We start from the raw sequence: 136,476 nt of genomic DNA on the forward strand, positions 1-136,476 counted from the left end.
CTTTCAGAGCCTGCCCCACAATCAACACAGCCAAATTACACTTTACTTTCTCTAACAGTAAAGACATAGGGAACTCCATGAGCTTGAATAGTTAAGTAAGGTAACCTTATGAATGTCCGCGTCCTGAAATTCTGAGGCCGGTTTGATCTCAGGATACCGTTGGAATATATCATGAAGGGTCAACACTAACAGCTGAGGAAAGACAAAGCAACAACATGAATTCCAAGTTCAACCAACCAAAGATCAACAAGAAGATTAGTCACCTCAAGCAGAGTAGCAGAGCCAGCGCAAGGTGAGAAATCAAGCAAGTCTCTGAAGCAGCCAATTTTGTCCCTAATCTCTGTCATGAAACCCAAACTGCCAGCCACTCCACGTGGACTACTAACCATTGGAACATTCATGACATTGACATTCCTAGATGTAATAATGCTTGGAATTTTTTTGGTCTCAATCCCACTTTTCTGCCATTTTCACCACAAATTTCCATGTAAGAACCATATTCCCTTTTCCTATATTAGTATCACATTTATTTGCTAGTGTCATTTCAGAACCACAAGTCAATAAACAGCATTGAACTCTCAACTAACACATGTGAAAGGAGATTATATCTTAATCATAATCATGATTTCTTCTGAATTACAAAAAAGATCACAATCAGTGCTGAAACATCACCTTGCAATAAATAAGTAGCAAAAAAAAAAACAAGAATTGTAAAAAAGATTTGGGAAAATTGGAAAAACAGTACCTGAAATGTAGAAGGCTTCTTACAGAACAGGAAAAGTGCAACACCAAAAAATGCACCAGCTGAGATGGAAACAACAATGAGAACTTTTATAGAGCTCTCAAAAAACTCCCTAAATTCATGCCTACTATTGATTAAAAAATTAAAGACATTCGCCAGCCCCCCATGGTTTGACAAAAACTCTGTGAATTGTTCGAAAGAATATTTATTTGAATAAACTATAAATAAAGAAATGATCAATATTCTTGCAGGGAACATTAAGACAAATTTTGATTTAATCCAAAAATATAAATAATTTGACAACGTGCATCCCAATGTCGTTTGTCACTTGTTGATGAATGAATCCCCAGTGGACAACTTTGTTCTTCTCCCTTCTGATTTCTCTTACCGGGGGAGAAATTGGGGCCAAACCCTCCAGATTCTCATTTACCTTTTTTTTTTAAGACCAATGCCGCGAATTACCGTTTTTTTCGCGGTTCAAGGGCCCTACTAATTTGCTGTCTAATTTATCTTTTCATAATTACTCCCTCCGTCCCAGATTATTCATCCCAATTTTCCATTTCGGTCCGTCCCACATAATTTGTCTCATTTCATTTTTATCATTTTTATTATAAAACTAATATATAAAGATAGGACTCACATTCCACTGACTTTTTCTACCCACTTTTCATTACAATTCTTAAAACCCGTGCCTGGTCAAAGTGACCCGAATTATCTGAGACGGAGGGAGTAGAAACTAAGTAGTACTACATTTTTTGTTTTCAATTACGTTAAATACATGGAATGAGAAAAATTGATACTCCTTCCGTCCGCCATCAGGAGTCGCATTTCTTGGCGACACCGGAGTGAACGGAAAAAAGTTAGTGAATCCCACTTGCGTATATTAGTTTTAAATGAAATGTGAGTGAAATGAGTTAGTGGAACGTGAGACCTTAATACCATTTATAGTAAAAATGAACAGAGATTCCTATTCGCGAACGGATTAAAATGGAAAAACCGGACTCTTATTCATGGACGGAGGGAGTATTGAATTGCTATGTAAATTTATTGAAATTTCCTAAGTATAAAAATCAAGTTTGAACATACTTCGAATGAAAGTACTTTAATTTTGTAAGTTAAAGAACCAACAAATTTTAAACTTAATTGAATAAGAAAGTCAAGATTTCTAAAAACTACAAAGGTGGAAGAATCCAAGCTTTGAAATATTCAGAGTTTTTGACACTCAAACAAAAATAGGAAAAAAAATCACCAATATTCCAATAAATACATGACATATGGAAACTGTATTTGAACGAGTATGTATATAAACAAACCTCAGAATAAGTTTGAAATCTCCAGCAGTCAACTTCAGTGTGTGGTGACACACGTATATAATCCATTTATTTATTGCAGATACACACTAAAAGGAAAATAAATAAATTGAATATACGATCTCAAAAAATGGCATATGCAAAGAACCAAGGCTATACAACAACAGCGAAGCTCAACCAGAGTGGAAGCCACAATGATCAAGCACAGCTCTCCAACCCGGAAAAAGTCTACTCCGCTTTGCTCAGATAGATTGTATTTTCATATGTAGGTCTTCACGATGATCGCAGAATCAGATTGCGGTGAGTTTTAGGCTGACTTAACTTTTTGGAGCACGGGCTGCACACGAAGATCTGATCCTGTCGAGCTTAGGAGGAGCTGATTTGCTTCCAACAGGAGGTTTCTTGGATGCTGCAGAAGACGAACCACTGATAGCTGACCTTTCAGCGATTCTCTTCTGGCGTTGGATCACCGCATCTTCCAATCTCTTGCGCTCCTCTTCTTCCTGTATGAGATCATAAGCATCAGGCAAAAAAGTAGGATAAAGAAGTTGATCTTTATGCAAATATGTAATGACTATACCCTCTGCAGCTTGCTCTTTTGAGTCAGTAGCCTACTTGCTGAAGATATCTTCTTAGTTTTGGAATAAGGATCTGGTTTTCCAGCGGGAGATCCCCCCAAAACACGAGATCTCCCGGGAATCTTAGCTGTCGGACCTGCATTTTTCTTGCCATTGGCTTGTTTACCATTGGCAACAACTTCCTCTGCAGCTTCACCATTCAGCTTGGCAAGGGAAGATTTTTTATCAGCTTCGTTGTAAGATATTTCGACTTCATAATCCATGTCCGGTGTCCAGGATGCACCAGATTCTTGTGACTCCCTTACAAGCATCATACAGAGATCATCAGGCTCAGCAGAGCTAGAAATGGCTGGATTTCCGTTTTCTATCTGGGGGGTGATGTCCATCTCACCATCCATGATGATGTCTGTTCTCCAGTTAGAGACATACTGATCGTCAACTCTTGATCTTGACTCTATGATGAAGGAATCATCAACCACAGAAGCTCCTCTCTCTGCTTCTTTCTTGACCATGTCGCTTGCGTAGGAGAGGGAGTCATGATTGACAAATTCTGATTGCCTTTGTGTTTGTGAGTTGACAATGAACCAGTCTTCCTCTCTTCTGTTCCTAATAGTGGTTGATTCTGAGGAGAAGTCTTGTAAAGCTCCCAGTGTGGTTCCTGATCCTCTGGATTGTTGTGTAAACAATGCATTCTCATTTTCAGAAACAGTTTTCTTCATAGCCGTTCGCATTTCTTCACCATTTGCAAAATCCATAGTGTGAGTGTTGCCACCATTCTTTCCCTCTCTATGAATCACAAGAACAGAATCATCACTAGTTGAAGGCTGTCTCTTTACTTTCTCAGATTCCAAGTGAAATGAATCGCTAGTGTTGTGTGAAAGACCACCACCATTGGAACTGTTCATCATAAATTGTTCATCCATGGGATCTCTAGCGTGATGATTCATTGTTTCACTGGGCTTCGAGTCTTCATTACTAAGGAGAAGATTCTGAAAAGCACCCCAAGGATCAGCAGACTTCCCTCCTTCAGAAACATCAGCATCGTTCTCAAGTTCGTGTTTTCCTCTGCTTTTACGTGCTTTAGGGTGGGCATGTTTCTCTAGCGATGCAATTGCATCATCAACCCCTTTTCTGATGGAGACATCATCAAGTGACAGTGCTTCTCCCGAAGACTCTTCAGAGTACTCATTATCTTCTCCATTGCGCCTCTGGGAAGTTATGTAGTTTATGTTACGGATAACAACCGTTTTGGAAGATTTCTTCTTGTTCTTCTTCCCCTGCTTCAGCCCCCTTGACGAAGGCTTCTTATCTTGTTCTTGTTCCTCATTTGAGTCAGTCCCAGCATCTGAATCACCAGAAGCAGTACTTTCATCTTCCTCAGAGTTATCTGCATCATTTGCATTAAAAGATTTCTCCTTCCTCCGAGATGATCTATGATTCTTCATTGAATTAGGGCCACCTGGAGATGGCCATCCCATATTCCCTGGATAATATTGCGGCATGCCTGGGTAAGGATAACCTTGGTACGCTGGCATTTGCTGCATTGGGCCTTGAAAGTTGTACATATATGGAGGAATCTGATTCATCCATGGCACATGTTGCATATTCTGTCCAGTAGAACCATTTTCTGCAACCGAGCAAACTCATAGATTAGATGCGCTAAACTCTATGCACGAGGAGTCATACCCCAGACCCAACATCCTCACAGCAATGCAAAACATACCTTTGCTCTTATCTGTGTCAGATAGAGGGTCGGAGGAGCCGGTTCTCTCAAGTGGCACAGAGAATCCATTGCCCTGGAAATTTTCACCTGTGAGCATAACTCCAGACGTTGCCAGATATGGGAGGTCAGTCATAGCTGATGCTTGCACTGCTGCTAATTCATCCATCCATCGATCATCTGAATGTTTCCTATTGTATAGCTCCTTGAAATCGGTGCATGCCTCCCTACAAGAGAATAAATTGATTACTAAGGTACAGAAAGATCTTTATGAAGCCATTAAAATTAGTACTAGAAAATAGTAGCACTAGTTGTTTTCCCCACTTAAATTCTATCAATTATAACTGGAAAGGTTGATACGACATTAACATTGCATGACCCAATCAACATTGTATCAGTTGTTACTTATGGCTACCTCACTAAATGATGTATGAAGATTCTGGGCATACCGAATCAAATAATTAAGCAAAGGTGAGATAATGTTTGTTCATTGCTTACTAATGCAGAAACAGGGAAGAAGTAGCAGTTGTTACCTTAGCCGTGAGGCTCCAAATGTATCAGCAAAGCATATAAGATCATCAATGTCCTCCATTTCATATCCAGCCACAACTGCACGGACATAAGCCATGGCTTGCTCTTTCAGAAGTAATGCTTTTCGAGTATCCATAAGACGTTGAAGACGAGCCCTTCTCAGAAGAACAAGTAAACGACTTAGTTTCTGGAGCTACAAGTGTAATCCACAGAGTTTCATGAGTGAGAATCAACTACCTAGAGTGTTCTCTCAGTTCAGCCCCATGATCTTCTTCTTCGGAGGATAACTAAACAGCCACGATAAACAAATTGAGTTGGGTGAACACTTTAAAAATGAACATCTACCTCTAAGTTTAAGTTTAAATACCTTAGAAGAATTAGTTGATTTCTTCAGGTTTCCATCTGCTGATATGTTCCCTAATAACACAATGTGTTTGATAAGTAAACTAGGAGTTGATTTACATACTCTAAACTTATCAACATTTTCAATATATCATGTATGTTAACTGGAGAGATAAATCATATACTACCAAGTATAGTCTAAGAGACAAAATCCACTATATATGTCCCTACTACATATGACATTCTCATTAATAGGGTATGCCTATATACCTTCCTCGTCCGCCGTAGGATTTTCATTAGATTGAGTTGAACTATCAATCTGCAAAATTTCTCGCTCTATATGTACAATTCTCTCAAGAATCTCGGGCGTGCTCACAAAACGTACAAATCTGCAGTTACAAATTGGTAAAAATAATGAGAAAAACATCATCTTTGATCCATAGCTGTAAATTTAAAACTTCACCAACGTACAATGTATATCCAAATATTTATTCTCTCTCAACGGCACACTCTTATATGGATATACCTCCAAGATTATCAGTAATTGTATATCTAATCGCCAAGACAAGTTCATAAAGATTCCACAGCAAAACAGTACACGGATCAAGCAATATGGAAGAAATAAGTGTGTCAATAATGCTACAATTCTCATCAATTTCACACCAAAATGCTAATCCAAATACATTTCTAAGCTCAATTATTAGTACAAAATTACCTTTGAAACGTGGCCTTAGTGAACCACGAGGCATCATCGCGTGGGGGGCGAAGAGTTATCGAATAACCCCCTTTTGGAATCTGATCCTTCGCATATTTCAAGTGAGCAACGAAGGGTTCCAAAAGCCCAGATGCCAATTTCTCGCTCTTCTTCCCGGAAAACACAACAAGATCGCATCTTTTTTCCAATCCAACGAACCCACACAACCGAATTTCTAATTAGTAACATCTAATTGGCCAGAATTGAGTAGAGAGTGAGAGAATTTTACCTTGTTCTTGTTGGGGTTAGTTGGAAGAGAGCATGATCGAGGATGGTGTTGGAATCCATGCTCCCACAGAGTGAGGAGAGAGAGAGATTGAGCTCTAAAGTTGGGGTGTATTGAACTGCAAGCTCATGTTCTTGAACGTGACATTCAAAAATCTTTTTTTGAAATCTTAACTGGACATTAGAGAGATCCAGCAAGAAGTGATGGAGCAGTGCACATGCCAAAGTGTGAGAACTCTTGTGTGTGTGTGTGTGTGTGTGTGTGTGTGTGTGTGTGTGTGAGAGAGAGAGAGAATAAAAGATGGTTGAGTGAATGGAAAATTTTCTGTGAGTAGATTAGGTGATATTTGGAAGTTGGGCCCACAAGCATATGTCCCCACCTTCCCTCCATTATTTTGCAATTACTGCTCAAATATTTATTCTTTGCCCACTTCCAAAATATTTTTACTAAATTTGTATATATAAGTGCATTTTCTACAATAGGAAAATAAAATAAAATAAAAACAATACTCCGTAATTACATAATTACTCCCTCCGTCCCAGATAATTCGTCCCAATATTCCATTTTCGTCCGTCCCATATAATTTGTCTCACTTCACTTTTACTATTTTTGATAGTGGACCTCATATTCCAGTAACTTATTCCTACTCATATTTTATTATAAAATTAATACTTTAAAAGTAGGACCCATATCCCACCAACTTTTTAAATTTATTTTCTATTAGATTTCTTAAAACCCATGCTGGATAAAGTGTCTCAAATTATCTAGGAGACTAGGACGGAGGGAGTATTGTTTACTTGAGTTAAAATTGTTCTCTTTTTAGAACATTGATCATAAATTGGTAATGGATACAAAAATATTCAATTTATCTGTGGATATTATAATATCTGATCATTAACCAGTTGTCCAATAGGGTTATAATTAGGTGGTACGTACATAGCATGAAAGATGACATGATTAGTAGTGGAATTTAAAAATAATTATAGCAATTAAATAATACTATGGGTCAAGCGTATAGGTTTGGTATCTTCTTTCTTTTAATAAGTACTTATTACTAGTATTATTCTTTTATAGTTTCACCATTTTGAATAGTCTAAATGTTTCTAAACCATGATTAATGATTCAATGAATGTACTACACTTATTCATTTTGTTAATACATCTTTGAAAAATATGATTTCATTATTTATCATGAGGCCGTGAAAATTAAATTTACTAAGTTGCCGAATAAATTTGCTGGATATTTTCTTTCCTACTTAAACAAGTTGGTTGGCTTGTCATTATTGATATGACATTTAATATTTTTGGAAATCATAGTTTTTTGACTTTATGTCCCTCTTTTAATTCTTTTTAAGATATGATTTGGACATTGTTTCTATTTTCATTTTCGATTTTCGATTTAGTTTGGAACAGGAGGTAGTTCACAAAGCAACTTGTTTGTACATTAACGAAATTAATTAATACGAAATTTGTTATAGTGTTGTTCGGTATAATTAATTAATTATAAACAGCTAAATGGTAGTTAGAAGTGAAGGCTAATTTTGGTTAGACCATCATGATCGATCTTGTTTTTGGGAAAATATTGTTCTTTTTATGGTTTTGGAAAACATCACACATTCAATAAAAGAGTGATTAGGTTTTTTTTAAAAATAGAGATCAGCATTTCATTAATCAAACATGAAGAGAGTGATTCTACATTCTAGATTTGGAATATGAAAAGTCCTCTTTTTTTTTTTAATTATAGTAAGTAATTAATAGATAATAATGTTACGTTAATATTTCAATATCATTTATCTTTTCTCAAAAATTGAAATTTAGAGCCAACCCAACAAAATAAGTGTACTGATTATACAGTATCAATTTTAAATTATTAATATTAATGAAAAAAGTTTAGAGAGTGGGCATTTTATTAAACGAAAGCTTGTCTTATTGCACCGTCGTGGCCTACACAATGTTGATTCCAGCTTGCACATGGTTTTTCAATATTCTTTTTAAAATTTACAATAAAAAAACAAGAAATGGATAGTAGCTTCTTAATTAAAACAAAAAGCATGAAGGAAACGGTCAACCTAGCAATTTTATTAATTTAATCATTCAGAAAATTGGTGAGACTACGATTTAGTCGATGTATTTGAATGTTGCGTAAAATGCACTATACATGGAGTATTATTAGATTGCGAGAAAATTGCCTCATCGTTTCCACTAGCTAATTTTCATTGAAACTCTTCCCCCATTCTTATGGCATTTTTCACTGATGGAAAAATTGAAGAGAAAAAAAGGCAACAAGTTTGACATCAATAATATTTTACAACTACATTTTTTACTTGCTTGGAAAGGAAGAGAGGAACCAAAATAAAGAGGGATATAAGTTCATTGTTCAATCATCACTTCTTTTCAGATGTTACTGAAGTTTGTGTTACAAGTATACTTGACAACTTTTGAAATTCCATTTTTTACTATAAAGATATAGATAGTATATCTCGTCAATATTTACAGCAATAAGTCACCACTCATCAAAATTAGAGCGTCTCCGGTGGCGCCCCTTCCACTAGAACTTCTCACAAAAACTTCCTGCCACGTCATCACTAGCCCTTCCCATTTTACTGCCACATCATTAGGACTTCCCATGCACTCCCACTAGGACTTCCCGCAATTATTCAATTTACGGACTTAAAATTTACGGAATTAAAATGTCAACATGGAATACGGGAAAATTCGAATACTTCGTTAAAAAAATTACATAATACTTAAAAAAATTACACAATTAAAAAAAATTACATAATACCTAAAAATTACATAATCATAAAAAGTCGAGAAATGCAACCCTCGGCTCTCACTCCTCCTCGTCCTCGTCCCCGTCGCCCGTACCGCTGCCGCCTCCGACGTCCCCGCCCCCAATCTCGACGCCATAATCATCAATGGGTGGCATTCCTAAATCGCACCGACATGCATCGACCACATCCTTGCACAACCTTTTGTACACAGGATCGTGAGTGCTAAACCACTTACTCGTGCTCTGCATCAGGGTCTTCGTTAGCTGCGCGCGGGCGAGACGGCCGTGGGTCATCTGGGCCTTCAGGGGCCTCCGATTCGACCTCGCAGGACCCGCTGCCGCTGCCGCTTCCCCTCGCCATCCGCTGCGCAGCCTTTTGCCCCATCGGGCGACGACGACGGCGAGAGTCTGATCGTGATAGCAGGGCCACTTCCCCGGCTTCGGGGAGCTCGTGCGAACCGGCACTTCTGCTTGTACTCACGGGAAGAGTTGATCTTCGTCCGCTTCCAACTCGAGTCGACACCCGCACAAAACTTTTGCGATTCCCCGACCACGAGAAAGGCCTCCCATTGGTCAAACTCTTTGAACTTCAATTCTTTGTCGGGGTACTGAGCCATGACTCATTTCTTCACATCATCCTCAGACATGCCGCTGGTTGCCATGCGCATGTTGTTTTGGTAGAGGGCGGCAAAACGACTGAGCTTAGGCCTCAACCGAAGCCACTGTTTCCGGCATTGCTCGGAAGTGCGAGGCTTCGCCCCAGACGGTTTGCATATGAGGTAGGCCTCACTAATGCGAAGCCACAATCGGTCAACATACTGGTTCGGCCCGACATAGGGATCCTCTACTACACCGATCCAGGCCTTCGCAAGCGCGGCATTTTCCCACACGGTCCAGATCGTCCTCCTCTCCGGCTCATCCTCACCCTCCTCCTCCTCTGCTCCCGTGTGCGAGGAAGAGCTCGGGACTTTGCCCTTGCCCCTACCCCGCCCTCTGGCCTTGCCCTTGCCTTTGCTCCTGCCTCTTGCAGCAGGCTCCGCCTCATCGGGAGTCTCATGGATTGGCGATAGCCCCAACTCCGCTCTCAGCTCCTCAAAAGAGAAAGTCTCGATGCCGGCGTACTGAGTCTCCGAAACAGTACCAGGGGAATCATCGACCAACAAATCTATATATCTATATATGGGCGATAGACAGATTCCCTAGGCGTCCTCGGGCTCCTGTGCTGCATCGACCCACCCACCGCCATATTTGGCGGCGTACCGCCCATCCTCACTGCCCCGGGCATCATCCCATCCACTCCCGCCCTATTTGGTGGCATACCGCCCATCCCCGCTGCCCCTGGCATCATCCCACCCATCCCCGCCATATTTGGCGGCATACCGCCCATCCCCGCTGCCCCTGGCATCATCCCACCCATCTGACTCATCCACTGGTACATATTGTAGAACATTTGGGGATTCATCCCCGCAAAGTTTCCCTCCGTTCCGGTGGGAATCGTGAGTGTGTTTCCTCCGCTCGTGGTGGGGGAGTTCCTATTGTACTCCATTGTAGTAGAAATGAAATTTGTAGATTTAGAGAGAGAAACTTGTCAACACAAGTGGTGTGAATGAAATGAAGTTCAATTAGTCCTATTTATAGAGTTTTTTTTTAAAAATAAAATAAAATAAAAAATATTTAAAAACTCGGACGTCCGACCGTCGCCACAGTGGCGGACGTCCGGTCGGACGTGAGGGTGACGAGCGAGGCCATGGGACGGACATATGAGACGGGCGCGGGCGCCCTTCCCGTTCACTACGGCGGACGTCAGCGACGTCCTACCGCGACATCCGCCATTGGAGACGCTCTTAGCTTATATCTAGGAAGATTTGGGGTACTGAGTTATATAACAAATAATTGCATAACATAAAGTTAAAGATATTATCTAACAACATTGTCAATTTTAAAGTAACACATTTTTAAATATAAAATACTAACAGTTCGTGTGTAAAAAATGATTATAATATAACCACAAATTCAAAACAATAAAATGGCTACTATAAAGCATTACGAATATAATTATCAAAATATAAGGAATATAAAAAAGATAAATAAAATAAAATAAATACCAATCAAAACAAAAAAAACTACCAAAGAATTAGGCATATAATTAAGATAAAAGATATAATGACTACTAAGCAGAATATAATTATCAAATTAAATACATATAAATTAAGAATATCATCGAGATAAAAATAATATACATATAAATAATATAGCCATAAATCAAATTACTACTAAAGAGTTAGTACACAAATTAAAACATAAAATATGCGACGCTTATAAAGCTGCCCGAAGAAAAATCAAACTTTCACCACCAGACCAACTACAATTATATAATAGGAATGTCAGTTCAATTCGAAACTTACGGATTGAGTCAAATAGTCCAACAATTTTGTAGGGTTAGAATTGCAAAGTTTATAATCCAAAAATCACAATCCGAATAACCTTAAACGCCCCAACCCGATAGGGTTGGACCAAAATTAACCCAAGCGGCCAAGCCCATAGGGTTGGCCCGGAATGAGATAATTTTCATTATTTAATTTTTCCAAAATTTTAAAAATTAGTCTAATAATTATTTTCCAAATCTACTTAAAAATATTTTGATTCATTATTTAATGTTTATTCTATTTTATTTTTACACTTACCATATAATTTTTTTTTTAAAATGATAATTATTTTAAAAACAACAAATATAAGTATTTTCCTCTCTCTTTTCGAGTTGAAATAACACTTATTTTAATATGTAATTGTTTAATACAAAAATATAAAATAATCAATAAATATATGTTAGTTACAAAAAATAAATTATTTTCGAGTTCAATTGGCACGACGGGTTACGGGTTAGCCCAAAGCTCGAAAGTTTTGGTTTAGGATTGAAAGTTTATAATTCAAAAAATTATAACCACAATGGCTTATACTTGAATAGCCCAACAATCCAAGCGAGTTAGCTAAAACCCGAATGGATTGGCCCGATTAATATTGAAAGTACTCCTAAATTCAACATTAAAAGTTAAAACGTTAGTCTTTGGGTACAATTGTATCCTTGTTCCTGAGTCACGATAATAATTCATTGGGTAGAAGTATATATTAATCAAATCAAACAAATAAAAGGCTCCAGGAGAGTTTATATTTCCATACCTCTTGTGTAAATATAGATGTACATAATTAGTAATTGGAAACTGTGGTAGAGTTTATAAATAGAAGATTTATATTGAGTTTATGAGTTAAGTATCTTGAGTTTGGATTTCATGCACGTTTTACATTCAAATAAATGAATTGAATGTTGTGGGCGGCTAAGAACAGCTGAATTGGTCCAAATTCCAATGCTACCACCAAATAAACTTCATGGAATAATGTAAAAATCTATGTAAATTAACGAGAACGATCCTAATTCCTAGCTATCCAATACATCACTTTTTATGTTCAATAGTTTATGTATTTCACGGCTGATTAGACGACAAATTATAACAAGAAAATTATCCCCAAACACAATTTTATCTTGTGCAGCATTAATAAAATCTACGAGGACCAGATCAATATTGATGCAGTCTACTCAGCGTGACGAAAATTCAAAATGGGAAATTTCTTTCCTTTTTGTTCTTCATTATTTTAGGCTTGGCAATGGAAGTGGGAACTTAACTTTTACAAACATAATAAACCGTGGAGAACAGACAAGGAAAATTTTGAATAAGTGATAATTACAAATGGAATGAAAAACAGAGAATAAGACCACTAAAGACGAGAGATAAAAACGACTTAATTGGTTGAAGTTTATAACTTTATATCCGCGTATGTCTTAATCGTACGGTCGAAAGCATGTTACTGAATCTTGAATTCATGTCATAGTCTATAATTTCTCTTTAAATTCTTACTACTATATGTTTAATTAACCGTACATAAACGCATTTGACTGCCACCTTTTAACACTTTATAACAATCGTATTACTACTATAATCCATCTGATAATTTGAAAGTGATCGACTATCTATTTATTGGCCAAGTGTCGGAGATAATATTTATCTAAATCTATACGTCCACAAAACTTTAGTAGTATATTACTATTACAACGTCACTTTCACCAATAAATGGTAGGTAGATCTCACTCTCCACTAACCTATTCTAGTCACTTATACACTTTTGATTAGGCAGGAGTTTTAATGCACAATTAGTAAAATAAAAGAGAGATCAAAAGAATTATATGTAATTAAAGGAAAGAGTGCATACTTTTATGGGACGGACTAAAAGAAAAGAATGCATACTTGTGGGACGGAGGGAGTATACAAAATGGGTATCACTTTCCACTACCTTTTTCCTTTTACTTTTCTCCATATTTTTAAAATCTATGTCGGACTCAAATGAAACTTCTAATGGTGGACGGACAAAGTACTATACTATGGAGTATATCACATTGAAAAAAATATATTAACGGGTGAACTAGTTACTTGATTCCATGCTATTAGATACTCCCTCCTTCCCCATGCACCCCATTCATTAATTGTCAACTTTTGTTATTTTCGTTCATCACCCATTAATTATTCACATTTACTTTTTTTGCCATAAATAATAAGTAGGCTCTACATTCCAGTAACTCATTATATTCACATTTTATTATAAAATAATACTCCACTTCATATAAATTTAGTACTCACGTTCCACTAACTTTTTAACACACTTTTTTTTATATTTTTAAAACACGTGTCGAAATCAAAATGGACTACCAATGAGGGAGGTGGGTGTATACATGCATATAACAAATGTATGTTCTAGCAAGTGATATGAGAGTTTGAAACTATTGAGTTTTTCAAGATCGGTATCACAGTGAAATTCAGTGTCTATTCTAGCTATATGTGAAATTAATGGAGTTTTGATTTTAGCTATCAACCACATTTCAAGATATTATTTTGAAAAAGTAAATGAAATAAATGAATCAAAATTTCCTACCATAATTAACTCTCGTATATTTGAATTTGGAGCTTTTGCTGTAATTGTGAGTTGGCCCACAATTAAGAATTAAGACCAATATTGCTTTACAATATGCAACTTGAAGAACGAATTAATGTGGTAGAATTTAAAAGACAAACAAGTGTGGGGTTAAAGAAAATGACTGATTGGATTAATCACAATTCACAAGTGAAAGTAACTTGAGTTGTTCGTGCGAGAGCGACTATATTATATTCATACGATTGACCTCTCAAGTCCTCCTACATTTTCCTACAAAATTACATTGTCCTTTATTTTCCTCAAATTAAGTTGAATTTCAAACTAGAAAAGTAGCTATATACATATGTATAGTTGTATTAATATAATACAAAATTCATCGGCAAAATTTGCCTATTTTATGCATACATGGATGAATCAATTCTTTAACTCGGAATTGATAAATTTAATTGTATTAATTACTTCAGTTACTAAACTCTAATTAAAATACTCATGAATCTCTAATAATGAATAATTAATGAATTAAAAATTGCATGATCACCAAAATTTTTATATTTTCTTTCCCGACAAATCGAACCTTATAAAATTCTTGTGTTCTTGATTTATTTGACAAGCAAACATTTTAGAAGTCTTTGTCCGATGGGGTTTAGTTCAAACCTAATTAGGAAATCGCATTTCCATGAATCTCTGAATAGAAGCCAACGACGATCTTCATATTGGAAACAGTCAACTGCACATTTTAATACTACTAAATATTTTATTCTTTGAAGGCGAAATTACTTTGAAAATCTATTACATTTGGAGCTGTACTACCGTCTCTTTCTCGTATTCCTTGTGTGAATTTTAGTTCTCTTAATTATTTTGTTTTATTGTGACAAAAAACTAGACCGTCTTTTGTTTTGCCCAAATTCTAGTTCAGTATATCGCTTTCCTAATTAAGCATTTTGTGAATATGTACGGTAAGTCGGTAACTATATATTAGATTATTTAGTAATTTTTACTTTATTTTTCTCTTATAACAAAGAAATTGTGAATATGATCATCTACACTTTAAAATTACCCAATTCTATCAATTGATTTCGTTTCGTAAAGTTAAAAGGAGAACATGTCATATTCAGCTTTTGATCTTTATTTAATTTGGAAATTTGTTGATCATAGCCGCAATTTATATGATATGTGGGTGGGGGGGTTAACATACCGAATATGTCATTAATGTTAATGTTGATCGAAACAATCGATCCGATCTATAACTGAATTAGCGGTTAATCGTTTTTTCGACAAGGAGAATCGCAACTGCTATCACGATTCCAACTATAGCAAAAATTGACACCGAAAATCATTGATTCAATAAAAATAAGCAGTGTTTACGAAAAATGTTAACAGTGATAGACGACATATCAGTTCTCTACATATATAATAGTACTCTGTATACGATTTAAGAGATAGTTAGTTTTAAGGTAAAACTTATAGTAGTACTAAAAAACTTAATAAATTTATACTAATTTTTTGTTTAAATTTTTTATGAGCTAAATGAAAAAAATAATCTGATCGGGCATTTTTCGTCAGGATAAATTTCAAAATCGTTCACCCAAGAACTTGTATGAAGCGTATTATACGGTATACGTGATATTCTTACTTCATAAAAGAACTAAATATAAAATCCATTTAGTTTGTTTTGAATAGCACGAAAATAATAGTACCACTAGTATTTTAGGACGCTTTTCAATAGTTCCAAATTGAAAATAAATAAGCACACTTTAAATTGTTTTCCCTTAATGAAAATGAATAAAAAATGGAATAAGCGTATTTGAAGGATTACACATCCTTGGTAAAGCTAAACCATAAAGACCAGCCTAAAAGAGTCAATTCGTTCAACCCTTTTACTCTTTTTTTCCTCTTGTCAAAATCTCGAACCCACTACCTATTTTTCAATCAAACAGTCCAATATTCGGATTAGTAGACATTTTTCTCCACATTTTTCTCCCATTCAAAATCAAACCACCAATACAAATCAATGCCACCCCCTATCTATATAAACCTCATCAATCAATACCCCACAATTAATTCACTACAACATCTCATATCCCTTTTCATTACTCACACACAAAAAAAAACAGCTAAACTACAAAACCCCAATTTTCCAAACATGCAACGTCCAGCCTCCGCCCTGATGAGCAGCATCGGCCACCACAGCCGGCACCGGGTCCTCCGGCAGCAGCGGGCCCCACCGTGCGACGTGTTCATCAACCACCGCGGCGTGGACACGAAGCGCAACGTGGCGGGGCTGCTGTACCACCACCTCCGCAGCATCGGCCTCCGCCCCTTCCTGGACAGCAAGAACATGAAGCCCGGGGACCGCCTCTTCGACCACATCGACGCCGCCATCCGGGAGTGCAAGCTCGGGATCGCCGTCTTCTCGCCCATGTACTGCGACTCCTACTTCTGCCTCCACGAGCTCAGCCTCATGACCCAGCTCGGCAAGCGGATCATCCCCGTCTTCTGCGACGTCAAGCCCTCCGAGCTCCGCGTCAAGGACGACGGCTCCCTCCCGCCCGAGGAAATAATGCGCTTCCGCGCCGCCCTCGAGGAGGCCAAAAACACCGTCGGGTTAACTTTTGACACCTTGCGAGGGTAAGTGCACTCCAATATTTTTTATTGTTAGGATCGTCGACTGCATATTAATTGGAAAACATTTAAATATATATGTGCAGGGATTGGCCGGAGTTTTTTGCTCAGGCGACGGATGTGGTGATCGAGAACTTGATCGAATTGGAGGAAGAGGAGGAAATTAAGAGGCAGAAAAAAAAACTTGAATTGAACTAATTAATCTTGGGTGATTTGAAAAGATTAATGGTGCTGGTGAAATTAATAATTTGAATTCTTTAATTAAATTCTTTGTGAGGAGCAACGAGTCCTTCATATTGCCTCTTTTTTAATGAGGTTTATTTGGAGGGCTTCCTAACACATTCGTTCATTGTTCATTTTTTCTGCAAATAAAGTTGACTGTAAATGCAGTAAGTTGTAATCATTTTGTGTTTGTGATTCATTGATTATTTGTATTGAAATTTCACTTCTTGTAATACCAATTGTTCAATTGCGACCATGATCCAAAATTCCAAACCCTTATACTCTTAATTAGTAGCACTACGTGTCATGGGATGTAACAACTTTCAAATAAGTGAGAGAGATAAGATTTTAATGTTGGATGACAAAGATAATTGGGTCATTACATTTCTCTTCTATTTTTAATTCTTCTGAAATCACTACATATCTTGGTAGTAACATTAATAAACATGTTCTTTTCAATATACGTAACTAAGTCACCGATTAACATATAGTTGGTCTCTCGTACTATTAGTACATAGGAAAAGTCTTGATAAATTTCGATCGAATATAGAAAACGACTCTTTAAGATTGAAGCATGTCATGCATAAAAGGAAATCTATGTTGACTTCATCATATATATATTATACATGTAATCTGAATTTGAATGGTAATTCATTATTAATAACCACGATGGTGTTATTGATTAATATTTCTTAAAAACTTTAATCAAATTGTTCTGATTTATTTAGACAGGACTCTTAAGATGAGGCCAATTTAAATCTCCTTGGATTGGTAGTCTGACTCAATCAGTGGAGTACTATTTAAATGTTGGTAAAAAAATTTCCTCACATTAATATATATTTTAACACACATAACAATAGTATCTCCTAAAATTCCATGCCAACATCTACCTCGCAACAAAGTGAGTGCTTGTTTGGACTCATTCCCTCTCAACTGAGGGAGTTAAATAGCCAAAATTCCTAACAAAATCAAATCCTAAAGATAAATCATAATAAGACTCCTAATAAAATGGCAATAATCTACAAGATAAACATGAATAAAGTTCTTATGTAATACTCCAACTAAAAGAACTCTATCAGCCATCTCAAACCTTCAACATCCATATCTTAACACTGTATATATATAATTGATAAACTTCAGTGAGCAAAATCATTCTAACATTTTTCTCATTATTTGCAAATATGATTTTGCTACATCGAAAAGATTCATTACACTAACAATATTTTGATATTTAGTTAGCATCTGAGAGAATTAGTGTATAGTTTATAAGATTTAACACAAAAACAAACTCTAACTCATCATGTTTATTCATATTTTTTGAGTGAGAAAGGAGTGGGATTGGTAGGCCGTGGCCCGTGACCCATATAATAAAAATTCAGCTAATGTAATTAATTCAGCCCAAACTATATATCATTAATTCTAAATCTCTTCAATTAATATAGATTAATTAACAGAATTCCCCCAATTGCCTTAGATCAATAAAAGTAGAGACACAACATTCCGGTGGTTCCACCCTAAATCGAATGAATCCGAAAAACAATCAAATTGCTTCTATTAATAAAGTGGAATCTGAATCGCCCTAATTTGGAAATTTGAAGTGGCCTAAACACGTTCTTTATTTATTTATTTATTAATTTTTTCACCAACACATTAAATAAAACAACATCTCAATCCGCAATAAACAATCCTTTAATTAAATTTAAATTAATTTCATAACGTTTGTGGGATAATTTAGAAAACAAAGTTGCATTTACATAATTTTGAATAGAAAATAAAAGCGAAAGCAAACATAAAATCGCATTTACATTTATGGTTTTCTGTTGTTTTGCTATAGTTATAATTATCTATTTAATGAATACATGTTATTTATGCAAGTAGATGATAAGTGTGTGATCTGGCATTTAGGAATTAATCACAAAATGAGAAATTTGATTAAGAATTTAGGGCAATGGCAGATGCAGTTTTGACATAAAAGAGCGATTTGTTGGACAGTAAATTAGGAAAATGTTGGACTATATCCCTTTTAGGGCACAAATACATTCACCACAATTCTAAATCAGAGCAAACAAACCCATATGCGAAAGCTACACAGCATCAATTTGTTTGGCTAATGCCTATTATCTCTTTCACACATAAATATATTCACCAATGTAAATTATTTTTAAAAAATGTTTCCTAAATATGTTCTTGCAATTATATAAATGCATGGTTTAATTTTGAGTAGACCATATATACATGTAGCCCCCCTTCTTCTTCTTATTGATCACTTAAAGTTTCATTTTAAATAAAAAAAGGTTAAGAAGTTGTAATACTCCCTCCGTCCCGCTTTAACAGTCTCATTGACTTTTCTGTCCTCTTTTTGTGAAAATGATAAAAAATACTTAAAGTGGAGAAATGGTAAAGTAAGAGAGAGAATAATATAGAGTACCATTTCTCCACTTTAAGTATTTTTTATCATTTTCACAAAAAGATGACAGAAAAGTCAATGAGACTGTTAAAGAGGGACGGAGCGAGTAACTTTCTACATGGCTTTGATAATCATCTAATAATGGCATGTAAAAGTTCATTCATTTAATAATATCGACTTGTTGAATTCAGTGTATCTACATATCAGCATTTGTATCGTATTCAATAGTTTGTCATGATGGTCAAGTTCCCATATTTATTAACCAAGTTTCATTAATTTTTAAAGATGGTATTCCAATAGAAATAGAAAAAATCAAATAAAGATGACACCTACTCAAACAAATTAATTTAATAATAATAATAATAATTAGTGTAAAGAAATTTGCTTATTGTGGAATGAGATTATCGTCATAGATGTAGACATGAAACCGCCACAACATTCCTACCGCGGCAGTATTGCGGCGCGGCCAACGCCTCCGCCTCCGCCTATAACCGCCGAAATAAGAATCAAATGTCCACAGATGTGGTCCCCCCCCACCTACACGTGTCAACTCCTCAGTGGCCAATCTACACCAAGCACCTGCTCCATAGCTCCACCCAATCCCGCTCCCAGGTTCCCTCTCACACTTAAATTAACCATTTTCCCCCAAAAATTGAATTTACTCTACGATCCATGGAGGGCACCAGCTCCAGCGGCGGCAACCACCACCCGCAGATGCCACCGGGCTTCCGCTTCCACCCCACCGACGAAGAGCTCCTGGTTTACTACCTCAAGAAGAAGGCCGCCGACGCCCCTCTCCCCGCCGCGATCATCGCCGAGGTCGATCTCTACAAATATGACCCCTGGGAACTCCCAAGTAACAACCCCTCCCTCTCCTCCCCGATCATCGATTTCGTATCTGAATCCGAGCAGTTCATCACACAATTCAATCCATTCCGAATCAAATTCAAATACAAATTCATCGATTATGTTTAATATTTCAGGTAAAGCAAGCTTCGGTGATCAGGAATGGTACTTCTTCAGCCCTAGAGAGAGAAAGTACCCCAACGGCGAGCGTCCGAATCGAGCGGCCACGTCAGGATACTGGAAAGCCACCGGCACTGACAAGCCGATCCTCACCGATAACGGCACACAGAAGATCGGCGTGAAGAAGGCCTTGGTTTTCTACGGCGGCAAACCGCCCAAGGGCGTCAAAACTAATTGGATCATGCACGAATACCGCCTCGTCGGAGATAATTCCACCGCCGCTAAACCGCCGGGGATAAATCTCTCTAAAAAATCCTCTTCGCGGGTGGGTAATTAAATTATTAAATAGAATTACTGATTATAATAAAGTCATGAATTGAATGTGAATGTGACATGTAGCTGGATGATTGGGTTCTATGCCGGATTTTTAAGAAGAACGGGCCGGCTTCGTCTGCGGAAGACGGCATGCTGCACTCACCGCTACCAGTCCAGGAAAAACCCTCTGATTTTTCGAATTTCTTCCATGGAAGCCCGATGATGTTTCCAGCAAAGGAGTGGCAAGTGCACGACGACACCTTGAACAACGCTAGCAGCAGCTCGAGTGATCCACGAAATATTTCATATATTTCGCTGCTGAATCAGCAATATCCACAAACAATATTCCAACAAAGTTCCGTTGATGAGGATGATGCCGCATTGCAGCAATCATACCAACTCCCCCCCTCACGATTTCAATAAATCGAATCAATGTTCATTTCCGGTAACGTTTATGTATATGAGCATTTTTTGGGCATGTTAAATTACTATACTATGTTATAGTAATTATTTATTGTTTCTCTTGATATTTTAGAAACATTGAATTTGAATCACATTCATTCAGTGCGTGATAAAATTGTTATCTGAAAAGATCCGTGAGATTTTGTGTTATCACTTTAATTGCAAATTGAAGGCATCGAATTACCAATGTTTCTAAATTAAACCATCCATTCATTCAAATTGTTTATGGTATTCACTATTCAAAAGTGTGTGAAAAGGAAACGTGGTTTAGCTGGATTAATGTAATTAGTAATTAGTCATGACCGAAATGGAAAAGCTTATCGAATATTGTCATAATTAGTGAAGATAGCGTATTGTTATGATGCTAATTAAATTAGAATTTAGGCCACTTTTGTGAGGATGTGGGTAAAAGGTGGCGTTGCCCATTCCTTTACTAATCTATTTGTTGCGTATACGTAAATCGTAATGGAGGGGTGTAATTGGGCCTCGACTTTAGCCCTTAGGCTTACTTTAATAGTTTGAATACAAAGGTTTACATTTATTCTGATAATAATCTTTTAGAACAATCAGACTAGATTCACAACATATATATAGTAGCTCAATTAGGAATCTTAATGCAGCTCGATTATTATGTTGGGTTAGTTTGAAACCTAATGTTGAGTGTCAGAGTTATAATTTCTAATCCAATAAAATTTTATTCTGATTAGCCTACGCTAGATTAACAGTTAGAGTTATAATTTCTAATCCAATAAAATTTTATTCTGATTCTAGATTAACAGTTAGAGTTATAATTTCTAATCCAATAAAATTTTATTCTGATTAGCCTACGCTAGATTAACATGCAATTCGAGTAGGCTGGCCCAAAATCCGTGGCATTGGCTTGATTGACGCCTCCAGTTTTTTTTTTTTGGTAAAGAAAGCTGGGAACATCCCAGAAAACTGAAAAAACTATCGCAAATAAGAAACACCTAATCTATCATGTAGTAGCCAAACATTCATTCCCGGTGGAGGGCCATCAAGAACATAAACTCCTTTATGAGCGCTATACGCATAATGGGAGAGGAAGTCTGCAGCAAAATTGCCTTCTCTATGCACATGTTGAACTACCACCGACTCAAAATCTTGTAATAAGTCACGCAACCTCTGCACAATATTCTGGCAGTTAACAGTTATCTCAAAATGTCCCATAATCATGGCAACTCCAACAGCACTATCACTTTCCACTACTAGCTTCCGAATGCCCAAATTTTTTGCCAACTGGACTCCATGGAAGAGACACCAAATCTCTTCCGTCAAAATTGAACAAACCCCAACATTAGCTACAAACCCAGCCCTCCATGCTCCTAGCTCATCACGGATAAGACCTCCCCCAAAAGCAAGTCCAGCTCCCCCTTTCAAAAATGCATCTGTATTTAACTTAAGAAAATCTATATTTGGAGGTCTCCAACTGACCATAACAGGCAATTTAGCCACTGCCGCATCCAAATTATCCATTATCCTAGCTGACTCCACTATCTTAACCAAATTAATGATCTTACTGATAGTTCCAATCGGGCTTTCCCTATCTCCTTTAAAAATAAAGTTACATCTTCTCTTCCACAACTGCCAACAACCTATTCCAAACACCGTCCGCCACCTTACTCCACTGCCCATCAAAACTTCAGAGCTAATATTTCGTATAATCCACTCCTTCGAATTTATTGACACCTCTAGTTTTAAGGGCATGATTGGTAGCAATTTAGGGCTTTTATCAATTTCTCATATAACTGATTTACAAGAATTTTAGATAGTTAATCTTGTTTTTAATGACGTTTGGTAGCAATCGTTTTTGGCTTAATCTATTGTTTGGTAGCCCTAAGTCATTATACTGGATACTAAAATTAAACATTGTGATGCCATATATGGCCTTCCTTTTTCAAGAGAAATGACTCCCTTGCCCTCCGTCGTCCTTTCTCCCTTGCCCCCCTTCTCTGCCTCTCACTCCCTCCCTTTACACCCCCCCCTCCTTCATCCCCCTTCTCTGCCTCTCCTCCCTCTCTTCGCCCCCTTCTCTATCGCCTTTGGGTCCTCCCAACTGCAAAAACCCTCATCCAGAAAACCCCCAATTTCCCTTAACCACCGGAATCCCCTCCGATCTTGCATTCCCCAACCTAACAGCACCCCAATTGCTTCATCAATGGCCGCGCCGGAGCTAGCTCAAACCGAACCAGAGGGAATCGAGGGAGTCCGGATGACGTGCCTGAATTGGCCGCGATCAAAGGCGGAGGCGTCCAAGTGCGTGATCCCAATCGCAGCCTCAATCCAGTCGATCCGCCCCCACATGGATTTGCAAATCCTCCCCTACGCGCCGCTCCGATGCAAGACGTGCTCTGCCGTGCTAAACCCCTTTTGCCGAGTTGATTTCGCTGCCCTCATATGGATCTGTCCATTTTGAATTCGTCGCCCCGAATGAGTGCCTCCTCCTCCTGGTCGGATTGTCGTGGGTATATGCTGGTAGATGTGGAAAAGTGAGAGGGCAAATTTGGTATAATGATCCAAATCCTATCGGAGAAGCGGAGAAAAACTTATACCATGAATTATCTCTGATAGTGAAATGCCTCAATCTCTGAAACTAATCTCAATTCCTGAAAGATCCGACATTTTTTTACCGGGTCGTCTAAAAAAATCAAAAGCTACCAAACATTGGAGAAGGAACTCGCACAGTGCATTTTCCAGCCTTTTATGGGATTCTACCCTCTACCAATCATGCCCTAAGTGTATATACTTGGATATAATAAAATATTTCGTTTTGATTTGGAATACAAAATGATATGCATTTTTATAATAATTTGATCTAAACCCTTTCTTTATAAAAATTTCTAACTTTTTTTTATAGAAAAAAAAGATAGTAGTAGTACTAGTAACTTATAACAAGCATCCACATCTCTGTTACTACACATGGCCAACTGACTCCAATTTTATGAGAAAAAATATTTTTCTAGATGGATTGCAATTTCTGTGAGTTTCTATTCCCGAATTATAAAATATTGCATACATATCTACGGATTTATCAGCATATTGATTCAGTGAATAGTAGTATAACACGAACAAAAGTCTATTACACGTGACGTGATTACCATTTTTCAAATGCGGGCTTGACCCTATAATATGAAACTAAAGGTTTATAGGCCCAATATGAGTGAAAGGCCTTCTTTGAAATTAACTAGAACACCCAAGTCCAAAAGGCAAACTCTAAGGGACAAGTTATACATTCATTTCATATTAAGTTTTTGAGATATCTTTTGATAAAATATCATACGATACCAAAATTATAGCATGAACAAATTTGATATTTTCAGTAAAAATCTTTTGATAAAATATCATTACGTACCAAAATTATAGTACTCCCTCCGTTTCGGCTATGATGACACATTGCTTAGCCGACACAGGATTTTAGGAGTTATTGGTTAAAGTGTTGAATTGGAGAGAGAGAAGGTAGGTCAGTAGGTGTAAGTATTAAAGTATAGAGATAAAGAAAGATGAATATTTTAATAGAGATGGAAAAAAGTGGTTGAGTGTATTAATTGGAGAGAGAAAGTTACCAAAAAAGGAAATGTGTCATCTTAGTTGGGACAAACTAAAAAGGAAAACCTGTCATCTTAAGCGGGACGGAGGGAGTATGAACAAATTTGATATTTTCAGTAAAAATCTTTTGATAAAATATCATATCGTACCAAAATTATAGTATGACCAAATTTGATATTTTCAGTAGTTTTTAGGCACGATAAGGACATTACAAAAGTATTTCGGCTTTTTTTTTTCTAGCCCTAGCCGCTACATGTGACGCACTAGTAAATGTAAATAGTAGTAATTGAATATCCGCGTGATAATTTGCATTTTGAGCCACACAAATCGCATCCTGCATGATTCCATAGTTACTCGTTTTGGGTGGGTCAGAAAATATTATCCTGTCTTGGAAAATTCTACATTCCAGACCAAACATATCACATCATAAATGAATTTATAGATACGTGAAAGATGTATATTGATTGACCTTAAAGTTCGTGGAATTATGTGAAAATCACTCTTGAAATGAACCGGTTATATATGGATTTATATTAATTAATTATTTGGTTGACTTCTTAAATATAAATACTTGCACAAATCATATTGTTCTTCTTTGAAAATTAAACAAATTAAAAAAACGTGCAAGATTAATCTTTTTTAAGCAAATTTATGTTTAACAGAACGTTTTCATTTGTTTGTTTCATTACCTAGAATGTTTATTTTATTAAAATAGCACCTTCAAATCAACTTCTCAATTTACGCCACCCTTTCCATGACCGTGGACTAATTTTTGTTAATCTAATAAATAAAACCCAAAAATTATATTCAACGCGGAATTAATTTTACGAGTTTCACGGTACGCAAATTGTTTATTTGCTTTTGTTTCTATGTATAATTAAACAGAAAACATATATTTTGAAAGGTTAATGTTAATATTGGAAGATGAAATCAATTTCTTAATAGTATAAAATTTAAAAATTAAACAAGAGTTCATGTGCGCCTGGAAATGGTGGAATTGAACTTGAAGAGGAATTGGTGTTTTTGTTCTCTCGAATGGATATGGACAAGTGAAATAAGTATTGTGCACACAATGAGTAAGATTATAGTTCCATATTCAAAAAATGATATGATCATTATAAAGTAAAAAAAATTGAAGCAGGAGACAATTTTATTTAATCCTTCAATACTATTATCCTACTCAATGTATCTATCTCATTCAGGATTCCATAATTTAATTCAAGTTGGCCAATTAAGATCATCATATAATTTGAAATGTCTTTTGTTCCATTAATTAAATTGGATGATTGGTCAAATTACGATTGTTTGTCACTCTTTTTTAGAGTCTGTTGGTAGCAATGGCGGATGCATAAATTATTAGTGATAGAGGCTTACCCATATACATTCTGTGTCTAATTTTAAGTGATACAATTTCCTTTTTGAGGTGTTTCAGCTCATCTCTAGTTCTCTACTTTATTCTCTCTCCACACGACTCATAAAAAATTGCATAAAAACCTCGTGCCAAATAGAAAATGATTCACTTAAAATAGAACGAATTCTATACATACATATGTATGAAAAAATATATCATAAAAAATCACATACGCTAGTCTAAAACATCATAAAATTCCAAAAATACATAAAATAATTTATATAAAATTAACACATGCCAATCAAATGAAAAGAAAATGTAAAATTGAACTTAGTGAGTAAAGCCACGAAGAACCGATGGAGTAGTTAAATTTGGACGGATTATGAGGAAAGAACTTGAAAATTGAAATGCAAAAGAAATCTTTTTTCATGTACTACTACAATTTAGCTATATTTGGATTATATTTTAATTTCTACTCAATTTATGCAACTTAGCTAAAGAATTAAAGAAGTTTTCATTGCTAAGACTGTGTAAATTAGATAGATTTCAAAATAAATTTTGTTTTATAACAAAAAAATCAATTGGAACTCAAAATGGCACTTATCTGATTTGATGCGTTATTACACTTTTGTAAATAGGTCTTCGTCTTCCCAAAGAATGGAGAAAATATTCACTAGGCAACCATTTTTTTACTTTCAAACTTCTGCAAATGATCTATTCTCAAAATCTGTTCAGCCCCTCTATGTCATTCAGCTCTAACGATTTAGTCTTCAATTTTAGTTTCGGAAGGGCTAAATACTGTTTTAAATAATATCCAAAAAATTTATAAGTGGAAAAATATTTTAAAAATCTTGTTGAGGGGAAGCTATGTAACTTTTGTCCTAGTTCTACTTGTTTAGTACGCAAGTTTAATTATCTCTTGACCGTATTATTTTTTCAGTCCACTTTATTTTTCATGTTTTGATGTGTTAAATAAACCCAGCAATGGATGAGCTAAATAATGTACATTAATAAATCAATCATGATAACTAATTCAAATTACACCTTATGGTTAGGGGTGGGTAGGTACGGTATACCTTACCGAAACCACCATACCGTATACCTTACCGTAAATACGGTATAGCGAAAAAGTCATACCTTTACCTTACCAAAGTTTTCGGTATACCGAACTTCGATATACCTTATTTTCGGTATGACGAATTTCCATACCAATACCGTATCTCATTTTCGGTATACCGTACCGAAGTTCGGTATACCTTACTTTTACAGTATACCTGACTTTCAACATCAATTAAAATAAAAAATTAAAGTTTCTAGAATATTATTTATATTTTATAATTTTAAAAATAAATTAAATATAATGTATTCATAATTATATTTATATTTTATGATAGATTTTATAATTTAAAAATATATAAAATATATTTTTATATATAATTGTGTTTATATTTTTGTGGTATATACCTTAGTTTACGGTATATACCTTAATTTACGGTATATACCGAATTTCGGTATGCAGCGGTATACCGCGGTATTTGAAAATTCATACCGTTACCTTACCGGAATCTTTCGGTAAGGTATCATACCGTACCGAAAGTCACGGTATACCGAAAATTCGGTATTTTCGGTATTTTTTCGATACGATAAGGCCGGTATTTCGGTATTTCGGTATTTTTCCCCAGCCCTACTTATGGTGCTCAAACTTTCACATCTCCTATTTTAATTGAGTTTTCCTAGGTATATTTTATACGTTTTCAATTTCAGCTTAAATATAAACTAATATACCAAATGTAAATATATAATACTATATGTTTATTTATTTAATATACCAAATGACAAAATAAGTAAGAGAGAAAATAATTATTTATGAAAATAATAAATGACTCAATAATTTAAAATAATTCAAAATAATTCAAAATTGAATACTCCCTTCATCCACGAATAAGAGTCCTATTTTTCTATTTTAATCCGTTTGCAAATAGGAGTCCTGGTTCACTTTTACCCTAAATGGTACTCCTAATAGGTTCTCACATTCCACTAACTCATTCCACATTTCATTTAAAACTAATACTATATGTAAGTGAAGACCCATATTCCACTAACTTTTTTTTCACACAATTTTTCTTAACATCTCTTAAACCCGTGCCGCCAGAAAATGAGACTCCTAATGGCGGACAGAGTAACAACTCAACTAAGTTGGATATGAAGTACTCCCTCCGTCCCAAGGAAGATGACCCCTTCCTTGGGCGGCACGAGATTTTATGCAGTTATATTTTGTGTGGTAAGAGGAGAGAGTAAAGTAAGAGAAAGGGAATAAAGTAGAGATAAAAGTGTTTCCATTTTAAGTAATGAGTCATCTTGATTGGGACAAACCAAAAAAAAAAGTGAGTCATCTTCAATGGGACGGAGGGAGTATAATTTAATTTACACAAAGTCGTAACCAGTGATGCATTAGTATATGTAATTAATTGATAATCCGTGTGATAAAATATACTCCTTCCGTTCCACAAGAGTATGTATTCTTTCTTTTTTATTTCGTCCCATAAGAGTATACACTCTATAATTTTAGATATATTTTTCTCTCTAATGAAGTGAGATCAATTCTCAAATAATAATAGTACTTTAATTATTCCTTCCGTCCCAACTTAATTGTTATTTTTGGAGTGGGCATGGGTATTATGCAATGTAAAGAAAAATTGGTTGGAAAAGTCTATGGAATATGAGATCTATTTTTATATTAGTTTTATAATAAAATGTGAGTAGAGTGAGTTAGTGGAATGTGTGACCTACTTACCATTTATAGTAAAAATAAAGTGTGACAATTAAATTGAGACGGACCGAAATGATAATTAAATTGGGACAAAGGGAGTACTTTTCTTTATACATATACTCCCCCCGTCCCAGATTAAGAGTCACTTTTTGCCATAAAAGTTCGTCCCAGTTTAAGATTCACTTTTAGAATTTTTCATATTTGATCATATAATTTTACCCCATTCTTCATCAAAATTATATAAAAATGTCATTATCTACATTAAAATAAATCAAAACAAAAATTAAAAGTCAAAAGGGACCCACCTTCAACCAACTTCATCATCTCTAACTTCATTTATTACACACTCCACCACTTCATTTCATTTATTACACATTTCAACTAACTTTTAAAATTCGAATCATAACAATAAGTAACTCCAAATATAGGATGGAGGGAGTATTATATTTTATGAATTGTGTACTGTATTAAAATTCATGTGAGACAAAAGAAGCATGTAATTAATTGACACTTGACTATGCAAGTATTTGATAATCCCCATGATAACGTAATACTCGTTTTGTGGTCAAACAAGTCACATCTTGCATGTACTTTTAGTGACGCGGATGATGTATTCAGTGAGACCTTAAAATGTCATACTTTTTCGTAGAAATTTCTGTAAATTACTTTCGAAGAAAACTGATTATATATTTTGTTTTATGGAGTACTTGTAAATATTGGTTTGATTTCACATGCATAAGCACTTGCACAAATTATATTTTTCTTCTTTGGAAATTAAATAAATTAAAAACATGTACAAATGTTTTTTGAAAAAGTTCTGCTCCTGTATAGCTTTCCCAAAAAATATGTATTTTTTAAATAATTAAATAACACATTACCTCTACACACATGGGAGAGAGGAAGCCCCTCCCAAACCTTTTTAAAAAAAATTATATTTCTACTTCAAAAAACATTTAAATTTTCTTTAAAAGTAACTTCAGCCCTCACCAAGTTAATTGTTGGAATCTAACTGGAAGGAGGGGCTGAAATTGAAAATTGCAGAGAAAAAATGTACAACAATGGCCGCCGCGCTGTTGGGTTTGGGAAGAAGATGGAAATAACATCAAAGTTGTTTAATGAATACTATAATAATAATAATAATAATAATAATAATAATAATAATAATAATAATAATAATAATAATAATAATAATAAAATCTGAAAAGGCAATCCCTTGTCCCTATTGAAACGTGTTTCCACTTTTCACAGTACTTAAACTCAAAATATTTTCCACAAATTATCCCTCAACAAACGTTTTTTATGTTCTTCTTTTACCACTTTAATTGGTGGGTCCATTTTTTCCTTTTGTCATAGTTACTGTATTACATTCGTAAGATTAATTTTGTGGTTTATCGAAATATAGAAAAGTTTTCTTGTGTAGTTTTCATAATTTTAATTTCTTATAGAAAATGAACTTACATTGTAATATTCTTATAGAAAAAAAAAACTACATTCTAGGAGTAAAGTTTACATTTTTAATTAATTTAGTAAATTTTGCTTATATAGAAATGGAATATTTTTTTTTAAATGCAAAGCTTATTAATCTTCTATCTTCTCTAAGTGCTAGAATTGTTGAATTACTGAAAAGTCAGTATTCTCTAAGTGCTAGGAATTGTTGAATTACTGGAAAATCAGTATGCAAGAAGTTGAATTGGATTTGAATTATATTTATGTTTGGCACTTTATGTATTAAATATTTATACAATTTTATTATTGTTATTAATTGTGATTTTTTATAATATATAATATAGTATATATTAATATTGACAATGAAAATTTTTAGTAAGCCCCTGCTAAAATTTATTGTTGCGTCTGCCACTGCCTACACATAATATTATTTACTTGGAGTACAATTTATACTACACTACACTATTATTTATGTGGAGTCCACTCTCCACTAACACTACCTTTTATTTTTCTTTTACTTGACCAATTATATGTATTAAAATTCGTATCAAACCAAATATTTATGAAGATTTTTTAGGGACGAAGGGAATACTATTTTATACTCCGTAAAACTTTTTTATTGGAGTGAAAATATGGTTGGTCTTATATATGGTCGATTATTCAGATTATACCCCACCACGTGCACAACTCCTAGTGTGGTTTATTCTCCAAGGACGGCTCAACACGAAGGAGAGATTATTCAGATTTGGGCTCCTTGGGATTGAAGATAACTTGTGTGTCTTTTGCAAAGAAGAGCCAGAGACTGTTGATCATGTCATTTTCGGATGCAGGTGTTCTAGTAGGCTGTGGTATTTCTGCTACAGCTGCTGGACTTTATCTCTATGTTTTTCCATAGACCCGGTCTCGTGCTTCCTCACCTGGATGGACGGTCCTTTCATCAAATTTGATAAAAAGTTGTGGTGCTCCCTCTTCTATGTGACAGCATGGTCCATTTGGTGGTTGAGGAACAAAATTGCTTTCGAGAAGATTGTCCCAAGCTGGGAAACTGAGAAGAGACTCTTGTTGTGGAGTTAGGTTCGTGGGCTAAGGGATGGTGTCCAGAGTTTCCTTTTTTACCGGAACAAATTTATGAGGAGCTGAGCCGGGTTAGAAGATGGACTGACATCAAACATAAGCAATCAAATACCACTAATGAGGTTCGTCTTGCCCTCGGTTTGATGTAATGCTTTGTTGGCCTTGCTTGCTTGGTTGCTTGGAGGCTTTTGCTTTGGTGTGAGCTGAGGTGGTGTGAGCTTTGGTCGTTTGTTTGCTTTTGGTTTTGGTTTTTGTTGGTGCTTAGTTTTTTTCGCTAGTCTTAGTAGGTTTGTTTTTTGTTTAGGTGGTGTTGTTGAACTCTTGCTCACCATCTTTTGGTTTGAGCCTATTTTTATAAAAAAAAATAATATATATGGTCGATTCTTTAACCAATGTGCATGGTATATTTCATAAATAAACTGTTGGCACATTTGTTTTTTCAACACACATTTTTGTATATTTAATTAGATTTTCTTCGGATGTTACTCCCTCTATCCCATATTACAGTCCTGGTTATTAGTCCGTCCAACATCAGAAGTTTCGATCCACTTTTCTCATATATGGCAACAGGTCTTAACTACTGTTTTAAATAATATCCAAAAAATTTATAAGTGGAAAAATATTTGAAATTGAGGGGAAGCTATGTTTTACTTAGATATTGATATTTATCATAGTTCTACTTGTTTAGTACGCAAGTTTAATTATCTCTTGACCGTATTATTTTTTCAGTCCACTTTATTTTTCATGTTTTGACGTGTTAAATAAACCCACCAAATAGATGAGCTAAATAATGTACATTAATAAATCAACCATGATAACTAATTCAAATTATTTTAGTGTGCTCAAACCTTCACATCTCCTATTTTAATTCAGTTTTCCTAGGTATATTTTTATACGTTTTCTATTTCAGCTTAAATATAAATTAATATATCAAATGTAAATATATAATACTATATGTTTATTTATCTAATATACCAAATGACAAAATAAGTAAGAGAAAAAAAAAACATTTATGAAAATAATTAATGACTCAATAATTTAAAATAATTAGAAATTGAATACTCCCTATGTCTGAGAATATGACTCTTATTTTTCTATTTTAGTCCATTCATAAACAGGAGTTTGGTTTACTTTTACCATAAATGGTAATAGGGTCTCACATTTGACTAACTCATTCAACTCTCATTTAATTTAAAACAAAACTAATATATGTAAGTGGAATTCATATTCCACTAATTTTTTTATCCATTTTTTTTAACATTTCTTTAAGTTTGTGCTGTGAAGAAATGAAACTCCTAATGACAGACGAGGAGAGTACAAGTCAACTAAGATGGATACGAAGGACTTACAGTTTAATTTAAACGAGTATGTAAGTAGTACACCTATTTGATACTCCCCATGATAACGTAATACTCGTTTGTTGGTCAAACAAGTCACGTCTTGCAAGTCGCACTTTTTCGTAGAAATTTCTATAAATCACTTTCGTAATCACTATCAAAGAGAACTGATTATACATTGGTTTATGGAGTACTTGTTAATATTGGTTTGATTTCACAAGTATAAGCACTTGCACAAATTATATTTTTCTTCTTTGGAAATTAAATAAATTAAAAAAAAGGTGTACAAATATTTTTGAAAAGAGTTATACTTCTTGTGTTCCTGAAAAGTATGAACTTTTTAATTTTAGAATAGTTAAACAACACATTACCCCTACATGTAAAAATTATTTAGAATTTATACTACACTACATTTTATAATAGTTAGAGCATTTTTATTGGAGTGAAAATATGGTTTGTTTTATATATGGTCGATTCTCTAACCTATGTGCATGGTATATTCCATAAACTGTTGGCACAATTGTTTTTCCTTCACACATTTTTGTGTATTTAATTAGATTTTCTTCGTGTGTTACCCACCCCTCTGTCCCACATTACAGTCCTGGTTATTAGTCCGTCCAACATCATAAGTTTCGATTCACTTTTCTCATAATGGCAATAGGTCTTATATTCCACGTCTAATCTTATTTCACTCACATTTTATAATAAATCTAGACCCTATAAAAATGAAACTTACATTTCACAATCTTTTTTCTCTAAATTTTCTTTATACATAATTTTGTTAAAACTTATGTTGGACTCAATTGAAACTCGTAATATGAGACGGAGGGAGCATATATTAGGTTATTTGAAAAATCTCAATTATTATCCTAGAAAGATCAAAAGTTATTTCTCAATTTTCTTTTCAAACTTCAATATACTAATTGAAGACGTGGTATCGAAAATTCAGTTGATTGCACCTTATTTTCAATGGTGGTTATACAAGTACAGTTGTTAGAAATGGTTGTTGAAAGTAGTGAAAAGTATTTATTGGAGAGGACCCAAACCAATCCATAATCACGAGATATCGTGAACTACAACGCAAATAAAACAACACAAGAATGAGTGATCTACGTTTATTAACATGTCCAATCTTCTAAACCAAACCAAGCGTCCAAAACTGGCCCCTTTCATATGTACCTAACTTATCCTTGTCATGGTTTATTTTTTTCATTAAGAGGAATGTAAATCATACCTTTCGGAGAGCGAATAAGTTATACTCCCTCCGTCGGTCCGTTCTACAATAAGAGTCATATTTTGTCATTTCGGTCCGTCCCACAATAAGAGTCATATTTCACTTTTACTATAAATGGTAAGTAGACTCCACATTCCACCAACTTATTCCACTCACATTTTGTTATAAAACTAATAATAAGTGGAACCTATATTTCAATAACTTATTCAACCCACTTTTTTTTTATATTTTTTAAAATCCGTGCCATAACTATATCCGTGTCGCGGCTAGATCAATATATACGTAGTAGTACTTCTTTATAAACTTAACATCTCTGATGTATACATGCTGATGAGTTATGAGTGAAAAACTTCAAAAGCACTATTTGCTTTTTTAATATGTGGATGTAACTAGGGAGTAGTACTATGTTTGTTTTCAAAATTTAACTAAAATACTATTGTGTTTTTTAATTTGTGGATGTAGCTAGGGAGGGAGTACTATGTTTGTTTTCAAAATTTAAGTATCCATTAATTTTTGTATGATGCTTATATGTAGTATAATGTACTGCCCTTTGGAAATGATGAAAATGACTTGTTACTATCATGAGCGATTTCTATGTCTAGAGAGGACCACAGAGCAGAGCCAGACATATATATGTACACAGATGGGGACCAGAGGTGTAAACAAATTTGGACTTGTTACCCCGATTATTAATTGGTAGTACAACGTTAAATAATGTTCACATTAACAAGCACAAAATCAACCGTTAATCTACCACTACAAACATAAGCACTGAGTTATTGCAACTACACGTACAACGTTAAACCCTTCCAAAAATATTATTTAATTGTTGTTATGCCGAGAGTTTGCAAGTGAAAGGAAAATGACACACAGGAAAGAGAAAGGAAAGAGGAAGGAATATGGATATTTTATAAAAATCAATTCAACCGGAACCCGGTTCATAGTAGAAAGTAGAAACCAATCGGTTTTTCTTGTCGTAACGGTTCAATACTCCAATGGTTTAAACGGTTTGGGACTAAATCGGCGGTCTGATTTTTAAAACCTTGTGAATCAATGGATGGAATTCAATGTCCCATTAATGGTGTCTCTGTGTCAAAACTATATAATTTTGATATCAATCATTTATCCCACCTAAATTTGGGCAATTATATTATCCTCATTAAGTAATCTTTATATGATGATTCATTGCAAATAAACTTATACTGTACATGTTTTTATCATGCATGCATTAGTTTGTGGAGTATTAGACGAAAACATTAAAAATGACAAACATATGATAATAATTTATCGTCAGCTAATATTTCTAAATCATACAATAATCTTAAATCATTTGATCACTAGTCATATTATGTGATAGTGAATTAGTCTAATCATATTTTATATACCAACCATGATTAGAATCCTAAATTAAAGGAGCGCATTTGATCACTAGTCAAATTATGTGGTAGTTAATTAGTCTTATTCATACTCCGTATTTTATATACCAACCATAATTAGAATTCTAAATTAAGGAGCGCATTTGATCACTAATCATATTATGTGGTAGTGAATTAATCTAATTCATATTTTATATATCAACCATAAATATAAACAATTATATCAACCATAAATATAAACAATGACATGGAATAAAGATTCTCTCAGTTGCGTTTACGCACTAGACACTCGAAAACATTTCCAACGTACTCCATCAATGGTCCAATATTAAATTGTTGTGTCTAGTTCATGAAAACTAGTATTCCATCCGTTCCTTAAATTTTATCATAGTTTGACTAAGTACGACGGATTTTAAGAAAAGTAATAAAAAGTGTGTTGAAAAAATAGTAGGTACTGTTAGTTTTATACTCTCTCTGTCCATGAAAAATAGAGCACATTTGCTATTTTTAGTTGTCCACGAAAAATAGAGCACATTTAAAAAAAAAAAGTTTTCAACAACTTCTCTCTTACTTTTTTCTCTTCTCTCTTACGGATCTCATATTTCACTAACACTACATTCTCTTACTTTTTTTCTTCACTCTTAGTACTTTTTTTCCTTTTCTCTTACTCCCTTCATTCTATAGTAGTAGAGATATTTCTTTCCGGCACAGAGATTAAGAAAAGTTGTGTAATGTATTAAATAAAAAGATAATAGAGTATGAGAGAGGAAAAAATAGAGAGAAGAAAGTAAGAGAGAGTGAAAAGTAAGTGAGAAAATTGTGTTGACTTTTATTAAAAAAGAGATATGACCTCTCACTACTATGGAACGTACTAAAATGACTAAATATCTCTACTACTATAGAATGAAGGAAGTACTAATAATGTGGACCCCACATTCCACTAACACTACTTCTCTCTTACTTTACTTTACCAATTCCACATTAAAACCCGTGTCATTCACCATGTGTCCTATTTTTCGTGTATGGAGGGAGTAATAAAATGTGAGTGAGAATGAGTTAGTGGAATGTGGGGTCCATCACCTAAAATGGTAAAAAGTGAAATGTGACAAAATTTGTGGGACGCCGAAAATAGAAAAATGTGACAAATTTTTAGGGATTGGATGGAATACTATATTATAGTACTTCTTCTCTATCCATTTGTCATTTATAGTCTCATTTTGACTCAGCACTAATTTTAAGAAATTGTTCAATTTTGTGAAGAGAAATAGGAAAATGAATCAATGAAATATGGGCCCCACCTTTATATACTACTACTATTTGCTTTATACTCCATCCGTCCCTAAAATTTTGTCACATTTTTTAATTTCCGTCCGTCCTATAAAATTTTTCACATTTTACTTTTTACCATTTTTGGTAGTGGACCCTACATTCCACTAATTTATTTTCACTCACATTTTATTATAAAATTAATATTTTAATTAAAAGTAGGATCTACATCCTACCCACTTTTTCAACTTACTTTTTATTATATTTCTTAAAATTCATGTCCGGTCAAACTATGATAAAATTTGAGGGATGAAAGAAGTACTCCCTCTGTCCCATAAAAGTTGAGACAAAACTTTTGGCACGGAGATTAAGAATTTATATTAAATAAATAGAAGAGATGAAAAAAAGTAGGAAAGATAGAGAGTAAAGTAAATAATGGAATAAAATAAAAGTGATTAGATGTTTTGTCTTTTGTTAAAAAAGGAAATGACTCAACTTTGTTGGGACAGACTAAAAAGGAATACGACTCAACTTTTATGGGACGGAGGGAGTAATAAAATATGAATCTCACTAGTTAGTTGAATGAAGAATCCATTTAGCTAAAATAAAACAAAAAACATAAAACTTTAAATTACAGATATTGTAAAATGCCAAAATGTGCTTTTAATTCGCAGATACAAAGGCAATATAATATTAGCAATATATATGTCATCCCCACAAAATATTTCATTGACGTTAGGGGTAAATGCATGACTCATACAAAATGTTTCACCTTTATTTCATATTAGTACAAAAAGTTTATTCGTGTTTTAATTTAGTACATTCCGTTTTTTTTTTTTAAATGACGTTAACTTTGTACTTATGTGGTGCACCAATCATAAAACAATGATGAAATATTTTGAACCAATATAAAACAATGATGATACTTTTTGTACTAACGTAAAACAATTATGAAACATTTTGTGTTTCACATAAACAAAGAGTTAACGCCGTTTAAACAAAAATAACGGAATGTACTAAATTGAAACACGAATGAAATTTTTTGTATGATTTATATAAACTTTAAACCTTTTATACTAGTACAAAACAAATGTAAAACATTTTGCGTGAGTTATGTATTTACCCATTGACGTTCTCGTCTTCCCCATTAGATCATCCACCATTTCTTGCAGCAATTTATCTTAAAGACGAGTGCTGGTCTGAAACGCTAAATCCCCAATCATAGTAATTTGGGTTAAACTTGTTTCTCACGAGGTGCTCTTTATCATCATCTTATTTTTAAAACATCCATTTTCAGAGGATTGTAGCACGAAAAATAATTTATATATCTATGTATGTTAACAAAATTTGCATAGTGATCTTAATTCTACAAGTCAACTAACTAAATTCCCCAAACACCTCCGTGCTCCCTAATTATGATATTACTCTCTTCATTTCCGTTGAGACATTTTTCTATTTCTGAAAGTATTTATTTAAATTTTTTTTTTACTTTACTCTCTCTTACTCTATTCTTTCTACTTTATTCATTTTCTATTTTTTTCTCTATCTGATATTTTTATCTATTTATTTATCTCATTCAACATTCTTTTCTTAAACTCCATGCTAAAAAGCCTTCCTTTAACTATAAGAGAGATGGAGTACTATTAATTATTGAGCATTATTCGTTTGGTAACCTCTCGCAATTTTTCATGCATTTTTATGCGCCAAAAAGCACATTCAGCCTTCAAAAACTGCTCGCTAAATATGACATTACCGAGCACACGCTTGTGCTCAGTAATTTCTCGATTTTTTCTCTCTTCTAACTGAATTATTTTTGCTCAATAAGTGCTAGCTAGTAGTACTACTTTCGTCCCTCAAATATTGACACACTTTGACCCGACACAGATTTTAAGAAATGTAATGGAAAGTAAGTTGAAAAAGTTAGTGGGATGTGGGTCATACTTTTAAAGTATTAGTTTTATAATAAAATGTGAGTATGAATGAGTTAGTGGAATATGAGTCACTGCCAAAAATAGTAAAAAGTGAAGCGTGTCAAACTTTCAGAGACGGACCGAAATGGTAAACTTTCAGGGATGGAGATAGTAAGGCTTAGTAATTAGAGCTTGCTAAGAAGTGCTCGAATTCTTGGTAGAAAGGCACTAGAGCCTATAATTATTTTATCTAGCTAATCCAAAAAAATAGAGGCCACGAAATGTAAACAGGTACTAGATATTTGGAAACGTTCCAAACGTTCTCCACCAATAATTCAACTCTATTACGTTGTTGTGTCCAGGTTATTCAAACCATGTCCCCATCACTATTCTAGTATAAATACATCCATTCATGGAATATATGTCATTCAGTGCTGTCCAACATAGTTGCACCAATTAAGGAAAAGTGAGAGACAAAAACATTTCTGATAATAATGGAGTCAATCGAGTCCCTTGTTAGCCAAGTGAAAAATGAAATTTTTTGTAAGCTCCATAGCCATAGTGATGCATTTGTGTCCCCCTCAGCCTATGACACTGCTTGGCTTGCCATGATTCCCCACCAAAATAATCACAAAATTCCCATGTTTTCCAACTGCTTGAACTGGATAATTCAAAACCAAAAAGATGGTGGGTTTTGGGGAGAAACCAATGAAGAAGGAATTCCTACCATTGATGCTCTCCCCTCTACTCTTGCTTGCTTGATTGCTCTCAAAATGTGGGACCCTGCCCATCCAAATATTGAATCAGGTACTACTATTATATGAGGATTTCATTCCTATATAAGTATTTCATTCCTATATATTGATATAGTTAGTTAGTTAGTTAGTTAATTAGTTTGTGACACTTATATATATATATATATATATATGTATTCATGCAGGGCTGAGGTTTATTGAGTCGAAGGCGGAGATACTTCTCAAGATAAACTATCAGAACTTGCCGCGGTGGTTCGTGCTGACTTTTCCGGCTATGGTTGAGCTGGCGGAGGCGCACGCGCTTCCTCTTGTTTTCCCTCGCGGATTGGTCACAGCCATAGCTCACATTTTCGTCAGGCGCCAACATATTCTTGAAACGTACGTATAAATAATACTCCCTCTGTCCCACTAGAAATTAAACGTTTTCCTTTTTGAACTGTCCCATTAAAAATGAAACATTTCTTAAAATAGAAATAACTTTATCTCTACTTTTCCCTCTCTTTTACTTTACTTTCTCTTTTTAACTCACAAAACAACACTACATAAAATCCTGTGCTGAAAAGAAAGCGTTTCATATTTATTGGGACGGAGGGAGTAAAATGCATGCTTGAATTGAATAAAATGAGATTGGTAGCTAGCTAATTTTTGACTAAAACTTAAAAATGGGTGGAATTGCAGGGAAGAGCTGGTTGGAGACGAGGAACGGCGTTGTTTTCTGCCACTCCTCTCATACTTGGAGACATTACCATCTACTTACCATTTTGACAGTGAAGAAACGGTGAAGCGATACTTGAGCAGCGATGGCTCGCTGTTTCAGTCGCCGGCCGCCGCTGCTCAAGCCTTTATGTCCACCCAGAATATGGACTGTCTCAAATATCTGCAATCACTCCTTCACAAATTTCCCAATGGAGGTACTTTATTTAATCTAGTAATTCAGTAATATTAGTATCTCTATAAAAATATTTTGAGTAATTAATTAAAAAGAAAAGTAATGACATTGCAGTACCTGCAATATATCCTATGGATGGAGACTTGATAAAACTATCCTTGGTGGACCACGTGCAAGGACTTGGCCTAGCTCCACATTTTCATCAAGATATTGAATTGCTTCTTGCTCAAATCTATAGGTAATAATCCCATTTTAACATAACTACCATCTTGTCTTACAAATCGAACATTATAGTAAATGATAAATTAACTAAATCATCGTATTGATATGCGTTTGTTCAGGAGTCAGCAGAATACAAAATCAGACTCGAACAGCAGTTTCCCGTTGAAGTTATTCAAAGACGCAATGGCTTTCCGCCTTCTCCGGATGCATGGACACGACGTTGATCCAGGTACTTTACCTTAATGAATCAGCACTTGAATTTCAATCGGTATATATTTTTATTAATTATTTTCATATTAATTCCTTGTGTACGTACGTAAGCAGACAGCTTCTGCTGGTTTGTGCATCAACCGGAAACAATGGAGTATATGGAACAAAACAGCCAACACTTCATCACCGCAATGTACAGTGTTTACAGAGCAACAGATTTAGCATATCCTGGAGAGCACCAATTAGATGAAGCAAGAAAATTTGCTACTAAATTGCTCCAAAGTTCCAAGACCAGGCATAGAGATTATAACTTGTTAATTTCAAAAGGCCTTCAAAATATGGTACGTACTTATAATATATATAAAGATGCAGTTAATTCATTATATATTTTGTTGCTTCATCTCAATTTATTCGAGTAGATCAAGTATGAGGTGGATGTTCCATGGACTGCTCGTCTTGACCGTCTCTATCATAGGAAGTGGATTGAGGAAAACAAAAGCAGCCCTTTATGGATTGGGAAGGCCTCTTTCTACAGGTATCTATTTTCATCACTCATAAATTGTTACTCCACTTAATATCTGTAAGTTATAATAATGTTACCTACTTTTATTATAAACAGGTTGTCCTGCCTTGAGAACACTAACTTGAGGCAGCTGGCTGTTGAAAATTTTGAGTTTATGCAGTCAATATACATGCGTGAATTAGAGGAGCTTAAAGGGTTAGTCACGTTAATTCGTATATATATATCGATGAGATTCATTTCAATTTGACTATTAGTTAATGAGAAACATATGCTTGCATATATATTTAGGTGGGCAAAGAAATGGAGACTTAGTGAGATGGGATTTGGAAGGGAGAAGACAGTTTATACCTATTTTGCAATTGCTTCTTGCTCTCTCTTTCCTCACAATTCAGTTATGAGGTTGATTATTGCAAAGGCTGCCATCATTGTGACAGTTGCTGATGACTTTTATGACATGGAAGGTTCCTTGCCTGACTTGGAAATTTTGACTGATGCAGTTCAAAGGTTAATTGCACTCAATAACCATACTAATCAAGCATTAGCATCACAAGTGCTCTATGTGCACGCACTCTGTACTCATGAATTGCGTGAGAATAATTACATATAACTTGTAGATGGGAGGGCAATGGATTAGAGGGCCATAGCAAGACGATCTTTGAGGCGGTAGATGAGTTTGTGAATGACATTGTTACAATATGCGAGCCTCAAGAAGGAAGCACGGTAGTGCCCAAGTTGCAACAACTTGTAAGTTTGGTGTAACACAAGAATTTTAATTTACTTTCGAGTATGTCTATTGCTTATATGAGTAACACTCTGCTGTTTATATATATGTCGTAGTGGCGTGATTGCTTCATGTCGTGGATGGTGGAGAGAAAATGGAGTCTAACAGGGTACACACCATGCATGGATGAATACCTAGAAACCGGGATGCTGTCGATCGCAGCACACACAATAACTCTTCCAGCCACCCCTAATTTCTTCAACCCAAATGCAAACCCTCTTCAATACCAAAACATCACCAAATTGCTCATGGCCATCGCTCGTTTATCAAACGACATGCAGAGTTATCAAGTAAATATTATTCACATATATACATTAGTACTAATTAACAGGATGATCTCTTTTTTTAATAATTTTAATGAACATATGCAGAAAGAAGTGGTAGATGGAAAAATGAACATGGTGATGCTCCACTGGCAGCAAAATCCCGAGAGTGGCATCGAAGAATCGGTGGCGCATGTGAAAGAGATGCTGGAGCTGAAAAAGAAAGAATTGGTGCAGCTTGTGTTCTCAGACAAAATTGATCAAGAAATGATGAGTAAATCTTGCAAGCAAACACATTTATATTGCATGAAGGTGTTTGAGATGTTCTTCAACTCAGCCAATCTCTTTGACAGTGAGACTTCACTGATGCAAGATATAAACAAATCCATTTACCTTCCCATTACTCATTGCAAACCCTTCCCATTTACCGCTCCTAGTGTTGTTCCCGCGCTCAAAAACAACGACAAGTCCAAGGTTTCCGCTCGCATCCACACCCTCTCCTACTCAAACTCACCACTACACACCACCAATTATATCAAACTTGCACCCACACCAAAACTACTACACCTTCCCATAAGATGTAATATGCGTCTCACCGGCCTCCCGTTGCCACTATAATGATCTTCTTTGTATGTCATTGTGAATGAGTTTGGTATTTGGGGACGAATATCAAACGTATGTGTAGTTACTAATATTGTTTAGCCACTATATTTTACTATCATGTCAAAATTCTCCAAGAGTTGGCTAGCTTGTATACCTATGTTTGTCATCTTATGATTGTATGTTTTTATATTGTGTATACAGTAATATTTCAAAAGTATCTTTATGGCCCAATTAAAACTTCAATCATGATTACTCTATACAACAGATGTATAAGTGATGTTTGATTCACCAATCACCATTCAAGTTTTGCCATGTATAGACAATTATATTAGTCTAATAAATCATGAAGACCCTTCAAAAGAATAAAAGAAAAGCATGATGAGCCATCAAAAGAAAATTTTTCTAGTAGGAGTTGTACTTAGAGGTAAGTAAAATAATCGAAAACTGATATTTGATCTGGATCAAACCAAATTGAAATTTAAAATTCAGTTTGTTTTTTTCAATTTTTCGATTCAGATTTAAACTTTTGGCTAATTCGGTTTTTTGGGTTCATTCGGAAATTAAAAAATTGAAAAACTAGAAAAAACTGATTGTTTTTTAAAAAAAATAGTATTATAAAAATAATACTATATTATACCTAAAACAAATTCTATTTATGTTGATTTATATATGAAAAAATTTATGTAAAAAATTACAATCACATTAGTATATAAGTACATAAATATTTTACATCTTAATTTTTCCATAACTAGATGAGAAAGAATATAAAAAGAAGAGAAAAGTGAAATTACCTACTCCAGTATTAGTTACCAAAAAATATATTTCATGTCCCGTCTGGCCAAATATATATACTCCATGAAAACAAGAGTGGAAAAAATCTCTATGCGCATAGTATTATTTAATATTTTGGTTTTAGTTAGTCTTCTTCCCCAAATACGTCTTCTTCTTTCCTAAATACGAGAGTAGCCATTGTTACTCTTTTTTGAAGTTTAATTTCAGCCCATTTTCACATTCAACTTCTAGTTACTTACTCTGTAGCAGCATTAGTTTGGGAAGGACTAAGTATTTATTTTGAAATTTTAAAAAAAAATTATAGTAGAAAATTCAATAAAAAAAATGAGTTGGGGAGGACTTAAAAGTACTAGTATATGTCACATTCTGGCTTTTCAAACTTCAATATACTAATTGAAAACGTTTTATCAATTTAAATTCTAAAGTACTATATGTCACATTCTGGTATCGATAATATATTTATGAAGTTCATTACACCTCATTTTCAATTTTCCATCATTTATAAAGGTAGCCATATCAAGTACAATTACAAAAATAAATAGTAGTACAAGAACTAGTGAACAACGGTTATTAACTTGTCAAATCTTGAAACGAAACCATTGGGCCCAAAACTGCACCATTCACATGCACCTAATTTAACTATTCATTTCATTTTTTGTGTGATTGATAATAGAGCACTCAAGCCAATCACGATTGGGAATGTCAATGTAGCCTGAAATCAGTGGGTCGATCCGAATAGCCCGTAAAATTTAGGCTGAAAATTTCTAGCCCGATAAAATTACAGCCCGATTATCACGCACCCGATTAACCCGCAACCCGTTAGGGCCAGACCCGAAAACCCGATAAAATTTCTATCGTTCTATTAGTTTGACTCTAATTCGACACTTCATTGGTTATTTTATAATATAGATTACTAAAAACATAACTTTCAATTTTATATATTAAATATATAAATTATATATTAAATTTTTATTAAAATAATAATAGATATATAAATTAGAAACTTCAAATTCACTAAAAATATATTTAAATTTCTAAAACATGCTTTAAATTTTTTTTATGGTTATGTTTTATTTTGCATAAATCTCAAATATTAGTATTTAATCATGTTTATGTTTGAGTTTAAGCATAATATCTCAAATTTATCATAATTAAATATATTACATTTTATAAATATAACTAATTTTCGTCATTATTTATTGGATTGAATGCATGTTAATTTTATCGGTAGCAACCCGATTAGCGGGCTAGCACGAAACCCGAGCTTTTAGGGTTAGGGTTGAACTTTTATAACCTGAAAAAATCACAGCCCGATTAGTCCGCACCCGATTGACCCGAAACCTGGTGGGATGGCCCGATTGACATCCTTAATCACGATAGTAGAACATCCAAGGGTAGGTGCTAGGATTTCGAAAACTATAATCTAAATAAAATATTACTACTCCATAATCCTTTTACTTGGCCGGACGTCTCGTAGCCCGCTTTGGACGTCCGTACTCCTTGTTCCTGGGCTATTGGGGTCGGTTGCTGCTTTTCGGCCGAGTGAAGGCCGGAATCCCTTATATGCACCGCCCGTTAAAAATGACGAAAATGACATCTTCTGTCATGAAATTTCTGTAAATCTCTTTTTGGAGAGAACTGATTATATATTGGTTTATGGAGTACTTGTAAATATTGGTTTGATTTCACAAGTATAAGCACTTGCACAAATTATATTTTTCTTCTTTGGAAATTAAATAAATTAAAAACATGTACAAATCTTTTCGGAAAAAGTCATACTCCTGTGTAGTTTTCTCGAAAAGTATGAACTTTTTAAATAGTTAAATCACACTTTACCCCTATAAACAGTGGTGGACATACACGCATGAGGAGAGGGACTTTTTAAGCCCCTACCAAACCTGTTTAATGAATAGTACTACTATAATACTCTCTTCGTCCCACAAAGATAGTCCCACTTTGATCCGACACGGGTTTTAAGAAATGTAATTAAAAGTGAGTTGAAAAAGTTGGTGGGATGTGGGTTCTACTTTTAAAGTATTAGTTTTATAATAAAATGTGAGTAGATATGAGTTGGTGGAATATGAGGTCCATTACTAAAAATGATAAAAGTGAAATAGGACAAACTTTGTGGGACACACGGAAATGGAAAAATGGGACAATATTTGTGGGATGGAGGGAGTAATAATAAAGTCTGAGAAGGCAATCCCTTATCCCTATTGAAACGTGTTCCACATTTCACAATACTTAAATTTAAAATCGTTTCCACAAATTTTATTCAACAAACGTTTTTAATGTTCTTCTTTACCACTTTAATTGGTGAGTCCATTTTTCCCTTTTTCTTTTGTCATAGTTACTGTATTATATTCGCAAGATTAATTTTGTGGTTTATCCAAATATTGAAAAGTTTTCTTGTGTAGTTTTCATAATTTTAATTTCTTATATAAAATGAACGTACATTGTGATATTCTTGATAGGAAAAAAAAACTACATTCTAGGAGTAAAGTTTACATTTTTAATTAATTTAGTAAAATTTTGCTTGTATAGAAATGGTTTTTTTTTCTTTAAATGCGAAGGTTATTCATCTTCTATCTTCTCTTAAGTGGTAGAATTGTTGAATTACTGGAAAATATGTAAAAAGTTGAATTGGATTTGAATTATATTTATGTTGGCACTTTATGTATTAAATATTTATACAATTTTATTATTGTTATTCGGATTTTTTATAATATATATATAATAGGTTTGTGTTAAAATGACAATTCTTCTTAAAGTGACACCGTGACACCACTTATACAGCAAAATTATAAACGCTACACAACAATATTGAAAACGCTACACAACAATCTATAGATTGCTGTATAGTGTGTTGGATATTGCTGGCCAAGAAAAGTTGTTGTATAGTGTACAACATATTGCTGGTCGTTTTTTTCAGATTTTTTTTTTTTTTTTTTTTTTTTTTATGCAGCTTATTATTCGTCCACGTGTACAAATGATTGGCTAGAAATGGTGGTATGATGTTATTTTAAGAGGTGGTGGCACCCTAACACTCCCTTATATAATATAGTACTATATTAATATTTACAATGAAAAATTTTAATAAGCCACTGCTAAAATTTATTTACATTTATATACATTTTGGTACTCCTCGACAACTAATTCATTTACACTTATATACATATATTAGTACGAAATATTACTAGTACCTTTCGATATATCAATTTATTTATCTTTTATATTGATCCACTACTTTCTTTTATTACAATATTTTTTATTATTATTAAAACTATCTTTATGATGAATATTTTATCTGCTTAATATTTTGATCACTTTTATTAAAATTTGTATGTACTTTTTTACTTTTGTTGGACGAATAGAATATATATACTTTTTCTAATTAATGAAGCAAGTTGTGGTGATTTGTGTGTATGCAACTATCGAGTTCGGTGAATTAACCGTGGAATTAAAATGAGCGTGCATGGAAAAGTGACCCAAAGTGTACCATGTTGATGTACACTCAACATTTTTTTGTGGGAGTAATAATTAGGTTGGAAATTACTCCATCCGTTTCTTCGTAGTTGAAGCAAAACTTTTTGACACAGAGTTTTATAATTGAATGTTGAGTGTATTAAATAAATAGATAAAAAAGTAAAAGGAAAAAAAAGGTAGAGATATTAAAGTATAAAGTGAATAAAATAGAGAGAATAAAGTAAGAGAAGGGAAAAAGTTACCATATAAGAAAACGACTCAACTATAAAGAAACTTTCCGAAATGATAAAATGACTCAACTATAAAGAATCGGAGTACAATTTTTTCTTCTTTTATGATAACAATGTTTGACGTGTCGATTTTTCCAAGGATATCTACCTATGTGTAGAGTTCAATCAGCGGCCTATCTATAAATTATGTACTTCCACTCTACGATAGATTTACATATATAGTACTACTCCTAAATAAGCGAGCGTTGTAAATTCATAAACGGCCATTTTTTTTATAAAATTTATAAAAAAAATATTTATTCTTAACTATTTTGTGCAGTGTGAAGTAGTTGTTGCAAAAATTTACAAAAATAAATTTCATAGTTCAAAATCATCTCCCTCATAAGTATTTCAATGAAATCACGTAATGGACTTCGATAGAGCCCATTATGAGTATTGTTAGGGTCAAATATTACATAGAAGGCCCATTTTAGGAAATATTAAATCCCATTACTTAAATCTTATTATCTACATGTATTTTCATTGCATTGATATAATGAATTATTACAACAAAATTATACTGTAATAATCTTAAATGGAAATATAAGTTACTATTCAAATACGATGCTTTTACTGAGGATAGAATTCTCAATTAGACTGTATACTAAAACTGTAGGCATTTAAGATCTAACTTAAAAACTTTGACATGATGTAATAAGTGAATTGTAGTGGAGTATAAATTTGATTCAATTATTTTGTCTGTGTTATAACTTGTGGCTTGGGAAAATGGCACACAAAGAATATTCTTAGACATGGGAATAATTCTATAAATAAGATCTGAGTTTTGAGTAAATATGTAAAGAATATACTTAGATCCAACTCCAATTGAATTTGACTGTGAAAGAGTGTAGTATGATACAAGTAAATGTTGATAGTTTATTAATGTCACTGATTAATAAATTGGGAAACATTTGTCGTTATCTATTTTAAGAGATGTACAAGATGTAAAATGAGATCTACCTACATTTTTAGATACCAGTGACAAAATCTACTCATAAATAAGTAAAAGTAAATTCTGATACGGAACTTTATGTTTCTAGATATAGAAAAATGGTAGAGAAATTAATGATACCTATATTCATACATAAAAAAGTAACTAGAAAACTACAGCTATGAAATAACAAATCCTATGTGAGAATAGTAATAGTAAAAAAAACGAAAAACTTTGATAAACGACACTAACAATACAAAAAATTGAAATTACATTAAAATCCTAATTCTGAACTGTAAACTATAAAAAGTAGAGTATAAATATTGTGTTGTTTGTCACTTTGTATATAATCTAATTATTAATGAGATTATATAGTTGGCATTGGTGTGATGATTGATTATGTAGCAGAAGTCATGTATAATTAATCACTACTCCTATTTCCAGATAGGCCAGTTTTTTTTTATTCATTGTACTTTTTTTTTCAAATCATTTCTGTTGACCGGTTTAATAGAAAATATCCCCATCTTGATTTCACACACAAAAATTCACTAACTTCATAATTAAGGTACTACTACTAGTTTTTTCATCTATAAAATTAGTCTTTCCTATCTTTATTAGTAATATAGCTCACCATTTTCCCTCCCATATTTTGTTCTCCTATTTATTGATATTCAATAAATAATATTTTAACTAGTATTTTTATTTAATTTACATACTGTAATAGAATTAAAATACACATTATTCACTATCAAAGTTAATGATATTGAACTAAAAGTTTTTTTTTAAAACAAAAAAAAAACTTGAAACAAAGAAGAATCTAAACTGGCTGAATTTTCAAGATTGATTGCCTAGAAATATAAACAAATAAATATTCTAATATTTCTTCTTCTTCTTTTTCAACCATTAATACTCCAAAATTATCCGAGGATGCCCTTAAGTAATCACTCTCATTTCTCTAATCCACTTGTATTAAATCAATAATACAGACAGACAGAGAGAGAAAGAGAAGAATTTACAGATGAGTATGGGCCGCCACCATTCCTTTGAAGTTAACTGAATTTCATCTCACACTTCTCATCAAATCTTAGATGCAATAGTTGATAGAACTCCTCCAAGAATCAATCTTTACACAAAAACTGTGATCCGACAGCATTTTTATATGCTCAAAGTGGAAGCTATTGTCGGCACAATCTACATTTTCAGACAACTCTGTAACCAGGAAGTCAACATCTCTGTCCGAAAACAATACAGAAGCTAATAAATACAGTAATCCACAAGAATCTGTGAAGATCACACCATCTCTAAGGTATGCCAGCATCAAGAATCTCATTCTTCAATCACACACATCTCTACTTTTAAGCATTCATTTCAGTTCAAGATTCAATTTTTTTCCCCTTCCTTTGGGGCTTTATCTGCAGCAATGGTTTTCAAGAAAGTGGCTGTTATGATGATGCGTTGTTTGGGGATATCGAAGCAGCCCACTCTTCCTGCCCCTCCTGCTGAAACTGCTGAATCTTCATCCATTGATGTTGAAATTTGCGGCTCAAAAGGAATCAGGCTCAGTGATGGCAGATTCTTGGCTTACACAGAGAGAGGAGTCCCCATGAATAAGTCCAATTACACAGTTATTGTTGTTCATGGATTTGGTAGCTCTAAAGAAATGAACTTTATGGCTTCCCAGGTATGGTAATTTTAATTTACCCCCTTTTAGTAAATTTTTTATTTCTTCATTGTGAAACTAGGGTTTGATGGCTTTATGTTCAGTTGTAGTTTGTGATTGTTGGATGTCTTGCTCGTGTTGTTGTAAAGATTGAATCTTGGTTTCTTGATCTGAATTTAATTTACTTGAATTTTTGGCTTTGGTTCTGTTTGTGGTAGGATTAGTGTTTGGTGTTGTTCATTGAGAAGTTGCTGATGTGACTTTAGCCTCTAGGATTTTCTTGAGGAGTTGAAGATATGTCTTCTGTTGTTCGACCGGGCTGGATATGGCGAAAGCGATCCCAATCCGAAGAGATCCTTAAAAAGTGAAGCATCCGACATTGAGGAGCTAGCTGATAAGTTGCAGCTGGGATCAAAGTTTTTCGTGCTTGGTGTGTCATTGGGGTGCTACCCCGTCTGGGGTTGCCTCAGACGAACACCAAACAGGTATATAGTCGTTTGATCCGAATAAATTGTCTTTTGTTGATTGATGTTTGGGCTATTCAAGAATGTTGGTTTCTTTGTTATGATTTTAAATTTAGGCTAGCTGGTGTTGCATTAGTAGTTCCATACATAAACTACAAATGGCCTTCTCTTCCGAGTGAACTAACGAAGGATGACTATCGGAAGGGCCTTTCCCATTGGGCTGTTTTCGTTGCAAGCCACGCTCCACGATTGCTGTATTGGTGGCTGACACAGAAGCTCTTCCCATCATCGACCGTTCTTGATAGGAACCCTGCATTCTTCAGTCGAAAGGACATAGAAGTGCTCAAGATCACACCGGGTTACCAATTGCTTAGTCAGGTGAAAACACTAATTCATACAAGAAATCAACATAAACTGTCCTAATCATGTGTGTTTTGCACATGTGCAGAACAAGGTAAGGAATAGGACAGTGTTCGATTCCCTACGACGTGACTTTGTGGTGGCGTTTGGTAAGTGGGACTTCGACCCGCTGGAGCTGTGCAATCCGTACCCTCAGAGGGAAACCGCGGTGCACATATGGCAGGGGCACGAGGACAAGGTGGTGCCGGTCCAGCTGCAGAGGCACGTCTCTGGGAAACTGCCTTGGATTCGGTATCACGAGGTCCCGGATGGAGGGCATCTGCTGGTTTATGATTCTGATGTGTGTGAAGCCATCTTGAGGTCTCTTGTTCTTGGAGAAGATCCTCCTCAAATGTATAGACCTCAATGCTAGTAGTTTGGTTGAAATTTTTTATTTTTTATTTTTATTCTTGTTCATCACAAAAGTGATGATCTTGCAAAGTAGATTGAAGTATTGGTATTCTATTTGTTTCAAGAAACATTTGGTTGTGAATGGAGTTGCAATTGTTGGTGTTGAATCCACTAAATAGGTTGTGGATAGAGAATTTATTCTATATAGTGGATTTAGATTAAAAAAAATTTGCTTTATATATTTGTATGAGCTAAAGTGTGCAAGGCATAGTTTGTCACTAACTTTACTATTTTATACTAGTATTTAGTTCTTTAGATATGTTATTTTTTATATTTCTTTATTTTTTGGCAATTTAATCAAAACCTTTTAAGTTCAAATCCATATTGAAAATCATACTTTTTGGCAAATAAGCAAAATTAAAAAATTTCCCTTACCCAAAATTGACTATAAAATAAATCGATATCAAAAAATTTCGTAAATTAAAAAAATGAAAATAAATCCTAAATATTCCTAAAAGTATGTGTAATTCTATTATGCTAACGCTGATGTGAAAACTCATTGAACCTCTGCATGTTTATCAGCCCATGGTATATTGGGCCTTGGCCCACTGGGAGTACTATATTATAAATACTTAACTTGGTAGCATACATATTGTTGCTTGCAAGATTTTAACCCATAGTCAATAAATGATTGAGTGATAAGGAACACTGAATTTGTGGGGTCCGGGATAAAAAGGTCGCTACTGATATCAAAACGCAAATAGGGCGTCGGGTGTCGCTAGCAATGGATGCAGACGAATACATAAGTGAATCGGTGGAACTATCACACTGTGGGATCGGTAGCAGCTCCAAAGGTCGATCGACTCCGACTCTACATAGATCCGCAATTGCTCTCAGTTCACTTTATATCATTATTTTTCAGTACATTTTTTAATTCATAATAATGTAGGTTCTCATCAGATTAATAAGCTCTAACTGGTTCCTAGTGGGCTTAGGCTACATTTACTAAAGTAAATGAAATTTAAATCCAAAAATAAACATTATTCCATGTCCAATAATTGAATCAGTCCACTAATATTTTATGAGGCTTTTATAAGAACAATCATTCCTTAAAATTAAATTTTATGGCCCAAATTGTGAACTCCAAATTGACTATGGGAAAATTCAAATTTGATTAAGTTACCTTTTTAATGACTAACCTACATTATTATCATTATATCAATTTCGTTTCCTTTCAAATTTTATTGAATAAAAGTGAAAATATGCATATGTATAATACTATTAGTTATTAGTAGTATACTTAATTTTCAGCTACTTACAATTTCCCCTTCTAGAGACAGTTTCACAAATTAATATATTCATACTATATTAATAATTGTTCCAAGCATGCTAATCTTAATTTGACTAAGCACATGTTAAAATAATTTATAAAACTTACGTAAACATAAATCTAGATGAAAATTAAAGATGTTGAAGATACAATTTATAATGCAAAATATAAAAATATCACTAAAAAAAGTCAAACCTTTGTGATTGTTACATCGTCCTTACTATAATATCCTATGTCGGCAAAAATAAATAGTTTTAATGTCAATGATTAGCAGATTAATTACATTCTACTTGATCATTAATTACTCCCTCCGTCCCATTTTAGTAGTCCCATTGACTTTTCTGTCATCTTTTTATAAAAATGATAGTTAAAATGGAGAAATGGTAAAGTAAGAAAGACAATAATGTAGATAAGATTTTTCTCTATATTATTCTCTCTCTTAATTTACCATTTCTCCTCTTTAACTATTTTTTATCATTTTTATAAAAAGAGAGCAGAAAAATCAATGGGATTGCTAAAGCGGGACGGAGGAGTATTTTTTATGTTTGATTTATAAACTAGTAGTTGGATTTCGTTTGATATAATCAAGCATTAATATAGTATATTTGTTTCAATCATGTGTTTAGAGTCTAACAACGCAAACTGTTCGAATAGTTGTTGTTATAATCATTATTATCAATACATTAATTATTATTATTGATTTAAAACACGATTAGTTAAATTATAAATTGAAACAAGTGTAATTTATAGTACTTTGTTAAGTAATAAAGTATGTTATCGACTTTCCCAATCACGAATAACTTTTTTTAAGCACTGAGAATCATGTCACGCAACTAATTAAAATCAGTTAGCAAATAAACCCTTTTCACCTTACAACTTTATGAAATATATAATCTTATCATATTTAAAATTTGTGTGGCCACACTTGATTGCAAAAAACCTAATTTGTAAAAGGACGTCTTAATTAAATTAATGTGATAATTAGGTCATCTTGTGTGCCCAATAAACTAACTTAATTCCCAAAAGCATTCGAAAAAAGACAAAATCTTTAGCCTTTTACAACTAATTAATTGTTTATATTTTGGTTAATGTGGGCCATATTGAATTGAAAAATGGGGATTTTAAAATCGCTATGAAGATTTAATCAGCGAATCAAGTTATATTTATATGGTTAGTTGATGTAGTTCGATTGTAAATTAATAAAATAAAGAAAGGTATCAAACTTTATTGTGATAGTTTTTTATTCGTTTTTAACGTTTTAAATGAAAGTGATATTTTTTATTTTTTATTTAATTTTGATACGGAAATCATACTTGTCGCTAAAACTCTCAATTTCCAACTAACGTTTACTACTATTCTTTTTCCAGAAAAAGGGTTAATTTAATTTTATGTCCAATCAATAATAAATTGTGTACAGTACTCCTTAATTCAAGTGTTTGCAAAAAAAAGTTCATGTCGTACCACAATAAAGTGGCCTTAAATAAAGCAAAATGATGAAATAAGAAACTAAAAAAGAAATTAAAAGAAAAAGCACTTAAATAAAATGAAATGATAAATAAGAGGGCAACAATAATTTTTTTATTTGTACAAATCAAATCAATAGAGCTCATATTAAATATTTATATTTAATAGTTGTGGACCTCGAAGGGGAAATTAAATGTTTATTTCAAAGGATAAGATATAATTTCATAGAATGGAAAATGATAAAGTAAACAATTACATAAAAGACAAATCTTCATAACCTCCCCATGAATTCCTCCTTTATTTCTTCCGTTCTTCGTCTTTTATGCTTTAAAAAAAACATCCACCTAACAACTACTACAAATTAATGAATGAAATTTTTTTGAATTATACTACATAAAGATATTTGAATAGTACGTAGCTATTTATTGCACAAATTACAAAATGGCACTCAATTTATATTCATCACTTGAAAAACCAACAAATTTGCTTAATTTAATTTGACATACTCTGATTTTGTCACACGTGGCACAACAATAAAACATGAGCTACCGACGAATATTTGCATCGATAAATTCCAAAAATCCATCAAAAAATTATCGAATTTGCAACGCTATATGACTATATCATCCATCACTAAATTCATCCCACAATTTTGAAATGATTAATAAGAAAAGGAAAATTAATTTGCATAGACATCGATATACATTTACAAGAGAACATTGTATTATGTTGACATTAAAAGTAAAGCTACATCAAAATTATAGGAGGAAAACCTATTTTCTCTAAGAGTAGCTCCTAAACAACCTCAAATTTCACCTAATCATCAAGAAAACCGGTTATAATAATAATATTGATAATCAGAAGTTTGAGAACTGATTTTGAGAAGCCTGCACCATCTGCAAATCCGACGTCGTTTGGCAAGAATTGTCTTCTGCAATCATACTCCTGAAAATAATTACCAAGAATAAATAAAAATGTCATCTTTATAAACAGGAATTCAAGAATTGTAATGAGTTGAAGCAAAAGTGATCTTACTCTCTTGGCCTTGAAGCCCACAGTGAGCTCAGGGCTCGTAGTCGGCCATAGTATTCTCCGATCACCAGGAAGCAACGTGCAGCTTGCCGGATTGTCAACAAACGGTGCAGCTGATGAAGGGTCTGTTGCCTTAGATTATCAGCCTGTGTTTTTGCAAATACAGCACCAAAATGAAGTCAAGAAAACATTTTTTTCAACTACCGAGTCGTATTTAGGCACAGAGAGAATAGTAATGTCACATATATGTATTGATCTGCTATACAAATATTCATCTAAGAAATCATCAGTTAACAGCAAGGCATCGTTTGTTTGCTTTTAACGAGCCAGTGAGTTAAAAGAACGACGTTGCAAGAAAACGAGCATCTATAATTGGTTCCACCAGAAATGGACTGATTAGTCATATCATGCTAAAGCAGCTTTCATGAAAAAGGAAGTATTTTTATACTTTCTTTCCTAAATATAAACAATTTTCAGATGTTTTTCGACAGATGAAAGAAGGTATTAGGTATGTGTAAATCTAATGGAGCCATTTTATGTGGTCTGAAGATAAATCTACTTCGTTACACGTATACGCTGACGAGGAAAGATACCTAAATCTGTTAAAGTATAGCTGAGAGATCACTTAAAAGAGAAAGCAGAATGTAAAGCCAAAAAGGAATGGGAATGATACTTTTATCTTGTTGCATCAGTTTCCGACATATGCTTTCTAATCACTTATCACTTATCTCACTAATTAAAGTTACATTTTAGCATCAAACCGCAACGCAGTGTGTCCCTAAAGTGCAAGCCTCAACTTTTAAATGACTTTAGGTAAGGGATTAAAATCAGATTCTACTTTTGCATAGTTTCATGATAGGACTGATCTAAATGCAAGAAATGAAGAGGGAGGGGGTGTATGAACCTGTCGAACAAAGCCTTCAAGATTGGCGAGCTTTCCCAATGCGACAGCCATGTGATGCATGCTGTCGTTAACAGAGCCATTAGCAATGGTATCAACCAAGGATTGCTGCAACTGGTCCAAGCCTTGTGAGAGAGCCTCCTCTGCCTGCTGTGAGGAATGCTGAAGGCTGCAAATCCCCATGAATTGCTGCTCCGTTAAAGGGTCTAATTGCGGTATCAACATCTGATAATCAATAAAATTTAATGATTACTAAACAGTTAAAAATGTGGATGATGACAAATGACTTGTATAGTGATGGACTATAACCTTGATTAGGTCAGATGGCCGGAAACCGCCCATCCAAAGGAAACACCTCTCTGCAGGTGTAGTCCACATTCCGGTGATGAGGTGGAAGACGTCAGATTTAGCAGCGGCGCCCTTCAGGCTAAAGACCTCGTCATAGTGAGCAATGTATCCATCGACTATAACCCTCAAGTCACTGTCGGATAAGTGAGCTTGCAATGCAGTTCGGAGTTCGGATATGTGCCTGTGATCATCATCTAGCCATCTAGAATATTCCATATCGAATATTGCTCCACCTATAACAAAAAATCATAACATTATTTGATTATAATATGTGAATCACATAGTCCATTGAGGGCCCATGAATGTTGCATTCACAAATTAAAGACACACTTCAAGAAAGCACAAAAGGACAGCCACAACCACTAACTACTACACCATTTTTTTTATTCCCACCTTTTTTTGGTTTTGATTTTGTATGATTTTTTATTTTATATTTTTTGCATATCCACATAACCATAAAGTGGCCTTTTTGCATAATGTACAAAGGCTTGATGCCAGGATTCAAATATCTGTGGGTACAGATGAGGCAAAAGACTGAACTGTAAAGATTCCAAAATTCCAAATATTATTCATACTGATAGAACCAGCTATTTGGGAAGGGAAAACACACACACACACACACACACATGTCAAGGACACTCTTGCTGACCATGTGGTAAGAATTGCTGCCTTGGTCATACAGATATTTGATTTGAATCTTTTTTCCCCTGAAACAGTAATTAAAATCTGACATGCCTTTCAAGAAGAAGAAAACTTCTAGTCAAAAATAGAAGTTCTTTTTGTTTTAGTTGAAAAAAGTTTAAAAGCCTAATATGGCTTCAAATTCTCTTTTCACTAATTAGAACAAAACATCTAGCCAAAAATTTTGATTTTTGAAGATTAAGATTAAGTCCCACTATTTTATGGTCAATAATTAGACCATGAAGGAAGAAAAAGTCTAGCTAATGTCTACAAACTGAAGGGTTTGGCAATTTTGATGTTTTTGTTCACAACTAGATTGAAGTCAGACAAATCTAATAATGTCATTTAAGTTTAAACAAATCCAATAATGCAATAATTAACTAGCACGGGAAAGACTAACTCCTCCCTCCTTCAAAAAAAATCACACTCTAATCAAACATTCATGGGAAAAGGGGGGAGAAGTCTTCAATTTATGTAGAGGGCAGGTTAGTAAAAACACTATTGAGAAATGTAGACACATACCAGAGCTAATACTCCCACTTGCAGCCCCACCTCCTCCTAAGAAAAGTCCCTGTTGAATATAGTGATGGAGAAAGGGAGTAAGTCAAGAAAATCAATTATAGAGGATTAGACACTAATTATTAATTACTGTAACATTTTTTTGGATTGGCATCCTTCAATTATTTTATACTTATGTTATGACATTAGATGTCTTGATTTTCTTTATGTTCTTTGTTTCTACCCATTAAATGTTACTGTTGTTACCTGTGACCTTGCCCTCTGAAGGTCTTGCTCCAGCTGAGCAAGCCTGATCCTGCTTGATTCTAGCTGCTGTACATAGGCCTGTACACACACACACATAAAAATATACAATATTTATATGGAGTATATTTATAAAGAAACAATTTTGGGGGAAATGGAGTAAAAATTTTGCAACTTACCTTTTTTCTAAGTCTGCTTTTCCTAGCTGCTTCCCTATTTTGGGCTAGACGTCTCAATGTCTGTAAGAAGAAGAAAAATACACAGCCTCAAGATAAATAATTTAAAGGAATTCAAATTTGGGAAGTAAGAAAAAACTGCAGAAATTATGAAAATCAGTGAGACTAAATTTTCAGCTCATGCATGCATGTGAATAATTTGGCTCTTTTCATCACCTTAGCATCAAGCACTTTGTCTGAGTTAGAACCAGGCCCTCTTCTCTGCATTATTTTTAAAAATAAATTCAAGAGAGACAATGGTTAATTCGTTTCTACTTTTCTAGAGTCAATAAGAGCAGCTAGAACAAACAAATTTTGTAAGGCAAAAATTTGAACTTTATTTTTTTATTCTATGTTAGAGAATAGGGGAAGGAAGATAACGTGTCAGCAATGGCAGAATCTTCAGAAAGATTTCAAATTTTTTATTATTAGAAGATATGCTGGCATTTTTCACAACTGTTCTTGAAAATAATAATGATGGAGATGACCACTGTGAGAAAAAAATGTGAGTTAATTATTTTTATTGTTTCTGTCTGCAAATTCTCTTTAGATTTTGTTTTCCCTTTATCCTATGAAGAAGATCCCTCACATGAGAGAGAAAGAGAGAGGGAAAAAAAGAATTAAACTACAGTTCTTGGGATGGGAAAAAGTAGCAATTATGAACAAGGACTTAAAACTGCAGTCTTGAAGATTGAGGCACACAGGCATATATTATTATAATAGATCAAGAAAGATGGATTTATTATATGTCAGAATAAAATCAGAAAAACTCCTCAGCAATGAGGGGGTACAGTTCCCCTTTGCCAACAAATCTTTCTTGCAGCTAGCTATGTGGGATTATACACAGAGAGAGAGGATAGCAAACTAGTAGCAATAAAGATGAGACCTTTTTCTTTAGATATGGGAAGAAATTCAATCAAGAATTGGGGAAAAGTGGAGCAGACCTTTTCTGGGGCTGGTTTAGCAGCTGGTGGCTGTGACTGTGAGCCACTCATCCTCGGGCTGTCAATCCCACCGGCGGCGTCCATCTGCGGCGGAGGGGGTGGCTGGCGGTGGTCTGAAGGAGACTCTGGGGCGTTGGAAAGTGTGTTTACAGCTGAACCGGAATCAGTACTCTCCTCTCCTGATTTTGAGCTTCCCTGTATTAAATGACACAAATTTTTAGTCAAAATGGCTTTCATCATCACATCACAACCATCAACCAAATATCTAAAAAAAGAATTCTATTAGTATTAAAAAAAACCTCAAAAACACATTAAACAACACTGCAGAAGGTGGTCAAGAGAGAGAGGGAGAAGAGCAAGAAATGAAGCTTTGTTTATGAAGAGAGAGAGGTAAATATAGAGAAGAGTACTCTTGTGGTATGCTGGTGGAATCTCATAGGCCAAGAAGGGAACATATCCAGAGTTGCTGCAGGCCTGATTGCTGTGTATAAATCTGCCAAAAATCAAAAGCAAAATCTGCAAGAATCAGCCAGAAAATAGGAAATTTGAAAAAAAAATACTACCATGAGAAGGAAATTTTTCTGGAATTTTTTGTTTTGGGCTTTTTGAAAGTTTCAAACTTTGGTTTAAAAAGAAGGGTAAGGCTAATCCCCTTTTATGTATGGGTTTTTTGCTTTGCAGTTATGGAGTCAGTAAAAGAATCATGCAAGCAGGTCTGGTTTTTTCCATATTTGAAACACACGCCATTCAAATCCCTAGTCCAAGAATGATTTCTGTGCAAGAAAAAGAAACCCCCCTTTGCACAAACAAACCCTCTCTCTCCCCTTTCTCTCTCTCTTGGGAGTTGGTTACACAAAGCAACGTAAGAAAAACAAAAGAGAGGAGGGAGAGAGCAAGTAGCATACGTTGTTTTTTGTCATCATTATTGATCTTAACCCCTTGCAGAATAATGGCCTCCTCAAGCTCTCCGAAATCAAAAGCTGGCCCTTCTTGATTTCTTGTCAAACAAAGGAACCCAAGTCAGAAAATCGAAAGCCCAGTTCGAAAAATCGAATCTTTTTTAGGCTTACATGAAATTAGAGTTGGTGGGGTGGTGGAGCATGTGAGGAACTGCGTAGGGGATGTGGTGGTGGTGGTGGTGGTGGTGTGGAGCTCCCGAGTCAGACAAAGCTGCTGGCTCACCGACTCTGTGACTCGCCATGCAAACTCAGTTTCAGGCCATTCTTTTTCTTCAAGGTGCTGATTTTCTTGTTTTTGTTTTTGTTTTTGTTTTTCTGAGGTTTTGGTGTGTTGAGGGATTTGAAGACAGAAGGCCACTTTCTTGAAAGATGGACACTTGAGGTGATCAGCAAAAGATCATAGCTTTCTTGTCTAAAAGGGATTGAGAAGGTCTCTCTCTCTCTCTCTTGAAATGATTTACTACTACTACAGTTTTGAGCTTTTGGAGGGTCTCTATCTAGCTTTCTTTTCTCTACTTCTCTATGAAGAAATCAATCTGATTATTCTCTTTGATAATCTCTCTCTCTCTCTCTCTCTCTCTCTCTCTCTACTATACTTTATACTCTCTCCTCTGTGGGGGTGTAATAATTAGTACTATCAGAATTGGGAGTCAAGCCATGGGTACAGAAAATCTTGTCCTGGCAACCCAGGCTTATTTTGTGGGGTTTTGCAACAGAAAATCAAAATTAAAACAGATTAAAAAAAGAGGAAATTTGTGCATTGAAAAACAACATTAGTTCAATAAAATACTTACAAAAAAGGTGGGGTCTTTGGGAGGAACACTAGAATCCTCTCTCTCTAACTGCCTGGGCTTTTTCATTGGCCCTTTTCTTGAAGGAAAAATTGAATCTTTTTTTGAAAGAGATAAGTATTGAGTTGAGTTTATAAGGTAGTTTTGCTAATTGCAATAATTGTTTGAACATTCATCATTGTCAATGTTGAATACACATTTAGAAATGACATTTTTGAGGTTGAGAACTTAAGATTATACACAAGTTGTGTTTGGTCATATTTGTCTAAAATCAAGATCACTTTAAATAATAGTAGTCTTATTTCAAGTAGAGTAGTTATGATGTGAATTAACAAATACTCTGGTAATTAAAAAAAAAGTATATTAAAGCTGCTTTCTTGATCTTTGATGTTTTTATGTTGAAAGGGTTTACTTTTATGTGCTATTTTCAGAATTTGACAACTCACATACTTGACAATATTTATTATGCAAGATGTTGCTTAAAGGGCTTTCAACCAAAACAAATTAATTAATTAAATACAATCACCAATAAAAACTTCCACTTGTTATTATTATTAATCCAATTCTTGAGATGGATTTGTTTGGTGTTATCCCATTTGTTGATAGGTCAACATCCATTCTTTGTCATCAGGTTCTTTTTTCTCTTAATAGAATTTATTTTGAATTCTTGTTATATTTTAAATCCACGGCTGGGGTGAGAGATCATCATATTTCATTCATTTAAGATGAGATAATATATTCCTTTACGCCATTTAGTTTAATTGTTTTTACTTGGGTAAATATAGGTTTATTTTACAAACATTTAATTTCTATTTATATGAATAAAAGTATGTCCAAGGATGGCAAATAGACATAAATCTAATTAAAATAAGCTGAAATTGCACAATCCTAAATATTTTCCCTATATTTTTATATATTGGCTGGATAATGTTTTTTTGAAGAACATAGCTAAATATGACCAACATATAAAATGTCACTTTGCATATCAAGGGGAATATAGGGACTTTATTTCTATTATGGGAATGGGACATAATTTTTATGAATATCTATCACTGTGAATGGACAAATCACTAGTTTGTGAATTAGGTGTGACTGCTATAAAGTTTCTAGATTTTGCTAGTGGAGATTATTATATGATCATTTTATAATTCACCCCACATCTAAATCATAGTTTAATTTCATTTAAATAAATAAATAGAATAACCATTGTATTCAATATATGTGCAATGCAATGTATCATCTCATGCCATTGCACTGCTTAGCATGCCACCAATTTTACACAATTTGTTATGGATATCATTTTATTTTATTAGAGCTTTGAAGACATTTATGATAACAAAAATAATTTGAAGGAAGAGACAATTAGACATCGGTTGATGGACCCATATCTATTCGTGAAGAGATTAATTATTGGTTAAACAATATTTTATACAAATATGTGTTTGTTTCATCTACCACTGTTGCCTATAATATTCCCCCTACCAATTATTCTTATTACTATTATTAATGATTGCTTATAAATTAAAACTTTTGGTAGGGAATTGTCTATATGAGGAGTAGGTGTTCATGCATCTCAACTCACCATTACTATTCATATACAACAAAAAAATATTTTACAAAATATAAACATTGGCACATTAAAAGTCTCATGCATATAGTATGTTGAAACATTTGGATTATCTGTGTTAAAATGAATTTGGAAAACTTGTGTAGCTTTTTTTCTTCTGAAAATACGAATGTTCTTATCAAATAGTAGTATCAATCATGACTTCTTTGAAATATTTGTTTTATAATAAACGAGTCTTATGTAATCATGTTTCTTGGATATATATTTTAATAGAATAAATCAATCCTTGTTAAATTTTTGTGCCTGACTATTATTCCTTTGTTTATAATAATAATATAATATAGAGTGACGATAAATAACTAAATTTTATACTACTAAAATAAGATTATATTAATAATTTGATATATTAATTATATATTCAAATAAAAAATACAGTAAGTGGATAAGTTAAAAAGTTTTATTAGCCTTTAACCTTGTTTTTTATTTTTATATTTGAATTTTCTTTCTATTGTTTTTTAAATTTGAATTAAAGTATGCACTAATTACATTTATAGTTTTAAAAAAATAAAAAAATTATACACAAATCATAAATATATGGTCACAATTTTATGCACTTTCCATGTACTATATATGCATCCATATAATTTAATTAAATACATAAATAAATCTATTTTTTATCAAATAAACTGGTGTTTGGTTGTATAAAATTTGGTCACGTAGATTTGTTGTAATATATAATGCTTTCATTATTATATAATGTACCCCAATTGTAATTTCCAAGTTATAAGATAAAAACAGCATAAAGCAGTGCTATTTTAGAAATTACATTAAAATCAAAACAGCATAAATCAATCACAAATTATGAGATTTTTTTTGGTTGTGATCTTCTTGGGTCTGGAGCTTTATGCTTTGCTTGTAGAATAATTAATATCATAAATACATGTGGCTTGAGATGCTAATGAAAGCTTCTTTGACATCTAAACCTCTTAATATAGAATAAATGTTGCTTATAGTCAACTATTAAGAAACTAATCTCCACAATAATGATTATCTAGTGCTTCAAGTAACTTAAATTCCTGCATTGAACAAATAAATAAATTTGCAGCCATGATTCATGTACATCCATTGACTTATTCTTTTCAAAGTTTTATTTATTAATATTAATAACTACCTTATCCTATTTTTATTTATCATATTGGACTGGATGAAAGAAAGTTGTAGATAAATTTGACAGATATAAATATGGAATTTTGATTTTCTTCTCAGCTATTGCTTATCAAATGCCCCAAAATTTAGCATTTAATTTTTTGTTGAACCACTGTTTAAAATTATTTCAACGGCCCATTGTTATGAAAAGCCCATCACTGACCACCTAGTACATGGGCTATCCAATTCCATATTCAGTGAACCCAAATTATTTCACGTATAAAATAAAATGTACTCCTATATTCATATTTAATTGTGTACTTAAATTAATAAAATGATTAGTTTATAATGAACTACTATATTTTAGTTTGACGGTTCGGTATTAATAATTAGTTCTGCCTAGGGCTGACAATTTTTGACACGACACGAACCGGCATAAAATTAATAGGGTGGGTCAGAGCTTATTGGGTTCGTGTCCTTATCGGGTCGACCCATTAAGGACACGTGTTCGTGTCGGGTTCATGTTATCCGTTAACAATGCGTGTTCGTGTCGCGTTCGTGTTATCCGTTAACAAATAATATTTTAATATTATTAATTCTTATTATTTTTATTTTTCACTACTTATTAAATGACTCTTACAATCTCATTTTTCAATACGTGTTGTTATCGTGTCGTGTTGATCCGAAGTGGTTCGTTCGTTAATGGGTTTGTGTCGTGTTCGTGTCTGAGGGTAGCGGGTCGTGTTCGTGTTTGAGGTTTTCTTAACGGGTCGTGTTCGTGTTTGTTGTTATCGTGTTCGTGTCGTTATTGTGTCGACACGCACGATTTGTCAGCCCTAGTTCTGCCTATATCACAACTAAGGACTGTATTCAATGTCGAACAAATTTTAAAGACCGAACTAAAGACCAAATCTCAGCCATCTCTTTTTCTAATCTAGTGGATAAAATAAATCATACAAATGATATACTTCGACATTGAATAGATAACTGATATTTGGTTTTTAGTTCGGCCTTTAAAATTAGTTCGACGTTGAAAACAATCCAATAATTGAGTCTTTAAAATACACCATATAAGTATAATCGAAATCAGTTCAAAATATCAAAAAATCCGAATCGAGCCAGAAAATCGACGATATCCAAATATTCAAATAAATAAATAAATTTGAAATAAAAGTAAATAATTTAAATCGAGAGAATTACAAAAATTTAAAGTTTTAAGATAATTTTAATGAGAGGGAATTGACATTAACATCCTCTAATTTTATTTATTAATTTTTTTAATTAAAAATATAATCTATGTGATATTATTTCAACCACTATATCTTCTAATCTAATAATTAAGATTTAGTCTATTTGATTAATAATTATTTAGCAATTGGTCACTCCCCTTTAAATAAATTACATAACTAAAGTCATATCGAGAGATAAGTTGAAAGCGTGATTAAGAAAGTGCGATTTACTTGTAGCAGTTAAAACTTAATTATCGCCGAAATCAATTCCCGTCGTTGACCGTTGCTAATCACTCCAATTCCGCCGCTCCACCTCCGCCGGCCTCCGCCGTCGGGGTTCAAATCAATGAACCGTCGAGATTACGGCAGAATGGCGATATCGAAATCTGCTTTTGTAACGGCTCTGTTGCTCCTATTGCCCATCACTATTGATTGCGCCAACACCTACAATAAGGGAGATCGCGTGCCCCTTTTCGTCAACAAAATCGGCCCCCTTCACAACCCTAGGTACCGATTCATATAAAATGTTAGCATTGAGCTCTGATTTAATGCATATTGGTAGACACTCGTCAGCATTCATCTCTTGATGTTAAAGAGGGAGTGCATTTTGTCTGTGTTTGGTTTTTCGACGTTGACTAATTGTTTTTTGATGCGCTTTTTTGAGATTTTTTATTTATTCCCAAATTTAATTAATGATGCATTGATTCATCATGGTTTGGAAGTGAGATCCGAACATGAAATATTCAGTTTTACTTGCAAAGCATTTAGCTACTATTTGAGAGCTTAATATAGCAGTTTAAATTCAAATCCAGTGCCTATTGGATCGAATTGGGGTTGGTAAGGAGCTTTGACAATCAATGTTGGTTGTTTTTTTTTTGGGATTATGCTTTGTTATGATTAGAAAACCTTATTGTTTACTCTGATAATTGTAGTAGATGTGATCCTTTTGCATTCAAATTGTTCTGATATCTTTTACTTTTGGCTTGCTTGCAGTGAAACATATGAATATTACGAGCTGCCCTTCTGTCGTCCAGGTTCGCTTTGACACTTGTAAATGTATATTGTAGAAGAATTCTTAGTCTTGCTCTCTTTCTTTTGAAAATTGTTTATCACTTATCAGTAATCATTTGCTTATTAAGGAGTATATGAACATTGCTAAGAGCCAAATACATACAGTTCGAAGTTGAAATATTGATCATTATCACCTACAAAGAAAAAACTTAAAAAAGAAAATGAAAATATGGAGATGATGAAGATATCTGGAGTTGAAGCATTAAGTTTTCCTTGAGACAAGAGTAGAGATCGTTCATTTTCTTCTTTTTCCTGAATGGTAGTAGATTCCACTTTTTCATGATTAAGATCTCGAGAGCATATTCAGTCCGTAATGTAAGAATATATCTTGCTCAAATCATGCTTAAAGAGATATTATTTGTTCCCTCTTCCAGACTAAATTCTTTTAGGTGATCTTCTTGCATTTTTCAAGTTTATTTGATCCCATTGCTAAGAAGTACCTTTATAAGCAGATTCATAACTCACTATTTATCTCATTGGCAGATCAGGTGATTCAAAAGAAGGAAAGCTTTGGGGAAGTTTTGAGTGGTGATCGCTTAGCAAATGCTTTATATGATTTGAGATTTGCTGTCAACACAACCCAAGCAGTTGTTTGCCCAAACAAGCTAACAAAGGCTGATATAACAAAATTCAGGGATGCTATCGCTAATGACTTTTACTATAACATGTACTGTGATGATCTTCCACTTTGGGCATACATCGGCAAAGTTGAGGATGAAAGCTGGAAAGCCGACAACAAGGGGAAAAAGTTTTTACTCTTTACCCATGTTCACTTTGATGCTCTTTACAATGGACATCAAGTCATAGAAATCCATGCCTTCAGCGAGCCAAGTCATATGGTGGATATAACAGAAGCTGTTGATGTTGAAGTCGAGTTCACTTATTCTATGTCCTGGAAAAGAACCTCTATGCCATATGAGAACAGAATGGAGAGATACGCTAGAGCTTCCTCATTGCATATTATCCACCAAAGTCATTGGTTCTCGTTCGCTAATTCTATTGTCATAGTTATACTGCTCACGGGACTACTTACTTTGCTTTTGCTGCGGCATGTCAAGAATGACTTAAGAAAGTAACTTTCTGCGCCGTGGTACTCGTTGCTTTTTGCTCCTAATTTTGTGCTTGCATTTCAGTGTAAGTTTCGCCGTACATAGAAGTTACACACCTGGTTCTGACATCAGCCCTCTATTATTTATTTCAGATGGTCGATTGGAGATGAAGATGAGGAGAAAGAAGTTGGTTGGAAATACATTCACGATGATGTGTTCAGATGCCCAACGAGTCTACCACTGTTCTCTGCAGTTTTGGGCTGTGGTACCCAGTTGTTGACAATGTAAGCTGCCATTTTCATTAATTTTCTAATCTCATCTATCATAACATAATATTCGGTGGTTGTCATATAGTGCACAAGCACAATTAGTCGAGTCCGTGTCTCTTTTCAAACTACTTGATATCGCAATAAATGATAATTAGATTCATATAAGAGCTCTTCATATATACCAAGCTGGTTCTTTTTTAGTTTAGAATTTCTCCATGATGCAACCATCGTGTAATTTGGCTACAGTACTTTTAACGTCGTATTCCCTGACAATATTTCATTTAAGCTTAGTCTTTACTCCGTACTAGTTTTTCTTGTATCATCCAAGTTACAAATTTGTCCCCGTCATACAGGTTATTCATTTTATTCATTTTGGCGTTTCTGGGAGTCTTCCAACCGTATAGCCGTGGTACTCTCTCAAGTTATGTGTTCATTTCTTACATTCTTACATCAGCAATTGCGGGCTACAGATCTGCGTCATTTTATAGTCAGTATGCTGAAACTGGACGGGTATTGATGCTTTCTTTTCCCTTACCACATTAAGTCATTCTTTGTTAAATGCCAATAAAAAATGTGAAACCAATGCATATATTTTGCAGGAAAAAAGTCTCCTTTTTGTAGGAATACTGTTCTTAGGTCCTCTGCTCTTCACATCATTCATCCTCAACTTACTGGCTGCATCTTTCGGGGTGACTGCAGCTCTTCCTCTCGGAACGATATGTGTCATTGTTCTCGTATATATACTAGTATCAGTTACCCTACTTTCCCTAGGAGGAGTGTTTGGGCACCGCTATAAATCTGCTTCCCCGGCCTCACCCGTCACTAAGAAATGTCCACGGGAGATTCCTTCGTTGGCTTGGTACCGGAAGACCCCAGCCCAAATGTTTCTTGCAGGTCTTCTACCTTACAGTGCCATTGCTCTCGAGTTACACCATTTTTATGCTACAATCTGGGGCTATAAACTCTATAGCTCTCCAGGAATTTTATTCTTCACATTCGTAGTCCTTATCTTGATCACTGCTATTTTAAGCGTTGGTTTGACATATTTTCAACTGGCTGCCGAAGACCACGAATGGCATTGGAGGTATAGTCGATTACACTGTTTTCTCCTTTTTCTTGAAAGGATACTTCCATATGTGCTTATCGTTTATCGTTTATGGCATTTCATCTACTGCATATTTTCGCATGTTTCTACCATTTCCCTTACGACCGCCATTGCTCTTACAAATTTGTAGGTCTCTAATGCGCGGTGGCTCAACAGCTATCTTCATGTTCTGCTACTGTATATACTTCTACCTGCATTCGAATATGACTGGCCTCTTGCAGACGGCCTTCTTCTTCGGCTACAACGCCTGCATTTGCTACGCGTTTTTCTTGATGCTGGGTGCCGTGGGTTTTCAAGCGTCGTTGCTGTTTGTCCGCCGCATATACCATGCCATCAAGAGTGAGTGAGCTTCACTGTACTTGTACACCGGAAAAGTACAATCAACCCGAGCTAGACTTCTCTGTCTCTTTATACATCATCTCTTTGTTAGAGTACACAAATTTGGATCTTCCTATGGCTATGTAGAGACCTCAAACCACAGTCTTATCTCTTTTTCATCTGAATTTATCCACAGCTTAGCACGACGAGTCTCACTATGCGACTCAAGCCGCGCTGTCTGGTTTCTCCGTTACTTCCTCGTATTTCACTTTATTACAAGATATCGTACATCGGTGTAGTATTCCGTTCACAAAGCGTAATGTGCATTGATGATAATAGGAGACAAACTGTAGTCAACTCAATCACGCTCCTACATGCAATGTCAAAATTGTTAACTTACGAGAGACAACAGTGAGTTCATGAGACGTTTGATTGCTCTAGATTAACTTGTCATGTCATTGTCGAGACTGAATGATGATTACTAGGGTCCAGAGATTAATTTTGTGACATGGGAAAAGCCAAGGCTCGTTGTACATGTCATTAACATGCTATACCCATCTAATCGAACAACATTCATAAAAATTCAATCTTATCTAATCGATTAAATCGAATAGAGTAGTATTTTCTCATGATAAAATGCGCAATGGGCTGGGCCCAAACACAGCTATTAAAATATCCGACAAATTGGGCCGGCCCACTAAACCGACGAACTCGAAACCCGTGAGGAAGAATGGAATCGATCAAAATTCGAAGTTTCACCATTTCTCCTCCATCGCATCGAAGAGATTGACAAACAGAAAGTTTCTCCCGCTGCCTGATTTCTGTTGCAAAAAAGCATCGATTGAAAATGGAACCGGTAGTTAGGAAGAGGGGCGGCGGCGCGTGGGAGGGTATGTATAGATTGGTCATGCGCCGCACTCCGGTCTATGTCACCTTCGTCCTCGTCGGCGCTTTTGTCGGTGAACGCGTACGTATCTTCTATCTAGATTTAAATACAGCTTTGTTAATTTTGTGTGTGTTTACGTGTTTGTGGTAGCTGGATTGAATTGGATCTAAGAAATTCGGTACCAATTCGTTATAAATGGTGTGGGGATTGGGGGAGACGGATAAGAGAAGTTGGGGATGATCTGTTTGAATTTATACAAGTTTTCTGGTGGTTATCCTCTTCTTCAATTTGATTATTTACTTGTGATTCTGGATTTGAGGGTTTCTGATTTGATATGTTGTTTTTATGCCCTAAATTAGGCCGTCGATCGTGGAATTCACGCTCTATGGGAACACATCAACGTTGGGGTATTGCTTTTACTGAATTTTCTTAATTAGCTGATTGCTGTGGTTTAATGCGTAACTTCATTTTTCTGTTGTTTATGTTGATTGAGCTGGGTTATGTGGGGGTTGTTCGACTGATTGAGCATTTAAAATTGTCAATTTGATATGGTAGTTAAATTCTTGCTTTTAAGGAACTGTCTTTGAGAGGTAATAAAATGATGGACTGATAGTGCTTCTAAGAAGTTGCTGATTCGTCATAACATTTGTATGGGAAATTGATCTGGAATGTAACCTTTGTCTTGTGTATATGAATATCTTTCGGTTGAATTCGATTAATGTGTTGGTGTGTGGATGGATTGTAATTAAAAGTTGTCTCTCATTACTTGCATCTTTAAGAACTAAGAAGTGCCACTAAGGATATATTCCTTTGAACCCTTTTAGGTCTCAGTTTGCTTAATACTAATAATGATAAGAAAATGTGAAGTACAAGAGGTTTCTGGTGCATAGGATATCTATGCATTCAACATTTTCAAGCTTGAACATCTGTATATTATATTCTATTTCACATGGACTTATCTAGCTCAAGTTAATGATGATTGCTCAATATAGTGAGATGAAATGGGGATTTTGGAAGAGGATCGGTTTTTAGTAATGGTGTTTATCAGAAAAAGAAGGTACAGTTCAAAACTTCAGATTTTCGTAGGAGTTGAAATAGAAACGGAAATGGTAGAAGCCTCAGGTTGTAGGAACGTGTCATGAGAATTGAAAACACTAAAGTAAACGGTATGATGTATTGTCATTATTATGTACAGCGAGAGCTTTATGCAGACCAGATAAGTTTTAGGACTGATAAGATTTTGCCTGCTTATGTTTCTGGTTTGCTTGCACAAATATAAAAATGAGTATTCTGATCAAGATGTAATGGTTTTTGTGACGATATGCCTTCATATTTGGCAATTATGCTTTCATCTTGGGACGTGTCATAAAGTATCATCAGAGGCCCCTTGTGATGCAAATTGTCTGGGGGCCGAGCTGAAATGAATTATATGAACATTAAAGATGCTGCTACCCTCCTTCTGTGTTCCATGAACTTTTTGTTCTGTAATTTATTTCGTATAGTTAGTGCGCCGCATTCTCATAGTTTTAACTTGCTATGAGACAAGAACCTCTGTATAGTTTGTAGTAATTTCTTCATTATGTTATTTCAGAAACGCTATGAGGATATTTCGGTTCTGGGTCAGAGACAGTCCGAAGAGTGAAGTGACAACGACGAATAATTTGCCCCTGGCATCCTCTTCTTCTGCATAGCTTAGAAGATGCATTTTGATGTTTGATAATTGTTACCCTATTTCTCGTCCTTGCAATGTGCTTGCCAGTTTTCTTTAACCCGAAATTACTGGCAATTTTGCAGTTGAAGTTTTTTTTGTTCTTTTACTTTGCAGTCTGATAAGTTTGGTCCTTTTGAGCGTCCTGGTTATTTTGAACATGGATTTAACTCGAGGTGAAATATTTCACTGAACAATATACAGATTATCATTTATTTTTCTTTATTGCCATGTGCAATCAATAGGTGAAGCAGGTCAAAATTTGTACTCTGCAAAAATTCACAATACAAGTAAAATTTGAGGCTCAGCATTGGCCTATTATATAATTTACCATCATTATATATACTGTATTATTTTTTCATCTTAGTACTACTTTTAGAGAAATATTTGTTTCATCTGTAGAGGCTTACACGGCCCATTTTATTTTATTCGCACTATTTTTGAATTGTTAATTGAATAAAATTAAATAAGTTTTGAAATAAAGTATTTCTTACAAACACTATTAGATCTCTAATTCTATTGCAAAAAAATGGTCATATATAAACAACATATAAATTTTATTTGGAAAATTATAATAAAATTATGTAAATCAACACTCCTAAATGTAATTCTTATTTTGATTTTGTTTCATTTTGAAAAGTTAAGCTACATGATCTATATTATTTGACTTTTGCGTAAATAAAATTTAAGTAGGCATTATTGTACTTGTACTTTTGTACACTGCAAAAGTACAATCAACCCAAGCTAGACCTTTTCGTCTCTTTACATCATCTCATTGTTATATTAGACAAATGTGGATATTAAGTTAGTAAACAAACTTCAGTAAACTCGATCATGATTCAGCGTGCAATGACAAAATAGTTTAACTTATAAGAGACTGTGAGTTCATGAGATGTTCGATTGTTCTAGATTAACTTGTCATATGATTGTCCGAAACTGAATGATTTACATACTCCATATCAACTTTAATTTTTAGCCAAATTGAGGATTGTATTATCAGGTGATTTACTTATACTTCATTCTTTTTCTTTCAGGTCACCATGGAGCCTGCTATCAGGTGATTTCTCGAAAGGGTGAAAAGGATGCAGGTTTTAAACAGAATGATGAACAACTCTTTTTTTTTTTTTTTTTCATATCAACTGTTGTGTACACTCTTTAGTAAACTTTCATTTATAGTTATAGTAGTAGTTTCTCATTGTCCTCATTCCTTTTGTGAGGTGTGGCCAAATGATTCTGCATCTGTCCCCAAAATAGATATAGTACAAAAGCTAAGAGCCACCCTATCCGGACAAGAAAAAGAAGTAAATAGCTCTGTTTCAAAATCAATGCAAGTAACCCTAAGATTATGCAGTGTAGGAAGGCTATTTTTATACTCATAGCTTTGTTTTTTTATTTTACATAGCTTCTTTTTATATTTCTCTTTCATGTTTATTAGTATATTTATATTTATTCTCTATCATTTCAAAATTTAAATTGTAATTTTAATCTATGAATAAAAATATTTTATTATCCCACAAATATATAAATAGATATAATACTTGCATCTTTAATTTTCATTTATAGGTTTGGTTGATTTTCTCACTACTAGTAATTTTATGTAATGAATTACCATAAATTACCATAAATTAATTTCAAACCTGGCCCACTAACTGTCGAAGCCCGTGTGGAAAAGATTGGAATCGATCAAAAATCGGAGTTTCACCATTTCTCCTCAATCGCGTCGCAGAGATTGACAGATCAGAGAAAGTTTCTCCCGCTGCCTGATTTCTGTTGCAAAAAAGCATCGATTGAAAATGGAACCGGTAGTTAGGAAGAGGGGCGGCGGCGCGTGGGAGGGTATGTATAGATTGGTCATGCGCCGCACTCCGGTCTATGTCACCTTCGTCCTCGTCGGCGCTTTTGTCGGTGAACGCGTATGTATCTTCTATCTAGATTTAAATATAGCTCTGTTAATTTTGTGTGCGTTTGTGTGTTTTTACGTGTTTGTGGTAGCTGGATTGAATTGGATCTGAGAATTTGGTAGTACTAATTCTATAATTGGCGTGGGGATTGGGGGAGACGGATAGGAGAAGTTGGTGATGATCTGTGTGAATTTATAGATTTTTTCTGGCGATTATCATATTCTTCAATTTGATAGCGTGTTTATGATTCTGGATTTGAGGGTTTCTGATCTGATGTGTTGTTTTTCTGCCCTAAATTAGGCCGTCTGGATTTGAGGGTTTCTGATCTGATGTGTTGTTTTTCTGCTCTAAATTAGGCCGTCGATCGTGGAATTCACGCTCTATGGGAACACATCAACGTTGGGGTATTGCTTTTACTGATTTTTTTTCAATTTAACTAAATTGGCTGATTGTTGTGGTTTAATCGCTTAACTTCATTTTTTTCTGTTGATTATGTTGACTGAGCTTGTTTATGTGGGAGTTTGTTCGACTGATTGAGCTTTTGAATTGTCAATGTGATAAGGTAGTTAAATTCTTGCTTTTAAGGAACTGTCTTTGAGAGTTAATGGAGTAAAATGACAGTGCTTCTAAGAAGATGCTGATTCATCATAACATTTGTATGGTTTATTTGTGTGTTAAATTAATCTGTGATGTAACCTTTTTCTTGTGTATAGGTATATCTTTCGGTTGAATTCGAGTAATATGAGTTGGTGTGGATAGATTGAAATTTAAAAGTTGTCTCACATACTTATCATTAAGAACTAAGAAGTGCCAGTACAGATATACTACCTCTGTCATTATGATTCTTCATAACATTATGATTCCACTGATATGTGTTGATATACTACCTTCTAGTCATTATGTAGAGCAAGAGCTTTATGCACACCATCTAAGTTTTAGGAAAGATAAAGATGTTACTTCCTTATGTTTTTAGTTTTAGGAAAGATAAGGATTTTGCTTGCTTATGTTTTTAGTTTTTATGCACACCAGCTAAATTTTAGGAAAGATAAAGATTTTACTTCCTTATGTTTTTAGTTTTAGGAAAGATAAGGATTTTGCTTGCTTATGTTTTTAGTTTTTATGCACACCGGCTAAATTTTAGGAAAGATAAAGATTTTACTTCCTTATGTTTTTAGTTTTAGGAAAGATAAGGATTTTGCTTGCTTATGTTTTTAGTTTTTATGCACACCAGCTAAGTTTTAGGAAAGATAAAGATTTTACTTCCCTATGTTTTTAGTTTTAGGAAAGATAAGGATTTTGCTTGCTTGTGTTTTTAGTTTTTATGCACACCAGCTAAATTTTAGGAAAGATAAGGATTTGAGCTGGAATGAATTACCATTTAAAGATGCTGCTAACCTTAACTGGCATCAACTTATGTTTTGTAGTAGTTTATTTCGTAGAGTTTAGCTCGTTGCACTCTCATAATATCTTGCTAAGGTCTCTTTAAGCACGAAATCAAACAGTTGCTTAAATACAGCATTTATGAGACAGAACCTGTTGTATGGTAATTCCTTCTTTACGTTATTGCAGAACAGAACCTGTTGTATGGTAATTCCTTCTTTACGTTATTGCAGAAACGCTATGAGGATATTTCGGTTCTGGGACAGAGACAGTCCGAAGAGTGAAGTGACAACGATGAACAATTTGCCTGGCATCCTTTTCTTTCCATAGCTTAGAAGATGCATTGATGTTCAATAATTGTTACCCTATTTCTTGTTCCTGCAACGTGCCTGCAATTTTCTTTAACACACTAAATTACTGGCAAATTTGGAGTTGCAGTTTTTTTTTTCCTTTCCCTTTGCAGTTGATAAGTTCTAGTGATATCTTTTTGAGTGTCCTGTTCATTTTGAACATGGATTTAACTCGAGGAGAAATATTTCACTGAACAATATACGGATTATAATTTATTTTTCTTGAATGCCATGGCAATCAATAGGCGAAGCAGGTCAAATTTTGAAGCATGTCAAATATATATTCCTCCATTCTCTAAAAATAGAAACTCTTTCCTCTTTGGTCCATCCCTAAAAATAAGAACTTTCTGCTTAAGGAATTTCTCTCTAATGGGGTGAAACTACAACACCGACTACGTTTGAAGAGATGGCGACGAATTAAAAGCCCAGGGCGCCGGTGACGTCTTGGTCTTCAACACTCATCTCCTTCTCTCTCACTTCTCAATTCAGCGACTAGCATGGCAACCGGAGTCGCGGTTTCTAAACTGCCATCAGCCTCCATCTATCTCTAGTCATCTCCCAATTCTCTCTCTCTCTCTCTGCCCTCCGTCCGCCGCGGGCTGGATACCATCCTCCCCGACGAGGTTTGCAACCACATCGCCGTCTCCTTCGAGATGAAGACCGTCGCCGAGAGCTTTGAGAGAGAAAGAGCTCCAGCTTGTTCAGTTGAGTGTGATTTTGGGGAGCGTCAATTTCGTGGGAGGGGTGATTAGATTTTTCATGGACAAAGAAGTAAACTCAATACCATTTCTTGCTCCAATGAATATCAACTCCTTTAGCAGAAATGATTCATGTGAAATAACGGAGCAACAGTGCGGGCCAGCGAGTTTTCGAGGGCCGGAGTAGATTTAATGAACACCGAACTGCCATAATTGTCAAGTTTTCAATCCAATTCTGCCCATTTAAGGAATAGCGAACGAGCCCTAACAATATTAGAAAGGCTCCATTCCAAAATTTTGTTTCGATAGCAATATGATATTTTCTAAAATCAATATTTTTTTATACAATATAGTACGATATAAAATTTTCAATAATATAAATACACTTAGAGCATCTCCAAAGAGTAAATTAAGAAGTAAACTAATATAACTACCACATTTACCTTTTTTTTATGAAAAATCATTCTCCAATGGGAGAGGTATATGAGAAGGTATTATATCTTTTTTCCCATTTTAAAGAGGTATTTTACCTCTCCATTGATGGAGAGGTAAAATCTTATAACTACCATATTTGTCTTCTTTCCATGAAAAACCCTTCTCCAATGGGAAAGGTATTTGAGAAGGTATCACATTTTATATTTTTTAATGTATTTTTTACTATTATTTTATTTTTAAAAAATAATTTACCTTTCTATATACATTTTCTCTTTGGAGTGTGTTACTTTTTAGAAGGGTATATTTCACTTAAGAAAGTAAATATATAATACGTATACCTTTTCTCTATACCTTCTCTCCCCTCGGAGATGCTAGTAGACCCATGTGAGGATTAATTGAGAGTGATTAAATTTATAAATTTAATTAATTACGATGTTGAAGTCCCGAATCCGGTCCACTTAAATAGCTCATTTTATATCTACCAAAACGGCCCAATAAGAATTCTAGTTAGGGTTTATGTATTTGTATTTCACTCTCGCTTTCTGTTTCAATTTTTAGCTGAATTACTGTTATTAATTTTGGTCTTTTATCTTCTTCGTGTAGTGATTCGGAACCTAATTGACCGTGAACGATGAGGTAAGCTGATTCACCATTTTTTAATTTCAGATGCTCTGTATTTGATATTGAGCTTTAGCTTAGACGGAATCATCTTCTCTGGTTATTCAGTTTTTCGATTTCTGATTAGTAGCTATTGTACTTCATTTCTTTGTTCCTCAACGATGTATATTCTGGATACGCACGATTAGGGATCTAATTTATGGTTATTAGGCGGAAACTATAATGCCTCAATAATATTCTTATGATTTAGGAAGATTCTCCGTTAGTTTGGTCCAGTTTTTTGTAGATAAAGCTGTTTTTATGGTTGCAATGCTTATGATTAAGCTCTATAATCTGTCCAGAACAGTTTCCACTGGTGGTGTTGTAATCGAAAGTATAATGGTTGATCATGTAGTTTAGCCTTTTCATTGAATAGTATAATGGTTGAGTCTGATGTTTAAACCTCCTTACATTGTTTCAATGTGCTGATGTTGTCTCTCTTATTGTAATTTCAGTAAGCTTCAGAGCGGCGGCGCGTGGGAGGGCATGTATAGATTGGTCATGCGCCGCACTCCGGTCTATGTCACCTTCGTCCTCGTCGGCGCTTTTGTCGGTGAACGCGTATGTATCTTCTATCTAGATTTAAATATAGCTTTGTTAATTTTGTGTGTGTTTGTGGTAGCTGGATTGAATTGGATCTGAGAAATTGGTACTAATTCGTTGTAATTGGTGTGGGGATTGGGGGAGACGGATAAGAGAAGTTGGTGATGATCTGTGTGAATTTGTAGATTTTTTCTGGCGGTTATCATCTTCTTCAATTTGATTGCGTATTTATTATTCTGGATTTGAGGGTTTCTGATCTGATATGTTGTTTTTCTACCCTAATTTAGGCCGTCGATCGTGGAATTCACGCTCTATGGGAACACATCAACGTTGGGGTATTGCGTTTACTGATTTTTTTTTTCAATTTAAACTAAAAATTGGCTGATTGTTGTGGTTTAATCGCGTAGCTTCATTTTTTTTTCTGTTGATTATGTTGACTGAGCTTGTTTATGTGGGAGTTTGTTCGACTGATTGACCTTTTGAATTGTCAACGTGATATGGTAGTTAAATTCTTACTTTTAAGGAACCGTCTTTGAGAGTTAATGGAGTAAAATGATAGTGCTTCTAAGAAGATGCTGATTCATCATAACATTTGTATGGGTTATTTGTGTGTTAAATTAATCTGTGATGTAACCTTTTTCTTGTGTATAGGAATATCTTTCGGTTGAATTCGAGTAATATGAGTTGGTGTGGATAGATTGAAATTTAAAAGTTGTCTCTCATACTTGCATCATTAAGAACTAAGAAGTAAGTGCCACTACAGAAATACTACCTCCGTCATTATGATTCTTCATGACATTGTGATTCGACTAATATGTGTTGATGGAGATGCATTCGATATGGAATATATGATATATATATCTATGGCTACCGGTTACTTGTGCTTCTAGTCATTTTGTGGAGCGAGAGCTTTATGCACACCAGCTAAGTTTTAGGATATATAAGGATTTTGCCTGCTTATGTATGTTTCTAGTTTGCTTGCACAAATGTATAAATAAGTATTCTGATTAAGATGTAATGGTTTTTGTAACTGATGTGCTTTCATATTCGACAATTATGCTTTCATCTTGGGACATGTCATGAAGTATCATCAGCCTTCCCTCGTGATGCAAACTGTGTCTTAGGGTTTAGGGTTAAGACTGAGCTGGAATGAATTATATGACCATTTAAAGATGCTGCTAACCTTAACCGACGTTAGCTTATGTTCTGTAATTTAGTATTTCGTAGACTTTAGCTCTTTGCACTCATAATATCTTCCTAAGGTCTCTTTAAGCACAAAATTAAACAGTTGCTTAAATACAGGATTTATGAGACAAGAACCTGTGTAGTAATTTCTTCTTTACGTTATTGCAGAAACGCTATGAGGATATTTCGGTTCTGGGACAGAGACAGTCCGAAGGGTGAAGTGACAGCGATGAACAATTTGCCATGGCATCCTTTTCTTTTCCATAGCTTAGAAGATGCATTTTGATGTTCAATAATTGTTACCCGATTTCTCGTTCCTGCAACGCGCCTGCAGTTTTCTTAACATGGAATTACTGGCAAATTTGGAGTTGCAGTTTTTCTTTTCTTTCCCTTTGCAGTTGATAAGTTCTAGTGCTATATTTTTGAGTGTCCTGTTCATTTTGAACATGGGTTTAACTCGAGGAGAAATATTTCACTGAACAATATACGGATTATAATTCATTTTTCTTGAATGCCATGGAAATCAATAGGTGGAGTACGTCAAATTTTGTATCATGTCAAATTTATATTTCATATGTTTTCTAAAAATAGAAATTATTTTTCTTTTGGTCCATCTCTTAAAAATAAAATCTTTCTATTTAAGGAAAATTATATTCTCTAATGGGATCAGACACATAATTAGTGTTGTCTCAAAAGTTCCTCACAATACAAATTCACAATTTTAATTTTCGTCTATAAAAGTATATAGATATGATATATACGGATATTGATATATGTCATACGTGCGATATATCATACTGTACACATTATAAACTGACTAATATTATAAGTGAAACAATAGCATACATATAAATACAATACATATAACAAATTCCGAGAAATGATATGGTATAATGATATTTTGATATACTGGTGAGTGATCAATTGCTAACTCATCATTTAATTGATAACTACAACTAATTTAAGGTCACATGGTTTTAAAAAACGTGTGGTCTACAATTTGCCACGTGTAATTTTCGTTTTTGTTAATTAAATCGATTTTTTTTTTTAAAAAAAGTCAAATTAGGGTTTTGGATGAAAATGTCAATATAGTGTTTCGAAAATATCAACACAATGTTTTGAGAATGTCAACACAAATTTAGGATTGACATTATATATGCTTTATATTGACATATTATCTTAGCTGTATTGACATTAGCCTGTAACGAAAAATACGAAAATTCTAGATTTTTTTTTTTTTTTAAATTTTGACGTCGGAACATATGCATGTAGTATATCGTTGGAATCCTTATAAAATTATCTTTAATTTGATATATGTTATATGAATTTAAAGTTTTGGAATTTCTTTTAAAAGTTAGTTATAACTAACTTGACATTAATACCCCTATTGATTTTTATTGGAATTAATCCTATAGCCTTATTGACGATTTTTATTGATCGTATTGATATTTTGTGGTTAATGATCTAGACCTTTAATTTGAATATCTAATGGCTATTATTGAGTTGTAGTTAGCAATTAAGCATCAAGTTAGCAATATAACACTCGCCTTGATATACTAGTGTATATGAAATCGGTACATCGTAAAATTCAATTTACTCATAGATTTTAGCATTGTACACCCAACATCTGTCACGATAACAATATTAGATATGCTCCATTCCAAAACTTTTGTACGCCAAAGTTTTTGATTTGATAACATTATGATATCTTCTCATATCAATATTTTTTGATACAATGTAAGATACAAAATTTTCGATAATTAAATTACCTTTGCACTCCATGAGGATTAATTGAGATTGTTTAAATTTATAAATTATTTAGAGTCCCGATCCGGCCCAGTTAAATAGGTCCATTTATATATACCAAAACGGCCCAATAAGAATTCTAGTTAGGGTTTGTGTCAATATTTATGCTTCTGATACAGCAGCTCTCCTTCTCTCTCCTTCAGTCGATTCCAGCCACCGTTCACCACCCTTTTTCTAGGGTTTTTCTTCAGGTGCGCCGCTACGCCATTTCTCTCCACACCGTGTGTTTTGGCGTGTATTTGTATCTCATTCTCTCCTTCTATTTCAATTTTTAGCTGAATTACTGTGATTAATTTTGGTCCTTTATCTTCTTCGTGTAGTGATTCGGAACCTAATTGACCGTGAACGATGAGGTAAGCTGATTCACCATTTTTTAATTTCAGATGCTCTGTATTTGATATTGAGTTTTAGCTTAGACGGAATCATCTTCTCTGGTTATTCAGTTTTTCGATTTCTGATTAGTAGCTATTGTACTTCATTTCTTTGTTCCTCAACGATGTATATTCTGGATACGCACGATTAGGGATCTAATTTATGGTTATTAGGCGGAAACTATAATGCCTCAATAGTATTCTTATGATTTAGGAAGATTCTCCGTTAGTTTGGTCCAGTTTTTTGTAGATAAAGCTGTTTTTATGGTTGCAATGCTTATGATTAAGCTCTATAATCTGTCCAGAACAGTTTCCACTGGTGGTGTTGTAATCGAATGTATAGTGGTTGATCATGTTGTTTAGCCTTTTCATTGAATAGTATAATGGTTGAGTCTGATGTTTAAACCTCCTTACATTGTTTCAATGTGCTGATGTTGTCTCTCTTATTGTAATTTCAGTAAGCTTCAGAGCGAGGCGCTGAGGGAAGCCATCTCTGTGATTGTTGCAGATGCCAAGGAGAAGAAGCGAAACTTTACAGAGACTGTTGAACTCCAGATTGGACTCAAGAACTATGACCCCCAAAAGGACAAGCGTTTCAGCGGGTCTGTTAGGTTGCCCCATATTCCGAGGCCAAAAATGAAAATCTGCATGCTTGGAGATGCCCAGCATGTTGAGGAGGTATGGTAGTGAATAGTATTTGAATTTTTCTTTATGTAAGTACTGAGTATAAGTGTTTTTTTTGTTGCACAACCAGGCTTGCGTTCTGTTACAGTATGAATTGAATCGCTTTTTTTCTATAACTTATAAGTGCTATTAATTTTTATTTTGAATTATTGCTTCTTTTATGAACTATTCCTTGCATTGGAAGTCTATGCCATAAATGCTGTTTTTGATTTGATTTTGATTGTTTCTTTAGGCGGAGAAGATCGGCCTCGAGTCCATGGATGTGGAAGCACTGAAGAAGTTGAACAAAAACAAGAAATTGGTGAAGAAGCTAGCAAAGAGGTACCACGCTTTCTTGGCATCAGAAGCAGTCATTAAGCAGATTCCACGTCTCTTGGGACCTGGTCTGAACAAGGCAGGCAAGTACATTTAACTATTGCAAGTGTAGAGCAGTTCAACGTATGTTATTTATGTGACTTATGATTTGTGGGGTGATCTCTCATGTTTTACTAGAACTAGAATGTTCATCATGTGATCATGTCCATAGTATGCAGACTAAAATTCCTTGTAGAATAGTTTGATGATTTTGATTTAAAAAAGGGTCCGAATGTGATGGCAATTCTTTAGTACTATGTCTTATTGTTCTTTATGACTACGGTTAAAGCAAAGTGCCCACATAATTGTATAATTGCAAGTTTTGATTTCTGACTTGAACCACAGTACTACTACATCGTAGTTGTTAATAATATTTACTGGTTAGCTGTTATGACTTGTCTGATATGAACCTTATGATTAGACATTGGTGGTTTGGATGCTATTATTGTATTTTTCTAATTTTACTATCATGATGCAGGTAAGTTCCCCACTCTCGTGACTCACCAGGAGTCTCTTGAATCCAAGGTGAACGAGACCAAGGCTACCATTAAGTTCCAATTGAAGAAGGTGCTCTGCATGGGTGTTGCTGTTGGCAACCTTGATATGGAAGAGAAGCAGATCTTCCAAAACGTGCAAATGAGCGTCAACTTCCTCGTTTCTCTTTTGAAAAAGAATTGGCAAAATGTAAGTCCCACTTTCAATCATATTCCTTGATTCCAAATAATTTCTGAGGTTTTTCTGCTTATATATTGTGTTTGTGATGGTATCAGGTGAGGTGCTTGTTCTTGAAGAGCACCATGGGAAAGCCACAACGTATCTTCTGAGAAATTTATAAACTTTTGTTATTCAAGCCGTAGAAACTACTTAAAACTTCCCAGAAATGGAATTTTTTGTTTCTGTTTTTGTGACTTTGATCTCGGATTTATTATGGATACATCTTTGTATTTCGTTATTTACAGTTAATTGCTTGTTTTTTATTTTATTTTGTTCCCTCCACATTTTTTTTCTAGATTTTTAAGAAATCAAACATAAGTTACCTGAAAAAGTTTATTAGAATGTGAGTTTTATTTTTTTGACATTTTTAAACCGTTGATAGTAAAATATTGGTTCTTTAATTTACTTTTTATATTCGAACAATGCTTTTATTACCACAATGCAATTTTATGACATTTTACTAAAGATTCCTGACTTAAAGACAGCGATATTTATGACATTTTCTAATAGATTCCTATCTATGTCACAAGCCCTCAGAATTGACAAAATATATTTTCTGTGTAGACAATTATCACTTCGTGTTTCACGTGACTTCAAATTCCATCCTCCATTTCTTCATAGTTGAGTCATTTTTTTTTTCCGAAAAGTTTCTTTATAGTTGAGTCATTTCCATATATAGTACTAACTTTTTTCTCTTTTTTACTTTACTCTCTCTTACTTTATTCTCTCTACTTTATACTTTATTCTCTCTACCTTTTCTTCTCTCTTACTTTTTTATCTATTTATTTAACACACCCAACATTCATTTCTAAAACTCTATGTCGAAAAGTTCCGCCTCAACTATTAAGAAACGGAGGAAGTACCTTTGTAGGAATAAGAATTGATGTAAGCACGAAATTTTAGTAAGATAAAGAAAAATAGATTAAATAAATGAGTAGATTACGAGTCTTATTTGTATATGTTAATTTTATACTCCTAATAAAATGTGAGTGAAATAAATCAGTGTAATGTGAGACTTATTTATCATTTATGGTTAAAGTGAAATGTGACCATATTATAGGATAGACTGAAATGTTAAAATGTGATTCTTATCGTGGGACGGAGTTAGTAATTATTTTGCAAGTATTTCCTTGTCCATATCTATTAATAGACTCCTGGAAATTTGATAAATCATTTTAATTGCTCTATGCTACATATTTATTGTGTGATTATCTGACTTATTTCTGTGGTATTGGTATTCCATTTCCTCTCCTCACTTAAATTTTTTTTTGTTGAATCATGTAGTTAGGCCGTCCCTTTAATTTCATTAACTACTATAATGTAAAACTAATTAGTTTCAACTTTCAACACAAAAACAATAGTCTATAATTCACCTCGGGACAAAAATGATTTAATTTTTCGGCAAACAGCAATAAATAATCAAATTGAAATTGACGAATAATATTGGTGCGACTACCAAAACCAATTTGACCGTATACGAATCACGCAGTGTGGACCCCACTACGCCTAATTATAATTAATTACTACTCCCTCCATCTCGGATAATTCGTCTAGTTTTCCATTTCCGTCAGTCCCACATAATTTGTCACATTTCACTTTTTACCATTTTTGGTAGCGGACCCTATATTCCACTAACTTATTCCTACTCGGATTTTATTATAAATGTTAAAATTCTAATATCTTGTCCCACATCGGTTTGGTGATGATCCTATCTCTTCTATATAAGGATGAATAACCCTCCCCCTTATGAGGTCTTTTAAGGGTGAGTGACTCATTTCTAATATGGTATCAGAGCGGGCCCAAGTCGATGATGGAGTTTATTTCTTTATCTCTTCTCTTGCCTACCCACGTGATGGAAGTCCGATGTGTCATTCTGGTCCATACGGGGGCGTGTTAAAATTCTAATATCTTGTTCCGAATCGGCTTGATGATGATCCTATCTCTTCTATATAACACTAATATCTTGTCCTATATCGGCATAAAGGTAGGATCAAGAGTATAATTTTCTGTAAATGAAATAAATTAAATGTAAACCAAATGCTGAGCTAAGTAGGTTGGTGGCGGCTGGGCACCTAGTTTTTGCCTCTCTCTCTCTCTCTCTCTTATATATAACGGCACACTCTATTGTAACAAACGTTGATCCTACTCATAGAGGCGCTGTGGTTTTCTCTCTCGATTTGCTGCTTCAGGTCGAAATTACTTGCTATTTTTCGTTCTTCTGTTTATGCATCGTTATTTCCGCATCGAGCTACTGTTAATTTTGATAAACAATTGTGTTTTTTGTATGGATCGGGGCTGGATCTTCGAAGTCTGTGAGGTTTCGTTGTTTTTATTTGTTATTGAGGATTTGTGTTTATTTTGTTTCGTTGCTGAATTAGATTGACGATTTCTGTGTGATTTTTGTGTTTTTTTTGTTTATTTGTTGATTGCGATGTTTGGTTGTGGATGGCGACTTTTTTTTTTCTTCTAATTGATTGTTGATTGTTGGTAGATTCAGCTGGTTTTCATTAATGTATGCTTGTAATCTGCATGTGTATGGATTTTATTTTTGATTGAGCTCTCTATATGCAGAATTGAGGTTTTTTTCCTCAGATTGTTAATGAGTTTTTTCTGTCACCTTAATGCCTGATTTGCTGATGAATGTGTAGTTTGAGTCTATTTAGGGAATGTCGTGAAGAATTGAATATGTTGTAGTGTGAATTGTTGTCACTTGATTTAGGAATCTAAAGATTTTCTTCTGTTTTTTTGAAACCGTTGAGTCCTTTACATTGGTGTAAAATCAATTGCAAATTTGGCAAATGCTGGATTTTTCTTGTGTATTTGGTTTTATAAGCAAGTAGGAGTATTGTGTATGTTAAGAAGATGTTATTAGAGTTTGGATTAGCCAATCTTATTGTAATGGAGCTTCGAGTGAAGGGCGTAGCGCTATGTGCTTGTTCTTCTCATAATGCTCCGAATGGATGACCAAATATGGCTTCCTTCACTGTGACCATCTGCAACAGGACCATATACATTATATATTGCATAAGTTGAAATTATAATGGAAAGAAGGCTTTTCGTGTTTGTATGGCGTTTTTGCACATGATAACTTTCTGATTTTTCTTGATTAGTCCCACGATTAACACGTTATGAGATTGCCTTGATGCATTCTCTTTATCTTCGATTCCACTTGTCATCAACTAGCTTCAAGAGTCTTTTGCAGCAGATTGAATAAATTTGAAATTGTTATATGCATTTGATTTTTGTTTGGTGTTGTTACACATGATACCATTCTCTTATCTTTACACAACTAATATGTTACAATACTGCCTTACTGGCCTAGATGCATTCGTTCTCTTTATTGTGTATTTGACAGTGTATTTTGCAGGAGAACATACAACATGTCAACTGCAACGCTTCCCACCGTTTCCGTCTTTGGAAGTGCGCCTCGTTGCCCAACCACCACAAGCGCCTTTGTCAGGATCCCATCCTCTTTGGGTTCTGTAAAGAGCACTTCTAAAATCTTTGGCTTGAAGGCAAAGTCTGATTTCAAAGCCACCGCCATGGCCGTGTACAAGGTGAAACTGGTTGGACCGGACGGTGCTGAGACCGAGTTTGAGGCACCCGACGATTGCTACATCCTGGACTCCGCTGAGGCAGCCGGAGTCGAGCTCCCATACTCATGCAGGGCCGGAGCATGCTCCACCTGTGCTGGGAAAAAGGTGTCGGGGGATGTCGATCAGTCTGATGGCTCGTTCCTTGACGACCAACAGATGCAGGAAGGCTACCTGCTGACCTGCGTTTCGTACCCGACTTCAGACTGTGTGATTCACACACACAAGGAGGGTGATCTGTACTGATTGTTATCATCTCATTTTTCATCAAGACATGAAAAGAAAAAAAGAAACTATGTTTTCTGGCTGTAGGGTTGAATATGTAACTGTGCTTTGCTGATCAATTTCTGTGAGCAAAATCTTGTACTGTATTTTTTTGTTATGTCATACATTTATGTTGGAAATAGAGGAGGGAGTGTTCATTGTGCTTTATAAATTTTATGTTGTCAAATTTATATAATACTCAAAATAAAGTAATAACATTCGGTTGGAACATTGTCAGAGTTTAAAACAAAAATCAAAGAAGTTTGTATTAAATATTCAAGAGTTGGTGTAATGTGAAGTCAAGTATTAAAAATACAAGAGTTGGTCTAAAAAGACATCTCAACAATTTTTTAGTAAGATACAAAAATTTAACAAATCTTCAAAATTTTAAAAAATAATTAGAAATTTCAAAGGAGATATGCTGATGGGCCCATGTAGGCCCAAGGAACTTTAGATATGCTTTTGTTGAAATGAAGTATGAGGAATAAGAATAAAGGGGCCCAAAATCGAGCCCACCTACAAAAGTTGCCCATATTTTGCATTTTAAATTGCACCTCATATGAGAAAATACAATATATGTATGAAAATGGGAACCTACAAAAGAAATTCGTGAGCTAAGATATAATGAAGAAGGTCGTCATCTGTATCAAAAGATAGAGGTTGTGCGGCATCCGTCTTTGCCTCTTTGGCAATGGATAACAAATACTACTAAAGAACTAAAGTTGTGGAGTCGGTCGACTTTGACCCCACTTGAATCCGCCACTGATATGAACTCAATGACATAATTAGGCTATAGTTCAATGCTCCGTGGTACTCCCTCCATCCACATAAAGAATCTTGTCTATCACTAAAATATTCTCCCCATCCATCCGTCCATATTTAACTAATTAATTAGTAACTAAGAATCTTGACTATCAATAGTATTTAATCTGAATTTATATGTACGTATACCTAAACAATTCAACAATAAATAGTACTCCTACTCCGTAGTACTACTATTTTTCTAATAGAAATTTAGTGTTGCTAGTTTGCTACTACTTCTAAGAAAGATTTTTTTAAAAGAAAAGTGAATAAAATCTTGAAACTATTGCTCTGTTGTTAACAGGTGATGAAATTTATCTCATCATTCAATTATGATCAAAATTTCAAAAAGTTGCAAAAGAGAAAATGGGAATCAGATTTCATTACAGAAGCAGATGAGTCCAGTTTTCTTACGTGGAAATAAACAACTGAAGAAAAATGTTCAAAAAAATCTTGGCAGCTATGCAGCTTTCATTTCAATTTGCAAGAAAATTGTGTACAAACTTCACTTTCACATATTGTCTTCTACTGATCTCAGCTGTGTGGAATATTATTTCATTTTTTCACTTTTATACTAATATTTATATTATTATGTTTATGTACATCTATATATTCAGACATCAAACAACAAAGCAGTGTGGTGTGGCAGGAATTCTGGAGAGTTGGCATATATGGCTATGGCCACCCTTTGCAGGGTTCTCCTCCTTCTCTTCAATTTTTCAGGTTTTATCTTCTTTGTTAGTAGCAATTTTTTATCTTTTCAATTTCAAGAAAAAGATTGGATTTTTAGTTCCAGTTTGTTCAAGTCTTGAGTGCATGAGTTGGAATAATTGCAATTTGCATGTGAAGTTAATTTTCATCTTTCAGAATTATAAAAATCAATGGGATTATGGGAAGAATTGTTTTGTTTATTTATTTATTAGGTGTGAAATAAGACAATAGATTCTTGGTGCAAAAATGAGGAAAGATTTGTTTTTCCATGATTCTCCTGTGATTGGTACATAGATATGTTTCTTAGATTTCTGTTTAAATTGTCTGAGATTCATTTCTAGCATTTCATGGCTATATTAGGAAACAAAATCTTGCAAAAGTGTTTCTTCATGTTTCTTTTCCTATCATCAATATTAGTATAAACTCATCAGGCTCTCTTCAAGAAAATATTGCAAAGTTGACAATCTTTGTTTATTCATTTTCCTCTCATTAGATTAGTCTCTGAGTGTGTTAAGATTAATTCTACTTATTTGCTAACTTTACCAAGAAATTCTTGTTAATGTTAAGTTAACAGTTTTTGTACACATTTTCCTATCATCAAGATCAGTATACATAATAGGTGTGTATTTTAGCTTCATTCATTAGCATCCGAGGCCTTGGAGTGGGAATCAACTATGGCCAGATCGCCAATGACCTCCCGGCCCCATCACGCGTCGCCTCCCTCCTGAGCTCCCTCAACATAACCCGAGTCAAGCTCTACGACGCGGACCCAAACGTGCTCTCAGCATTCGCCAACACACAAGTAGACTTCGTGATCGGGATAGGCAACGAGCTCCTCCAAAAGATGTCTGACCCATCCCAAGCCCAGGCCTGGCTCGAGCAACACGTGAAGCCCTACACACCCCAGACAAAAATCACGTGCATCACCGTTGGCAACGAAGTCCTCACAGGCAACGACACGCAGCACCTCCTCCCATACCTCCTCCCAGCTATGCAGTCAGTGAATGCTGCTGTCACGAATCTCGGCCTAAACAAGGAGATATCCGTGACAACGGCCCACTCATTCGCGATCCTGAGCAGCTCGTTCCCGCCCTCTTCGGGCGCATTCAGGCCGGATCTTGCAGAGTACATCCAAAGCATTTTGAATTTCCACACACAAACTCACTCACCCTTCCTCATAAATGCATATCCCTTCTTTGCTTACAAGGCCAGCCCGGCCGAGATCTCACTTAGCTACGCACTTTTCCAGCCCAGCCCGGGAACGATAGACGCCACCACCAACTTGCACTATGACAATATGTTGTTTGCACAGATTGATGCTGTTTATGCAGCCATCAAAGCAATGGGGCACTCTGATATACAAGTCAAGGTCTCCGAGACAGGATGGCCTTCTAAAGGGGACGTAGACGAGGTGGGGGCCACCCCGGAGAACGCTAGATTGTATAACAGCAACTTGCTCAAACGGATACAGCAGAACCAAGGCACCCCGGCTAGGTCATCAGTGCCACTCGACATCTATGTTTTTGCGCTGTTTAACGAGGATTTGAAGACCGGCCCTGTCTCTGAACGAAACTACGGGTTGTTTTACCCGGATGGCACTCCCGTGTACAATGTTGGACTCCAAGGCTATATTCCCCCTCCTCGTATGGAGTATTCGTCTTCGAAGAGAAATGTTAGTACTATGCTATGGATGACATGTTTCATGCTTGCAGGGGATGCGTTTCTCAAACTCGTTGCTCGTTCCCGTTGCATTATTTCTTCGCTTTCTATAGCAAGAACGGGCCTATCGAATGACCTACAAGTTCGAAGATGATGAGGAGAACAATGAGGCTTTCAGACCAAAGGATGATTTCTGAGGTTTGTGTTTTTGACTTGTGTCTCCAAACCAAGATGAAATTTTTTGATGACATAAGTGGATGTGATAAGATAATATTGGTTGAAATTAGTGTTTCTTAGATAACATACGTTAAACGGCCTTCTATAATTGAGATTAGTATTGTGATAGGTTTGTATCTTTCACCACAAAAGTCTATTTGATGTTGCATCAAGAAAGAGTCCTCAATCACATTTCATGATGTTGCATTTCTTGTTTTTTATCTCTTTATACTTTTCTTCAAATGGAATATGTCACTTTGGAGTATCCTTGGATGCTTTTCTTTTCGTCTCCACGACGTCTTGAGCCCGAGCAAGATCATGACATGTGATCCAGTAACTAGGGGTGCGTATTCGGTTAAACGGATGCCAAATTATTTGAAAAATCGAACCAAATTAAATTTGGCGACCCAACCGAATTAACTGGTTATTTTTTGCTTTTATTTACAGTTTCTGAATTTTTCGTTTTTTGCAGGTGAAAAATTCGAGCTGATGAGATTCTTGTCACTACTACACTATACAGGAGAATTGAATATATGCATAATAAAATGATAACAAGTTACTATATGTTTTGCAATGTGAAGAAAACATGCAAGTAAACACATTTCTGTTCCAAACACACCAAGAAAAATAATCCATTAGCTTTGCTCCTTGTTATACTCATACATGTACAGAGCTCTAGAAAAAACAAAGCAAAAAAAAATCAAGATAAAAGTGGAAAGATGGAGATACTAATCTGCGACGAGGAAAGGGATGATCATGTACATGAATGTCTCGTACGTTAACGTCGCTGATCCCGTGCAATGCTTGTCTTTCTCCTTGAATTTCTCCGACAAACCCTGAAAATGGATTGAAATATGAATACAGGATAGCGTCTCATGTTCAAGGTTGAAGAGGAAAATCAAACAATGAATATAAGGTTAGAAGATTCACTTAAATTGTTGCTCACCTTTACAATCATCCCACATCTGAACCAAAAAACAAACACCAATTAATATACAGATGAAGTTATAAGAACAAAAACAATAGTTTTGCTATGTTCATAAGAATAGGGGGAGCTTACTCGATAAAGCTGTCGAAACTTAGCTCTGCTGGGCGCCTACTGCCATCATCGTATCGGGAAATCAGGACTTGCAGAACAGAAGGTAGCACTGCATATCCAAGACTAAGTAGGGCGTCCTTCAATTCCGTAGCATCGATTTTCCCACTCCTATCTCGATCAAATCTTTCAAAAATTGCCTAAAGTACAGGAGAAACATTAACAACTGCATCAGACAGCCCATCCCGGGGGTTCCCAGAAAAGAAATACCATAGTAATTGAATTAAAACAATTAGATATCTGCAGATAGAATGAGCTCAGATATCGAGAGAGGTTATATTTGATCATTAGTCTCATCGATCTACCCTCGCCGATTACTACTCAATATTTCATCAAAAAGTAAAATTCGCTGACTTATCAGTTATCTCATCCAACAAAGAAATCATGCAGAAACTAGTAATATAGTATCAAATTCTATATTTGCTCAAACCAACTCAAATGTATATATAGTTGATTTCATCAAGCCCACTATTGCACTCGGAAGTAAAACAATTTCTGATTCCTAAACACATAGGCATCAGATCATAGAACTTGTTTCAATAGTGCACGTGTTTCTTTATTGAAAACGCAATAATCAAAAGCTTATAGCATACACAAATCACCCAGATAGACACCATAACAGCATATTTAGTCCTTATCACGACAACAAACTATTAGATGTACGGAATCTTCTGCAGCACGTCTACATGAGATAAGATCATAGACATATTAGGAATTTCACGGTTACTGAACCACGAGGATACAATACGCAATAGGCATCCCATGCCATTATCAAAAGCTTGTTGCTTTCTTGGTCACATGTTCGATTAAACGAGAACGCACACCATACTGAAATTATATCATACAGTGCAGCTTGATTTCAGTATATTTATCATAATATTTCTACTCACCCGCCATTGCCCAAGGCACCTCCAAATAGCTTCAAACTCTTTCGGTCCTGCAAATTTGTCAATAACCAATAGATGATGCAAAATTCGTTATCACAAAATAAAAAATACATCAAATACACAAAATCAAACAGAAAAAAACACTAAGATTGTAATGAAAATGCAAAATTTCTCCCCCAATTTTCACAAAAGAACCCTAACTCAAGCTAAAACTGCTTGATTCATCAATCGGAAACTAACATCAAGTGACCAAACTTTTGATCCCCTAACAAAACTCCACGAAAGGAAATGAAACAGAAACCTAAGATTGTAATGAAAATGCAATCAAATTCCCCCAATTTTCACTCAAGAACCCTAACTCAGACAATAACAGCTCTTCACATGCTCAATCAACATCAACTGAGCAAACTTTTGATCACCTAAAACAGTCAATTCTAAACAAAATTAAATTCCACAACCGGAAATGATCGATTAAAGAGAAAGGAGCAAACCAATTATAGACGAAGATTCTCGGGGATCTCTGAAGAGAAAATTGAGCAACCGCAGAGTTCTAGGGCTGAATCTCTGGTAATTCCAAGCGAGCGCATCCTGAAGCTCCTTCTCCTCAATGTAACCGTTCCGGTTCGTATCCACCATCTGGAAGCTCAGGATCACATCGGGATGGGTGCCCGGCGGAAACGAGCTGTACACGTTCGCCGTCTGCGGCGGCGGCGGAGGATGATAGAACCCGTAGCCTTGGGGCGGCGAGCTCCACCCGAAGGAGCCGCTGTGGGCGATCGGAGGAGGAGCATAGGGCGAGGGCGGCTGATACGGGTGGGTGACACGTGGATCGTTCGGATTGGGTGCGGGTCGGGCTGATGGTTTATTCGGCATTTTTTCATACAAAATAGTATTTCTCAAATTGAATTTATCATTATTTTTTTGTTAATTTAGTCTTCGGTGATAGTGTGGTGAGGAGTGAGGAAGAAGAAGAAGAGAGGGACGGAAATTAAATACTCATATACTACTCGAATAAATATGTAGAACCAATAAATAATTTATTTTAGAACCAATAAATACTCCAATTTTAAATCTTGAATTTATTTTAAGATGAGAATAGGAAAATGGTGGAAAATATCAAGATTTGTAACGCGTGGATTTACCTTTGAAAGTTTCAAACATTGGTGAAAATGAGATATATGAAAATGCCTGCACAAGAAGGGAAATTTATGCAATTATTTGTTTTGGGTTTTTTGAAACTTTGGTGATAATAAGAAATTTGGAAATCTAGCAACAAATTTATGAAATTTATTGAAAAACAATCTATTGCCAAATGCAGAACTACTTACACTTACATCAATAAGAGGAAATGTTGTTGCTTGAAAACACAAAACTGCAAGAATTCAAACTTACTGAATTTGCAATAATGAGATAGTACATGATTAGAATATTGAGTTTTAATTAATTGAGACTATGAAAATGTACTATCATCGAAGAAATAAGGTTGAATAACTTGCATTTTTGTACACAGAGTTGACTCCTTGCACCACAAGAACAAAGCCTTTTTATATGCATACATGTAGTGTTTAATTATTGACACCAACATTATGATAATCATTTGACACAACTAGTTGACAATTTGCCATGATTCCATAGCAAGCTTCAATCAAACGACCTTCTTCTATAAATAGTCTCGTTCATAAACACACAAATCACTGCTTAAGAAAAGGGAAAAAGAAACAATCATCATTCAAGAGTGATAAGTAATGGAGTTATTTTTGGGTTCTGATTGTGAAAAGACAAACAGAATGAGAAGTTCTTGGCACAGCATTGTTGTTCTTGTTGGATTGCTTCTAGTACTCAATTTGGCAGCATTTTTGGCAGAATTGTCACAAGGTATGCTTCACTTTCATGTTTGTTTCTATATATGTGTCTGTGTGTGTGTGTTTAGAGTGATCAAGATTTGTAAATTGTATGGTCTCAAGAAATGTAGAAAGGCTATCAAGATTGACGACAATGTACTTACCTAATGCGATTTGCAGAAACTGTGAGAAGAAGCGCGAACGAGTGCCTGATCACCCTCGGAGTCAAGTTCCTAAACTTCTGCATTGCCAAATCCACGCAGTTCAGATATGCCGGTCCTCTGCAAGCTCACCAGCCACTCGTGTTTTGGTACACGCTGGCGCGGTCTGTCTCGTCTCTGTATTCATAGAACACCATCATCACCTGCTGGACCAAGAACAAGTAGAGTTACATTGCAAACATATGAACCATTTGGATCTTTATCCAATCTTTTCAGCATTCAATATGTAAATATCTCCAAAATGTCAGTGAAACGGCAGACTCTGTTTAGTGCAAATCACATGATTAAAACTCATTTAATTTATTACAATTTGTAAGAGGCATCTGTCATGATTAACCTAAAAGATCAATCCATGGCCTAGTTAGATAACAGTGAGGTTGTTAACATCCTTCCTAATTTTACAAATCACAAATTCCACTTATGTACTTTTCACAAGATTATTTCAAAATCATCTTCATCTATCTCATTATCAGCTGCATCCTCGTGTCTTTGGCCACCCTCATGCTGATGCATATCCGAACCACCGTTCGTCGTGCCTCAGGAGCCGACAGTATCGGCTGCATCCACTTGCAATCCTTCCTGTCCAACGGTAGCAGTTGATTCGACTCCTGTCCGGCCATCTGCATTGACCTCCAAACAAGCCGTACCTCCAGCAGGGTTGTCTTTCTTCACAGGCTGCCACTTCTTTTGATACTGCTTCTTGACCCAGCCTTTCTTTGGCTTCAATGACTCTTTAGTCTCCTGAATGCTGATAGCAAGATCAGATCCCTTCCTTTTTTGTGGGACAACGGTGTAAATGGGGTTGCTCGTGTGATCTTCGGTGACGGGCACTGCTGTCTGAATGGCTAGCAAGGCTGTCCTAGCAGCTTTTATCTCGGCTTCTTTCTTTGTGCCTGCTGAAGCTCCAGTATACATGATACTCCCAATTGCAACGACGCAGGAAAATATGGGCGTTTTGCCTTCCTTCTCTTCCCAACGGCACGTATACAAAGGACTAACATTGTTCATCTTTTGAGCATAATCTTGTAGCAAGTTCTTGCACAAGCCTGTCTTGAGCTGAAACAAAATCAGAAGTTAAGTATAGACAAAGACATGACTTTAATTTCGTGAAAGTTGCGACAAAGCAATATATGAAAATTACCACAGGTTGGGAGATCTCACTGCTACTATTATTGGATTTGGCAAGCGCTAAGAGGGCAACTTCTGCAGCCGACTGCTCTGCTGCCTTCCGATTGTAAAATCCAGGTAGAGAAACATATCTGACATTGTTCACAACAACAGTTGATTTAAAAACTGGCTCGTGAGAAGGGCCTTCCTTGATAGTTTCATAAGTAGGCGTAGTTAGGCCAGTTTTCTGGCAATATTCTAGCAGTTGGCTCTTGAAAACATAACAGCTTGAGACACCTGTCAACCATTAGTGAGAATCAGATTGGAAGAAACATTATAGTAACAATTATCCAGGGAAATATCTTAAGAGTAGAGTACAATGGAAAGGTATCTAAGATTGCAATGTCAAATTCATGAACTGACAAGAGAAGTGTGAACTACATTACTTGGAGGTTTATTTTTTTCGTGTGATTCTAGATTGGTGCCCATGACCTTCATCTTCCTAGACAAATCTCGGCTGAGGTCAATTTCCGACTGAGTTGTAGGGGCTGGAGGGGTGTAAGTTGTCCCAGTTGCAATTCCAACAATACCACCAACGTCAATTTGACCAGCTTCCATCTGAAAAAAAAAAGTCAGATTGTCCTGGCCCATTCACCACTAATTTAATTTCGTGAAATTTAAGTCGCAACAAAGTATATGACAATTACCACAGGCTGGGAGATCCCATTGCTACTATTATTGGATTTGGCTAGCGCTAGGAGGGCAACTTCAGCAGCCGATTGCTCTGCTGCCTTCCGATTGTAAAATCCAGGTAGAGAAACATATCTGGCATTGTTCACAACAACAGTTGATTTAAAAACTGGCTCATGAGAAGGGCCTTCCTTGATAGTTTCATAAGCTGGCATAGTTAGTCCGGTTTTCTGGCAATATTCTAGCAGTTGGCTCTTGAAGCCATAACAGCTTGAGACACCTGTCAATACATTAGTGAGAATAAGATTAAAAGAAACATTAAAACAATTATCCAAGGACATATCTTAAGAGTAGAGTTACATGGAAAGCTGTCTAAGATTGCAATGTCAAATTCATGAACTGACAAGAAAAGTGTGAACTACATTACTTGGAGGTTTATTTTTTTTGTGTGATTCTTGATTGGTACCCTTGACCTTCATCTTCCTAGACAAAGTTCGGCCGCGGTCAATTTCCTCCTGAGTTGTAGGGGCTGGAGGGGTGTAAGTTGTCCCGGTCGCAATTCTAACACTACAACCAACGTCAATCTGACTGGCTTCCATCTGAAAATCAAAATCAGGTTGCTCTGGCCCCTTCACCACTACTCTAATTTCATGAAAGTTAAGTTGCGACAAAGCAATATATGACAATTACCACAGGCTGAGAGATCTCACTGCTACTATTATTGGATTTGGCTAGCGCCAGGATGGCAACTTCAGCAGCCGACTGCTCAGCTGCCTTCCGATTGTAACATCCAGGTAGAGAAACATATCTGGCATTGTTCACAACAACAGTTGATTTAAAAACTGGCACGTGAGAAGGGCCTTCCTTGATAGATTCATAAACTGGCATAGTTAGTCTGATTTTCTGGCAATATTCTTGCAGTTGGCTCTTGAAGACATTACAGCTTGAGACACCTGGAAATACATTAGTAACGTGAGAATGTTGTGTGTGTGAGTTGGCCAAGCGGTAGTTTATAACAATTATCCAAGGATCCATGGAAAGTCATCTAAGATTGCAACGTCAAATTAATGAACTGATAAAAAGAGTGTGAACTAGTACACTACTTGGAGTTGGAGGTTTATCTTTTTCGTGCGATTCTTGATTGGTGCCCTTGACCTTCATCTTCATAGACAAAGCTCGGCCGGGGTCAATTTCCTCCTGAGGCGTAGGGGCTGGAGGGGTGTAAGTTGTCCCGGTCGCACTTCCAACACTACCATCAACGTCAATCTGATCAGCTTCCATCCGGAAAAAAACCTCACCCCTTCACCACTACCCCTTTTCTCTGTGATTCAATCGACTATTAAAGATCCATAAACACAGTCTCGAAGAATATTCAAAGAGAAGTTCAGGAGGAGCAACTGTGCAAGACATGCATATGCCATACTCACTAAAATTTAAAATCACAAAACTCTACTGAGTACTTTTCACATAAGTATATAAAAATCAAATGCATCTTTTCAATAGTTCACTTAATCTTCTGAACCTTGTAAAATGTAAATTAATCAGAGCAAACAATCCAAGAATTGAAAACAAATCCTTTGCCATAAGATTTTGCCATACACTCAGCAAAAATGGATATCTTCAGAATTTAATTCTAAAGCTCAATCTGCTACATCATTTCAACTCATCAACAAAAACAGAACTAAACCATTAGAATTTAGTAATACTCAAAAAAGGAAGGAAAATAGAGAAGCTCTTTACTCCTGAGCTAACACAATTCAAAACCCTCAATTGCGGAAAAGAAGAATCAATAACACAGAGCAAAACTCGGCACATCATTTACAGATTGCATTTGTCACAAATTTCTAAGTACTTCATAAACTACGAATGAATCTGGAAAAATGCGATAAAGTGAAAATTACCGGAGAAAGATCCCATTTTCAGCTAAATTCCTTAGCAAAATTGAATTAACGGTTAATAATGGAGAGAAGAAAGATATGGAGCAGAAAAATTCATCACAAATAAAATATGAATGATTTAATTAAATTAATACTTGTTTATGTATTTTATCTCGATGTAATCCCTAAATATTAATGCATCCGTTGGCAATTATTCGTCACTAATGTTTTTTTGTCTGTCGGCAAATACTTGTTAAACATATTTTTTTACTATTTTTAATAATGGATTTTATATTTCATTATATTTATATTTTATTATTTAATTAATAATTACTTTGTTTCATGTTATTTGCACTTTTCTGTTTCGGCTAGTCTCAAATTACTTAAATTATTTCTATTTTAAGTAAGAAATTAAGATATTAAATTTAATTAAATGTTCTTTTATTAAATGTTATCTTGTTTACACTTAAATACCTAATTTAATCACACTAATCACACTTATATAAAAGTAGACCTACGTTTACATTTCTCAAAATCCTAATCAGATTAACCTGTGCCAATTAATAACCGACATAAGTAACTAAATACTAATACTAGATGGGTAGATAATTTGTGATTTTTGTTAATGTACGTAAATTTATTTTTTACTATAGAGCACCGATAAATAGATACCAATTTCGGTCACTATATTTCATTTATAGTTTGACTTTTAGTTACTGCAAAACTCTATTCCAGCACTCAGTCACATAATCTTAAATTAATTTCAATAGCTGAAAAGGTTAAAAACTGTATGCTGCTCACCTCTACCAGCAACATACGCACATACACAAATCTGAAAACAAATAGCACAAGATGGCAAAGCAGGGTGTTGTGATTTAAATAATTCCTCAACAAAGAATGATGTTGGAAGTATAGAAGAGGATCAGCAACACTATGCTAATCTTGCTTGTGGTAGAGGTGAGCAAAAATCCTGCCTCAGTCTGAGTTATCCTCGTCCTCATTTTCAACCACCTGTCGTTTGTTTCGACCTTCACTGGGTTCAGATGGGGGTGGCTCTTTCCGTTTTGCATTCGTGTTTGTTTCTTTTGCCTTAGACTGCTTCTTCCCGGCATTCCGTTGTCTAAACTCTGCCACAAGATATGGTGACACAGGTGATGAGATTAGCAAATGGAGTATAAACTAAATTGTAACAGGAAGTAAAATAGATAATGCAAGCCACATTTTCAAGTGTATGTTCAATATTTTGGTCTGGATTTGAATATTAGGATAAGGACAAGAGAAAGCAAATGACTGTTACGATCTATGACACAGCGTTCTGGATTTGAATTTAGGGTTAAGGATGATATAGGCCGACCATTGAACATCAAATGCATCTTAATCAAGTGGCTTTTTAGCAAGCTCTAAGATTGTTTTAACTATGCACAGAAGCTCAGGCGACTATCAGAAGAAAGTGATATTGTTTCAACCCGACAATACAAGTAGTGTTTAAGATCTCATGGATAAAGAAAATAAATGTCAGCTGCAATATTTCCTGATGAAAAACCCTTGCCAAACTATATGATTGAAATACTAATCTACATCGAGGAAAGGGAGTATCATGGCATAAATGCCCACAAAGGCACAAACAACAACATAGTGCAAAACCAGCCTACTATAATATCTCCTAAGGATTGTCATAAAATTCATGTTGTTGGGGAACAGTGAAAACATGAGACATGAGGATATTGTCCAGGAGATTTGTAGCAATTATCGAATTGTTTGCTTTGAAGGAGAATAAGATATACTATTTGAACAAGTTCAATGAGTAAACAGTGTGATTAGGTAGGTAAGTAATGTAGAGTGTTTCTACATAGATTTAGCTGATCATATCTACCAGTTAATAACATACAATCATCTGTGAGAGGGACTCCATTAATTTTAACCCCAACTACTCAATTGTAAGAATGGAAATCTTATGCAGGGCTTCTACTTCATCAAGTTTTCTTATATTAGAATCCCATAAGCTTTGATACAGTCATGCCAAAAGGTATTCATGACATATAAATCATCGACATACTATTCAGCATGGACAGCAGTTTTTGTCTACCTCTTGTACAGTGGAGAAGAAAATAGACACATTCCCAATAGGAAGTGGAAGCACTATAAACGGGAGATCAAAGTGCTCAAGGAAATTCAGAAGAGGAAACAAAAGGCAATTAAACACTTATGTATGTGCTTACCTTCAAGAGAATCCCGCAGAGGCCCAATGAACTCTGGAAAGTCTATCTCTTCCAGGGCCTTGAATACATCTTCTGCATTGATCATATTTCTTTTTGACTCCTTACATATGTCATTTGCACTGCAGATACCAGGAGATCATGCACAATAAGTCATACGAATTGGAACAGTTGATTTGGCAATAGAATTCAGAACCACGCTACTTAACAAACAAAAACAGAGCAACTTTACTTGAATCAAAGTACAAGAGGAAACAGAACCAACAAACAAGAGTCTAGAAAAAGGAAAATAAACTAATGTAGTAACAAAAGGGGTTCCCCATCATTGCAACATTATTTCATGAGAATGAAGGTTGGACTTGATATTCAATAGTAATTAAATTAGACAAGACTAATATGTGCTGTGGTTCAGCAATAATCCACAGATTATGTTGAATGACTACTCACAAAGTTAGAAGCTTAAGAGCTCCAACTCAACTTTTTGGAAGTAATGATGCAGTTTCCTCAACCCACTTTTTTCTGCTCATCTTCATATTCTTGTTTTCACCCAATTCCCAAATTCAACATCCAACTAAATACCACTGAGAATTGATTGGCATAATTTGGTTTGTAAATCTAAAATTTTTAAACAGATAACCAAAAATTGAACCGCAATCTGTAAAAAGACCAATTCATAGATAAAACCCTAGAAAACGGCAGACACATTACCAAATTGTGGCAACAAGCTGACATACTCCACGAATCAAGCAAATCCAGAAACCAAAATTCAACAATAGATAAACAAATCACATGCCCAACCAATTTGCTATTGATCTTGGGTCAAAAACAAATAAAAATTCCGCTAACAGTAGAGGTTATACACAATACTGAAGCATCAGATGCATAGTAATTTAAAAGTCACACATGTTGCGAAGAGAGAGAGAGTGAGAGAGACGGCGGCTTACGTGGCGGAGAGGTAGTGGATGAAGATGCGCGTGCTCTCAGAGAAGGCGAGGAACGAGTCGCGGAGAACGGTAATCTCGGAGCCGGTGGAGAGCTGGGAAAGCTTGTCCTTCACCACCCGGCGCACGATAGCCTTCGGCAGCGCCTCCGCTTCGGAAACCACATTCTCCGTCGTCTCGTTATCATTCTTCTCTTCCGCCATCTCTCTCTCTCTCTCGAAACGACAGCGCTTTGATTTTCTCAGCGGTGGGCTATGCTATGCTGAGTCCGCGAATTGCAATTGTTTCAGGATTTTATTTTCCCGCCAACTACACTAATATATATATGTCCACAATTTTGGAAGGCCGTTCTCAATATTTTTATTAAATATTCGATTTTTCTGTTAAATATTCTGTGTAATACTCATCATGTTATAAATTTATTCCGAAGTACTCGAGCTAATGATAATTGAAAAACATAACTAACATTTTTTTGTCAAATAAGGTTTAGAAAATCTATCGGCAATTTCGTCGGAAATTATTTTACTAAAATATTTTTATCAAATATTTATCATTTAATATAATAAGTGCACATCCTAATTAGATCACCATATTTACAATCCACACAATCAAATTAGTGTAAAAGTAGGTGTTTCAAGACTAATCCAATTAATTTTTTAAAAATGCACACATGCAAAGAAAAGAAAATAATTAATGGAGGAGATTACTTCATTCTTAGCTATATATGTATAATATTTAAGGCAAGAAATCTGTTTTTTTAGGTTACAGGAATATCTTTCTGAAATATAAGTTGATTGGATTTTATCGCATAATTTAACCACTTGTTTCAGTATAGACAAAATTCAAAGGTACAAAAATAGTTCAAAGTCATCATAGATGAATGTAGAAGATATCAAACAATAAACATGACAAAAATACAGTTAGAACATTCAAATGGTTAAAAATATCATCAAAGATGATTACTATAATATACTCCATTTAATCCATACAATGAACAAAAGTTTTATCAAACAATCTTTTTCAGCAAAAGATCCGGAAAATAAAAAACATAAACAAAAACTTATATTTGAAGTTGTTACGAAGATGAAATGCATTAGAGATGGAATCAGTAACTTCTTCCCCAGTAGGTCCACTTTTTAGCAGGCTTGCCGGATGTGAAGCACAACGTACCTGCGAAAGAATTATACGATATTATAGGAATCGGGTTTGAATGTGTCGACTATTAATGAGAACAACCACACGAATTTGTATGTGATAGTACCTTCAGGGAGTTCAGGCTGTTCGAATGGAGAGCATAGAGACTTGGCCGCACCCATTTCTCCCTTCGTTTTTGCCTTCACGTTCTTCTCCTCCTCCTGAGGCGAGGAAAACGAGTTAACGGAGGTCATCTAAAAGAAGTACCGTTCTGGGGCATTTAAAGTAAAGCAACGTACCTCCTCATCGCACCATGGGGCCAGAATCATCTTCTTCTGGGAAAGTGCTTCTGTGAACTCTTCCCAGTTATACACAGTTTGGATGCAGCTATCACGTTTTTGCTTGGCAGCATCAAAGAGACTTTGTTGGATATTATCGAGCATCACTTTAACTTGCTCAGTCAAATCAGCCATGGGAATATCACTCTTAGATGAATTATCTCGTCGGACAGCACGGACCTGACAAGATGAGAAACCCAGAGTTAACAAACGGCTTCTGGCTTATACTTAGAAATGCAATTAGGAGGCTAGCAGCTTGGGATAAAGCAGCACTACAAGCAAACGAGGCCTATTCATACCGTTTTGTTTGCTAAGTCCTTTGGTCCTATTTCGATTCTTAGAGGAACGCCTTTCATTTCCCAATGAGAATATTTCCATCCAGGCGAATAATTATCTCTACAATCCGCCTCGGCACGAAATCCTGCTTCATTCAAGGATTTTACTGTGGATGCGCATGCATCAAATATCCCCTGAGTGTCTGCATCCTTGTAGGGCACGGGGACTACGATTACTTGGAGAGATGCTACTTTAGGAGGTAGCACCAAGCCTTTATCATCCCCGTGAACCATTATCATCACCCCTATCTGCGCCAAAAATTCATCACAAAGAAACAGGTATAAGGAAAAGAGCAATCTGGCAATGAAAACCCAAATCGAGTATGCACTATGCAGTATAAATCATTGAAATATGCAAAGAAATCAGTGTAATAATACAAAGTGTAGAAACTCAAACGAAACTTTCCTCCATCTAAGATTTCATTGTCAAACTCTTACTATTTTACATATCAGGTAGTACTACTTTCTTGAGGACTTTCTGTCTACAGAAACAACAACCCATTTAATTTACAATCCAATGTGGTATTCTAATATCTATCTCCAAATATTAATGTCTATGAAAATCACATAATCACAGTTTCAGACTCAAAGCATCAGATCATTTACCGTTCTCGTAGTGTAAGCCCAGGAATTCTGCCAGACCATAGCCCTTTCTCCTTTCTCATTCTCAAAATTAATCTCAAACATTTTTGCAAAGTTTTGACCCAGACAGTGTGAAGTTGCCCCTTGCACACCGCGACCAGTATTTGGGACAAATGCCTGTCATGAAGGAAAGCCACCACTCAGACAACAATAGGGAAATCTCTTATAAGGATAATTTGAAACTGAATATTATGTGAGTAATATCCAATAACATTAATATAATGACCTCGACTGTAGTTGTATAGAGTCCACCGGCAAACTTCTCATGCTCACTTTTCTTGCCCTTAATAACTGGAACAGCCAAGAACTCTTCATAGATGCGTCTATACAGCTCCAAAATGTCAAGGACCTGAACAATAGACAACCAGAGAAGAGCTACATCATGAAAAGAACCCAAATCTCTTAGCCCAATAGACATGATCCATTGAAGACAAACTGAGTAAAAGAGAAATATAGAACTTTTCTCGTGTCACGTGAGAGATGTGCTGTTTGTACATAAAGTAGTGTTTCTTCAAGTGAAGTCTGCCAAATTGCCAGTCAATTGCTCTGTGGTGTATACAAACAGCACATCTCTCACGTGACACGAGAAAAGTATTTCCACAACCTATTGAAACATTATGCCTGAGATAATATACAAGTAAGGCCTCACAGTCTCACACTTCCAAAAATATAGATTCCTATGGTCCTGGATCTTGTACACTATTTTTGAGGAGTTCTTAAAGGTGTAACTGTTGCATTTATTACACTTTTCGTACTAAGCACTTATAAAACCATAAATTACCTCAGTATCTGCTTCCTCCTTTGTTGCAAAAGCAGTATGTCCTTCTTGCCAGAGAAATTCACGACTCCTGCATAATTACAAGCTATCATAAATATTCCGATAAAAAACAGCTTTCAACGAAATCATATTTTGTTCTCATTGTCCATCACAATGTATGAGCTGTGAGAATTCATAAAAAATAAACATTATCTAACATTTAATTTAAGCCTCCAGGAAACAGGTCAGAATCCCAATGTGAGCAAGGGAGCATTGTAGAAATAGCATACCACAACACCATCAATGAAGTGCAACATTTAAATCTTCTATAAAACGTACTGCATGTACCTTATAAATGGTGTAGGATTGCTGAATTCCCATCTGACAACATTGCACCACTGGTTAAGTCTCAGAGGGAGGTCACGGTGCCCCCTAATCCACTTGGAGAAATATGGGTACATGACTGTTTCACTAGTTGGACGGATAGCAATCTCCACATCTAGCTTAGTCTCTCCTGACTTAGTAACCCATGCAACCTGCACACAATTAAACAAATAGTTAGAACCAAAACGGTGAAACCACTGCACAAATAAATCATGCACAAGCTGCAAACAACTAAGCTTAGTAGTTAGTACCAAACCAGGAATGAATTGTCGACCAGTAATTGGTAATGGGCCAAAATAGTTCATTGAACTGGACGGTACATGCCTTTCCGACATACCCACATATACAGGAAAAAAGGTCCAGGTCATGATGAAGATGAACTTAAAGCAAAGTAATCTTACCTCAGGAGCAAACCCCTCTATATGGTCCTTCTCCTTCTGTAGGACAGTCTCTGAGACAAAGAGAGGGAAGTAGCAGTTCTTAATGTTCATTTTCTTGATTTCAGCATCAAAGAAGTTCTGCAGAGTTATATTAGAGAGAAAATTAGACACAGGATGCCATTTCATGTTGAACATGACAAATATTAATGAATATCATGTCAGCCAGGGTAATTAATGAACTCCATTATTCGAAATACCAACATAACTAATGATTTTAAGGTTCAGCTAAGACTTACGTGCATAATCTCCCAAATCGACATTGCCCATGGTCGCAGAATGTAACACCCTGATATGTCATAGTATTCAATCATTTCCCCATTAACCACAACCTGCACACAACTCAAAGCAACAAAAATTGAGTTTACTTTAGCATCCAAACTTATAATCGTTGACATGAATACGAATGACCAAATCATATGTTTAAGAAACCCCATAATACTAGACACTTGTGCATAACTAACATAACAGAAATAATCAAACAAAACATACAATCTCTACCACGAAAATTACCCCCTGTCTCCATATTTTGCATATGCAAAAGAACCAAACATTTGGTATTTCATAATTGAATAAACATTTAAACCCCAAGCTACGTAAACACAAATATACTAAATTGAAATGTCGCCGTACTCGTACCTCAGAGTACCATTCTCCGAAGTTCTCATCCTTCTTATGAGAAAGCCCCAATCCAGTCTCTTTCTTCACTTCCTTCTTCTTCCCCTCTGCAAAAATCACTCACAATCTCAGAACAAAGCCAATCCAAACCGCATATAAACAGATTAGCAATGAAAATTCGTAACATAATTTAACAGTACTCACTGGCGCCAGAGTTACTTGCTTTATTAGAACCCGATGCATCTTTACCGGCCATGATGATAAACCTTCAAAACTCACACTACAACTCCTAATAACATAATTACAAACGGGAACTAATTCAAATTTCGGAATAAATGTTAAATTATCAGCATTCATAATCCACTACAGCAAATGGAGAAATCAAAATCCACAAGCACTGCACTAGTCAAATTCCAACGACATACAGCAAACTAATCGAGAGAAAAATTACAAAAGGCAGCTAATTAAATTTACGGAATAAATGTTAAATTATCAGCATTCATAATCCACTACGGCAATTGGAGAAATCAAAATCCACAAGCATTGCACTAGTCAGATTCCAACGACAATCAGCAAACTAATCGAGAAAAAATTACAAACGAGAACTAATTCAATTATCTGAATAAATGTTAAATTATCAGCATTCATAATCCACTACGGCAATTGGAGAAATCAAAATCCACAAGCATTGCACTAGTCAAATTCCAACGACAATCAGCAAACTAATCGAGAGAAAAAGGAATACGTAAAATTGAATCGGCAAACTACGAGAGCGAATAATATACGTACGAATCGTGCTGCTGTGAACAACGACCAAAGCGCCGCCGTGAGCGGTGAAGGGATGGCGGCGATAGAGATAACAGAGGTTTAGGGTTAGGCTTTCAATCGTTATTCTTCAAAAGTCAAAAGAATTAGGTCAAACACGCCCTAAAAAAATATTATTGTTGAATTAGTAAATTGAATATTTATTTAATACTGTACTAATTTACTCATGGGTCGGTGGATTGTTTTCTAGGAATCACTAATGGTGAAAAAATCAGATGTTAAAACATAAAATTCACTATATAATTCGATAAAAATTCAAAAAATTTACATAGCAAAAAAAGTAATGATAAATTATTCAACCATAGTCTTCAAAATCTTTACCGTCTACGCGCACACCCGAACTCCACATTAGTATGATATTGTCCGTTTTGGGCAAAGCCCTCACGGTTTTGCTCTTAGGGTATTCCCCAAAAGCCCTCACACTAATGGAGTAGGGGTAGCCCATTTATACTCTTGCAAGTCTTGTTCATTCTCCGATATGGGATATGGTTTGCTCCCTTTCAATCCTCCCCTCAAACCAAGACCACCAGACCACAGACCACATGCCTACCCCATGTTACAGGTCACCAGGTCACCACAGGTCTTGGTCGAGCTCGTCACATCGGAGAACTTACAAGCGCAACCACCGAACCCCGAGCCACACAGGCCCAGCCCTGAACCAGGGCTCTGATACCACTGTTGGGTCTCGGTGGCGCACACCCGAACTCCACATTAGTATGATATTATCTGCTTTGGGGAAAGCACTCACGGTTTTGCTCTTGGGGTACTCCCCAAAAGGCCTCACACTAATGGAGTAGGGATAGCCCATTTATACTCTTGTAAGTCTTGTTCATTATCCGATATGGGATGTGGTTTGCTCCCTTTCAATTCTTGTATTGATGCTTCAAAACAGACCTGCTTGGAAACGAGGTAATAGTGATTAATGCCAACACATATAAAGCTTTTTTAGGCACTAGTTCTACGATAAAAATGAAAATAAACTATAAAATTAATACTACGAAATGATATAAATCAAAACAAAATTGCTTAGCTTGCTACTACAAGTCTTGCAATTTTCGAAAATGAGGCTCATAATTCTTTTAGCTTCGTTTCTTCACATATCGATTGGTCTTTAATCATTGGTCATTGTAGCAATTACATGAATGAATCTTGGATTACTTAATCCATTTTCATTGGACTTTTTAGATAATTCTTAGAGTTTACATTTTTTTGAACCAATCTATTCAGTTTCTTTCTGAACTTCTTAGTTCGACTTCTAATGACTAGTCTCACAGGCACCATAAAACATGGGCGGACGAAGAGGAGGAGCTTTAGCCCCTAACAAAATCATTCTTTTAGGTTTTTTCTATTATAAAGTTTTAAATTTTATTTATATTTTATACATATTACTATATAAAAGCTCCTATTAATATTTTAAATTACTTAATAAATTTATTTTTAAATAAAATTTTAAAAATTTAGCCCTTATTTACATTCATTTCTGTGTCCGTCGCTACCATAATTCGTAATCTTTGAATTGCATCAACTATACTATTAAGTACAGTATGTTATTGAAGGACCACACGTAGAGTGTTGATAAAAAAAATAATTATAATCTCATTTGTTTATTTTGTCGTAAAACAAGAGGAGTAGCTTAGATATTTGAACCATATATAGCCAAAAACAAGGACTATCACCAATTTCGGAATTCTTAAATTTTTAGGGATTTGTATGTTTATGTCGGTGCATTATGTAAAATTGTTAAAAAATACTTAAAGCTATGGCAAATTAATGTTAGATGTCTTAATCGTTGACATATACTAGTATTAGTATTTGGTTAAAACAGCTTGACACGAAGTTCGATTTTGTGTTTTTTTAATTTTTTATAACCCAACATTTGGAAATATTGTATGATATTTAATTATTAACACAAAAATATTGATATTTCAATAGAGTTGCGCTAAAACAAGTTTCAAAAGTTCTCTTATTTTTATTCATATATCACTAACCCCAAATCAACAATATGAATCATTAAATTAGCTGGTTCATTAAATCAGTTTGAGTCGATTAGGTACCTTTCTCGTTTTTTTATGACACTAAAACTCGACTAATATATGCACATAACCTCTTACCATCAATGGGTATCTAAGTTGAGGGTTTGTATTTACTTAAATTGCATTCAACGCATAACACAATAACACCAATTCACCTATGATCTCATAAGATGGTATATTACACCAAATATTAACACATTAGTTAAAAAACGGACGCTTGGTTTATGTGGTTGTGTGATGGACAAGGGGACTCACGTACGAAACCGAGAAGAGGTAGTCGTTGATCAACCAACATGTACTCGCGATCCATGCTTTTGCAGGTGTGTGATTGGAGTATGAGACTACCGACGTACATGATAAAGTTTTAGGTCGGACACACTGGGCGAGGCATGGGCAAAGATGGTGTGGTATGAGACCAATGAGTCGATGCCGTTTACAAAGTGGCAAGTAATATGTGAAGTGATGTGTAGATGTTTGATTGTTTTTTAAGTGAGTGCATTCTTTTCAAATGAGACTTTTTCAATTGTATGCTTGTAACCTGATCAATTATATCCAATACTTGTACTAACATACTAACATGTCCTGTATATTTGATCCAATCTCGTCGTACAACTCTTTTGAATATCAAGTCAGAACGAATAATATCAAATATTCAATATCCATTCAAACAACTCTAGATTTGCCTATCCAAATACATCTTTTTATTCTCTTGTGTAAAGAAAATCATAATATATGAATGAATATAAAAATTTCAAATTATTTTAAAAATTCAACCCAAATTTATTTAAGACCATAAAATTGTATGCTTCCACCCCACCATCCCGGTGACGAGACAAATCCCATTTCCCTCAGGGGAGGATCCCCTGCCGCGGGAAGAATCACAACACCAAATGTTGTGGCTAAAACGACGTCGTATTCCCATAAATCACGTCAATTTTTTTTCACTATAATCTCATCAACTTAGTTAATGCGATTGTATATTTTATTAATCTTTTTTCCTTTCCTTTCTTGCCCCGTACATATTTGCGTGTCACTGCCGACTCATAACTTAATTCCACCAAATTTACTTTCGTAAACGAAAAATAAATTAAAAAATCAAAGTTCAAAAATAATTACCCAATTAATAGTTGACGTCACTATACATTAATACAATACTCTATCTATTCCTAATAATTTATCATTGTTTGATTCGACACAAAGTTTAAGAAATATAAGTAGAAAGTATGTTGAAAAAGTTAGTGACATACGCATCCTACTTTTATATACTGTATTTATTTTATAATAAATTGTGAGTGGAAATGAATTAGTGAAATGTAGAGTCCATTACTAAGAATAGTAAAATTGAAAATTGACAAATTTTTAGGAATGAATAAAAATAGAAATAAGTGACCAATTTTCAGAGATGGAATACTTAAACGAATGACTAACTAAAAACACACGAATGCCTAAATAAAAACATAATGTCAGATTTTTATATAAAAAAAATATAGTACTCCTACGTTCTAATTTCGGTCTTGATCTTGATAATAGTCATTAAACGCGTTTCTGTGAAATATGTTCCATCACTAGAGTATAAGTTTTGATTACATAAAAAAATATAAATAATAATTAATCCGAAATAGTTACAATGCTAAACTAGTATATAAGAAAGTAAATATGGATGGTGTAAGAAATTCAAAAGTCAATAGTATTAGCAGTAGAGAAAATTAGAAAAAGATGTTAGAAGTATAATATGCAAACAGAGGAACGAAAATAAACGATTATAGTAGTAATAAAATCGCATTAATTACAATATTGTTGCTGAGATTAAAAGTTAAACAGAAATTTATGTTATTTATGGGAAACTACGTCGTTTTAGCTACAGCATTTGGTGCTGTGATTCTCCCCATTTCCCTCTCCTTACTTTTGCCTCTTGAATGCACTAATTGACAGCCAAGAAACATCTGCAGAAAATATCAAAATACAGTTAACCAAAAAAGGCCAGTTGAATAAATAAATCAGTTCATGATTACCACGTCTTCTTCCTTTTTCTTTACCATTCCTTCAATCCAACTCCACTCACCTCAAAAAATACAAATATATTTCCCCACAAATTCCCCCCAAAGACCAAATCTTTCCTCAATTCAATCCCACCACTCGCAAATAGATTCCCCAACAACCGATTTCTTGAATTAAAAAAAGTGGGATTTCGGAAAGATCCCAGCTTTGGTTGATCTATTCAACTATCGTTGCAATGACAGAGGTGCTCCACTCCCCCTCTTCCTCCTCCCCCACTCCCATATCCACTCCCACCCACAATGCCACGTTGTTTCACCAGACCGAGTTTGCTGACGAGCTAGAGAGAGAGGAGGATGAAATTAGGGTGAGGGAGGAGAGAGAGAAAGATAGGAGAGATCAGTTGTCGCTTCTAGCACTCCTGCTGACCCTCTTTAGGAAGAGGTTTCGGATGGCTTGCAAAGCGGATAGAGACAATTTCTCTAGCGGTGGTGGTGGTGGTGGGGTTATGGAGATAGGCTGGCCCACCGATGTGCAGCATGTTAACCATGTCACATTTGATAGGTTTGATGGGTTCTTGGGCTTGCCTGTTGAGTTTGAGCCTGAGGTTCCAAGGAGGGCTCCTAGTGCTAGGTACATTCTTTGTTTTCTTGAATCCCAAAAATGTGAAAATATGGCCCAGTGATGTTTGTTTCTTATTAGCAATGTGATATGCTAGGGTTATTGGTGTTCTTGAATCTGAATAATGTGTATTTTTGCAGTTTTTGAGTAGGTGTGTGGTAATATTATCTTATCTTATCTTGGTGTTTGGGTACTAAATGAAAATGATGGAATTTTTCCTTTTTCTTAAGTAATGTGTATATTTGTAGTTTTTAAGTAGGTGTGTGATGATATTTTCTTTTCTTGATGTTTGGGTGCTTAGTTATGTTGATTTTTCAGTTATGTTTGTGTCAAATGTGTGATAATTGTCTCTTAGGTTCAATCTTGATGTTTGGTTCTATTTCTCTATGATGCTAATATGTAGTGTTTGCCGTTTTCATGAATCCGACAGTGTGGATTTTTTTCCAGCTATGTTTGTGTTCAACACATGATAATCGCTTCTTATCTTGGACGTTTTGTTTTTACATGATGATGAGGTCCTTTAAGTTCTTCGTATCTGGTTTGTGATGAGTGATGTTTATTAAGAAGGTTGCTTTGTTGATATGGTATTATAGAAGTACAAAACTTATGCTCTTTGATGATATTGATGGAAAGGAGAAAGTTTCATTCTTCTATGCATCGAGTTTGGATAAGGTTCTGATATTGATGAAGTTCAATTGATTTCCTTAATTGATCGATGTATCGTTGTTTAGTGCTCTTCTAGTCTTGAATTTATTGATGTGATCTTTGACGCGATTAGCTCTCATTTATGATGTGTTTCTAAACTACCTAATGAGCCGGGGAGGTTGGTCTTGCTTCTTACTATTTTAAGGCAATCTGTTGTCACCGTCTCAATAAGTATAGTTAAATGTAGCTGGAAAAGATACATTAATTAGTATGAACAAATCCTCATAATGCAGCTCATTAAATGTGCATACAATTAGATTAGATATTTTAGAGTTACATGGAATTTGTAGTGAAATAGATTTGAAGTATAATGGCAAATTAACTATTTATAGAATATGCAATTTGAGCTTGGGTTGCTTATTTCAGCTTCTAGTCGTTATTTCTGTCGCCTTTTGTAGCATTCCTGCGTTTAAGAGGACTAGTAGATTAGCACGTACTCGGAAAAAAGCACTGAGTCTATGGATTCTAGTCGAATTGCCATTTCACTTTCTCTTAGTTCCTAGTCCTACTTTAAACTATGCGTTTGTGGAAATCTACACTTAATGAACTTTCTTGTTTGGGAAAAAAATCCGTGGATAGTGCCACTGTTTTCGGAGTTTCTACCGAATCCATGCAACTTTCTTATGATCCGCGAGGCAACAGCATTCCGACTATCCTCCTCCTTTTGCAGAGGAATATGTATTCCCAAGGCGGCTTGCAGGTTTGTCGTTGCGTTTCAGTTGGTGTTTGTGTAGTGCATTGAACGACCCCATACATATTATGCATACGACCGACCTTCTTTCTTATTCTACGAACACATGTGCAGGCTGAAGGAATTTTCAGAATAACTGCAGGAAACAGCCAAGAAGAGTATGTTCGGGACCAATTGAATCGAGGAGTTATCCCCGAAGGCATCGATGTGCACTGTTTAGCTGGCCTGATCAAGGTAAACTAACTTTACCTAAACACAGTGCCTCTTGATAGATTTTGTTTCTCCGTGCTTCGTGTTGGAAGTGTCGTGTTGTAGAATGGATGTTGTTTTCTGGCTCGTGTGTTAGCATATGTTTCGTCTGATCTGTGTAGGCTTGGTTCCGGGAGCTCCCCCGAGGGGTATTGGATTCTCTTTCTCATGAGCAAGTGATGCAATGCCAGTCGGAAGAGGCTTGCGATGAACTAGTCCGGCTTCTACCCCCGACTGAAGCTGCACTGTTGGACTGGGCGATCAACCTAATGGCCGATGTCGTCCAAGAGGAACACAGGAACAAGATGAACTCACGCAACATCGCCATGGTGTTTGCTCCCAACATGACTCAGGTGATGACTTCGTGCTGATTTTCTTCTTAGACGCGCGAGACTGTCAGACAGTCTGACGCAAGACTCTCCCGTCAGTCTTCTAACGTTCTTCGAATTTTCTCGAGCAGATGGCCGATCCATTGACGGCATTGATGTACGCGGTGCAAGTTATGAACTTCCTCAAGACTCTAATAGAGAAGACTCTACGAGAAAGAGGCGACTGTGTCGTCCAGCAGGCCTCCACGCCCCGCACGAACCCTTCTGACGACAATGGCCATCAGGCCTGCACGCAGGTCCGCCACAAAAACCCTGCTGAATCACACGAAGAGACGAAGCAGACCTTTGTCGCAGAGGATCCACATTCAAGGCGCGGCCCACGATCCAGCCAGGTCGAAAACACATCCGATGAGGACTATTTCAGCCACTCAACGTCCACCGAGGAATCCAATGGAAGCGTGTCTTGTGGAACTCCCGCTGCTCAAGAACACAAAGCAAGAGCTGCAGCGAATGTCCCTGAGAATCAGCTAGAGGAGAAGAAGACGAGCAAAACAAGCCAACCGAGCAACTCTAACCAGACGAGATCCAGATCAAGGAATGAAGCCGCGGACGCTGCAGCCACTAAAGCCGGCCACCTGAGCAAGGGCGTCAGCAACCTCAGCCGAATAAATTCAATAACAGAGCGATGCGAAGCGTGGCGTTGAACGAAAGAAGGTCCATGGTTTCTTATAACCTCTCATCACTTAGATTCTCAATTCCCACACTGTGTTTGTGTGTTTGTGTGTGTGTATCTATTTACTATTCTGCCCTTTTGTGTTTAACTTCATCCAAGTTTGTATCTATTGTTAGAGAGAGAAAAAAAACAGTTAAACTGCAACTGAGATGTCTTTCTTCACTGCAAGGCAAAGGGCGTGTCGAAAATCTCGTATTTTGCTTGGATTGTGGTCCGTATCGGACCACAATCCGTGATTGCATCAAAGCCACTAGGGCTGGACATTACAGTCTGTTGTTGCTGTCAATCTCATAGCTTTAAAGACTACTTTACATAAAATTGAGCCATCATTTTCCAAAAATATATGGAACAATCAAGTAGGATCATCCGCGAATATTCCCAATGTTTTTTCATTACAGAACATGAAAATCTTGTGTAGATTCTGATGCAGTTTAAGGTCACCTCAACCTGAAACTGACCCCTCCGAAAATATCAGTTCCCTACAAGTTCAAAACATGCCAAACTTGGTAAATTTACAGCAACATCATTAGGTGATAATGGTGTGCAGGGCTTATCTTCCTCTGCCAATCACAATCTACTAACATGAATAGTCTCATGTGATTAGGAAATTGCAAGAAATCGAACGAATTATCGCTTGGCTACGCGAGCGAGTATTTCATCAGATGTAACATCTGACGAAATCGAACCAATTCTTGAATTATGGCGGGGCTATGTGTATATTTCATCGGATGTAACGTTTTGAAAGACGAGCCTGTTATAGTGAAAGGAGAAAGATAAGGTGGGCAATGAGGAATTTTATAAGTTGTGACCACCAAAAAAATCAGAAAAAAAGGCTCTAAATATAATAGCCACCCATCCTATTTAGCTTCCTCAATAAATACTTCCCATTTTTCTTCACTTTTTCACCAACAATCTCATGCTCTTCTTGTGCACATTTCATTTCACTCTTCCTTTTGTATGTATGTATAGCTCTTGACATGGCAGCGTGCGGCGGCATAGAGCAAATCTTCGAGAAGCCATTGCCGGAATCTCAGAACTTTCTAGAAGCCCTTTCGCAGTGGAAACACATCAACAGAGTCGACGAGTCATCCTTCACCGAGTTATTCGGTGAATTGCATTTCAAGGAAACTCCTGTTGGAGATATCGAGAGAGGGAGGGGCGGTTATGCCCCTCCCTCTGGTCGGAGGAAGCACAACCAGAGCTTCTCCTCCGACAGCCTCTCCCTGTGCACGGAGGGGCTAGGGTTCGAGAGCTTCGACGACGTGGAGGAGACGTCGAGGCACGAGGAATTCTGTTGTAGAGAGGTGGGGAGGCACGGGGATGGGGAGAGGAGCGTGGCAAGGGATTTGGAGAAACAACGGGGGGAGTCGGCTAGGGCGGCGTTTCCGCCCCCGATCTCGTGCATCGGGCGGAGCGGGAAGCCGTGGGTTTGGTTCAAGTCGTATAGGGAGGATGGGAGGTTTATCCTCAAAGAGGTTCGGATTCCGACGCAGGAGTTCTTGCATGCATGCCGCGAAGACGGCCGCCTCCAGATGCGGTTCGTGCAGTCTGACGACGAGGACGAGGCCGCCGCAGAAGAGGACGAGATGGAGGCGGAGGTCGTCGACGATCATGACAAATTGTAGTTTCACAACGGTTAAAAATTTGGTTGAAATGGTTTGCAGTCTGAAGTGAACGGACGAGGAAAGATCAGTAATTTTTTACTTTTTAAGTAAAAGTGTAATTTCACATGAAATTGAATATTTTCTTTCTTAAAAAAATTGTAATTTCACTAGTTTGAATTTTAGTAGTACATGACGTGACATGTATTGATGAAATAAAACAAAGCAGAATTAGATTGTATTTCAAATTTAGATTTGAGATACTTCATGTTGTATGAATTGGATGCTAAAAATAGCGTCTCCTATTTTTAGCTAATTTTGTTTTTGCTTTTTAGTTTAATTCAGATTTTCTGTTAAATATCTAGACTCGTTTTTCCGACCGTAGCTCCCCACGAATCGAATGAATATCATGTTTAAATTTAATGTTGAAAATCCAAGTTGATATCTATCCAAATAAAAATCTCTGGGATATATGTTTAAAATTTTCCTGCATTTAGAAAGACTGACAACTGGTTGACATGCATTCAAGTTGATCTACACTCATTTTAAGTTCAACTCCACAATTGAAAATTTTAAAATTTGTTTAAATGTCTTTATTTTTTTCTATGACTGTTTTTGTAATTTAGAAAAAAAATTGTTACATGGTCTATTTTGTGGCTTAGAACTATGGATGTTTCGGCTTCTAAAAAATTGATATGAGAAGTGAATAGTACATTCATGACTCACGTATTAGTATTAAACATATATTCATTTTGTCCATAAAAAATAATTGTTTCTATTTCTTTATTTATTGAAATTTTGTTATTTGATATTCTATTTTCAAATTTCATGAAACTAATCCAGAATTTGATTGTAATTTAATTGGTTATTATACCAATTAGAAATTTGCAAAAGAGTTAAAATAGAGTAATTGGAGTGGACCTGATCCTATGATTAGGTCCAGCACAGAATCTTGGAAAATTATAGGAATGAAAATAAGACATGAAAGTGTGATGAAAAGTTCCAATTTTTATTGATCAAAATCATTTTCAAAATCTGAGACAAAATCTAATGATGCATAAATATGCCATGGGACAAGAGATAGTTGCTTCAGTGAGGCTGAAATTGTGAGGCCATTCATCTTCCAAGTGGATGGAGAATTCACCTAGGACTTTTTACAATCAGGTGACAAGATAAGACACCTAACTAATCATAAGAATGCACAGGTATTTTGCTCTAACTTTATTGTTGTGAGAATTTCATCTTTTTTCATGACACCCTTTTGCTTGATTCCACTGATCTTAGGGACATTTGGCAGGCATCAAGCTGATGTAGTAATAAAGTTCATACTTATATGGTAGTATTTCAATTTGAAGCATTTATTTAACTAAATATCGTAGATATATTTAGTTCCATACTTCCATTTCATGAATATCAAGATAGTGATGGAAATTGTGGGCTATGGGATTTCATTCATGATACACATGGCAAAAAGTTGATTTTGATAGATGGAATCTTCTATTAATAAATTTTGAAAAGGAAATTGAGAGGACTAAATTGTGTAAAAATTATTAAAATAACACATAAATATAGTAACGTCCATAAGCAAAGAATATATGTGGAAAGACTTAATTATATTATAATAATTTATACGTAGCATTAAAAATAAAACGTTTTTATTATGAATTAAAAATGACATATTTTGTAAAATGAAAATATTACTTTTTTTCTTGTTATTTAATTTATAAAACAACATTATATAAAATCTCATGTCCCAAAAATAAATGTTTAATATTTAATGCGAGAATGAGATTATTATATAGCAAAATAATTAATTTTGGTTTGTCCTATCAATTTAAAATTAGTGGTAAAAATTATGAAATTAAATATTTTTCTTAATGTTTCCTATGAATCTATGATGCATTTTAATAAAGAAAAATGATAAAATTTACGGGTGGTTAGTGGTCTCATCTTTGTAGATTTATCGGATGCCACGTTAGATACAATTTCATCCGATTAGACATCAGTAGATTTTTTTTAATAAAATTGTTAAATTTATGATTTTTTGACCTACTTAAAAAATTGGGAGACAACTAAAATACAAAAAATCATGATTATATAGGAAATTTTTTCCTATACTGCTTTTGCTAAATTAATAATATTTTGCATTTGAACGCTTGACTTTTTAATTATTTTGTTTAGTGAAATAAAGACTAAGCACGACATATATCCTTTTATAAGTAGGGCTTTTCAAAGCGATTTGATTATTATGTTATGTTATTTAACTCCTTATAACAACTACTCTTTATCGTTCATTTCTTAACTAAATTATCTAGCCACTGTAAGGGCAGAACAAAGTTAGTATTATAATTAGCACAAAAATCAATTTAAATGCAATCTCAATTCTCACCTAATAAACAAACCATTTAGTCCAAATATTTGACTTACTTAATTATCAAAGCTGATTAATTAGTGTATTGATTGTCAAAATATATTAATTAACTTCTAAACTCCTCTCTTGGTGGCGATTACTTGAGTTTCTTCGTTGACCACCCAACCCAACAAAATTAATCAATATACAAATTGAGTTATTTATTTATTCATAAAAACGTCAAACACCTAGTCCAAAAGAAAAAAAAAAGTATGGACTATATAATAATTAATGCGTATTTCTGCACCCATTCACAATTTAAATATTAATATTAAATTCACTTACTAAATTCAATGTAATTATAGAGTAGGTTTCATGAACATCCAGACTTCAAATTTGGAAATTACTGGGCTGCACGTTTTAATAGAGAACATCCCTTCCAACGTGCGAACAATTCACAAAATTGTTACTCTTATAAATACTTCGCAAATGCCAAATGCCAAATATCGACCAATCCTTCTAATATTGCCTAAAGAAATATTATTAAGTACATTTTTTAATTTAAAAAATTAAAAAATGTCAAGCCCGAGCTTAAGCTTGATTGTAATAGCGGCCCTAGTCTCGGCCGCCTTGTGCGGCCAGAGTCAAGGCGCCACGCCCCCTCTTCAAGTGGGGTTCTACAAAGGGAAGTGCGGCCCCGCCGACGTCGAGGCCATCGTTAGCGGTGTCGTGAAAACATGGTATGACTTTAAAGATAAAACCATTGCGGCCGGGCTTCTACGCCTGCAGTTTCATGACTGCTTTGTCAATGTGAGTTGTTTGTTCGTTATTTTCATTTCTATGTAACATTTGTTGTATTGCTTATGATAATAATGAAATTGCACTTCAATTACCGAAAATAATGTGACAATATAGTAAAATAAATACACACATGCATGTATGATTAGACTTATTGCTAGGCTAATGAACTTATATATGTAACATTTCAAGGGATGCGATGCTTCACTCTTATTGGATGGTGGAAATACTACTGAGAAAGCGGCACTCGCAAATAAGAGTGTTCGAGGTTACGAACTCATCGACGCGGCAAAAGCTGCGGTCGAGGCCGTATGCCGCGGCGTTGTCTCGTGTGCTGACATTATCGTCATGGCAACACGAGATGCGGTCGCCCTGGTACTTTTTTTCGTAACATTTTTATGTTCGATTTTTTCACATGTATTATTATTAATATATTGGATGGCGTTATAAATGTGTAGACCGGAGGACAACGATACATCGTGGAGACGGGGAGGAGGGACGGGATGATATCCCTATTAAAGAATGTGGATCTCCCATCTCCCTCAGTGTCAGTCTCCGATTCAATCAAGGCATTTGCAAAGAAAGGACTCAGTGCCACAGATATGATCTATCTTCTTGGTATTTACACAAATACCCTAGTCTATTAATACTCGTACTCTTTAAGCACGATCATACTATATTACTACTACAAGTCTACAACACTATTGTACAACACCTCTGGTCGCATCCACGTGGCCAAGAAAATTTAAATTACTACAAACAAATTACTACCTCCGTCCCCCAAAATTTGCTACACTTTGACCCGACACGGGTTTTAAGAAATGTAATGGAAAGTGAGTTGAAAAAGTTGGTGGGATGTGGGTCCTACTTTTAAAGTATTAGTTTTATAATTAAATGTGAGTAGGAATGAGTTAGTGGAATATGAGTCCACTATCAAAAATGGTAAAAGTGAAGTGTATCAAATTTTCAGGGACGGACTGAAATGGTAATATGTATCAAATTTTCAGGGACAGAGGTAGTAGTATTGTACGTAGTTTTTTAAATCTTATTGACATGTGACCGCTAACTAGAGATGTTATGCATCAATAGATGATAAATACCTTTTTTTCGCATTAAAATAAGTATTTTGTCGCCAACTAATGCAGGAGGTCACACCGTTGGTGCTACTCACTGCTCCCTCATCCAGGACCGCCTCTACAACTTCCGAGGCACCGGGAAGCCCGACCCAAACATGGAAGCTACGCTTCTGACGGCACTGAGGGCACGGTGCCCTCAAAATACTAAGGTCGACAACGAAGTGAACCTCGACCAGAACCCCTTGAGCTCAATGGTTGTTGACAACTCCTACTACAAGCAAATAGTGAAGAAGAGAGGGATTCTGCAGATTGACCAAGACCTGGCCCTTGATCCACTTTCAAAAACGACCGTTGAAGCCATTGCTAGCGGGTTCAACTTCAACGAGAAATTCGGGCAAGCCATGATTAAATTGGGCGGCGTTCAAGTCCTCACCGGCACACAAGGCCAGATCAGGCGCTCCTGCCGTGCAGTCAACAAGCCCTAGACGCTTGCTCACTGCCTTCATAATTTTTCAGTCATGAGATTTCCATTTGATTGTTACCAAATTCTTTGTAATTTCAAATTCGTACTATCTTTTAATTTTCCTTTCATTCAAAGCTATATTATAATTATCCTGTACGTGCATATTTGATTCGATAACGAGTCTGCCTATTACTTAATCTTGGATAATGCAATGTGTGATTAATTTTGGATTATGAACCTTAGGCCATGTTTGGTTGGTAGGATTCTGTCTGGGAAAGTAATCTGATTCCTTAAATTTTAAATTTATGTGTTTGTTTGGATTTTTAATCAAACTGGAAAAGTAATCAGAATCTGAAAACAAGGAAAGTTAGTACAACTTTCCAGGATTCTGAATCCTAACTTTTCTTAGGTATTCTTTTTCCCAGTTTTAGGATTCTTACATATTTAATGCAATATAGTACTATGTTTATTATTATTATTATTATTATAATAATAATTATTATCAGTAATTATAATATTTTAAAAATAATTTAAAATTATAAAGCATACTCCTTAATTTCACTATAATAAATAATTATAATTAAAATTATCATAATTATAACTATATTTTATAATAATTCATAATAGTAGTTAATAATTTATTAAATAGTTAAAATATAATTATACAATATAACGCATAATAAATAATAATTATTATATTTTATAAATTAATAATTAATCAACAAAGTCATAGTGCAATTTTAATTTATAAAATTTATCAATTATAATATCCATAAGTATTATAATTATAATATAATAATAATTATATTTATTATTATAATAAATGAGTATAATACCCCATGTAACTACTATTATAATTATAATTATATTTTATATATTATGATGGATAATCCATATTTAAACTATCAATCGTAATAAAAACATAATAATATAATTATTATTATTTGTAATTAATAATTTATTAAAATTTTATATTATTATTCTTTTTTATTAAAAAAAAATAATGAGTGTATTTTTAGTTTGGTGTTTGAATCAAATATAAATTTAAAATCTTGATATTTTCCAAACACAGGAATCAAAGTTATTAGGAATCATTTTCGTTGCCAACTTTACTTTCCTGCCAACCAAACATGGCCTTTACTTTCCTGCCAACCAAACATGGCCTTAATTTACTCTATGACAGAATTAATCTTGTATACCTTTCAATCTTTTACATAAAACCATATAAATTTCATGAAAATTCCTATATAAGTATTTATTAAAATTTACTACAAGCTAAACATGGCCACGTTAATGTATAGTTATGGGCCTCTTGATTTTGACCCAATTAATCTTTATTGGGCTTTTGTCTATTTGGCCCAATAAGTCATGGCCCGTGGTTAGCACTTTTGCATGATCAAACACCCAATTTTTCAAATTATAGAAGGAGAAGGAGAAGCGAGGTTTTGAGGTATTTTTGCGTAGCTGAAGAATTCAGTGTTTTTTTTCCCGGATTTTTTCATTGTATTTTCGTTAGCAATTTACGTTTATCAGAAGCTTGATGATTGAAGGATAGCAGTTTACTTTAACGGAAATAATGCTGAAGAAATACATTTGCATATGTTTCCTTCTTTGAGAAGTTACATATAATTTTCAGATTTTAATTATGTGAGCATATATTGTTTGTAGGAGTACATGATTTCAGCATCTAGCATGAGCACTTCTGGTTTCAGTTGGTGTAATTTGAGGATGTATTTAGATTTATTGCATTCTGTTAAATTCTTCAAATTATTGTCCCACATCGGCTTGGTGATGATCCTTCTCTATATAATTGTGGATAACCCTCCCCCTTATAATGCCTTTTAAGGGGTGAGTAGAAGAGATAGGATCATCACCAAGCCGATGTGTGACAAGATATTAGAATTTTAACACGCCCCCTCATGTGTCATTCCGGCCCACACGTGAGGGCCCAAGTCGTGATGAGTCTCAAAAGTTCTCTACCGAACATAGGCCGACACCGAATAAGGAAGCCCTTCGTCGAGGCACGAGGGTGAGGAAACCATCATGGAAGTTAAGGGAGGCTGTATGAGAATATGCCTAAGTTGGTCCGAGAGTCACCATTCAAACGAAGAGTCACCAATCAAAAACGAAGAGTCTCTTTCTTTTAAGCAATGCATCTTTTCGTTTGAACCATTGTGTCTCTTTCTTTTCTATTACTATTTAAACCATTGTAGTTTCACTTTGAAGATATAAGAAATATTTATTAAATTAGCAGCAAGTTACGCTCTTCTTTACCTGTTTACTTCAATTGATTAAACTGATTTTCTTCGGTTCCAACAATTGGTATTCAGAGCCTCGGTTACGTTCATTATTTGGGCAAGAATATTGCTTCATATCTATAGATAATGGCGACAAAAGCTAGATTTGAGTCACTTGAATTGACTATGAACGAGCTCCAGCAATCTGTGCAGATGATGTGCCAGAACATGGAGGAGATGCGCTCCATATTATCGGTACCTCGGAATGAGAATAAAAAGGAGACCAGGGGAAACCATAGAAACCCATTCGCTGCCACCAAGGAAGATTATGAAGAAGATGAGGATGAGGAAGATGAAGCATTTGATTCTGATAGCTCGCAGGATAGCAGTCAGAAGGATCGACGATGGAGGAATCCCATTCGAATGGATTTCCCGAAATATAATGGATCCGAGGATCCACGGGTTTGGTTGGATCGGGCACGACAATACTTTCGTGCACAAGAGACCCCTACTAAGAAAAAAGTGCAATGGGCCTCCTATCATCTCGACGGCGAAGCAAATCAGTGGTGGCAATGGTTCGATTCTCGTCATAACCGAATCACATGGACCAGATTTGAAAAGGGGCTGCTGCAAAGATTTGGCACATCAGAACTTGAAGAGGCCGACGAGGCTATTATAAGACTTAAGCAGACAGGAAATTTCAGGTCATACCTTTCTGAATTTGAGAGGCTTGTCAACTGTGTGCCACATTGGCGGGACAAAGCATTGTTAGGTGCATTCATGGCAGGACTAAGGGATGATTTGGCTAAGGAGATACGGTTCTTCCGACCACAGTCATTAGAACATGCTATCGAACTAGCAAGACACGCGGACGATCAAGCAAAAAACAAACGCACAGTTAGTTTCCATAAGATTCAGCCAAAAGCAACGACAACGCCATCTACATCAGGCTCGATGAGTCGTCCTCTGACCTCGACCAAGCCACCTCAAGCAAGGCGATTGACATGGGCAGAGATGCAAGCAAAAAGGGAAAAAAATGAATGCTTCAATTGCGACGAGCCTTTCTCAAGAGGACATACTTGCAAATTCAACCAAGCTTTACTAATAGAGATCGAGGATGAAGAGGAAGAAGATACACCACCCATATACGATGAAGAACTTGGTGCGGGGACACCAGCCATCTCGTTAAATGCATTAATGGGAGAAAGCAGGGGTAAATCAATGAGGATGACAGGAAATCTAAACGGTGAAATTCTACAACTCTTGATTGATAGTGGTTCAAGTCTGAACTTTATTCACCCGCGGCGAGCAGAAGAACTACAGCTGCCAGTCACTCACATCCCACAAGTATTTGTGCGGGTCGCCAATGGTGAAAGAATGCCATGTTCTCTCCGTTTCGAAGCAGTACCTATAACCATTCAAGGTATCACCTTTCAAACAGATTTGTATGGTTTAAGCATATGCAATCTCGATGTAGTTCTAGGATTGCCATGGCTCGAGAACCTCGGTCCCGTCCTAACAGACTACAAAGCTATGACAATGGAGTTCGAATGGAGAGGAAGCAAACAAAAGTTGCAAGGAAATGCACCACCAGCTACCATGTCAGTCGCAAAGTGGGCAGATCTAGCAGAAGGGACGAATTACGGAACAACGGTCTTTGTCTTGATGAAATCAACGACAACAGAAGCTACATCTAAGGAAACTCCACCCGAGGTACAAAATTTGATAGAAAGATTTGCAGATATAATGAAAGAACCAAAGGGACTCCCTCCCTCAAGGGCAAGCGACCATAAGATTGCATTGAAGGACGAGAGGACAGTGATTAACGTTGCCCCATATAGGTATGCCCGCTATCAAAAGGATGAAATAGAGAGGCAAGTTAAGGATATGTTGGAAACAGGGTTAATTCGACCCAGTCTCAGTCCCTTCTCATCACCCGCACTCTTAGTCAAGAAAAAAGATGGCTCATGGCGATTCTGCGTCGATCACCGAGCCCTCAATGATGCCACAGTGAAGGATAGATTTCCTATACCCACCATAGATGATATGCTCGACGAGTTGCACGGGGCTAAGTACTTCAGCAAAATGGATCTCCGGGCCGGATTTCACCAAATAAGAATGGACGCAACTGATGTCTCGAAAACAGCATTTCGTGTACACAATGGGCATTATGAGTACATGGTGATGCCCTTCGGATTATGCAATGCTCCATCGACATTTCAAGCCGCCATGAACAATTTATTTCGTAAGTATTTACGGAAATTTGTCCTCGTATTTTTTGACGACATTCTCGTCTATAGCAAAGATTGGAAGGACCATCTACAACATCTGGAAATTGTGTTTTGCATCCTTCGAGAACATCAATTCCATTTGAAATATAGCAAATGTGTTTTCGGCCAAACAGAACTTGAGTACTTAGGCCACTACATATCGGAGCAGGGAGTTCGTGTTGATAATCGTAAAATTGAGACCATGTTAACTTGGCCAGTACCTCGGAATATTACCCATCTTCGCGGCTTCTTGGGGCTAACAGGATATTACCGAAGATTTGTTCGGAACTATGGAAAAATTGCAAGCCCGCTCACCAAGCTTCTCAGAAAAGGGTCGTTCGTGTGGGGCCTTGAGGCGGAAGAAGCCTTTAAAAAATTGAAAGAAGCCATGACTACAACTCCAGTTTTAGCACTACCAAATTTCGACGAAGAGTTCATTGTTGAGACTGATGCTTGCGGTTACGGTATCGGGGCAGTTTTAATGCAGGGAAAGAGGCCTATCGCATACTTGAGCAAAGGACTAAGCGAGAAGCAGAGAATGCGATCAACATATGAGAAAGAGATGTTAGCAATCTTGGAAGCTGTTCGAGTATGGCGCCCCTATCTTTTGGGACGACATTTCAAGATAATCACTGACCAACGAAGTCTACGTTACCTTTTAGAGCCCACGATCACCGGAAAAGGGGTAGTTTATGGTGGTCGTTGATCGCTTATCTAAATATACCACTTTATTGCACTCCCTCATCCCTTTACCTTAAAAGTGTGGCTTAAAATTTTCATTCGACAAGTGGTAAGATTGCACGGTATTCCACCCCCGCCCCCCGATCCGATAAAATATTCATGAAAATCACTTTTTGGCAAGAGTTGTTTCCCCTTTTCGGGGACTAAGTTTGGATGAGTTAAAAACCACCCCCCGGGGCACCGACAAACCAAGTGACCAAAAGGGGTCTAGAACAATACCCGCGTTTCCTGCCGCTTTCTAGGGGCCCCGGGTTTGGGAGAGCCATTTAAAAAGGGCCGAATTTTGGAAAACCACTTTCCACCGGCCATCAAAATGACCCCATTCAAATCGTTTACGGGGGGCCGTCCGGGTTTTCACACCATATTTTTAAAGGGTCCTCACTTGTGCAAGGGGGGATGTGGTGTTACGCGCTAGAGATGAGGGCTCAAGGAGTTAAAGGTAAAACTTTAACTCGCGAGGCAACAAATTTAAAACGTAAAAAAGGGGGTCCGGAGGGGAAGAATTTGAAGTAGGGGGATGGGGGTACCTTTAAAAAGGGCCTTATCACCACCGACCCTATTCCGGGCCCAGCACATCAAAAGCTTGCTAGTAAAATTTAGGGCCGTTTAAAATATTGCAAGGGTCGGGTCAAAGGGGTACAAACCAACTTTCAAACTAGCCGCATACATCCTGTTCCATGTCTCCCTTTTTACGACGAATGGGTAATGAGATCGCGGGAGCCACTCCACTTACCATCCCAAAGTGGTCGCCTTATAGTCAGTTAAAAAGGCCCTTTGCTTCCCTTTCCCTCTTTTAATAAGTGGTAAGTGACCAAGAACAAGTTCATTGGGGGGCGCTTTATCCCCGGGGGATGCTACATGGGAAGCTCAAGGGGTTTGGGGGTAGGTTCCCTCAAATCCTACTTGGGGGGCAAGTCAAATCTTGAAGGCGGGGGGGAATTTAGGGTTTAAAAAATTTTCTACCGAACATAGGCCGACACCGAAAAGGAAGCCCTTGCCCAGGCACGAGGGTGAGGAAACCATCATGGAAGTTAAGGGGGGCTGTTTAGAATATGCCTAAGTTGGTCCTTGAGTCACCATTCAAACGAAGAGTCACCAATCAAAACCAAGAGTCTCTTTTTTTTAAGCAATGCATCTTTTTGTTTGAACCATTGTGTCTCTTTTTTTTTCTATTACTATTTAAACCATTGTAGTTTCACTTGGAAGATATAAGAAATATTTATTAAATTAGCAGCAAGTTACCCCTTTCTTTACCTGTTTACTTCAATTGATTAAAAGATTTTCTTCGGTTTCCCAAAAGAGGAAAAACTTTGAGCGATCTTATCAAAGAGGTAAAAATGCCTTTTTAGTTTTTATATACGTACATCATTGGTAGAGATAGCTGTTCTACCTTTTGCTATTTCAATTCCTTTCTACTTTACTAATTGTTACTTACTGGATTTATTTTTTTGTTGTAGCAATGGGAAGTTCTTTACTTTTATGGGCCCCTTTTTCTTTAAGCTTCTATCATCTTAATTTTGCTAAGACTTAGATTTATGTGTCCTTTTTTCTTTAAGCTTCTGATCTTGGCATGTTGGCATAAATTTGTCCTGCTGTTCTTTGAATGTAGGAGAACAGCCTCTTTCCCAGACTTGTAAAATTTGAAGCATTCTAATCTCTTGGGTTATCTGTCTAATTTAAAGTGATAAATACTGATGGTTTCCGGTAATACTTATCTCCTGATTTTCTGGGAAACGTCCAGTTTGGCTCCCGTTGACATTTAATGCTGACTTTTATACTGATGGGAAATTTTATTTGCAAGATGTGGGTGGGCCTTTGGGGTTTCCCCTTTTCCGTAGGGCATGCATAGAATAACTATAATGCTGACTTTTTTTGCTGGTGGGATTAATGATTTGCAAACTGTGGGTGTGCCCTTTTTTAAGGGCACCCACCCAGTCCATGTATCTAGTTGGATATGTCGGTGTCAGCTTTTCAAATCTACTTTATATTCAAACATGCATTTTTGTACTGGGTTATTGCTTAGAAATGTCTCACTTGGTAAAGAAAAAATTTAAAGCCGTTTACTTTTTGATACACCTATGTCTTCTACCATGCTTTGAAACAGTTTGTATTGTTGTAAGACTTTGGGTGTAACTCTAATCATGCAGCTGCCATTGTTGTTTACCATTTTTGTGGTAATAACACAAAATTAGGAGAAGAAGTGCCTCTGGTTGTCTGATAAGTGTAGGGACATGTCAACTCATTGATGATTAATTAGGTAGGGAACCTGAATTATAGACCTGTCTTGATTTACCTTAAGAAGTTGGTGGCATTAGTAAACCACTTTCGACCCGTCTCCAAAGTGCTAAGATTGCACCGTGTCTCGTGATTATCCATCCCATCCCACCCCTCTATGACTAATTTAATCCAAGATAAAGTCTACTTTGACTTATCATCGTAGCGAATGCCACCTTTTTGGACTAGTTGCGGACTTGTGGGTAGTTAGGCCTCGATGGTTTGATTGCTTTCTTGCGGACATTTGCTATTTTACCTTGTTTATTTCCCTCTTTGATCAGGGAAAGGATAAGTTGTTTTGCTATTGATGAGGTCTATAGTTTTGCCCTGAGCTGAAAATACCTAAGGTAGCAAATTTGCCAGGTCAGCAATTTTGCTAATTTTCTCATTAAATAGTAAGAAAACCATACTTGACTTGTGCTGTCTTTGCCTTTATTTGATAGTATATCATTTATACATATTTATCACATTGTATTTAGTCTAAGAAAACCATACCTGACATTTGTATACTTTCTCTATCCTAAGCTATTTAAGTTGTATTACTACATTTTTGTCACAAGTTACTAAAGTTATTTCTCTTTTCGGTTAAAAAAAATTCTCTCTTATATTATTCTACTTACACTTGACTTTAAACCGCCAATTTCTTAAATCCCATGCAAAAACAGAACACCTCAAGTAACTTGGAACAGATAAGGTGGTGCTACTTGCTTATAATTTTAGCAGAATAAAACCGAACTTGCAGATACTCTCGGTCTCTATTCAAGTGATTGTCATTTTCTTTATTCTTTTTTTTTACAAAAATCATTTTAAAATCTCTAACTTTATTTATTTTTATTTTTATTTTACTTTATATCTTTCTTACTTTGTTCTTTCTCTACTTAACTTACCAAAGACCACTTTTGTAACAAAAAAATCGTTAACTTAACGTGGAACAGAGAGAATATCTTTTATCTTGAAGACTTGGGGATATGCAATATTGGTCCAGGAGTAAGTCTTTTGCGTGACAAAGTTCTCAATGGTGCGCGACTGACCTTTGATTCTTCCTACATAAATGATAAGTGTAATTCGCTATAAATGTGGTGAAAATAGTTGATTCAGACTATTGTTAAAATCAGTGGTAAATTCACAACTTTACTGATCAAGTCAAGTCGTCTGATTTATTCTCAACAAAATCTCTTTGTCGCAGTATATACTGACAGAAAGATTAATGTAAACATGCCCACTTCATAAATCCAACCATATTGGTTGACAGTCGATAGATATAATTGCGACTACCATTCATTTGTAGTGGGTTAATTAATCCCCAACAGCAATTTTGGGTCTTCGTATAATTATATTTTTAGGCTTAATTCAAATCCTATCTTGATTATGCTTCATTATTTTTGTACTATATTTGCTCTTCTATTGTACCTTTTCCCAATATCCAAAATTATACTCCCTCCATCCTATAGTCCTACTAAATACTAGTACTACAAAACATTTGTGTTTTGGCATTAGATTTTATATAGTGGTTTTTTTATGTTGAGTGGGGAAAAAATAGTAAAAATAAATAAATATTATACTCCATATTTAATGGGACACATGAAATATTGAAAATCTCTGATTTAGTATCGCCTGAGATGTGTCGCCTTCTCATATATCATCTGTGCTAATTTTCTAATATTATACACAAGCGGGTAGTGATAAAATGAAAACATATCTGTATGAACTCAAAACTACTCAACATACTTCAACACTGTTTCAATACAATATCAACACGTATAAAATTTCAAGATTTTAATGTCAACACAAGTATCAACACAATATCTACACAACATCAATCATTGACTAGTTGAAATTGTCGACATTTTTCCTTGATGTTTTTTTGTGATCTGTTGACATTTTCAATGTTAGATCATAGTTTTGCAATTGTCAATATTTAGAATTTTCATTTGATCACGTTCACTACACAAACAAGCTATATTTATATTGATGTTGTCACGATGACAACGAAAGCAAGAAATAATATTGTTAGGAACCGAATTATTCTAGTACGGAGTATTTTTTACATACATTTATATATTTTAATAATACTATACTACCTAACTATTAATGGTAAATTTCCCTCCTAGACTATTTTAGCAGCCATTGTTTTCTTGCTAAGATTTAATATATATTGACATTGTGATGAATTTAGAATAATTAATTGCTATGTCGTCTTTATTCTTCTTCTTAATTATAGTACATATAAAAAGAAGTGGTAGTCTGAGTGCTAAGTCATCATTGATAAGTGATGTTAACATTTTTCTATTATAATTAAGCCATTTTCTCAGTTTAAGTGGGGTATACTATATAGTTGACCCATTCATTACTTTTTTTGTAATAAATCCTTCTCCCCCAAATTAAATTAAATATAAAAATATGATTGGACAAATGTATCTCTATTTTCTCCCACACCGCGTGACATGATTCATTATCCCCTTATTTTCCAATTTAACACGCAACTAATCCCACCTATCTCATAACTATATAACATATCCCATCCCCAAAAACCCTAAACTATTAAACCCAACCAAAAATTAAAAAACATGGAAGAAATGGCAATGGGGTTTCGATTCTTCCCAACCGAAGAAGAACTCATCTCATTCTATCTCAACAACAAGCTCGAGCTAGAAGAGGACAAGGCTAGCAACATTCATCGTGTGATACCGATCCTCGACATCTACCGCCTCGACCCGTGGCAACTCCCGTGTACGTGTAATTAATGACATCATCAGTATACACGCGACACTGGCCAATTTGTTTTTCTAATTATTACTTCATTTGAATCTTAACAGCTCACTGCGGGGAGCTGTGCCACGGGACACGGAGCAGTGGTTCTTCTTCATGCGCGGCAGGAGAGGGAGGTGCACGGGGGAGGCCGAGCCGCACCACGGCCTCCGGGTACTGGAAGGCAACCGGGTCCCCGAGCCACGTGTATTCTTCGGAGAATAAGGTGATTGGGGTGAAGAAGAGCATGGTGTTCTACAAGGGAAGGCTCCCACGGGGAGGAAGACTAAGTGGAAAATGAATGAATATAGGGCTATTAAGGAAGACCCTACTAGCTCAACGCCTATGGTATGAATTCGGTCAATTCATTTATAAAAATAAATATTGTGTCTATTTATATGATAATGCGATTTTTAAATTTATTTATTTATTTATTTGAAATTGCAGTTGAGGCACGAAATGTGTTTGTGTCGGGTTTATGTCGTGTCGGGGAGCTCGAGGGCGTTCGATCGGCGCCCTACTAGCGTGGGGAGACCTCTTCAGCCGGAGTTGTGAAGTAAAATCGTGTAGCGATTTTAGTATAGTTTGTGGCGTTAACAAGTTTTATTTCATGTTACTAATTACTGAAAATGTGGGTTTAATAGAAAATGATTTAGAACAGTGCTTATATACACGTTGTACATTAATTAATGCAAGGAAATTGTCGTCTATTAAAATTAGTTACAGTAATTGTGGTAAGTTTCTCTCTTTAATAAAGTTAATCCCATTTTTCACTATCTAAAGCACATTTTCTCTCTATTAGTAGTATTATTTTACTTCATCAGTTTTGCATTAAAAATCGTATCGTATATGAATAATTATGGACACATGTAATTTTATGATTTATATTTTTCCAGTTAATGTGTGCATGAATTCATGGCCTGATGAATTTGCTGATATCCACATATATAACTATATAAGGGTTTTGTTACAAAATTAATTAAAGAATATACGAATCTCTCATAGACACAATAAATTTAGAGCATTTAATTATATTAATTGGTTTGATTAAACACTATTAGAGAGTGTATATGAATTGGAGGAATACACACCCATTTCAAGAGGTTAAACAAATATTGCAGTGTGGATTGTAGATAGTGCAAAATCCTCGTGCTTGACTTTATGTTGCATATAGGTCAACATTAATGTGGGTTTAATTGAAATTGAGAATAAAATAATAACAACAATAATAATTGTGGAAGATTGCATATTAAATGGGGCAAATGAGCTGAATCTTGTCATTTTCTATGGTAGAGCAATCGCTATAAAAGACTTGGTCATCACTGTCAATTTATTATTTACATTACTAAAATTGTTCAGTTAACTGTCAAACATTTAAGATTTATATATTCGATTTTTGAGAAACATAACTACCAAAATGGTACAGAAAAATCTTTAATGGAAAGCGATGTGACAAATTCCAATTCTAATTCTTAAACAAATTATTTTATCATATGTAAAGTTCAACATGTTGTATTATTTTATCATATATATGTATAGTTGTATACTCTGTGTAAATCCGTACACTTTTGAAGACTTAGAAATCATTTTGAATCGTCTCATTTATAAAATACTAAAAGATATAGTAATATTTTAATTTATAATCTTAAAATGTGTATTGTTTGAAATAAATCATAAGAATGAAATACCTACATCGGTGTATGTGAAATTGTGAATGCACGATATAACTTTATCACTATGAATCTATATTATCTCAATTCTCAGCCACTAATAATTTCCACTTGCATTTTCCTTGTAATTAGTTACAACTTTTGCACTTACATAATTTCACAAAGAATTGACTAGAAGTCCAGATCGAGACAGTTATGGTCTTTTCTTTATTTTCTTTCCATTTAAAAATAAATATATCACATTTAATCTATGTTAAAATCTTGGTTTTATATATTTTATGTTGATATTAACTAGTAGTAGTACTATTTTATAAATTGTTATTAATTGTAGTATTGATTTTATTTGAAAAAATTACTGATCAAACATCGAATTATTCCCTTTAAATTATTATGTGAAGTTGAAAGAGAAGACACATAATTAAGCTTTAATTTTGATGTAATTAGCAAAATTAGTGATGTCATTAATAATTTATAAGCTATTATATGTATACACATGAGTAGTGTGCTTATCGAAGTAGTAAAAAACAACAAAAGTGACAACAAGTATTTATTTGATGGCAGCTTTATATATTTTCAATAATTTAATTTGATAGTTTAGTCAATTTGTACATCATTATTATGAGCTAGTTATACATTGGATTTTGCAAATGGACATCATTAACACTAAGACGAAGACTATAGTCAAACAGATTATGAAGTCGACGTCAAAATAATTTACTCCATATTTTTCTAGTTTTGTTGATTTGTTCCATCCTAATAACGTGCATTGAAAATTTCAAAGAATTGGATAGTTGAGAGTTATAGTCATGCCAACTTAAAAAAATGTATTCATAAAGTTTACATTTTGCCTAGTTTTTTTACGATTGTCTTTTTATTTATTTTTTGTTTCCCACTGGAACATATTTTTTAGCTAAGTTTTTTCTTTCTTTATACTCCACAATTTTAGCACTTCCAACCTTATACAATATTATCTTTAGTAGCGTCAATTTAGTAAGAGTCAAGAAATAATTTTTGACAATTTTCGATAAATTCAATAGTAGAAAAAAAGTTGAAGTGTTTTTTTATTGTTAAGACTTAAGCCCTCCACTCTTTGTAATTCCAGTATACCTTTTCACTCTCAAGCACACTTGATCTCTTTCTTTAATTATTTATTTTATTCTTTTTTTACTTATTCAATTTATTCTCTCTCCTATTTTACTTATTATATAATCTATGTGTCCAAAGAATTGCCTAACTGTAATTAGACGAAGGAATATTTATTTTTATTATGTTATTCACTCGAAATACTTTTTTTTTTATGCCAAAATAAAATCTCCATCACTTCAAAGCAATGAAGCAGTACCCCCACCATAAATATAAATATGCTGAAATCCAAATCATAAAAATAAAATCCACACAAAACTAAATAGCCTGAAAATGAAGAAGGCCCATATCGCGAATAAATCTGATGGTTGGGCCTGGGCCCAAATTTTTTTTTATCGAGAAGGCCCATATCGCGAATAAATTGAACTCCTACTATGTTGGATGGTCACAAAATGGTGGGGGAATTTTGCCCTTGAGGCCATTTAATTGATATAGCTTTAGTTTTTTATTTTTGTTTTTGAAGTAATACAATTGGTGTTTGATTGTCTGTGGTGATGACAAGAATTGGAAAGTTAATTTGTTGTGTGAAATTTGCATTTGCTTTTGTTCTGTGTTAATAGTGTTAGTACTATTTTATTTGCCAAGTGATTCTTGTGAGTGAGGGATGTTCTGTTGAATTTCAAAATAAGTGGAAAGTTGATTTGTTTTGTGAAATTAGAAGTTTCTTTTGTTCTGTGTTGTTGGTGTTATTTTGTTTGCCAAGTGATTCTTGTGATTGAGGGATGTAACCATAAAACAAAATGTGGTGAGTACAACAATCTCCATATTTATTTCTGTTGAATTTCAAAATAAGGGAAAGATAAATATGCAAAAATATTAAAGCTAGCTACTAGTACAAGCTTAGTTGATAATATGATAGCTCATGGAGATGGTGTCGTTGGAGGAAAGTCGTATGTCAAATAGGCGTTGATGGTGGTGGAGTCGAGGGCGGGTTGTAGCTTGGAAATTTGGGTATGTGGTGGTGGTGGAAGAGGTGGTCGAACAAGTGGTGGAATTGGTGGTGCCAGTGGTGGTGGTGGTGAGGTGGAGTTTCTGGAACACTTGGTGGTGGAAGAATTGGAGGAGATTGATAGGTTGGCGTTGATGGTGGTGGATTATATAACGGGATTAGTGGCGGAGTCGAGGGAGGGTTGTATCTTGGAGTTATGGGTGTGTGGTGGTGGTGGTGGTGGTGATGGTGGTGGTGGTGGTGGTGGTGAGGTGGAGTTTTTGGTACACTTGGTGGAAGAGTTGGAGGAGATTGATGGGGTGGCGTTGATGGTGGTGGATTATGTATCGGGATTAGGGGTGGAAGAGGCGGTGGATATTGATAGGTTGGCGTTGATGGTGGTGGACTATAGACCGGGACTAGGGGAGGAAGAGTCGGAGGAGAATGATGGGTTGGCGTTGATGGTGGTGGCTTATAGACCGGGATTGGTGGCGGATGAACTTTCGGTATACTTGGCGTAGGAGGGTAAACCGGAGTTGGTGGTGGAGAGTAGGTCGGAGATGGCGGTGCATCTCCGGGCAGTGGATGGAAGTAGTGATGCCAATGCCAATGCCAAATTGGCCATTTGAAGGGACAAAGGGGATTTGTTGAAGCGACAAAGCTAGGCAAGATCACAAACACTACGACAATGAGATTCAAGAAAAGACTCACAAATCTCATGGTGAAGAAGTTTGTGATGAAAGTGCAAACATTATTGAACTACATTTATAGAGGGGATTGCATTGAAGCATTGATTTCAAGAATTTATGGGAAATTTGGTGATGAAAATGGCACTTTCTGCATGGTTTTGTACAGATGTGAAAAATGGTTGAGCAAGATTGTTTTCTACTTATTTATGTTATTGGTTGTGAGGGTTTTACAGTTCATAGTTCCTATATTACAGGTAGTATTTCATTTTATAATTTGATTTTATTTGGAGTCAACTTGGCTACACCTATGTAACTGTTTTTTACCTTTGTCAACTAAAAATGGAATATAGTTTAAATGAATAGGTGACAGATACGTACTATTTATGGTACTTTGGTGGTAGTTGAATTAAGTCATATGAAAAAATTGTGAAATACTAATAAGAAATTACGATTATTTTAATAATTTTTCTATAACATTGGTGCTTTGAATCTATATATATTGTAATTGCATAATTTATTTTGCATTTCATAATGAGAGAGTGTTTCCAAATTCCAATATACTTTTCGTAATGAATAAAATAGATGATTTATGATTATGCAAGCATTTTTATTTTTTAAAATCCACCGTTTTAGTGAAAATATTAATCCAGCGAAATTAGCTTAAATGAAACCAAATATCAATATTTCAATCCTCAAAATAGACACTTCCTAAATGTATAATCTACCAGTAATTGGTAACTGTACTTTCAATTTAAAAACAAATGAAAGTTTTAATTTCATTATGCATGTGTTTAATAATTTCATTCCATTCCTCACATCATCAAAATATGTCTGGTGAAGGTACATTTGTTGGGTTATAAATCCATACCATATCGGAGAATGGAGGAAAGTTGGAAGATGTATATAATTCCCGTCCATCCTCAATTAGTTTGAGACCTTTTGAGGTCCTAATGTGTGGAATTGATTACCAGAAACATCAATTGTCGGTAATCTTAGTGTTCATGATTATAACAATCAAGTTCTACCAAAATTTCCAGAAATTCGATAATAATTCATGATATTTTTTTTATCAATAAACCATATTCAAAATTAATCATAAATATTTAGGTGGAGCAAGTTAATCAATAATCACAACTCCTCCACACATAAAAAAAAAATAACCTAATCTCATCCTATTTTCAAAAATCCATAAAAATGATTAATTAACTAATCCATCTTCAACCAAAAATATTCCCTCTCCATCAACGTTCTATAAATTCTTCACCAATTCTTCAACACAATATCTTCCAATTCTCTCTTTCATCTAATCGAATCCACAAAAAATCACGATGAATTCGACAAAAAACATATCCGAATCCAAAGCCGTCGCTTACACATCCGCAATTCCACTCCGGCAAGCTCCGTGGAAGAGAGGCGCCTCAATTTTCGACTTCATTCTCCGGCTATGCGCGGCGGCGGCCGCCCTCGCCGCCGCCGCCACCATGGGCACCACCGACGAAACGCTCCCTTTCTTCACGCAGTTCTTCCAGTTCCAAGCCAGCTACGATGATCTCCCCGCTTTCACGTAATCACACTAAGCGTTATCGTAATTTATTACTTTTATTTTAGTCGAAAACCGAAGTGCTAGCTAAATAAACAACTTTCCGAGTACATGTTTGCTCGGGAAGTTATCGAGGTATTCAGTCTCAAATTTTTTCAGACCTTTGACTTAAAATATAGTGCTCGATAAGTGGTTGAGAATATTAATTAGGGCTCGGTGATTAGCGAGCAATTTTAGTGCTCCCTAAAGCCTGTTTATTTAGTGGTAGCTTAAATTGAATGTATAGTATGTGGTTTTATGGTACGAGATTCTCTATTATATTTTGGAGTAGGTAAATATTTATGGCTGTTCAGATATATTTTCTTTAGGTTTATTTATTTGTGTATGTGTATACCATACTAAAACGATGGTACAAAATCGAATACATATACCATACTAAAACGATGATACAAAATCGAATATTTACCGATCTATTGATCAGTGCTCGGTGATATCTCAAAATTTTCTTTAGATATCATGAATGTTAATTGGTGCTCGCCGCTCAGTGATTTTTGTTAAACTCTTGATTGCCTCTTTTGTAGTAGTAGCTCGTATAGATGTGTGTGTATGATTTTATGATACGGGATTCTCTAGTGATCAGTGCATATTAATGTCCTTTTTCGTATAAAATGCTAAAACGATGGTACAAAATCGAAAATAGGTTTTTTGTGGTGGCAAATGCTATTGCTAGTAGCTACCTAGTGTTATCATTGCCTTTCTCCATTATTGGAATTGTTCGACCTCAAGCAGCGGGAATCAAGCTTCTTCTTCTCATATTCGACACGGTAATTAATTAATATTCCAATTATTATTATTATCACATTTAATCTCCTACTTTAATTAATTTACAAAAAAAAAATAGCAATTTTTAAAAATATAATGAAAGCAGGCGGTGGCGGCGTTTACGACGGCGGCGGCGGCAGCAGCGGCGGCGATTGTGTACCTATCGCACAACGGCAACTCGACGGTGAACTGGCTAGCCATCTGCCAGCAGTTCACCGATTTCTGCCAGCGTGTGAGCGGCGCGGTGGTGGCGTCGTTCATCGCCGCCGTAATCCTCATCTTCTTGATCGTGCTTTCCGCGGTGGCGCTGCGCAGCCACTGATTTTCAGGAGCTTCTTTGTTTTTCCACTTTAATTTCTTTTTATAATTTCGACATTTGTGATTGTTAAAAATCATGTAATTATTCGGAGATGCATTGAAATGTGAAAAGCTTTTCTATGTCAAAAGTTGGG

General features: G+C 35.3%; 24 protein-coding genes, 1 long non-coding RNA gene and 1 pseudogene across 37 annotated transcripts in view; 19 read left to right on the forward strand and 7 right to left on the reverse strand.

The window, feature by feature from the left end:
• Positions 1-389, reverse strand: part of LOC125190003 — a 1,878-nt gene extending 1,489 nt beyond the window's left edge. Inside the window, exons 1-3 of the mRNA XM_048087205.1 lie at positions 264-389; positions 106-192; positions 1-10 (exon numbers count right to left, since the gene is read on the reverse strand). The exon at positions 1-10 is cut by the window's left edge and continues 114 nt beyond it. Coding sequence (XP_047943162.1) covers positions 1-10; positions 106-192; positions 264-389 — 223 coding nt within the window. The remainder of the gene's footprint in view (positions 11-105; positions 193-263) is intronic.
• Positions 390-1,977: 1,588 nt separating this feature from the next.
• On the reverse strand, positions 1,978-6,481 carry LOC125188700 (COP1-interacting protein 7-like). The gene is made up of 9 exons (XM_048085706.1): positions 6,207-6,481; positions 5,939-6,115; positions 5,494-5,612; positions 5,249-5,298; positions 5,119-5,168; positions 4,884-5,036; positions 4,354-4,577; positions 2,633-4,257; positions 1,978-2,555 (listed from the first exon to the last, which is right to left on the reverse strand). The coding sequence occupies exons 1-9, from the start codon at positions 6,263-6,265 to the stop codon at positions 2,370-2,372; spliced, it is 2,643 nt and encodes an 880-aa protein (XP_047941663.1). The 5' UTR covers positions 6,266-6,481; the 3' UTR covers positions 1,978-2,369.
• Positions 6,482-16,098: 9,617 nt separating this feature from the next.
• On the forward strand, positions 16,099-16,775 carry LOC125190005 (TIR-only protein-like). Its single transcript, XM_048087206.1, has 2 exons — positions 16,099-16,583; positions 16,664-16,775. Exons 1-2 carry the CDS (start codon positions 16,099-16,101, stop codon positions 16,773-16,775), a joined length of 597 nt encoding a protein of 198 aa, XP_047943163.1.
• Positions 16,776-19,877: 3,102 nt separating this feature from the next.
• On the forward strand, positions 19,878-21,099 carry LOC125190983 (NAC transcription factor 56-like). Its single transcript, XM_048088425.1, has 3 exons — positions 19,878-20,062; positions 20,190-20,497; positions 20,572-21,099. The coding sequence occupies exons 1-3, from the start codon at positions 19,879-19,881 to the stop codon at positions 20,908-20,910; spliced, it is 831 nt and encodes a 276-aa protein (XP_047944382.1). The 5' UTR covers position 19,878; the 3' UTR covers positions 20,911-21,099.
• Positions 21,100-38,720: 17,621 nt separating this feature from the next.
• Positions 38,721-42,742, forward strand: LOC125187743 ((E,E)-geranyllinalool synthase-like). Its single transcript, XM_048084377.1, has 12 exons — positions 38,721-39,084; positions 39,218-39,410; positions 39,711-39,943; positions 40,036-40,159; positions 40,263-40,372; positions 40,468-40,694; positions 40,773-40,888; positions 40,973-41,071; positions 41,165-41,380; positions 41,491-41,620; positions 41,714-41,947; positions 42,029-42,742. The coding sequence occupies exons 1-12, from the start codon at positions 38,772-38,774 to the stop codon at positions 42,536-42,538; spliced, it is 2,505 nt and encodes an 834-aa protein (XP_047940334.1). The 5' UTR covers positions 38,721-38,771; the 3' UTR covers positions 42,539-42,742.
• A 6,209-nt stretch (positions 42,743-48,951) lies between these two features.
• On the forward strand, positions 48,952-51,190 carry LOC125186940. The gene is made up of 5 exons (XM_048083426.1): positions 48,952-49,307; positions 49,420-49,682; positions 49,935-50,146; positions 50,242-50,503; positions 50,574-51,190. The coding sequence occupies exons 2-5, from the start codon at positions 49,422-49,424 to the stop codon at positions 50,895-50,897; spliced, it is 1,059 nt and encodes a 352-aa protein (XP_047939383.1). The 5' UTR covers positions 48,952-49,307; positions 49,420-49,421; the 3' UTR covers positions 50,898-51,190.
• A 3,140-nt stretch (positions 51,191-54,330) lies between these two features.
• On the reverse strand, positions 54,331-59,758 carry LOC125188635 (transcription factor TGA9-like). Of its 3 annotated transcripts, XM_048085603.1 has the most exons (12): positions 59,623-59,758; positions 59,458-59,549; positions 58,963-59,045; positions 58,553-58,747; positions 57,786-57,830; positions 57,573-57,632; positions 57,397-57,474; positions 57,154-57,202; positions 55,912-56,183; positions 55,606-55,827; positions 54,705-54,847; positions 54,331-54,614 (listed from the first exon to the last, which is right to left on the reverse strand). In XM_048085603.1, exons 1-12 carry the CDS (start codon positions 59,751-59,753, stop codon positions 54,527-54,529), a joined length of 1,458 nt encoding a protein of 485 aa, XP_047941560.1. In that variant the 5' UTR covers positions 59,754-59,758; the 3' UTR covers positions 54,331-54,526. The 3 variants fall into 3 exon arrangements, with proteins under 3 accessions (XP_047941560.1, XP_047941561.1, XP_047941562.1); XM_048085604.1 differs by lacking the exon at positions 57,786-57,830; XM_048085605.1 differs by lacking the exons at positions 59,458-59,549; positions 59,623-59,758 and adding an exon at positions 59,116-59,245.
• LOC125188637 lies at positions 59,272-60,067 on the forward strand. The gene is made up of 2 exons (XR_007170765.1): positions 59,272-59,414; positions 59,498-60,067. It is a non-coding gene; the product is annotated as an uncharacterized LOC125188637 (long non-coding RNA).
• A 4,392-nt stretch (positions 60,068-64,459) lies between these two features.
• Positions 64,460-68,309, forward strand: LOC125186879 (transmembrane 9 superfamily member 5-like). Its single transcript, XM_048083358.1, has 7 exons — positions 64,460-64,751; positions 65,238-65,278; positions 65,799-66,387; positions 66,517-66,648; positions 66,987-67,143; positions 67,233-67,717; positions 67,869-68,309. The coding sequence occupies exons 1-7, from the start codon at positions 64,591-64,593 to the stop codon at positions 68,083-68,085; spliced, it is 1,782 nt and encodes a 593-aa protein (XP_047939315.1). The 5' UTR covers positions 64,460-64,590; the 3' UTR covers positions 68,086-68,309.
• Positions 68,310-68,821: 512 nt separating this feature from the next.
• On the forward strand, positions 68,822-70,875 carry LOC125187067 (cytochrome b-c1 complex subunit 9-like). Its single transcript, XM_048083578.1, has 3 exons — positions 68,822-69,023; positions 69,302-69,349; positions 70,534-70,875. The coding sequence occupies exons 1-3, from the start codon at positions 68,904-68,906 to the stop codon at positions 70,582-70,584; spliced, it is 219 nt and encodes a 72-aa protein (XP_047939535.1). The 5' UTR covers positions 68,822-68,903; the 3' UTR covers positions 70,585-70,875.
• A 1,473-nt stretch (positions 70,876-72,348) lies between these two features.
• LOC125186692 (cytochrome b-c1 complex subunit 9-like) lies at positions 72,349-74,508 on the forward strand. Its single transcript, XM_048083106.1, has 3 exons — positions 72,349-72,563; positions 72,908-72,955; positions 74,165-74,508. The coding sequence occupies exons 1-3, from the start codon at positions 72,444-72,446 to the stop codon at positions 74,213-74,215; spliced, it is 219 nt and encodes a 72-aa protein (XP_047939063.1). The 5' UTR covers positions 72,349-72,443; the 3' UTR covers positions 74,216-74,508.
• A 1,407-nt stretch (positions 74,509-75,915) lies between these two features.
• Positions 75,916-78,344, forward strand: LOC125187918 (cytochrome b-c1 complex subunit 9-like). Its single transcript, XM_048084580.1, has 4 exons — positions 75,916-76,050; positions 76,527-76,632; positions 76,902-76,949; positions 77,968-78,344. Exons 1-4 carry the CDS (start codon positions 76,046-76,048, stop codon positions 78,016-78,018), a joined length of 210 nt encoding a protein of 69 aa, XP_047940537.1. The 5' UTR covers positions 75,916-76,045; the 3' UTR covers positions 78,019-78,344.
• Positions 75,934-81,996, forward strand: LOC125187917 (60S ribosomal protein L10a-1). Of its 2 annotated transcripts, XM_048084578.1 has the most exons (6): positions 79,679-79,796; positions 79,926-79,958; positions 80,435-80,654; positions 80,893-81,058; positions 81,493-81,698; positions 81,785-81,996. In XM_048084578.1, the coding sequence occupies exons 2-6, from the start codon at positions 79,954-79,956 to the stop codon at positions 81,836-81,838; spliced, it is 651 nt and encodes a 216-aa protein (XP_047940535.1). In that variant the 5' UTR covers positions 79,679-79,796; positions 79,926-79,953; the 3' UTR covers positions 81,839-81,996. The 2 variants fall into 2 exon arrangements, with proteins under 2 accessions (XP_047940536.1, XP_047940535.1); XM_048084579.1 differs by lacking the exons at positions 79,679-79,796; positions 79,926-79,958 and adding an exon at positions 75,934-76,050.
• Positions 81,997-83,756: 1,760 nt separating this feature from the next.
• Positions 83,757-85,757, forward strand: LOC125186132 (ferredoxin, root R-B1-like). The gene is made up of 2 exons (XM_048082466.1): positions 83,757-83,917; positions 85,096-85,757. Exon 2 carries the CDS (start codon positions 85,109-85,111, stop codon positions 85,565-85,567), a length of 459 nt encoding a protein of 152 aa, XP_047938423.1. The 5' UTR covers positions 83,757-83,917; positions 85,096-85,108; the 3' UTR covers positions 85,568-85,757.
• A 939-nt stretch (positions 85,758-86,696) lies between these two features.
• On the forward strand, positions 86,697-89,634 carry LOC125186729 (glucan endo-1,3-beta-glucosidase 14-like). Of its 7 annotated transcripts, none has more exons than XR_007170492.1 (5): positions 86,697-86,882; positions 87,004-87,109; positions 87,717-88,769; positions 88,810-88,954; positions 89,445-89,634. XR_007170492.1 is itself a non-coding variant. In XM_048083168.1 (5 exons), the coding sequence occupies exons 1-4, from the start codon at positions 86,719-86,721 to the stop codon at positions 88,951-88,953; spliced, it is 1,407 nt and encodes a 468-aa protein (XP_047939125.1). In that variant the 5' UTR covers positions 86,697-86,718; the 3' UTR covers position 88,954; positions 89,445-89,634. The 7 variants fall into 7 exon arrangements, 6 of the variants coding, with proteins under 6 accessions (XP_047939125.1, XP_047939123.1, XP_047939126.1 ...); XM_048083168.1 differs by having other exon boundaries at positions 88,870-88,954; XM_048083166.1 differs by having other exon boundaries at positions 87,717-88,954.
• On the reverse strand, positions 89,578-91,947 carry LOC125186730 (probable calcium-binding protein CML48). Of its 2 annotated transcripts, none has more exons than XM_048083172.1 (5): positions 91,447-91,947; positions 90,941-91,005; positions 90,033-90,208; positions 89,919-89,937; positions 89,578-89,808 (listed from the first exon to the last, which is right to left on the reverse strand). In XM_048083172.1, exons 1-5 carry the CDS (start codon positions 91,826-91,828, stop codon positions 89,701-89,703), a joined length of 750 nt encoding a protein of 249 aa, XP_047939129.1. In that variant the 5' UTR covers positions 91,829-91,947; the 3' UTR covers positions 89,578-89,700. The 2 variants fall into 2 exon arrangements, with proteins under 2 accessions (XP_047939129.1, XP_047939130.1); XM_048083173.1 differs by having other exon boundaries at positions 90,959-91,005; positions 91,447-91,946.
• Positions 91,948-92,398: 451 nt separating this feature from the next.
• Positions 92,399-96,824, reverse strand: LOC125186728. 3 transcript variants are annotated; one of them, XR_007170491.1, is made up of 8 exons: positions 95,915-96,699; positions 95,505-95,767; positions 95,242-95,413; positions 94,832-95,094; positions 94,571-94,742; positions 94,159-94,421; positions 93,444-94,073; positions 92,399-93,160 (listed from the first exon to the last, which is right to left on the reverse strand). XR_007170491.1 is itself a non-coding variant. In XM_048083163.1 (8 exons), the coding sequence occupies exons 2-8, from the start codon at positions 96,093-96,095 to the stop codon at positions 93,555-93,557; spliced, it is 1,833 nt and encodes a 610-aa protein (XP_047939120.1). In that variant the 5' UTR covers positions 96,096-96,135; positions 96,716-96,824; the 3' UTR covers positions 93,283-93,554. The 3 variants fall into 3 exon arrangements, 2 of the variants coding, with proteins under 2 accessions (XP_047939120.1, XP_047939121.1); XM_048083163.1 differs by lacking the exon at positions 92,399-93,160 and adding an exon at positions 96,716-96,824 and having other exon boundaries at positions 93,283-94,073; positions 95,915-96,135; XM_048083164.1 differs by lacking the exon at positions 92,399-93,160 and having other exon boundaries at positions 93,283-94,073; positions 95,918-96,699.
• Positions 92,678-93,307, forward strand: LOC125186731. The gene is made up of 2 exons (XM_048083174.1): positions 92,678-92,830; positions 92,977-93,307. Exons 1-2 carry the CDS (start codon positions 92,701-92,703, stop codon positions 93,144-93,146), a joined length of 300 nt encoding a protein of 99 aa, XP_047939131.1. The 5' UTR covers positions 92,678-92,700; the 3' UTR covers positions 93,147-93,307.
• A 614-nt stretch (positions 96,825-97,438) lies between the features above and the next one.
• On the reverse strand, positions 97,439-100,151 carry LOC125190325 (DNA polymerase epsilon subunit 3). Its single transcript, XM_048087596.1, has 3 exons — positions 99,852-100,151; positions 98,911-99,029; positions 97,439-97,818 (listed from the first exon to the last, which is right to left on the reverse strand). Exons 1-3 carry the CDS (start codon positions 100,049-100,051, stop codon positions 97,667-97,669), a joined length of 471 nt encoding a protein of 156 aa, XP_047943553.1. The 5' UTR covers positions 100,052-100,151; the 3' UTR covers positions 97,439-97,666.
• A 631-nt stretch (positions 100,152-100,782) lies between these two features.
• Positions 100,783-105,420, reverse strand: LOC125190399 (proline--tRNA ligase, cytoplasmic-like). The gene is made up of 13 exons (XM_048087708.1): positions 105,283-105,420; positions 104,698-104,782; positions 104,515-104,600; positions 104,115-104,207; positions 103,840-103,956; positions 103,403-103,590; positions 103,079-103,145; positions 102,524-102,646; positions 102,262-102,414; positions 101,620-101,904; positions 101,282-101,500; positions 101,110-101,203; positions 100,783-101,018 (listed from the first exon to the last, which is right to left on the reverse strand). Exons 2-13 carry the CDS (start codon positions 104,747-104,749, stop codon positions 100,954-100,956), a joined length of 1,542 nt encoding a protein of 513 aa, XP_047943665.1. The 5' UTR covers positions 104,750-104,782; positions 105,283-105,420; the 3' UTR covers positions 100,783-100,953.
• A 3,852-nt stretch (positions 105,421-109,272) lies between these two features.
• On the forward strand, positions 109,273-112,862 carry LOC125187713 (rho GTPase-activating protein 5-like). The gene is made up of 5 exons (XM_048084341.1): positions 109,273-109,979; positions 111,252-111,372; positions 111,478-111,597; positions 111,735-111,965; positions 112,073-112,862. Exons 1-5 carry the CDS (start codon positions 109,585-109,587, stop codon positions 112,643-112,645), a joined length of 1,440 nt encoding a protein of 479 aa, XP_047940298.1. The 5' UTR covers positions 109,273-109,584; the 3' UTR covers positions 112,646-112,862.
• Positions 112,863-113,344: 482 nt separating this feature from the next.
• Positions 113,345-114,609, forward strand: LOC125187715 (protein FANTASTIC FOUR 1-like). Its single transcript, XM_048084343.1, has one exon. It carries the CDS (start codon positions 113,652-113,654, stop codon positions 114,297-114,299), a length of 648 nt encoding a protein of 215 aa, XP_047940300.1. The 5' UTR covers positions 113,345-113,651; the 3' UTR covers positions 114,300-114,609.
• A 2,551-nt stretch (positions 114,610-117,160) lies between these two features.
• On the forward strand, positions 117,161-119,111 carry LOC125187714 (peroxidase 60-like). Its single transcript, XM_048084342.1, has 4 exons — positions 117,161-117,435; positions 117,616-117,798; positions 117,882-118,041; positions 118,569-119,111. The coding sequence occupies exons 1-4, from the start codon at positions 117,202-117,204 to the stop codon at positions 118,982-118,984; spliced, it is 993 nt and encodes a 330-aa protein (XP_047940299.1). The 5' UTR covers positions 117,161-117,201; the 3' UTR covers positions 118,985-119,111.
• Positions 119,112-121,346: 2,235 nt separating this feature from the next.
• LOC125190006 lies at positions 121,347-124,175 on the forward strand. Its single transcript, XM_048087207.1, has one exon. The coding sequence runs from the start codon at positions 121,347-121,349 to the stop codon at positions 124,173-124,175; it is 2,829 nt and encodes a 942-aa protein (XP_047943164.1).
• A 4,875-nt stretch (positions 124,176-129,050) lies between these two features.
• Positions 129,051-129,866, forward strand: LOC125186279 (annotated as a pseudogene).
• Positions 129,867-134,964: 5,098 nt separating this feature from the next.
• Positions 134,965-136,470, forward strand: LOC125191150 (casparian strip membrane protein 2-like). The gene is made up of 3 exons (XM_048088636.1): positions 134,965-135,226; positions 135,903-136,026; positions 136,131-136,470. Exons 1-3 carry the CDS (start codon positions 134,991-134,993, stop codon positions 136,344-136,346), a joined length of 576 nt encoding a protein of 191 aa, XP_047944593.1. The 5' UTR covers positions 134,965-134,990; the 3' UTR covers positions 136,347-136,470.
• The last annotated feature ends 6 nt before the right edge of the window (positions 136,471-136,476 follow it).

The sequence above is a fragment of the Salvia hispanica genome, chromosome 5 (genome assembly GCF_023119035.1).
Source record: "Salvia hispanica cultivar TCC Black 2014 chromosome 5, UniMelb_Shisp_WGS_1.0, whole genome shotgun sequence".
NCBI classification, from domain to species: Eukaryota; Viridiplantae; Streptophyta; class Magnoliopsida; order Lamiales; family Lamiaceae; genus Salvia; species Salvia hispanica.

Excerpts from the sequence above, each read along its gene's own strand:
- LOC125188700 (XM_048085706.1), bottom strand. The coding sequence starts at position 6,265 with ATGGATTCCAACACCATCCTCGATCATGCTCTCTTCCAACTAACCCCA. Across the intron at positions 5,613-5,938 it reads ACTAAGGCCACGTTTCAAAG|ATTTGTACGTTTTGTGAGCA; the intron begins GTAATTTTGTAC and ends TTGTAACTGCAG. Across the intron at positions 5,037-5,118 it reads GAACTGAGAGAACACTCTAG|GGCTCGTCTTCAACGTCTTA; the intron begins GTAGTTGATTCT and ends TCTTCTGAGAAG.
- LOC125190005 (XM_048087206.1), top strand. The coding sequence starts at position 16,099 with ATGCAACGTCCAGCCTCCGCCCTGATGAGCAGCATCGGCCACCACAGC. Across the intron at positions 16,584-16,663 it reads ACTTTTGACACCTTGCGAGG|GGATTGGCCGGAGTTTTTTG; the intron begins GTAAGTGCACTC and ends ATATATGTGCAG.
- LOC125190983 (XM_048088425.1), top strand. The coding sequence starts at position 19,879 with ATGGAGGGCACCAGCTCCAGCGGCGGCAACCACCACCCGCAGATGCCA. Across the intron at positions 20,063-20,189 it reads TGACCCCTGGGAACTCCCAA|GTAAAGCAAGCTTCGGTGAT; the intron begins GTAACAACCCCT and ends TTAATATTTCAG. Across the intron at positions 20,498-20,571 it reads CTAAAAAATCCTCTTCGCGG|CTGGATGATTGGGTTCTATG; the intron begins GTGGGTAATTAA and ends TGTGACATGTAG.
- LOC125187743 (XM_048084377.1), top strand. The coding sequence starts at position 38,772 with ATGGAGTCAATCGAGTCCCTTGTTAGCCAAGTGAAAAATGAAATTTTT. Across the intron at positions 39,085-39,217 it reads CCATCCAAATATTGAATCAG|GGCTGAGGTTTATTGAGTCG; the intron begins GTACTACTATTA and ends GTATTCATGCAG. Across the intron at positions 41,072-41,164 it reads GAATTAGAGGAGCTTAAAGG|GTGGGCAAAGAAATGGAGAC; the intron begins GTTAGTCACGTT and ends ATATATATTTAG.
- LOC125186940 (XM_048083426.1), top strand. The coding sequence starts at position 49,422 with ATGGTTTTCAAGAAAGTGGCTGTTATGATGATGCGTTGTTTGGGGATA. Across the intron at positions 49,683-49,934 it reads TGAACTTTATGGCTTCCCAG|GATTTTCTTGAGGAGTTGAA; the intron begins GTATGGTAATTT and ends TTTAGCCTCTAG. Across the intron at positions 50,504-50,573 it reads GTTACCAATTGCTTAGTCAG|AACAAGGTAAGGAATAGGAC; the intron begins GTGAAAACACTA and ends GCACATGTGCAG.
- LOC125188635 (XM_048085603.1), bottom strand. The coding sequence starts at position 59,753 with ATGGCGAGTCACAGAGTCGGTGAGCCAGCAGCTTTGTCTGACTCGGGA. Across the intron at positions 58,748-58,962 it reads TCCACCAGCATACCACAAGA|GGAAGCTCAAAATCAGGAGA; the intron begins GTACTCTTCTCT and ends CATTTAATACAG. Across the intron at positions 57,475-57,572 it reads AAAGCAGACTTAGAAAAAAG|GCCTATGTACAGCAGCTAGA; the intron begins GTAAGTTGCAAA and ends GTGTGTGTACAG.
- LOC125186879 (XM_048083358.1), top strand. The coding sequence starts at position 64,591 with ATGAACCGTCGAGATTACGGCAGAATGGCGATATCGAAATCTGCTTTT. Across the intron at positions 64,752-65,237 it reads GGCCCCCTTCACAACCCTAG|TGAAACATATGAATATTACG; the intron begins GTACCGATTCAT and ends GCTTGCTTGCAG. Across the intron at positions 65,279-65,798 it reads GCTGCCCTTCTGTCGTCCAG|ATCAGGTGATTCAAAAGAAG; the intron begins GTTCGCTTTGAC and ends TCTCATTGGCAG.
- LOC125187067 (XM_048083578.1), top strand. The coding sequence starts at position 68,904 with ATGGAACCGGTAGTTAGGAAGAGGGGCGGCGGCGCGTGGGAGGGTATG. Across the intron at positions 69,024-69,301 it reads GCGCTTTTGTCGGTGAACGC|GCCGTCGATCGTGGAATTCA; the intron begins GTACGTATCTTC and ends GCCCTAAATTAG. Across the intron at positions 69,350-70,533 it reads GGGAACACATCAACGTTGGG|AAACGCTATGAGGATATTTC; the intron begins GTATTGCTTTTA and ends ATGTTATTTCAG.
- LOC125186692 (XM_048083106.1), top strand. The coding sequence starts at position 72,444 with ATGGAACCGGTAGTTAGGAAGAGGGGCGGCGGCGCGTGGGAGGGTATG. Across the intron at positions 72,564-72,907 it reads GCGCTTTTGTCGGTGAACGC|GCCGTCGATCGTGGAATTCA; the intron begins GTATGTATCTTC and ends GCTCTAAATTAG. Across the intron at positions 72,956-74,164 it reads GGGAACACATCAACGTTGGG|AAACGCTATGAGGATATTTC; the intron begins GTATTGCTTTTA and ends ACGTTATTGCAG.
- LOC125187917 (XM_048084579.1), top strand. Across the intron at positions 80,655-80,892 it reads ATGCCCAGCATGTTGAGGAG|GCGGAGAAGATCGGCCTCGA; the intron begins GTATGGTAGTGA and ends TTGTTTCTTTAG. Across the intron at positions 81,059-81,492 it reads ACCTGGTCTGAACAAGGCAG|GTAAGTTCCCCACTCTCGTG; the intron begins GCAAGTACATTT and ends ATCATGATGCAG.
- LOC125187918 (XM_048084580.1), top strand. Across the intron at positions 76,633-76,901 it reads GCGCTTTTGTCGGTGAACGC|GCCGTCGATCGTGGAATTCA; the intron begins GTATGTATCTTC and ends ACCCTAATTTAG. Across the intron at positions 76,950-77,967 it reads GGGAACACATCAACGTTGGG|AAACGCTATGAGGATATTTC; the intron begins GTATTGCGTTTA and ends ACGTTATTGCAG.
- LOC125186132 (XM_048082466.1), top strand. The coding sequence starts at position 85,109 with ATGTCAACTGCAACGCTTCCCACCGTTTCCGTCTTTGGAAGTGCGCCT.
- LOC125186729 (XM_048083166.1), top strand. The coding sequence starts at position 86,719 with ATGATCAAAATTTCAAAAAGTTGCAAAAGAGAAAATGGGAATCAGATT. Across the intron at positions 86,883-87,003 it reads TCAATTTGCAAGAAAATTGT|ACATCAAACAACAAAGCAGT; the intron begins GTACAAACTTCA and ends CTATATATTCAG. Across the intron at positions 87,110-87,716 it reads CCTTCTCTTCAATTTTTCAG|GTGTGTATTTTAGCTTCATT; the intron begins GTTTTATCTTCT and ends TATACATAATAG.
- LOC125186730 (XM_048083172.1), bottom strand. The coding sequence starts at position 91,828 with ATGCCGAATAAACCATCAGCCCGACCCGCACCCAATCCGAACGATCCA. Across the intron at positions 91,006-91,446 it reads AGAATCTTCGTCTATAATTG|GACCGAAAGAGTTTGAAGCT; the intron begins GTTTGCTCCTTT and ends ACAAATTTGCAG. Across the intron at positions 90,209-90,940 it reads GGGTGAGTAGAAATATTATG|GCAATTTTTGAAAGATTTGA; the intron begins ATAAATATACTG and ends CCTGTACTTTAG.
- LOC125186731 (XM_048083174.1), top strand. The coding sequence starts at position 92,701 with ATGGAGTTATTTTTGGGTTCTGATTGTGAAAAGACAAACAGAATGAGA. Across the intron at positions 92,831-92,976 it reads TTTGGCAGAATTGTCACAAG|AAACTGTGAGAAGAAGCGCG; the intron begins GTATGCTTCACT and ends TGCGATTTGCAG.
- LOC125186728 (XM_048083163.1), bottom strand. The coding sequence starts at position 96,095 with ATGGAAGCTGATCAGATTGACGTTGATGGTAGTGTTGGAAGTGCGACC. Across the intron at positions 95,768-95,914 it reads TAAACCTCCAACTCCAAGTA|GTGTCTCAAGCTGTAATGTC; the intron begins GTGTACTAGTTC and ends ATGTATTTCCAG. Across the intron at positions 94,074-94,158 it reads GTGAGATCTCCCAACCTGTG|CTCAAGACAGGCTTGTGCAA; the intron begins GTAATTTTCATA and ends ATTTTGTTTCAG.
- LOC125190325 (XM_048087596.1), bottom strand. The coding sequence starts at position 100,051 with ATGGCGGAAGAGAAGAATGATAACGAGACGACGGAGAATGTGGTTTCC. Across the intron at positions 99,030-99,851 it reads ATCCACTACCTCTCCGCCAC|TGCAAATGACATATGTAAGG; the intron begins GTAAGCCGCCGT and ends TGGTATCTGCAG. Across the intron at positions 97,819-98,910 it reads TCTGCGGGATTCTCTTGAAG|AGTTTAGACAACGGAATGCC; the intron begins GTAAGCACATAC and ends ATCTTGTGGCAG.
- LOC125190399 (XM_048087708.1), bottom strand. The coding sequence starts at position 104,749 with ATGGCCGGTAAAGATGCATCGGGTTCTAATAAAGCAAGTAACTCTGGC. Across the intron at positions 103,957-104,114 it reads CGATTTGGGAGATTATGCAC|AACTTCTTTGATGCTGAAAT; the intron begins GTAAGTCTTAGC and ends ATAACTCTGCAG. Across the intron at positions 102,647-103,078 it reads AGGAGGAAGCAGATACTGAG|GTCCTTGACATTTTGGAGCT; the intron begins GTAATTTATGGT and ends TCTATTGTTCAG.
- LOC125187713 (XM_048084341.1), top strand. The coding sequence starts at position 109,585 with ATGACAGAGGTGCTCCACTCCCCCTCTTCCTCCTCCCCCACTCCCATA. Across the intron at positions 111,598-111,734 it reads GTTTAGCTGGCCTGATCAAG|GCTTGGTTCCGGGAGCTCCC; the intron begins GTAAACTAACTT and ends TGATCTGTGTAG. Across the intron at positions 111,966-112,072 it reads TTGCTCCCAACATGACTCAG|ATGGCCGATCCATTGACGGC; the intron begins GTGATGACTTCG and ends TTTCTCGAGCAG.
- LOC125187715 (XM_048084343.1), top strand. The coding sequence starts at position 113,652 with ATGGCAGCGTGCGGCGGCATAGAGCAAATCTTCGAGAAGCCATTGCCG.
- LOC125187714 (XM_048084342.1), top strand. The coding sequence starts at position 117,202 with ATGTCAAGCCCGAGCTTAAGCTTGATTGTAATAGCGGCCCTAGTCTCG. Across the intron at positions 117,436-117,615 it reads TTCATGACTGCTTTGTCAAT|GGATGCGATGCTTCACTCTT; the intron begins GTGAGTTGTTTG and ends TAACATTTCAAG. Across the intron at positions 118,042-118,568 it reads AGATATGATCTATCTTCTTG|GAGGTCACACCGTTGGTGCT; the intron begins GTATTTACACAA and ends CAACTAATGCAG.
- LOC125190006 (XM_048087207.1), top strand. The coding sequence starts at position 121,347 with ATGGCGACAAAAGCTAGATTTGAGTCACTTGAATTGACTATGAACGAG.
- LOC125191150 (XM_048088636.1), top strand. The coding sequence starts at position 134,991 with ATGAATTCGACAAAAAACATATCCGAATCCAAAGCCGTCGCTTACACA. Across the intron at positions 135,227-135,902 it reads GATGATCTCCCCGCTTTCAC|GTTTTTTGTGGTGGCAAATG; the intron begins GTAATCACACTA and ends AATCGAAAATAG. Across the intron at positions 136,027-136,130 it reads TTCTTCTCATATTCGACACG|GCGGTGGCGGCGTTTACGAC; the intron begins GTAATTAATTAA and ends TAATGAAAGCAG.